Raw genomic sequence first — 144,179 nt, forward strand, 5'->3', positions numbered from 1 at the left:
GAATATGGTGCGCTATATAAGAAACTGTAAACAAATAAACACACTATGTCGACACTGACAACATGTCCCCCTGCTGCTGCTGCCGCCTTCCCTCCATTCTTCAAGTGAACGGCTCAGATACCTCTGCATTCTATATGTTGGGAGTGAATGGATTCTTGGGTATTAATTGCATTTAGAACTAGATACAACAAGGAGCAAAGCAGTATTTGTGAGTGAAACATCTATCGCTGCTTATGTACACAACAGACAAAGTTTTACCCTAAGTTGCCACAACATAGATTTGTTGATAAGCACTTACTGCACTGTTACTGGGGAAAGTTCTGTACATTCTATGTTCCTGTCCTGTCAAGTTCCTGTAAGTTTTATGTATTTTTTTTGTCAATATTAATTCTAAACACACCAAGTTTACATAAATATAATCCGTCTATACATACACATAACAGAAGTGACCTTGATGTACTGATTTGATATGACATATATATTTGATGAAAATGTTCATACTGTATCAGATAAAAAAGCAGTAATCAAGACCATAAATATAATATAAATAATAATAGCATTCACTCTATAATACTATAAATACTAATAGTAGTCACTTAATGGGTTAACCTCTTTGAATGCATATGTATTGTGCAAATATACAGAATGTTATTCCTTACAATCAGCAGCACTATCTCGCTGCTTTTGATTGCCTGTCTGCTTATTGAGCTTTAAGAGGCCTACACACATAGAGATTTGCTGAGCGTTGTGAGCGATGCTAGATCACTTGGCACACAGCGCACAGCAATGTGTTAGCGCTGTGTGCTGAGCAATCTGACAGGGCAAGTTTTCTCCGGTGAGAACACTGGCACTGACCGATTAATATCCAGCATGTTGGATATTAACCACTGCGCGATAGTGATGCACAGGGCCGTGCATCGCTATTGCCCATACACACAGAGCAATGTAGGGGCAATTTCTGAGCGATATAGGCCCTTATTCTAGATCAGTGGCGTAACTCCCGGAGGCAATGGAGACATTGGCCGCCGGGCGTTAGCCACTAGGGGGGGCACAGAGAGAGGAGCATGGTGCAGTGCACTCAGCATTAAAGAAAATGAAAATAAACTACAGCTCCTAGCAGACCTTGCTGCAGGAAGCTCAGAGCTGCTGGGAGCATAATTTAACTTTCAGTTTCTGTAATGCAGTGCACGCATCCTTCCTTGCAGCCAGACAAGAGGGAGCGAGTGGCTCCGGAGTAGCAGCCCGAAAAGGGGGCGTGGCTACACGGCACAGGACTGTACTGTACACACAGTGATTGCCAGCCAGGCCCTTCTTCAGCAGTAGCATGGTGAGTGTGACTGTTATATCCATTATGTATTATCTGTGTGTGTGTGTGTGTGTGTGTGTGTGTGTTTGTGCAACTATTGTGTACAGTATGTATTTCTGTGTGTGTGTGTGTGTGTGTGTGTGTAACTATTGTGTACAGTATGTATTTCTGTGTGTGTGTCACTATTATGTACAGTATGTATTTCTGTGTGTGTGTGTAACTATTGTGTACAGTATGTTTTTCTGTGTGTGTGTGTGTGTGAAACTATTATGTGCAGTATGTATTTATCGGTGTGTGTGTGTGTGTAACTATTATTTACAGTCTGAATTTCTCTGTGTATATATATATGTGTGTGTGTGTGTGTGTGTAACTATTATGTACAATATGTATTTATCTGTGTGTGTGTGTGTGTGTGTAACTATTATATACTGGATGTATTTATCTGTGTGTATAATGCATGCCAAATTCATTCTCATGGGCTGCAAAAATGGATGTTTAACATAGACATCCATTCGCAGGCTACGTGGAAACACCCACATGATTCGATGGTCGCCGACCATCCAATGATGTGGAACGTGCACGCAGATCTAAGTGACTCTCAGGTCACTTAGATCTGCGTGCACACTGGAGAGGAACTTGGCAGGCAGCTGACATCCGGTGATGTCAGCTGTCCACCCCTGGCACCCACGTCACGGGCCGATTACCATGGGAACACCCATAAAATGCTGGGTATTCCCATGGGTGCGAATATTCGCAGCCACCCCTGCCCGCAGTCTTGGGTGCCTGCGCTTTGCAAACAGTGTGGCGATTCACATGCGCCAGCGCATACGCACATCAGTTCCTCGTGCGAACGCACGGTGGATGCAAATAAATTAGAATGACCCCCTTTATGTAGGTATATGTGTACCCATATCTGCAGCCCAAATAAATGGGTACATTTATGCAAATAATGTGAGATGTGCAGGAGGCGTTTTTAATAAGTAAGCAGTCTGTGTGCGTGGATGTTTGTAAGTGTATGTGTGTATTATTGTTAGTGACAGAAGTGTATGTGTGTATTTTTGTTAGTGACAGAAGTGTATGTGTGTATTTTTGTTAGTGACAGAAGTGTACTGTATGTGTGTATGTTTGTTAGTGACAGAAGTGTATGTTGTGTAAGAGGTGTGCTGCATGTGTGTTTTCAGTGAAACAGGTTTGTGGATGTTAAGTGACAGGGATGTGTGTGTCTGATAAGTGTAAGGTGTTTGCGCATGTGCATGTTTGAGTGAAACAGGTGTGTGTTTGTGTTGAGTGACAGAGAAAGTGGCGGATTTCGGAAGGCCACCAAGGCCCGTGAACGAACAACCCGTGTCGTTTAAGTGATTTTTTTTTTTACATATTGAACAGCCGACCCGCATATCACAGAAGCCGGAAGACCCGCATATCACCTCACACAGAAGCAGGCCGACCCGTATACCACTCTTGGAGGGAGCCAGGACATATACAGGGAGCTGCAACACCTCCGTGGGACATTGGGCACCCAACCCCCCCGTGCACTCCCATTCTTAAGGGGATCCAGTGACACAGAGAAGGTAATGTTGGTATGCTGCTCCCTGCACACTTCTATCAATGCTCTCTCTCTTCTCTCCCTCTTTCGCACACTCCCTCTCCCCCCCCTCTAACTTTCTCCCTTTTTTCACACTCACTCCCACTTCTCACACACTCACTCCCACTTCTCACACTCCCACTTCTCACACTCCCACTTCTCACACTCACTCTCTCCCTCTCTCACACTCATTCTCCCCTCAACCACCCCTCTATTCTTCTCCTCGCTCACACTTACTCCCCCCTCCATTACTCTCACCCTTCTCTCCCACTCACTCTTTTTCTCACCCCTATCTCTCTTCTCTACCTTTTTCACTCCCCCCCTCTCACACACTCACTCTTCCGCTCTCATCCTCCTCTCTCACTCCTCTCTCTCAAACTCTCTCTCCTCTTCACCCTCCCACCCATCTCCTCTCTCTTTAACCCCCTCTGTCTTGCTTCCAGCACACACTCTCTCCCCCCTTTCTTTCAACTCTGTCTCTTCACGCTCTCTCACACTCACCCCCTCTCACCCTCCCTCTTTCACCCCCCTTTCTACGCTCAGCCCTCTCCACCTAGAACCCTCTCTATCTCTCACACTCTCTCCCCCCTCTCACGCTCTCAGCCTCCCCCACTTCTCACACTTACTTTCACCCTTTTCTCCCCTCTTTCACACTCCCCCACTCTCCATGTCCAAAACTCAACCCTTCCTCCTCTCTCTCACTCCCCCACTCTCTCTGTCCAAAACTCCACCCCATCCACCCTTCTCTCTTTACCCTCTCACTCACTCCCCCTTTCGTTCTCACTCTCCCCTTTTACTGTGCCTCTCACTCCCCACTCCATCACTGCCTCCCTTCCTTCTACACCCCATCACCTTTTCACTTTTCACCACTGCTTCTCCTCATCATGCCTTCAGAGGCCAAGAAATAGTTGTGAGGCTGCATCCATTGTTCTGAATCCACCCGTGTCTGTTTTTATTGCGTGAAAGAGGTGTGTATGTGTATGTATTAGGAAGGGGGGGGAGGGGGGGGCACCAACATTTATCTTGCCTCCGGGCACTTGGGACGAACTTACGCCACTGTTCTAGATCACTCTTTCTGACAAAATCCTTCTTAGATGGACAAAACCATGTGCACTGCAGGTGAGGCAGGTGTTACATGTGCAGAGAGAACTAGATTTGGGTGGGGTTTTACTTCAAAGTGAGATCTATATTGCAGTGTAAAAATAAAGCAGCCAGTATTTACCCTGCACAGAAACAAAATGACTCACCCAAATCTAATTCTCTCTGCACATTTTAAATCTGCCCCCCTGCAGTGCACATGGTTTTGTCCGTCTAAGAAAGATTTTGTGAGAAAGAGTGAACTAGAATAAGGCCCATAGTGAGATCACTTAGAAAATGCCCTTAAATTGCTACATATGTAGGCCCCTTTAGAGTGAGGTTTCCAGATCATCTCCTTAGTACAGTAAATAAGACAGGTTTTGTGGCTGTGTAAAACCAGGGGAAATGGAGACTTGAAGTTAGCCAGCTGCTAAACGCTACATTACATATAAGTATACATATTTATACTGTATCTTTGTACAAACACTATCATTTTTGATTAACTCATCTTGAGATATGGATACATTCAACTTGACACACACACAGACAAATCCTTTAGGTCCAACACTAAATCATATACAATAGTGTCCTTTTTTTTTAAATACAGCTTTATATTAAGTGCTGCAGCAAATCTTTCGAGACAATTCTGCGAGTCCCCCAGACACCACCCGCCAAATGCCGGTCTGCCCACCCCCCTCGCATGCCGGGTTAGTTTGCAGGGTTGTGAATAGATGTTTAACATAAACATCTATTCGCAGCCTATGGGGGAACACCCACATGATTTGATGGTCGCCAATTATCGAATGATGTAGAAAGTGCATGTATATCTAAGTGGCTCTCCGGTCATTTAGCTTTGCGCGCACACTCAACAGGAAATAGGCGGGCAGCTGACATCCGGTGATATCAGCTGCATGATCCCCACCCCGCACCTGCTTCACTGGGAGATTTCCATAGGAACGCCCAGAATTTTCATGGGAACGTTCATGAAACGCTGGCCATTCCCATGGGCAAACCACCCACCCACAATCTTGGGTGTGGGCCCGGAGAATACTCTGTTCACCGTGGCCGCATGCACCCTGTGCCTGCACATGCGCAGAAATGCATCTGTGCATGTGCAGATGCAAAACATCGAATGCATGGTGGACCATACAATTTAGAATAACCCCCATAGGGCCTGATTCTGGTTTGCTCAGTAAGCTGAGAACATCGCAGCTTACTGAGCACTATAAAGGCTACCTGCCGCCCCTCTGATCGCCCATCCCCTCCCTTGCCGCAGCCGATTCCCCTCGGTAACATGCGAGAGGTTGTCTTCATCTCCTCGCAGTCCTTCACTGCAGGAGAAATCATTTGCCGACCATCAAGCGAGTTCTCCTGCCTTTGAAAACAAAATTCAGCCCGCCTACCTTCCCATGGGAACTCCTAGTGTTTTCATGAGTATGCCCATAACACAGTGGATGTTTCCATGGGCGTCCCCGTCCCCATCGCCATCCATCCCCGTACCTCCCTCCCTGCTAACGGCTCAGCGAGTGTGTAACTCACCACGTCCGTTCGCTGCCGGGGTTAGCACATGCGCAGAAATGCTCATGTGCAAAACCCGACTGTAGGAGGGAGGGACCAAATTCAGATCACTGCGAGTGATCTAGAATCGGCCCCATAGTGGGCAAGCGGGTGCCATTCAGCAGGACCCGCTTGGCTAGAATGAGCCTTTATAAAGGTTCCTATTTGGCTGTCCACACATATGCGGCGGGACCGCAGCTGCGGACAGGACGACGGGACAACCGCATTTCAAGAAGAATACAAAAATACATAAATGTGTTCACAGTGTGGCTGTGCCAAATCATATTTAAAGAACCCTGTAAAATCAGTGTCAGGCATGTTACTTATTGCTACAGCCTTAATTAGTACTTAAGTAAACTAGCAGTTGATAGGGGAGTAGTGTCAAAAGCTAAAAAGATAATTACTGTATGTGATGAACATAGAACTCCAGGCAGTGATTGCGAGTCAGTAACAGGGGTGTTAATTATTTGCCCTGTCAATAAAGTTGGAAGAGATTAATATGACTTTGGCAGCCGATTGTACTATTTTTTTGTTTTGAATAAAAGTGCCAATGTTCATTGTAGATTACATTTTTACTTTTTGTGCACCATGAAAATGATTGTTCCAAAAGTGTTATTAAAAGATGACATTATGACACACAAATATGAATCTGTCATTGCATGATAGCAGCTAGACAGGTGTATGACTTGTAAATTATCCAGTAATCTGTACTGCCATATGTTCAAACAGGAGCTTGTTACTAGGTAGAATCCTACTTTCTATGTACAACAACAGCTGGGAGTCACAGTTCAGAATCAGCTAGGAGGCATCCCACTCGATCACTACAAGTTTATGGCTTAAATCTGTTCCCTGACAGCCCTCTTAAGTAGTTGCACATCCAAAGAATAGCACACATTCTAGCCTGGGGAAGTACCCACATGTGCCTACTCAATAATTCTATTGCACCTCTTAAAATAATGCATCCCAACACTCAACATGCATGCCTTCTTCACTGGAAGGAGCTAATGTGTTCCATTACAAGTATAGGGATGAAACACAATCACTTTGACCTTAGTTGTGGTAGAGACCTGATGTACATTTAAGAAGGAAAAGATTGAACAGTTCTTTAATACTGGAAACTCCCGTGTAAATGTACCTTCAGCGCAACTTTATCTTAGCTCCAATTAGGCAGCTCCTACTGTACGGCCAGGAGTTGGCACCAATTGGAGCAGCCGTTGTGCAGTAAGTGAGGGCAGCGAACAGCAACAAATATGGCCACAGGAGGAGGGCTGCTGAACATGACCAGTCATAGAAGCTCTTTATTCCATGTGCCTTTGTGGAGACACTTGCTCCGAGCCAGCCACGGTGCCACCCCACAATCTCCCACCCCCACAGTCATGCAGATTCAGGGAGAAGAGAGGGTGTACTAACGGTCATAAAACATTATTTGCATTTGGACCCTACACAAATAGCGATTTAGGGGCATTTTCTATGCGATCTCAATAGAAATCTTAGAAAATACCCCTACATCGCTCTGTGTGTAGGGGCATGTACAGCCCCGTGCGTCGCTATCTCCATGAGAATTAATATCCAGCATGCTGGATAAATGTAGGCAATCACCGGGGTCAGGGCCAGTGTTCTCACTAGAGAAAATTGGCCCTGACAGATCTCTCAGCACACAGCACTGACACATCGCTGTGTGCTGAGCAATCTTGCTAAGTCTTTTAAAGCCTTTTGAACAATCTAGCATAGCTCAGAACGCTCAGCAAGATTACTATGTGCATTGTCCCATTATGGGCCCTACACACATGCCGATGTGTGTAGGGCGACCTAGCTGTGCTATGTTGGGCCGTTCTGCTCAGCACACAGAGCTGACAGTCCACACACAGAGCAAGCTGTCAGCTCTGTGTGCTGAGCAAACGGACAGTGCCAGTGTTCTCTGGTGAGAGAACCCTGCCGATGCTGATATTGATGGACACTGTTCATCAATCTCGGCCAGCCAAACTAAGCAAAGTAGTTTAGAAAATGCCTTAATATCGGCATGTGTGTAGGCCGTATAAGACTTGAAATCAGCTCAGAATGTAGTGCTTAATTATGGTGATGCACAAAACTCTTCCTATGAACCTTTCTCTCCAGTCACCCTCTCCCTTTCACCCACTGCATCTTACATCATGCACTGCATGACCCCCTGCCTTCCTCTGTTACCCATTCCCTGGCATCAATAAGGATTGAGGTGAGGTGTTGAGTAGTTCTGTGTATGGGAAGAGGGATTAGGAGGGGGAGGAGTGGACTGTCACTTGGAGGCAAGAGTCTGGGAAGAGAATACTGGTTGTGATTGCTGAGGGGAGTGGGTGAGGACTAAAGGCCCCCATACACTAGGGCGACTTGTCCTCAGGACAAGTCGCCCCCGACTTCCCCCTGAGCTTCCCCGGCTGCTCCCGGGGGGAGCTTGATTAGATTGGCACTTGATGTGCCATTTTTTACATGTGATAAATCGTCTAGATTTATCACATGTAAAAAACCCGGGGAGCAGGGGGGGTGGGGCTGCTGGTGGGAGCAGGGGGGCTGGGGACGCTGCGGGGACACAGACGCTGCAGGGGACACAGACGCTGCGGAGGACACAGACGCTGCGGAGGACACAGACGCTGCGGGGGACACAGACGCTGCGGGGGACACAGACGCTGCGGAGGACACAGGCGCTGCGGGGGACACAGGCGCTGCGGGGGACACAGACGCTGCGGGGGACACAGACGCTGTGGGGGACACAGACGCTGCGGGGGACATAGACGCTGCGGGGGACACATGCGGCATAGAGCCGGGCAGAGGGAGCCGGGAGCTGTCAGTGCTAGAAAAAAAAGCCTATACAATGAATGGGCAGCCTCTGATTGGCTGAGCGCTCTCTCAGTCAATTGCTGACTGGCTGAGAGAGCGCTCAGCCAATCACAGGCCGCCCATTCATTGTATCGGCTTTTTTTTTTTTATTCAGTGCTGACAGCTCCCGGCTACCCCCGCCCGGGTCTATGCCGCCTGTGTCCCCCGCAGCGTCCCCAGCCCCCCCTGCTCCCTCCACCGCCGCACCGCCCCACTAGGTCCCAAGTCGGGTGGTCGGACGTGCAGCAGGTCCGACCACCCGACGCAGATCGGATGCGCACGGGACCGCGCATCGGATCTGAGGGGACATCAAAACTAGCCGATTTTGGTCCGATTTAGGCCAGATCCAACTGATCTGGCCTAAATCTGACCAAAATCGGCTAGTGTATGGGGGCATTAAGGAGACAAAGGTTAGCCTGAAATGGGGTGCAGGGTTTTTTGTGATAAAAATTAATGCATGACATGTGGATACAGCATTCCCTTTCAGGCCACACCAACTGTGTCAAAGCCACCGACACTTTTCCAGAATGTTTTAAAACATTTAGAAAATGTTTAAAAATTGATTTGAACAATCACTAAGATTGGTGATGGGATTATCTTCAAGGGAGCACCGGCAAAAATCTTCCCTAGGGCATAAAATTTCTAGGGGCCACCTCTGCAGCCAGGTATGGAACACTCAGTTTTGCATTTACTACAGATCATGTGACATATAGGGGGAAATTTACCAATATGAAAAACCTAGTTTTTCGTATTGGTATTTTCCCTACGACTGCATACGACTGTTTAAGTCGTATGCAAAGTCGTGTTCCGGAGGGGGATTTACAAAGCAGTCATATACGACTGCTTTGTAACCCACCGATGTCGTAGGAATTCGTATTAGCGGCCGTATATACGGCCGCTAATACGAATTATTTCTAGCAGTCTGCACGGATCAGTCAGATCCGTGCAGGCTGCAATGTGTAAAAAAAAATAGAAAAATAAATAAATAAAAAAAAAAACCGGCGTGGGGTCCCCCCCACAGCCGAAACCAGCACCAGGCTGACAGAGCCTGGAGGCGGTAATTAAAAATCAGGGAACCCGACAAATAGGGGTTCCCCGATTTTTAACAACCAGCCCCAGGCTCCTGCTCTGGGGCTGGTTCCCAAAATACGGGGGACAAAATGACTAGGGGTCCCCCGTATTTTAAGAACCAGCCCCAGGCAAAACCAGCCAGCAGGCTAATGCCACAGCCGGGGGGAGACTTTTTATGCAAGTCCCCCCGGCCAAAGCATTAACACTACCGACCAGTCAGCCTGGCCAGGGGCCCTGGGGGAGTGGGGACCCCCCCAATAAAGGGGTCCCCCCCTCCAGGACTTACCTGACCAGGCTGAAGCCTGGTGCTGTCCTCGATGCCCCTGGGCGGTGGGCATCGAGCTGATGGTATGGTGTAAAAAATAGAATAAAAACCATTGTCTTTTACTGGTGAACTATGAGTCCCAGCAAGCCTCCCCCGCAAGCTGGGACTTGGAGAACCACAAGTCCCAGCCTGCGGGGCATTAAAGGGCCCGCTGGGTCTTGTAGTGCCACAGTAAAAGAAAGAGTTAAATAAACACACTGACACACGTGAAAAATAAAAGTTTAATACATACATAACACATACATACTGATACTTACCTTTCTTGATCCCGTAGGTAGCCCTGGTCCTGATGTCCTGTGTCGTCCATGTCGGCTGTCTGCGTCGTCCTCCAGGTCCATGTCGACGGTCCGTGTCGTCCTCCAGGTCCATGGCGGGGTCCGGGTCCGAAGAAATCCATGTTGGAGCTGTGGAAGGAAATCCTACTCACCTGTTCCTGCGCTGAAGAAGTCTTCTCTTGATCCGACGTAGTCCAGGTAATCTTCAAAGCTGTCGCCGGTCCCCGCTGTCTGCGCTGTCTCTGCATCGCGCTGAGGAGAGATGCTGAAGTTTCATATTCGGCGCCTCTCCTCAGACTGAATTCTATTGGCCGCCTAGCGGGCCAATCAGGAGCCGACTTTCTCGGCTCCTGATTGGCCCGCTAGGCGGCCAATAGAATTCAGTCTGAGGAGAGGCGCCGAATATGAAACTTCAGCATCTCTCCTCAGCGCGATGCAGAGACAGCGCAGACAGCGGGGACCGGCGACAGCTTTGAAGATTACCTGGACTACGTCGGATCAAGAGAAGACTTCTTCAGCGCAGGAACAGGTGAGTAGGATTTCCTTCCACAGCTCCAACATGGATTTCTTCGGACCCGGACCCCGCCATGGACCTGGAGGACGACACGGACCGTCGACATGGACCTGGAGGACGACGCAGACAGCCGACATGGACGACACAGGACATCAGGACCAGGGCTACCTACGGGATCAAGAAAGGTAAGTATCAGTATGTATGTGTTATGTATGTATTAAACTTTTATTTTTCACGTGTGTCAGTGTGTTTATTTAACTCTTTCTTTTACTGTGGCACTACAAGACCCAGCGGGCCCTTTAATGCCCCGCAGGCTGGGACTTGTGGTTCTCCAAGTCCCAGCTTGCGGGGGAGGCTTGCTGGGACTCATAGTTCACCAGTAAAAGACAATGGTTTTTATTCTATTTTTTACACCATACCATCAGCTCGATGCCCACCGCCCAGGGGCATCGAGGACAGCACCAGGCTTCAGCCTGGTCAGGTAAGTCCTGGAGGGGGGGGACCCCTTTATTGGGGGGGTCCCCACTCCCCCAGGGCCCCTGGCCAGGCTGACTGGTCGGTAGTGTTAATGCTTTGGCCGGGGGGACTTGCATAAAAAGTCTCCCCCCGGCTGTGGCATTAGCCTGCTGGCTGGTTTTGCCTGGGGCTGGTTCTTAAAATACGGGGGACCCCTAGTCATTTTGTCCCCTGTATTTTGGGAACCAGCCCCAGAGCAGGAGCCTGGGGCTGGTTGTTAAAAATCGGGGAACCCCTATTTGTCGGGTTCCCTGATTTTTAATTACCGGCTCCAGGCTCTGTCAGCCTGGTGCTGGTTTCGGCTGTGGGGGGGACCCCACGCCGTTTTTTTTTTATTTATTTAATTTTTCTATTTTTTTACACTGTAGCCTGCACGGATCTGACTGATCCGTGCAGGCTAAAACGCAAATACGACATGAAAATGGTGTTCTATTTTCCTGTCGTATTTGCGTGGGTGTTTTACACCACTAAGCAGCCGTATTATCAGTACGGCTGCTTAGTAAATCAGAAACCACCATTCTTTGAATGGTGATTTCTGTCGTATTCTATCGATGGTGTAGACATTCGTATTTGTAACTACAAATACGAATGTTCCATCTTTAGGACTACGAATTGTTGTATTTTTGGGATTGTAAATCCCGAAAATACAAATTCGTAAAAAAAAGGTGTATTTCTCCCTACGAATACACCTTTTTTCTACGAATCCATTTTGGTAAATGTCCCCCATACTGTAACACTACAAATAAATAACAATTGATCAACCTTTAGTGTTTTTTACATTTATTGTGAAAAACCATGGTGAGTTTCTATGAAAAAGTCAGAATATGGACTAACATAAAGGGTGACATTTAATAGGATAAGAGATTCAGAAAATGAGAGATTTGGTAAGAAATCTCCAGTTTTTTTAAAGAGGCAATCATTTACGCTGCAAAATCAAGCTGGTCTTCCAGTGGAAATGATTGCCGCTTTAAAAAAACCCTGGAGATTATTAACCAAATGTACATGTATTGGACAGAGCGGTACTTGTTTCCTAGCACGGCCACAATCGCGGGCATCGGGTGTAATTTTTAGTGGTCTGCGACGCGACCGATGCGATGCCCCCGATTTTCCCATTGAAATAAGTAAAAATCGCGTCGGTCGCGTCGTATGCGGCTAAAAAAGGCTTAAATGGTCCAGACGCGATGCCCCCGATTTCCCATAGGGAACAATGTTAAATGCCTCAATTTACCCGCGATGCCCCCGATTTCCCATAGGAAACAATGTTAAATGCCTCAATTTCACCAAATCATCATCGGGAACAATGGTAAATGGGCCAGAAACCCCCAAAAACACCCCTGAACAGTGAAATGTCCCCACAAAAGTAGTTTACCCCACGATGAATGCGAACCCGAAGCGTGGCAAAAGCAGCGAGCCCGCGAGGGGTGGCGGTACGCGTCCTCCGACCTTTTCATACCCCCACTATCCACGTCGGCGTGGAGTTGAGAATAGAATAGTGTGGCGAGCGCAGCGAGCCACCGAGCCCGAAGCGTGGCGAGCGGACGCGGATACCTTCACAGGTAAACGCGTCCCTTCGCGGGCTTCACAGGTATCTGCGTCCCCTCGCCACGCTTCGGGCTCGGTGGCTCGCTGCGCTCGCCACACTATTCTATTCTCAACTGCACGCCGATGTGGATAATGGGGGTATGAAAAGGTCGGAGGACGCGTACCGCCGCCCCTCGCCGGCTCGCTGCGCTCGCCACGCTTCGGGTTCGCGTTGATCGTGGGGTGGCGTAAACTACTTTTGGGGGGACATTTCACTGTTCAGGGGTGTTTTGGGGGTTTTTTGGCCCATTTACCATTGTTCCCTATGATGATTTGGGTAAATTGAGCCATTTAACATTGTTCCCTATGGGAAATCGCGGGCATCGCGTCGGTACCATCGCACCCGATTTTTTAGTGCATGTGATGGCCGCGATGCCCCCGATTTTTACTCACGATGCCCACGATCATGATCATTGTGGCCGTGCTAGGAAACAAGTACCGACAGAGCTTGTCATTTAGTACTCAAGTTAAATATCAGGATCCAAGGGTCATAACTAATGCGGACAGATGCTTCACATGGTCACATGTGGTCATTGTCTTAATCTTCAGTCTAGTCTAGCTCCATTCACATGCGACCAATCAGTGTCCATACACTGAAATTTGCAGGCAACCTGTAATTGACAAAAGACCATAGGGTGCCTAGGCGGGATAAGGTCGCTAAGTCGACAATGTGAAGGTTGACATACATTAGGTTGACCATTGAAGGTCAACAGGGCTCAGGACAACACATGAAATAGGTCAACATGGGTAAGGTCAATAGGGTCGGAAGGTCAAAACAAGAATTAGGTCGACAATATGAAGGCTGACAGTCAAAAGGTCGACATGAGTTTTTGGCATTTTTATTGAGCAGACTTGTGCCGACAGGCGGTACTTCATACCCTACCATACACTAGAGCGTGGAGGTGGAATATAATACTGTGCCGAGCACAGCAAGGCACCGTGCCATGCGAGGGGGTGGGGTGCACTGATAGGGTGTCCGTGTCGACTTAGGAGAAATTCAGGACAAAACAAAATTAAAAACTCATGTCAACCTTTTGACTGTCGAACTAATGCTTGTGTCAATCTTCCGACCCTGTCGACCTTAGCCATGTTGACCTATTTCGTATGTCAACCTAAGCCCTGTCAACCTTTGCGACCTTTGTATATGGCCCTTCATGTTGTCGGCCCTATGACCCATACTATACTGCTTTCACATTGCAAAAACCTGCTTTCAACCCGATTTTCTAAACGTGTCTTAAAACTGGTCAAAAGCCAGTTAAACCCATTTCATATTGCATGATGTAAAGGTATATTGCAGTTTAAATACCGTTTTGTACCTTTCAGATTCAACCCGTTTCACCCATAGAAAGCCATACCAAGGCCCTTATTCAGATCTGTGCGGCCGGAGCCGCACACGGTGCTCCGGCCGCACAAACCAATCCCCGCCCACGATACGGATCGCCACGGCCGTCCGTACACGGACGGCTGGCGATCCGCAAGAAAATGGTGGGCGTACGCCTCCACCATGGTGGGAGCTGCCCCCTGCATTCGATGGTCGGCGACCATCGAAGGCAGGGCCGCACGCCCCACCAGGTCCCGCAAGCTGAGACCACACGGACAATCGTCCGTGTGATAGCTTGTATGGGGGCTGAGAGCTGACATCCAGCGACGTCAGCTTTCCGCCCCCATCACTGGCGTCATACCCTCATTAGCATGCATACGCCCCGCGTTTGCATGGGAACGCCCATGAAACGCGGGGCGTATGCATAGGGAAATGAGGGTATGAAGCCCCTCACGCCCCTATACGCCCCCTTTGCGGCGGACGAACTACGTCTGCGGCGAATTGGGCTGCACATGCGCAGATTGACCTCTGCGCATGTGCAGACTGAAAACATCGGCGGTACGGCCGCACGCGGGCCGTACCGCACGATTCAGAATAAGGGCCAATGTCTTTTTAAATGTTTTTTTCCTGCTTGTGGGCGGGAATCAAGTGTGGTTATCATTTGTAGCAAATACCGTTTCTGAGCTGTTCAGACTGCAGGGAAAACGGCTCAGAAACGTGTAGGATCCTGCTTTTAACACGTGTCAAAATACCGGTTTTCTGTAACCGGTAAATTGACAATGTAGCTTTCACATTGCAGCTGGAACCGTTTTAAAGCACTAAAAAAACGGCAATATACCGTGTTACAGCTGCAATGTGAAAGGGGTATAGCTTAGGCTAGCAGTGGGCTTGTATACAGTATTTTCACTCTGTGTACTTAGTAGTTAGTCACAATTCTGAAATACTCTTGTTGTTGTTGTTGTTTTACCTAACTGGATTTAACACATTGGTTTTAAATGTTAGAAATGTATATTATGTGCCTCTTGAGTAAATAAGCAATAGTCATCATTGTGAATGTGAAAGCCTATCCGGGGAGATTGAGTTCAGTAGCTCTAGAGCCTATTATGTAAAATGTTACCAGTAAATTGGCTTATTTACTTCCCAACTGTTAGTGATACTCTTCATTTGTCCAACATGATGGCTGTGCCAAGCTCCAAGTGAAAAGTGAGAGAAGGAATAAATTTTTTGTGGGATCTTAGCATTTTCTGCCTGGGCATTAGCCCTGTCGGAGACAGGTGCTGATCTATGTGGGTTATGTGCATAGCTTTTCCTGTGAGTCAGTAGCTGACCCACATGCTCTTCAAAAGACAGGTGACAGATTAATCTTCTGCAGCACTTATGTGATCATGTCTTGCCTATCTGCAAGGCAGACTTGTAATACTGTTTGCAGTCCATGTGTCTGAGCTGGGATAAGACAGCTGGAGTGAAAAACAAAAGCCATCGTGACTGTGTATGAGACACCTTATTTATATGACTTCTGCGGGAGGTCTGAAGCATACAGGAAAATATATGTCAGGAACTGGCAAAGAGCAAGATGAATTCTTATCATCCTGTGTCAACCCATCACAGCACTGTATGTAGTGTCAAAGCACAATTTTCCTTTCTTTAGGGCAGGATTAACCAACTTTCTACAAATCATAATGAACTATTACACCCAGCTACAGTAGGTTATAGAGCGCAAGCTAGGAGGCTGTCGCCAGCTAAAACAGCTTAAAAAGCGAAATGTTGTCTACTTTAGAGGCTTGCTTTATGCAGCAATGAGCAAAACGTATTACTTTGATCATATTACTACCAATTAAAATAATTAATCATGAGAGTGAGATGACAATGGAATTGTTTTATCACATGTATCACTACTGTACAATTTTCTGGCATCAAGCAAATTAGGAACATCCTGATCTATCTAGTTCAGAACAGGAGAAGCTATTTTTTACATTATTAATTTATTTTTGTATTATTTAAATTCAAGGATTTTAAAATGCCAGGGTGATACTGTAGGGAGAGAGGGCAAGGAGTGGGACAGCAGGGCCAGAGAGGGACAGCGGGGACAAGGAGAAGGGACAGCGGGAACACAAGAGGAACAGTAGGGACAGGGAGAGTGACAGCAAGGACCGAGTAAGGGACAGCAGGGGCCAAGAGAGGGACATCAGAGGCAAAGGGAAAGGGAAGGCAAAGAGAGGGTCAGCAGATACAGAGGGACAGCAGAGACATAGTGACATGGAGAGTGATGCGAGGCACAGGGAGAGGTATGGGGAGAGTGATAGCAAGGACATAGAGACAGGGATGGCTGTGACAGTAGGGAAAAGGACAGCAGTGAGCGGGATGGTGAGAGTGACAGTAGGGACATAGGAATGGCAGGGAGAGGAATGGAGAGAGTGGGGGGGGGGGGGGGCTGGCAGAAAGCACTATTTACACTCCTGCTGTAGCTCATACCTGGCTTTAGGTGGGACTAAGTATAAACCGGACCAAGACAAGACCCCGAAATGCCTGACCGGCCATCAAACTCTACACTCCGGAGCTTGTAGTGTCCAGTTCAGGAGGTGTCCCGTCCAGGGGGTGTCTTGTCCGGGGGGTGATAGTTTTCACCAGGGACATGATTACAGCCCTGTGTGGTCCAGATCGTTCCGGTTTTTATTACTCCCCCGGACCATGCAGGGAGGCTGTATTCTCCCCCTTCTCCTCTCCCTGGTAAAAGGTGTCAGAGCACTCCCACCAGACGGGACACCCCTGGCAATGCACTACCCCGGACCAAGGACAGTACAAGCTCGAGAATTACATATATTGATGAATGGAGCCTGTCCATTCCGGCGTTCCATAGTACTGTCCGGTCCGGTTTTTACCCATACCTGCTTCAGGCTGTGGAAGGTATTGAAACTTTACAGGTACATTTTCAGCTGAAGTTATAGGCAGCACTGAATAGTGGTTGATTAAGTGTCACCACCCTGTATCACGAAATTGTAAAGAATTAGAAAAGAAAAATCTTATAATACATACTCGAATTAAAATAGTAAAAAAAAAAGCTTTATTAAAGTACTAAAGAGATTTTTCCTCTCATGATCTTCCACTATCAGCACCCTGATCTATCATTAGCAATAAGATGATTTAGGTGAACATGTACAGTGTGCCACAAAGCAGAGGAAAGCCAACCCATAATAAGGAGAATACTGTCTCTGGATGTTTTTCCTGGAAACAATGGCTTTGTACCTTTAGTACATATGCCCCTCTGCTACAAAAGTATTATAAACAAATCCTAACTGCTAAGTGCTTGACTTGAAACACTGCTTTAGTACTGGAAGTGCTGGAAGTGCTCCAACTCCAGAAGAGTTTAAACAGTTTTCTTAAAATGAACAAATTAAGTTGGCAGGGCACTGCACTTCACATGTCAGGGTGACCTAATAATCCTGAGCAGTTAGTTCTGGTTATGTGTAGATTATTGTTTTTTCTACTTGTATGCAGAGAATAACAAAATTACATGTTGTGTCTTTGTTTCTCCAGGTAAACGCATGTCATAAATAATAATGTGCATTGTAGCCCAAAAATTCTAAGTTGGAATTGATAGCTGGGAGAGCAATGTATACAGTGGGGTTAGTCATGTCACATGTCGGTGGTGTAAATTCCTGGCAGCATACATACCTCCCAACCAGAATTACCTAGTTTTAGAGTCTCCTCTCTCAGAGAAGCCACTAGAGGAGGCTATCGGCTTCATCTTGGGAAGCTGGGCCTGATGCTGACATCATCAAGCCCCGCCCCCAGTACCGCCAATACCTCAATTCACAGGTCTTCGAGGAGTGGGAATGACTAAAATGAAGTGATCTGTGTCAGTTTAGGACCGCAAATCACGGTATTTAAACACCGTGGGGGGTCTGCAGAATATGGGACGCTCACCCACCTTTGCAGGGGGCTGGGAGGGGCCCCATGTTGGAGGAGGGCAGTTGGGAGTCCCTCTGCCACGCACTGCTTTGCTTAGCAAAGCAGTGGTGAATAAATGCTGTGCAGATGCAGGGACAGGGGCGTGCCAGCTGCTCAAAAATCACGGCCCATGACCCAACAGCAGTGACATATTGGATTTGTCCCTCTTACCCAAGACTCAAAGTTGGGAGAAATGATCATATAAAGAATGAAAGGTCATATCCTACATATACTGTACTAGGTGATTCATCACTCCCTACGGGCGCTCTTCACACCATTGTAAGGGGCCCCTTGACCTGAGAATGTGGCAGGAGATGGGGGGGGGGGGTGGCTCTGGGGTATGGCTTGCAGGAGGTGGGGGTGGTGATGCTGCTGGGGGACTGAGGTTAAGGGACACCGGGGGGTTGTGGGGGGCGCGGGGGGATGGTTGTGCAGTAAGGCTGTTCATGCTGCCGGGGGACTGAGGGCTGGGGACAGTGGCGGGAGATTGGGAGGAAGGAGGGTGTGATGGTGGCGGGGGACTGAGGGCTTGGGACACTGCCAGGAGATTGCGGGGGGTGGGGGTGGTGATGCTGCTGGGGGACTGAGGGTTAGGGACATGGGGGTTTGTGGTGGGGGAGGTGCAGTGCAGCTGTTAATGCGGGGGGGTACTGAGGGCTGGGGATAGTGGCGGGAGATTGGGAGGAGGGGGGTGTGATGATGGTGGGGTGTGTGGACACTGACAAACTACTGTGGGTGGTGATGGTGGCGGGGCGTGTGTGGAAGGGGGAAGATTTCAGCTCATGTGCGGGGGGGGGGGGGGGGATCCTCCTTTCGGCTCCGGGCACCCAGTGTCCTTATTGTGCAGTTAATGACATTTTCCATCCACTTCCGGGATTATCGGCATCGACCACCAATCAGAGCTGTTCACCCGCCCCTCCCCTGCCCTGGCTTGAGGATGGTGATGCTTCCAGGTGTGTATGTGAAGGTGGAGAGAGCGGCTCATGTGCCGGGGAGGGAATCCTCTGTTCGGCCCCAGGCACCCTGTCTTCTCAGATGGGAGGTAATATGTCCCATGTACTCCCGGTCTTTGCGGCTCCGGCCACCAATCATAGCTCTACACCCACTCCTTCCCTTACCCGAAAATAATAATAAATTTACAAACATTAATTAAGCCCAGCGCTGTACCATTCTGTTTTTTCTTGTCCACAATCATTAGGGGTATCGTAAATCCCCTTTGGTATTAGCTGCAGTGCTTAATATCAATCAGCGCTAAGTATCACACTCTTTTTCTGTCCTTCCCTGACCCGGCTGCCCAATGCCAGGCCGGGAGCACCGCACCCTCTCTGCCTCCTGGGCAGCATTCTAAATCATCGCACACAGGTGTATATACAGTATATATCTGCATTCTTCTGTGCCCCACTGCCAGCCAATGGGCGCCGGCCACTGGAGGGCGGCAGTTCAGAGCAGTTTCCTTCCCCCCCCCCCCCCCGGATGTAGGTGAGCGGAGGTGAACTCCCCCCCCCCCCCTGGCTATATGCAGCAGGGGGGTCCGCGGCACAAGCCGCAGTCAGAGGGGTCCCTGCGGTGCTATCTGGCGGGGGGGGGGGCTATATGCAGCAGGGGGGTCCACACAGTCTGAGGGTTACCTTCGGCGCCCCCACAGCAACTTACAGAGCCCCATAGGGTGCCACAGTCCGGCCAGAAGAAAGGGAGCTGCTCACTGTACCGCCCAGCCAGAGTGAAGTGCTGCCGCCCATCATCATCCGCCGGGTGGTGGTGCGGGAAGCGCTTCTGAGCGATTCAATTACAAGTCTTGCCACCAGCGTTTCTAATTGGAATTAATCTTTATAGTTCTCATTTTAAACATTAAAACAATGCAAAATATTGTAGCTACAAAGCATACGTTCAATGGTATCTGGACTGATCATAGATTAACTCTAGGTCGACAGTCAAAAGGTCAACAGGGTCTGAAGGTCGAAATCAAAAGGTCGACAGGCTCCAAAGGTCAAAAGTGAAAAGGTTGACAGGGTCCAAAGGTCGACTGTCGACCATATGATTGTAGACCTAGACACACTGTAGATCTAATTTACCATAACCAAGTTCAATACACAAAAGCTATCTAATGTGTAAATACAAATATACATAACTAATTTACTACATATTAAACATTAATATTATAATAATATAGCTTTTCTTCAAAAGGACTCAAGACAGTTCAACATATTAGACAGCTAATAATTTACAAGAATTTACAAAAACTGATACTCGGCGCTGCTAGTTGAAATGTATAGTATCTGCTGAGTGAATAAATTTGCGGACACACTGCTTGAATTTATAACAATTTTTATAAATATATAAAAAAAAGGGGGGGGGGGGAACAATTAGACAATCAGATACATATATGAATAACAATTATTGGCAATACATTGAGATAAAATTATTGATATAGTTACAATCCTAAGTGGGAGGTCTTCGGTGATTATGCAGAGTAGTACAAATTCTGCTGGTATATTTATAGTAGGCAGTTCGTGTTAATACACGGTTTATAAAGATGGGTGGATATTTAGCCACTGTAATTGAATACAGGTCAGTCCTTTTAGCGTGTCAAGAGCACGCAAGTAGCTTATGGAGGCAATTAAGGACCAAGCACGCATAAATTATCTATTGTCCAGATGACAAATTTCAGGGAGCAAAAACAGATGGTAATTGATGGTAGTGTGCTCACCTAGTAAACGTAGTATCCAGTCCAAATGGAGCGCTGGTTTATTTAGCAGCCAAGGCGGCTTATGATGTTAGAAAGCCGGTACTCGGTTGTAGCTGCGCCGGTTCTGGAGTTTGCTTGTGGTAGTAACACAGGTATTGCACGGTGTCCATGCTGGCGGGGATGATGAGCCGACAGCACTTCCAGTGCAGAAGAATGGTGTAGACGGGCTGTGCACGGTGTCCGCGCTGAACGGCTTTGTGTGCCGACGGCGCTTCCAGTGCAGGAGACAATGTAGATAAGCGATGCGTGGTATCCGTGCTGGGAGGCCTAGTGAGCCGGCAGCACTTCCACGGCGGGTGACAGTCAGTAGCGTCGGTAGCGTGTAGCGTGGTCCAATTTGAACAGACAGACAGGAGACCTCACACTGAGCTTTTGCTGACGTCAACGCATTTCGTAACCACTCGTATGCTGGAAACTTTTTCAAGATGGATCCATCCGTCTTGAAAAAGTTTCCAGCATACGAGTGGTTACGAAACGTGTTGACGTCGCTTATCTACATTGTCTCCTGCACTGGACGCGCCGTCGGCACACAAAGCCGTTCAGCGCGGACACCGCGCACAGCCCGTCTACACCATTCTTCTGCACTGGAAGTGCTGTCGGCTCATCATCCCCGCCAGCACGGACACCGTGCAATACCTGTGTTACTACCACAAGCTAACTCCAGAACCGGCGCAGCTACAACCGAGTACCGGCTTTCTAACATCATAAGCCGCCTTGGCTGCTAAATAAACCGGCGCTCCATTTGGACTGGATACTACATTTACTAGGTGAGCACACTACCATCAATTACCATCTGTTTTTGCTCCCTGAAATACGTCATCTGGACAATAGATAATTTATGCGTGCTTGGTCCTTAATTGCCTCCATAAGCTACTTGCGTGCTCTTGACACGCTAAAAGGACTGACCTGTATTCAATTACAGTGGCTAAATATCCACCCATCTTTATAAACCGTGTATTATTACGAACTGCCTACTATAAATACACCAGCAGAATTTATACTACTCTGCATAATCACCGGAGACCTCCCACTTAGGATTGTAACTATATCATTAATTTTATCTCAATGTATTGACAATAATTGTTATTCATATATGTATGTGATTGTCTAATTGTTTCCCCCCCCCCCTTTTTTTATATCTTTATAAAAATTGTTATAAATTCAAGCAGTGTGTCCGCAAATTTATTCACTCAGCAGATACTATACATTTCAACTAGCAGCGCCGAGTATCAGTTTTTGTAAGATCTTGTTTTCTTGTAATAAGCTCGGGTGATCTCATTTGATACTGGCTGCAGCTAATTGGGAATTTGTACATATATATATATTTTTTCAGCTAATTAACCACCACTATCGATTGAGCGCCAGGTTGTTTGTTTTTTAGGAAGGAGTTCACTCCATCCTAATAACAGAATAATCCCAGCTAATAATTTACAGTAGACAGAGTTAGACATACAAAAGTGCTATTCTAGAAAGGCCAGAGAGTGCAAAGATGATGATACTTAGAGAAGCGCGTAAGCAGACATTCATTTCCTTGAGTAGTCTACTAAGAAAGCAGATGAACAGACGACTTGTCATTAAACACTTGTGACTCTTTGTATGGCCTACATTTAGCACTTATTAGCATATCTATCATTAGATTACTTAGATTAACTGGCCAGCAGAACAGTCAGTCTTGTTTGTTAAAAAACGGTGTTACTAGGTTCACGGTCACTCAGTGACGTTTCTCACTTTCATGTTACAGTTTCATTGCAAATTCCAAATGTACGAAGCTCTGTACATGTGGCACACATAAGACTTCTACTTGACATAGCATACAAATGCAATACAATGGAAATTGCTAGCTCTAGGAAACACACAACAATGAAATAGATTAGGTAGGGCAATAGAACAGGACGATAATAGGGCAACTCAGTGGGGCAGATGTATTAAGCCTTAACAAGAGATAAATGCAAGGGTGATAAAGAGATAAACTTCCAGCCAATCACCTCTGCACTGCCATGTTACAGGCTGTGTTTGAAAAAAGTCAGTGAGGAGCGGATTGGCTGGACGTTTATCTCTGCTTATCACCATTGCATTTATCTCTTGTTAAGCCTTAATATATCTGCCCCAATGTTTTGTGGTAAGTCGCATGGGGGAGGGGGGGGGGCAATTCAGCATGCAATGAGACTGTAGACAAGGACGAGCATACAGTGGCTAGAGATGGCATATATAGTGGTTTTATATACTAAAGGGGTGCCGGATGACAGAGCGATAATCAGGATTTTGACGATCTGTTCACTGACATCGGAATCACAACAGTAATGATCCCGACTGATAGGGGCTATTCTCCCTAGTGGGGTCCATGACTCCCATAGAGGGAGAATAGAAACTGTAGTGAGCACAGCAAGCTGCCAAGCCTGCAAGGGGCATCGTTGTGCTCACACCACTGTCGGAGTGCAAGCAGTCAGAATCCCGACTGTCGATCCGGTATACCACGCAAATACTAAAGGGAAGGGTTAACATAGAAACATAGAAACAAAGAACAATGGTCGGCGACCATCGGAGGATGGGGGAGGTTCCCACAGATGGGGGAGTTGTTCACATGAAACATCCACTCGCGGTCTATACGCTCGGAGTCTTACCGCATTCGGACGGTGTGAGCGATCCGTACGGTAGGTGGGGCTAAGAACACTCGGTGGCCATCCGAAAATACGCATCCGTCCGAGTCAACTAGAATAAGGGCAATTATTCAGACACATTTTGAAAGATCCACAGGTGAAGCGAATTATGTCACTTGTGATTCTGTGTGGAGACCTGGAAAACGTGCACTGTTGGGGGTACTTGAGGACCAGGGTTGGGAACCACTGTGATAGAGGGAAAGTTGGGAGATAGGTGATGAGGACAGAAATTAAGGAAGCGAGAAGAAGAGGAGTGATTAATGGAAGCAAAGCAGCTTTCAGAAGAGATACACATCCACTATGATCAATAGAAATGTTTCCCAAATGCCATATTTTTCTGAAGGTTAATGAGTGTGACTGTGTGAGTGCTGCAAGCAATATCAAAATTGGCCAAATGCAAAGTGAAGAAATGACTAGTCAGAACGCATGGGTGCATAGAGCTAGTCGCTTACATCATTTTACATTTAGTCAGCAGGAAACATTCACAAACACAAAACAGATTTAAGTTATAAAAATAAATCAGAACAGTTCACAGTTAGTACAGAGCATTATATTCTTTCACAGATCTCTTAACGTTATTAGCAGTTGACATAATAGTAGTACCAGAGTGAAAGGATGTCCTAATACATAAAGCTAAGTGACAAAAAATCCAAGTCAATGTGTACTTGTTCTAGCTTGGTTGCTTCTTGTTCAGTCTTCAGAACTATTAAAAGGTACACGAATCACACTGCTCTCTTTTCATCAGTCCTGTAATAACATACACAGCACATTCTGGAAATACAGTGCTTTCTAAGTAAACTGAGATGTTCCTAGAAGAACTCTCCAGCCACTGTGACGTTATGTTTACTCTTGATGTGTATACATGGGGCAATTCTTCTAAGCTTAGTAGGTTTACTTGAATCACCCCGTGTGTCACACCGGGCAATAGCAAGGTGCAGTTTATTGCCCCAACAAATAGTCAGTACAGGCTGCGGCTCCCAGGGCTGGCAGAATGTAGTTAGCCATCTCTCTGATGGTTTAACTACATCTTGATACACACAGGGCTCAGCCAAAATCGCCGGGGCTGAGTCCCATGTGTACATGGCTTAACACATGGCTACTGGTGCATAATTCCAGTTCAGTGATACTACTGGTGCATAATTCTAGTCCAGTGATACTACTGCTGCATAATTCCAGTCCAGGTATACTACTGGTGCATAATTCCAGTCCACTGATACTACTGTTACATAATTCCAGTCCAGTGATACTACTGGTGCATAATCCTAGTCCAGTGATACAGCTGTAATTCCAGTCCAGTGATACTGCTGTATAGTTCCAGTCCAGTGATACTGCTGTATATTTCCAGTCCAGTGATACTGCTGTATAATTCCAGTCCTGTGAGAGAGGGGTGTGGGTGTAAATGTTAAATTGTGTTACTGAAGAATGACGACACACTGGAGAGTTATCTGGGAACTGTGGGAGCAGGGGCGGATACAGAGGGGGGCCAATGGGGAGATCACCCCCCCCCTAGAGTCCTCGCACCTCATGCTGGACGCTGTCCCGAACAGCCGGCAGCAGCGAGGTGTACAGCAGCTCCACTACATGCTGTACTAGGAACCAGGAAGTGGCTGTGTGTGCAGTGGGCACTGGCAGCAGCGGCTGCAGAGTGAGAGAGCGGAGATATTATTATAGCTGCTTGCGGTGGCGGGAGACCGGAGCTGCAGCTGTGAGACGGTTTCTATGGGATTGTGCGGAGGTGTGAGCTCCCGGTGAGGCCAGGCGGCAGCGGGGGTGTGTGTGTTGCCGGGTGCGGGTGTCGGTGCCCGGGTTATATGTTGTGTGCACAGCAGGCGGGGTGTGGGGCACTGTGCATTGCATACACATAATGACACTGTACTATGTCAGCTTAATAGGGGAACCGCTCACCTGGTGCTTCTGGAGGAGTAAGGATTGGGAAGGGGAGGGGTCAGGACTAGAAAGAGGAGGAGCCTGGACTGGAGAGGGGAGGGTCGATGAATCCCCCCTCCCAGAATAAAAGTCTAGATCCGCCCCTGTGTGGGAGAGGGGTGGTGCTGTATTAGATATTAAATTGCAATAAAAAGTAGACACTGATGTAAAACAAAGGTGGTTTGCGGAAGGCCCGACTGCTGAAATATTGCATCATTTTTCAGCCAATATATTACATGATTGTAAGCTAGATTGTATAAGGGGAAGAGAAGTAAACTCTTTGTGGGAGCACACTTTCCAAGAAAACTGTATATTAGGTTTTTGCTAAAACATTAATTTTATTATATCATTGGTTACAAATATATAGGTTCCTATATTGTCCCTGGGTACTTGTTTCCTATCTGGGCGCCCAGGTTTTCTACGTACGGCACCGTACTGAAATCTGATCGCATCGCATCGTACACATACACGATATTAAACGATGCGATGCGATGCGATCCGATTCGATTTCCCATAGGAAACAATGTGAAATGGCTCAATTTAGCCAAATTATCATAGGAACAATAGTAAATGGGCCAAAAACACCCCTGAACATTGAAATGTCCCCCCAAAAGTAGTTGACGCCACCCCGCCATCAACGTGAACCCGAAGCGTGGCGAGCGCAGCGAGCCCGCGAGGGGCGGCGGTATGCGTCCTCCGACCTTTTCATGCCCTACTATCCACTAGGGCGTGGAGTGAGAATAGAATAGTGTGGCGAGCGCAGCGAGCCACCGAGCCCGAAGCGTGGCGAGCGCAGCGAGCCCCGCGAGGGGACGCGGATACCTTCACAGTTATACGCGTCCCCTCGCGGGCTTCCCAGGTGTCCATGGCGACGCGGACACCTGGGAAGCCCGCAAAGGGACGCGTTTACCTGTGAAGGTATCCGCGTCCCCTCGCGGGGCTCGCTGCGCTCGCCACGCTTCGGGCTCGGTGGCTCGCTGCGCTCGCCACACTATTCTATTCTCACTCAACGCCCTAGTGGATAGTAGGGCATGAAAAGGTCGGAGGACGCGTACCGCCGCCCCTCGCGGGCTCGCTGCGCTCGCCACGCTTCGGGTTCACGTTGATGGCGGGGTGGCGTCAACTACTTTTGGGGGGACATTCCACTGCTCTGTGGGTTTTTTTGGGGTTTTTTGGCCCATTTACCATTCTTCCCTATGCTGATTTCGGTAAATTGATCCATTTAACATTGTTTCCTATGGAAAATCGAATCGGATCGCATCGCATCGCATCGTTCAATATCGTGTATGTGTACGATGCGATGCGATCAGATTTCTCTATAGCATGAATAGCATGGTGCGCAATTAACTTAGCGGGCGCCCAGATAGGAAACAAGTACCTGTCCCTGATACCTGCGATGTAGCTATAGCGAAATTATAGGTTATGCATCAATATATCACAAATTTGTGTTATTATAAGTCAGCCCAGTTGCTAAAAAGGTCAATTAAGGACAGAATGTATCTCCTGTCTATGAATGTATTGATATAGGAGGACCTTCATTCATACCATCATAATTCACCATGTGACATAAGTGATTATATAATGGTAGCTTAAATCATGGGTCACCTGTCTTTTGTCAATGGGATGCAGTTTCAACAATAGACACTTATGCAATACAGTATAATCCCTTTTAGGCTATATTTTCATATATATATATATATATATATATATATATACATACGGTACCTGGGTATTCCCTGGAGGTCTCCCCACCAGGTACTAGCCCGGCCCAACACTTCTTAACTTCCAAGTGCGTGATGAGTTTTGGCATAGTTAGTTTGGTAGGACCATATGTTTGATTGCAGCCAATGGGTATCTACTGTTTATATTGAGCTGCACTTACAGCCACTTTCACAGGATGGGTAAGCTGTGCTTTTGGGAGGTACAATGTTGCATATATATGTAGCAGATAGTCAGAGTGATACTTTTAGAAATGCTTCAAAGTCTAAATTCACGTTTCCCCTGTAACTATTAGTCAAAAGTATCTGCAGTCAGTTATCTTGTTCATACACCATAATAAATAGTGCCATTTAGGAGCTCCAGAGCTGCATCTATTTGCAGGGGGTGTTTAGTATGAAGCAAGAGATGAGCATTTCTAGATGCAAGATTCTACCATTTTGATTGATAGGTGATAATTAGCTACAATGAAATAGTCCCATCTCTGCATGCCCATGAGAATTACAGTTTGCTGAAAACAACACAAAATAAAGGAGTGGGGTGGATCCCCTTTGTTAACGATACCGTCTCCCTCTTGGGGTGGCTGGATGTTCGGGGAGCTTATTCCCCTATGCCCCGATCACCTGGGGATACGGTCGTATTGTCGACCCGACTTAGGTCGACAGTCGTTAGGTCGACACCATTTGGTCGACAGGCAGCAAGGTTGACAGGGTTCTAGGTCTGTACAGATTTGGGTTTACACTGCGCTCACCTTCTAGCAAGCCTCTGTGGGTGCACAGGGGGTTGCTCTGTGTGATAGAAGTATCATGCAATAATGTTATGGGTGTCACCAATAACCAGTGGAATATCTTAATAGGATGTCTGGGAAATATAAAGTTTGTTTAAACAAAGTGTGCTTTATTGGAATACAACCTAGGTACAAGTCCCACTGGTGTGGGTGCCTTGCTGCAGTGGGGGTTAGGGAAGGGGGCGGATGGTGGCAGCACACGGTGCGATGGTCTGTGGTGGGCGATAAGTCTGTGGTGGTCCAGTAAGCGTTGTCCGCAAGTGCAGACAGGAAGGGAAGATGAAGTGTCAATGGGTAAAGTGCGGCACAGGGGGTGGTGCAGGGGGCTGGTGTCCCGTCCCCCCGCAGTGCACCTCTCACCTGTGTCTGTGATAATGTCCTGGAAGGTCCCGCGCTGTTCTGCGAGTCTTCTCCAGCCGCAGCACTGACAGCGTGGACGCTGTGCTGTGTGCCCGGCTCCGTAGTTGCTGAGCTGTGCGCGACTTCCGGGTCCCGGCGCCTGGTTGCCAAGAAGACCCCAGCCACGCTCAGTCTCTTCTGACAGGCTCTACTCCCGGCCGGGAGGAGACTTTGACGGTGTTGGTATGTAGAGAGTATGGTGTTGGATGCTTCTTGTCCAACGCGTTTCGACCGCTGTGCGGTCTTTTTCAAGGAGGGTTCTAGGTCAACATGGTAGAAGGTCGACAGGTGTCTAGGTCGACATGGGACAAGGTCGACAAATGTGTTAGGTCGACGTGGGTTAGGTAGACAGGTCGCGAGGTCGACATGGGTTTTTTCACAGTTTTTTTAGTCGACATGTGCTGACAGGTGGTATTTCATGCCCTACCATCCACTAGGGCATGGTGGGAGAATAAAATAGTGTGCCGAGCGCATTGGTTGACTTCCAACTGTGTCCATGTTGACATTGGGGTAAAAAAACAGTGAAAAAACCATGTCGACCTAACCCATGTCGCGCTAACGCATTTGTCGACCTAAACCCATGTCGACCTTGTCCCATGTCGACCTATACACCTGTCAACCTTCACCCATGTAGGCCTAGAACCCCTTCGACCTAGTTGCCTGTGGACCCAATGGTGTCAACCTAATGACTGTCGACCTAAGTCGGGTCGACAATACGATCCACACCCATCTCCTGGGCGGTGTGGATGCATATGTCCCAGCGGGAATGCAGTTTAAATCCCGGCGGTAGGGATCCCGGCGTTCAGAATCCCGACGTTGGAATCCCGACCGCCTGACACTTTCTCCCTCCGTGGGTGTCCACGACACCCCTGGAGGGAGAATAAATTAGTGTGCCGAGCGTAGCGAGGCACCGGGCCCGCTGCAGGGCGAGCGCATTGAGCCCGCAAGGGGGGGCGATCCACGTCCCCCCCTTGTCGGGATTTCAGCAGTCGGGATTCCGGCGTTGGGATTTTGAACGCCGGGATCCCGACCGCCGGGATTTCATACTGAATCGTCCTATGCCTTTGTCCCAGGCGTATACTTTGGCGAGTGCGGGAGACTGGGTCCCACTCCGAGTCCTTCCACGCAGTGACCTCAGTCATGTGGTTTGCTCGACCTGATGTATGTTTCACTTAGAGAAGCCTGTTCACAGGTGTCTTTATCACCACTGTCCTGTGTTAAATAGCAACATCCATGTATTAATTAATTCAATTTGTTGCTCTGCGGGTCAGACCCGGATCATCGGTGGTGTGAATGGGGTATATCCGTGTCCATTTACACGGGTCCTCTACCCAGGTCCTGACCTGGGTAGAACCCGGATAGGACCTGTGTAAATGGTGGTGTAAATGGTCCCGCAGCGGGTCCACAGCGTGCAGTGCTGGGGAAGATGTGCCCAGCTGCCGCGGGAGGAGGGGGTCCCTGCGGCTGCTGAGGGGTACCTGTCAGCCTGAGGTCGGAGGGGATGATGTGCCCAGCTGCTGTGGGAGGAGGGGGTCCCTGCGGCTGCTGAGGAGCACCTGTCAGCCTGAGGTCGGAGGGGATGATGTGCGCCACTGTTGTACCTCCCCCCGGCAGCCGGTCCCTGCGGCGAATGGACAGTCAGTGTCGGCGGTCCCTCCAGCACATGGGAACTAGTACTAGTTCCCATGTGCTGGAGGGACCGCCGACAATGACTGTACATTCGCCGCAGGAACTTCGCGGCTGCGGGGGGAGGTACAACAGCGGCGCACATCATCCCCTCCGACCTCAGGCTGACAGGTACCCCTCAGCAGCCGCAGGGACCCCCTCCTCCCGCAACAGCTGGGCACATCATCCCCTCCGACCTCAGGCTGACAGGTACCCCTCAGCAGCCGCAGGGACCACCCTCCTCCTGCAACAGCTGGGCACATCATCCCCTCCAACCTCAGGCTGACAGGTACCCCCCCCCCCCCCCCCTCAGCAGCCGCAGGGACCCCCCTCCTCCCAGCACCCGGGGACAGCTTCCCCCATCTACCCCCTCAAAAAAAAAATTCAAGCAGTAGTAATATATATATATATATATATATTAAATATATATATATATTATTTATATATATATATATATATATATATATAATATTTATATAAATATTATATATATATATATATATATATATATATATATATATATATATATATATATATATATTATAACCCCCTTGGCAACGAGCAAGCATTTTTAACGACATCCACGAGGAAAGGCAAGGCTGACCCAGGTTCGGTGTAAATGGTGCAGACCCAGGTCTGACCAAGGTCAAAGTGCTGTGTAAATGGGGTATAAAGCAGAGTCAGACCCTGGAAACTCCAGCGTTAAAAGACCAGGGCTTTTGGTGTAAAAGGGATATTATATAACTGGATTGGCAGTGAATGGAGGTAATTTAAAGGACCTTAATCCCATTGAATTAAAAAATTATTTAAAAAGTTAAAATAGATTAAGAAAGAAAAGAAAAATGTACAAGATTGTATCATTTTTATTAAAAGAGGGGGGTATCTACATATATGGGTTATGTTTAATGATGATAATGGCAGTACTATATATAATAGAATAGAATAGAATAGAATCAACTTTATTGGCCATGTATGCTTGCGCACAATAGGAATTTTTTGTGGATTACAGTGCAGCATCAAGCAGGGATAAAGGGGTGGGTGGGGTGGGAAGACATTACATACATTACATTAAGACATTACATGCATTCCATTTCTAGCTACGACTATGCAATATATACGTGTGGGAAAATATGTGTATACTTATAAGAGAGGAGGTATGGGTTTACCAGTGCGGTAATCCCAATCCCTACCGCTATGATTGTAAGGTTGCAAGCAGGGCCCTCCTACCTCTATATCGGTCTGTTAATAGTACTACCCATTTTGTTTTATCAGTTGTTCCAATTGTAATGAGCAACGGAATATACTGCACTATATAAGAAACTGTAAATAATAAATGGACTGTCTGACATGCCTACCACCTAGCTACCTCGGTGCAACCTTTTGGCCTAAAAACAACATTGAGAGGTGTGAGGTGTTCAGGATAGAATAGATTTAATGTTATTGAGGTTAATAATATAGTAGGAGCCAAAAAAAAGATAACAATTCTACAATATTAGTGGGTTTTATTGCTTTAAAAAAAAAATGAATACAGATCCAAAACACAAAACACAGAAGGGCGGTGTTTTGGAACAGATCCAGACCCAAAACACGGCCGGAGATACAGACCCAAAACACAAAAAGTGCCCGCTGCACACCCATAGTCTTTAGCTGTGCCAGGCATTTGTTAGGTAGTCAGTGGCGTAGCTACGTTTTGGGCGCCCCCCCGCCGTTAGAGGGAGGGGGCGCCCATACCCACCCAGTGGCAAACGCAGGATTTTCAGAAGGGGGTTTCCAGAGGGGAGGAGCAAAGCACGGAGATGGACACTTAGGTGACCCAGTATATGCCGGGTCAGTTAAAGTATTATAGATAGACCAAATGTACATAAATAATAATAAAAAAAAAAAAATATATATATATATATATATACAAGGGGGGTGGGGGGCGGCGGCACTCGCAATGAAGAGACCACACCAAAATAGGTGACCAACGTTTCGAGGCAGGTTGCCTCTTTATCAAGGTGCTCAAAAATACATAACCAAACAATATGTGTACAAGCGTGACTTAAATACCTGTCTCAGTCCTGTCGGGGCTCGCGGCGTAGAACAGCGTCTCCGGCGTCTAACAGTGACGTCACCCAAGTTGCGTCCCCGCCGGGAGTCCCGAAGGAGGGATAGATTTTCTGCAAAGGAAAAACAACAAAATAAGTGACAATGTTAAATTATGTCCGATGTGCACTGTGGTCAGACCATCTAGTGTATGCATGAATAGAAACGACAATATAAAGTGCTGTGTGCTTGCTGTGGAAGCGCTGCCAAAATGGCGGCTGATTTAAAGGGACAGTGCTAAAACATCAAATAAGTGAAAAAAGTTAAAAAAGTTAAAATCAAAGTGCATGTCAATCTAACACATCTATCAGTTAATGTAAATACATCTGTATAATAAATATATCACTACTGGATCAGTGGTACCCCCCACATTGGGGACTGGTGTCCACTGTCAACATGAATAATGCACCGAGACGTGCCTAGAATATTGTGGGCAACAGAAAAGATGATGATGCATGACATTTATCACTGATGTTATAAAAAGTTGGATAACCCCGCATGATCATTAAGACCCCTAGGGGTCAATGTGTCCAACCGGAAGATCCATCGGCTTTCAAGTTGGAGAAGCCGCAAGGATCTGTCACCCCCTCTGGACAGGGGGGGTACATGGTCTATAATGCGATGTCGCAGGGTGGTTAAATTATGTCGGGCCTCTACAAAATGGCGTGCGACAGGTTGGTCGCTGTGACCTGAGGCAATGGCTTTTTTGATGGCTGATCGATGAGCTGCAGCTCTTTCTTTAAACATTCGATCAGTTTTTCCCACGTAATGGAATCCACAGGGACAACAAATCAAGTAAATGACATATTTGGTGCTGCACCCCACTCGATGGTTTATTTTAAATTTCTTCCCCGTATGTGAGTGATGGAAGGAATCCCCTGGGATCATAAAGCTGCAGGTGGTGCAGCCGCAGCACCTGTAGCACCCTAATTTGGGTGTCCCTAAAAAAGTGGGGTTGTTGATGGGAGGAAAAATGACATCATTTTTAACCAAATAGTCTTTTAAGTTCTTGCCACGTGTGTAGGAATTCATGATCTTTTTATCGTGCAAGGCTGGCAAACTAGGATCTGATGTGACAATCGGCCAGTGGGAATTGATGACTTTTTTAATTTTAGAACTAGCAGGATGATATTTATTGACCCAGATGATTTTATCATCTATTTGTCTTTTAAGGGTCCTAGGGGCCAAGGCCTCATCACGGGTCATTATCAACACTCTGCTCTTTGTGGACTGTAACTCGCTGGCAGAATATCCCCTTTCCTCAAATTTTGTGCACATTTTGCTGAGAGTATCTTCCAAGCTGGCTGGTTGGCTACAGATGCGGCGAGCCCGCAACATCTGTGAAAAAGGGAGTCCCTTTTTGAGGGGGGTGGGATGGAAACTATTAGCCAGAAGTGTGTTGTTTCTGTCTGTTAATTTTGAAAATAAGGCCGTGTTGATTTTGCCATCCTGGATGCGAATATCAACATCCAGGTATTGAACCGAATCTGAACTTAATGAGTAAGTGAACTTTACTGGAGATTCGGTGGCATTGTGGGCCAAAATATGATTTTCCAGCTGTTCGCGGCCCCCTGACCAAAAGACCAGGAGGTCGTCGATATATCTCAGGTATATTATGAGATGTTCATTGACCTGTGCATTATGGGTGAACAATTTTTGTTCTACTCCGAACATGTAAGAATTGGCGAGCGATGGGGCCACTGAGGACCCCATCGCGCACCCCCTTAACTGCAGGAAGAACTTCCCGTTAAAACGGAAATAATTCCTCTTGAGGGTTAGTTCTAACAGTTGCATAAAGAAAGGTATGGATGGTCCCTTGTACAGATCGCTGTTGGAAATAAGCTGTTCCACCGCATCCAAGCCTGCCTGATGTGGAATCACAGTGTACAGGCTGGATACGTCTATAGTGGCCATAACAACGTCCGGGGGAAGTTCTATAACCGACAACAATTTATGCAACAACATGTTAGTGTCTTTCAAATAAGCACTGTCGTTTTGAACACAAGGCTGTAAAAAATAATCTAAATAAACAGAAATGGCTTGATACAGAGAACCCCGGGCGGATATAATTGGTCTGCCCGGGGGTTTTCTGGCATCTTTATGCACTTTTGGAATGGAGTACATGATTGGCACAACAGGAAATGGTACAATTAATGCATCCTTCGTGTCCGTGTCTATGATGCCATCGTTGCATGCTTTATTTAGGATATTGTCCAATTCAAGCTTGTACTCCCTAGTGGGATCATTAGATAATGGACAATAAGTCTCACAGTCTTGCAATTGGGAATTTAGATCATGAACATAATCCACTGTGTCCATAATAACCGTGCCCCCGCCTTTGTCAGCGGGGCGAATTACTATGGAAGGATCATTGCTCAAACTTTTCAAGGCCTGCCACTGTATTTTGGAGAGGTTCGATCTAGATGTAGGAGGATTGTTCAAAACTGTGCCGATATCCTGTTCCACTAGACGTGCAAAAGTTTTTAAGGAATGGTTGAACGTCTGGGGCTCAAATTTGGATTTCTTTTTCAATATTTTGGGGTATGGTAGAGGTATCTGTTGCGACAAAGGATCTAAGGGTTTAGATTGGAAATATTCTCTTAATTTCAATTGCCGATTCAATCTAAACTGCTCTACTTTCATCATGAATGGGTCAGTTTTCGTAGTCGGCACAAATTTGAGTCCCATCGATAGTACCTGTTTTTCTGTGTCGGACAGGGAGCGGGAAGATAGATTGAAGGTTATTTCTTGGGATGGCGTGGGGGTTGGAAGCGGGTCTTTGCACCCCGACCTCTTGTTCTGTCCCCCCCGACGCGTGAACCTCCGGGGTCTTGATTTGCATGTGTAGCCTGGCGTGCCCCTAAAGGGGGAAGACCTTGGTTAGAATTTGAGTGTTCAACTTCGCTGTTAGAGGAGTTATCGTCCCTTGATGACTCGGAATCGACTCCTCTTCTTTGATAGCGGACGAACGACCGTTTTTTGAAAGGACGTGTAGATATGTCCCCCCCGGTCAACCAAGGATAGATCATGTGCTTGTCATAATCCAGGTTTACTCTATCTTTTTTGTTTCTTTTGTAGGCTAATAGGTCTTTTTTGTATTTGTCCATCTGGTTGGTGAGTTTCTCCATCCAGTTGGTCTCTGGATCTGTTACCAATTTTTGTTGGTGTATGGTGTCGAACTCTGCCAACTTAGAACGGATAGATACTAATTCCCTCGATACCTCTTCTATGACGGCCACCATTAGATCAAATGAACATTTGTTCAGTATGGCCGTCCAGGTCTTACAAAAGGGTATGCTGTACCGTCCTATGGTGGGGACATTTTTGACCCTAAACCCCCTCGGTATCTTCTTCTCCCTTACGTAATCCGACAGGGTCACCCCATGAAAATGGTAATCCATCTCCTTTCTTTTGAGGTTCAACAAGTCATGATATAATTGGATATTATCAGGGGAACCGGTGGATGTTTGTAGATCCTCTTTAAATAACACGCGGTCATAATCTGAATCTGAATAACTGAACATCGCTCCCAAGGGCAATTCCACCCTGGTTTGCGACGGCAGTGTCGACTCGGTGTGGGTAGACATGTTGCTGAGAATCAACTGAACGTCAGCTATGACATGTGCAATCTGCGTCTGGATGAAAATCCTCCTCAGACCTGCGATGGGTCCAATGAACCTTGCTGCTGGGTGCCCTCCTAGGAAAATACCTTCCGGCTATCCGATGTATGCAAGGGGGGATGGTGGCACTCCAAGCAATCCTGTTGTAGATATGTAACGATGAATAATGCGGTGCCCGTCCACGGTACAGCATGAAGCTGTCAATCTGCAAGGGGGGTGGGGGGCGGCGGCACTCGCAATGAAGAGACCACACCAAAATAGGTGACCAACGTTTCGAGGCAGGTTGCCTCTTTATCAAGGTGCTCAAAAATACATAACCAAACAATATGTGTACAAGCGTGACTTAAATACCTGTCTCAGTCCTGTCGGGGCTCGCGGCGTAGAACAGCGTCTCCGGCGTCTAACAGTGACGTCACCCAAGTTGCGTCCCCGCCGGGAGTCCCGAAGGAGGGATAGATTTTCTGCAAAGGAAAAACAACAAAATAAGTGACAATGTTAAATTATGTCCGATGTGCACTGTGGTCAGACCATCTAGTGTATGCATGAATAGAAACGACAATATAAAGTGCTGTGTGCTTGCTGTGGAAGCGCTGCCAAAATGGCGGCTGATTTAAAGGGACAGTGCTAAAACATCAAATAAGTGAAAAAAGTTAAAAAAGTTAAAATCAAAGTGCATGTCAATCTAACACATCTATCAGTTAATGTAAATACATCTGTATAATAAATATATCACTACTGGATCAGTGGTACCCCCCACATTGGGGACTGGTGTCCACTGTCAACATGAATAATGCACCGAGACGTGCCTAGAATATTGTGGGCAACAGAAAAGATGATGATGCATGACATTTATCACTGATGTTATAAAAAGTTGGATAACCCCGCATGATCATTAAGACCCCTAGGGGTCAATGTGTCCAACCGGAAGATCCATCGGCTTTCAAGTTGGAGAAGCCGCAAGGATCTGTCACCCCCTCTGCGAAGTTGAACACTCAAATTCTAACCAAGGTCTTCCCCCTTTAGGGGCACGCCAGGCTACACATGCAAATCAAGACCCCGGAGGTTCACGCGTCGGGGGGGACAGAACAAGAGGTCGGGGTGCAAAGACCCGCTTCCAACCCCCACGCCATCCCAAGAAATAACCTTCAATCTATCTTCCCGCTCCCTGTCCGACACAGAAAAACAGGTACTATCAATGGGACTCAAATTTGTGCCGACTACGAAAACTGACCCATTCATGATGAAAGTAGAGCAGTTTAGATTGAATCGGCAATTGAAATTAAGAGAATATTTCCAATCTAAACCCTTAGATCCTTTGTCGCAACAGATACCTCTACCATACCCCAAAATATTGAAAAAGAAATCCAAATTTGAGCCCCAGACGTTCAACCATTCCTTAAAAACTTTTGCACGTCTAGTGGAACAGGATATCGGCACAGTTTTGAACAATCCTCCTACATCTAGATCGAACCTCTCCAAAATACAGTGGCAGGCCTTGAAAAGTTTGAGCAATGATCCTTCCATAGTAATTCGCCCCGCTGACAAAGGCGGGGGCACGGTTATTATGGACACAGTGGATTATGTTCATGATCTAAATTCCCAATTGCAAGACTGTGAGACTTATTGTCCATTATCTAATGATCCCACTAGGGAGTACAAGCTTGAATTGGACAATATCCTAAATAAAGCATGCAACGATGGCATCATAGACACGGACACGAAGGATGCATTAATTGTACCATTTCCTGTTGTGCCAATCATGTACTCCATTCCAAAAGTGCATAAAGATGCCAGAAAACCCCCGGGCAGACCAATTATATCCGCCCGGGGTTCTCTGTATCAAGCCATTTCTGTTTATTTAGATTATTTTTTACAGCCTTGTGTTCAAAACGACAGTGCTTATTTGAAAGACACTAACATGTTGTTGCATAAATTGTTGTCGGTTATAGAACTTCCCCCGGACGTTGTTATGGCCACTATAGACGTATCCAGCCTGTACACTGTGATTCCACATCAGGCAGGCTTGGATGCGGTGGAACAGCTTATTTCCAACAGCGATCTGTACAAGGGACCATCCATACCTTTCTTTATGCAACTGTTAGAACTAACCCTCAAGAGGAATTATTTCCGTTTTAACGGGAAGTTCTTCCTGCAGTTAAGGGGGTGCGCGATGGGGTCCTCAGTGGCCCCATCGCTCGCCAATTCTTACATGTTCGGAGTAGAACAAAAATTGTTCACCCATAATGCACAGGTCAATGAACATCTCATGATATATACCTGAGATATATCGACGACCTCCTGGTCTTTTGGTCAGGGGGCCGCGAACAGCTGGAAAATCATATTTTGGCCCACAATGCCACCGAATCTCCAGTAAAGTTCACTTACTCATTAAGTTCAGATTCGGTTCAATACCTGGATGTTGATATTCGCATCCAGGATGGCAAAATCAACACGGCCTTATTTTCAAAATTAACAGACAGAAACAACACACTTCTGGCTAATAGTTTCCATCCCACCCCCCTCAAAAAGGGACTCCCTTTTTCACAGATGTTGCGGGCTCGCCGCATCTGTAGCCAACCAGCCAGCTTGGAAGATACTCTCAGCAAAATGTGCACAAAATTTGAGGAAAGGGGATATTCTGCCAGCGAGTTACAGTCCACAAAGAGCAGAGTGTTGATAATGACCCGTGATGAGGCCTTGGCCCCTAGGACCCTTAAAAGACAAATAGATGATAAAATCATCTGGGTCAATAAATATCATCCTGCTAGTTCTAAAATTAAAAAAGTCATCAATTCCCACTGGCCGATTGTCACATCAGATCCTAGTTTGCCAGCCTTGCACGATAAAAAGATCATGAATTCCTACACACGTGGCAAGAACTTAAAAGACTATTTGGTTAAAAATGATGTCATTTTTCCTCCCATCAACAACCCCACTTTTTTAGGGACACCCAAATTAGGGTGCTACAGGTGCTGCGGCTGCACCACCTGCAGCTTTATGATCCCAGGGGATTCCTTCCATCACTCACATACGGGGAAGAAATTTAAAATAAACCATCGAGTGGGGTGCAGCACCAAATATGTCATTTACTTGATTTGTTGTCCCTGTGGATTCCATTACGTGGGAAAAACTGATCGAATGTTTAAAGAAAGAGCTGCAGCTCATCGATCAGCCATCAAAAAAGCCATTGCCTCAGGTCACAGCGACCAACCTGTCGCACGCCATTTTGTAGAGGCCCGACATAATTTAACCACCCTGCGACATCGCATTATAGACCATGTACCCCCCCTGTCCAGAGGGGGTGACAGATCCTTGCGGCTTCTCCAACTTGAAAGCCGATGGATCTTCCGGTTGGACACATTGACCCCTAGGGGTCTTAATGATCATGCGGGGTTATCCAACTTTTTATAACATCAGTGATAAATGTCATGCATCATCATCTTTTCTGTTGCCCACAATATTCTAGGCACGTCTCGGTGCATTATTCATGTTGACAGTGGACACCAGTCCCCAATGTGGGGGGTACCACTGATCCAGTAGTGATATATTTATTATACAGATGTATTTACATTAACTGATAGACGTGTTAGATTGACATGCACTTTGATTTTAACTTTTTTAACTTTTTTCACTTATTTGATGTTTTAGCACTGTCCCTTTAAATCAGCCGCCATTTTGGCAGCGCTTCCACAGCAAGCACACAGCACTTTATATTGTCGTTTCTATTCATGCATACACTAGATGGTCTGACCACAGTGCACATCGGACATAATTTAACATTGTCACTTATTTTGTTGTTTTTCCTTTGCAGAAAATCTATCCCTCCTTCGGGACTCCCGGCGGGGACGCAACTTGGGTGACGTCACTGTTAGACGCCGGAGACGCTGTTCTACGCCGCGAGCCCCGACAGGACTGAGACAGGTATTTAAGTCACGCTTGTACACATATTGTTTGGTTATGTATTTTTGAGCACCTTGATAAAGAGGCAACCTGCCTCGAAACGTTGGTCACCTATTTTGGTGTGGTCTCTTCATTGCGAGTGCCGCCGCCCCCCACCCCCCTTGCAGATTGACAGCTTCATGCTGTACCGTGGACGGGCACCGCATTATTCATCGTTACATATCTACAACAGGATTGCTTGGAGTGCCACCATCCCCCCTTGCATATATATATATATATATATATATATATATATATATACACATACATATATATCTATATATATATATAGATATATACATACAGGGGCGTCAACAGCAGTGTAGACCCCTGGGCATAGCAATGTATTGGGGCCCCTACCGATCCTCCAGCGGTAGGGGTGGGGGAAGCTTTGATGTCCCACGGGTAGTAGGGGGTAATATATCAACCGCTCAGCTTGTAGGGCCTGGAACAGTAATTTCCACCAAATACCCCTTTACTGCACAGATGGTGGGAGATGGGGTGGGAGAAGGGGGCATTGGGCTGAATGAAGGGGCCCTGATACATAACTTCCATGGTGGAAGAGGATGTATAATATGCAGAGGAGGGGTGTAAAGTGGAGTGGGCTTATTATTCATAATTTTCTGGTGGGAGGACAGCTTGCTTGACTGCAGATATCTCCAGTTCCCGGAAATAAATGTCTTAGATTTTAATGGAATTAAAAACTAGAGAATCCCACCTACCAAATGCTATTGGGGACTAGGGGATCAAATTTCAGGAGGCAGAGCAATCTGCCAACGAGAATATAAAACTGCATACCAGGTGTGTGGAGCTGGAGCAGTAACCAGCTGCTGGAAGGCTAATATCTCTGGTTCTTGGCACAGTAGAGACAAGCTGCTAGTGTTCATCAAAGGGGGAGAGTCCCAGCTTTTGGAATATACCCTCAGAAAAACTCTAAGTCAGAAAGAACCTGAAATATCTGACTGGGAAGAGCAATTAACAGGCTTGGATGGGACCACTGCTTTGAAGTCAGATATCTCCGGTTCCCAAGAGCCGATTTTCAAAATTCTTGCACCCATGGAAAGAGGGGACCCTCAGCTTTCAGACTAGGGCACTTAGACTCATGGGGGGGTTTCTGGGTACTCAGAAACCCCCCCTGCGTGCGCTACTGCCACCCCCCGCCGCCGCCCCGTCAAGCACCCCCCCCCGGCCGCCCTGTCGCCTATGCTAACCCCCTCCCCCGCAGTCTTACCTATCGCGCTGGTCCCGGCGGCTCCGTTCTTCTGCTGAGGACCACCACAAAATGGCCGCCCCCGTACAGCAGACAGTTTCAGAGAACTGTTTGCTATATGGGGGCGGCGATTTTGTGGTGGTCCTCATCAGAAGAACGGAGCCGCCGGGACCAGCAAGAACGTAAGTCTGCGGGGGATTGGGGGGGTAACTATAGCACCGCAGCCCCCAGCGCCCCCACATGCACAGCGCCCCCACGTGGTGGCGGGGGCAGCGGTGCTATAGTTACGCCCCTGTAGGTAGTAGTCCATGGGGTAGATGTATTATTTGTCTTTATGTGTGCTGATACCGCTTCTCCTCCATGTGTTAAGCAGGAGATGTGCACTACATGACAGGGGTGCAATAAAGTTTTTGTTTTCTGCACATCGAGATGCCGATGTCGGTCTTTTGACTTCCCGCATCCCAAACACCGGGATGCCGATCCTGCACATGCACAGAGCCAATGGACTTGCATACATCTCTGAATGATGTCGCATGCACGGTTTATGCTTCAGTCAGCAAAATATTTATCCTCAAAAACAAACGTAGAAACTTACCAAGTTCCATTATTTCCATTCTGCGTTACATATTTCTTGCCAGTGAATCTTTTACTTTATATCCATTGTCTAGATTTTATTTAGAGGGCAATATCTTGATTAAATATGTTCTAAAGGTCATTCTTCCCATCCTGTGGTTACAAATTCAGTTTTATTATTCTAGTATATTGCACAACATGCTGTTTGAAATATTTAGTCAATCATGTGAGTGCCTTCAGAACATGACACGTAAATAAATGAAATCAGATGACTGTCAGGTATTGCCCTTCTCCTCTTCCAGGAATCTGGCTCCCACACATCTAGAACAGCTGTCAGAATATTTGACTTTGTAAACTGTTAAACCGTGTACCTCCTCTCCCTCTTCTGATTAAGGGTGATCAATAACATGACCTTAAGTTGAATGTCCCTGACTTGTGACACTACTATGTTGATTTCTCTTTGGCACAAATCTCTGTGTTCAGTTCTTGAGCCAATGTCCTTAGACAAACAATAACACATATCTGTGAGAAGCTGTTCACAAATACCTACCATGGAACAGACTATTTAACAGCGGTATACTGTCACTTGTGCGCACCATTACAGAGGTTAAGTGACATTACGCCAAATCATTGCATGATATTTACCATTTAGTTAAATGTGGCATAAACAAGGATAAGTAAAACATAGACCTTTTGATAACATTAGCAAACATTTCATTTTTAGTACTTGAACATGTATATATATTAGTATCATGGCAGCAACAGGACAAAGGAGAAACTAATTATAAAGGAATTATTGAGGGAGGCTACAAATGTACCAATTAGTCATTAGGTCTCCATTAGTGGATCATTGGGAGGAACGTTGATGGCCTTTACAATAACATGGAGGCGTTTTATCCGTCTGTGTGTGATTTGGATTGTATGAAATCTGAGCACTTAGGAAACAAATGCTTTGACATTGTTATTTTATTGCCATGGTGTTTATCACATGTTAAGTGCAGTGTTATGTGTAGTGTAATTACACCGAAATGCAAAACAACAACTTTTTTGACTTGCTTAACGATTCCCTTATATTTTACTTACGTTTATAAAAATGAGTGGATTGAAAAGAGACAGGTATTGTAATTTGTATTGTGTAATGTATAATCTATGTTATCAAGGGCGTAACTCCCATAGGTGCAAGGGGTGCAGCTGCTATGGGGCCTAGAGCTGAAGGGGGCCCATCTTTTCTGTATACGTTATATTTTCTATATACATTTATCACCATTGACCTGGTATATCTGTTCACATAGAAGGCAGTTCTCTGCCGGGGCAGTTCTCGAATTGAGAAATATCCGAAGTGAGAAATTTCAAAGTGGGAATTACTTATAAGGAACAGTTATAAAACAGTTATCCTGCATGATTTTCCCTGAATTTGGACTGATCTTCTGTTTATCTCTCATCTCACAGGTATGTGATTTAACTGATCAAGCTCCACTACAAGTCCCAGCTGACTGCTCTGCATTAACCCCATTTGAGCGGATTGCAGTAATATACTATGTATGTGATTTAACTGATCAAGCTCCACTACAAGTCCCAGCTGACTGCTCTGCATTAACCCCATTTGAGCGGATTGCAGTAATATACTATGTATGTGATTTAACTGATCAAGCTCCACTACAAGTCCCAGCTGACTGCTCTGCATTAACCCCATTTGAGCGGATTGCAGTAATATACTATGTATGTGATTTAACTGATCAAGCTCCACTACAAGTCCCAGCTGACTGCTCTGCATTAACCCCATTTGAGCGGATTGCAGTAATATACTATGTATGTGATTTAACTGATCAAGCTCCACTACAAGTCCCAGCTGACTGCTCTGCATTAACCCCATTTGAGCGGATTGCAGTAATATACTATGTATGTGATTTAACTGATCAAGCTCCACTACAAGTCCCAGCTGACTGCTCTGCATTAACCCCATTTGAGCGGATTGCAGTAATATACTATGTATGTGATTTAACTGATCAAGCTCCACTACAAGTCCCAGCTGACTGCTCTGCATTAACCCCATTTGAGCGGATTGCAGTAATATACTATGTATGTGATTTAACTGATCAAGCTCCACTACAAGTCCCAGCTGACTGCTCTGCATTAACCCCATTTGAGCGGATTGCAGTAATATACTATGTATGTGATTTAACTGATCAAGCTCCACTACAAGTCCCAGCTGACTGCTCTGCATTAACCCCATTTGAGCGGATTGCAGTAATATACTATGTACAGTATGTGATTTAATTGGTATCTTAAACACTAACTGATAATCTGTATTTTGCCCATTGCATGACAAATGTAGTATTGCTAATGTTTTTCTAGTCTTGTAGTACCTGTTTGAAGCTGTGTTCAGTGAGGCATAGTTTATTGGGGTATATGGTCTGTCTAGTGTTCATATTACCCAGGCTTTGATTAGCTGGTCATGTGACCTCAGCTGTAGGCTCTCCAAATTAGACCTGGTATATCTGTTCACATAGAAGGCAGTTCTCGAATTGAGAAATATCCGAAGTGAGAAATTTCAAAGTGGGAATTACTTATAAGGAACAGTTATAAAACAGTTGAAAAACATTGAACAACTTCAAACAAGGTAAATACAATACTTATTACACACTATTAATACACATTATCCACTTTTCTTAACCTGATCACAAACATATTCAGATCATGCTCACTACATTGCTACTTCTCATTTCATTACATGGAATACTCACCAAACTTCAACCATCCTATAATCTCCCTGATACTCACAATTCTGTGCACATTGCCTCTTCCATTTTGCACTCCCCTCTTCTAAGCACTCATGAGCTCTTTACTTACTTCTCTACTTGTACTTTCACATCCACTTCCCATCACCAATACAAAAAACCACAATCATCCACCTTTATCTATCTCTCCTTTTTAATCTTATTAGCTGGTGACATATCACCAAACCCAGGCCCAAACCACCTGTCCCATTCAGATTTAATTGCTTCTATGACTAGAAATTCATCAAACCTCATAAATATCACATGCCTCCCACCACACCCCAAACAACTTAAATGTGCCCTATTGAATGCACGCTCTGTTTGCAATAAATTAACATCCATCCATGACCTCTTTATCTCTCACAAATTCAACCTGCTGGCTATTACAGAAACCTGGCTCACACAATTAGACACGGCATCACCTGCAGCACCGTCACATGGTGGTTTCCACTTCACTCACACCTCTAGGCCTGGTAACTGTAAAGGAGGTGGAGTTGGTATATTACTGTCACAAGCCTTCACATACTCCGTTCTACCACCAGTTCCTTCACTCACATTTACATCATTTGAAGTTCACTCTATTAGGGTTTTTTCCCCTTTCTCTCTGCGTGTGGCTGCTATCTATCGCCCACCTGGGCTTCCCAAATCTCAATTTCTGGAAAATTTCTCTGCCTGGCTTCCCCATTTCTTATCCTCTGACATCTCCACTATCATCCTGGGTGACTTCAATATTGCTATTGACAGTCCACAATCTGTGCATGCTTCCAAACTCCTCTCTCTAACCTCCTCTCTCGGCCTCTCCCAGTGGTCCGACGCCGCTACTCATGAGGAAGGTCACTGCCTGGACCTTGTTTTCACCAGGCTATGCTCAGTCTCTGATTTTACTAACACTCCCTTCCCTCTCTCTGATCACAATCTCATAACCCTCTCGCTCTCCTCCATTACCCCAAGCTCACTGACACAGAAATCATGCATGCCTACTCTAACCCGCAGAAATACTAAAGCTATAAATTTTCCACAACTTACCACCTCCCTGCAACAACAGCTCTCACTAATTTCTACACTTACCTCTCCTGACTCTGCTGTTTCCCACCTCTACCAGACTCTTGAAACAGCCCTTGATGAAGTGGCTCCAGCTACCCACTATACCCCACGTAGGCTTAGATGCCAACCATGGCACTCCAAAGCAACAAGACAACTACGAAATCAGTCACGTAAATTAGAACGCCAATGGCGTAAATCTCGTAATATGACTGATTTCCTCACATATAAGACTAGCTACTACTCCTACAGCAATGCTTTGGACACTGCCAAACAAACATACTACCAATCTCTCATCTCTTCTCATGCCACCAACCCTAAGCGACTTTTTAACACCTTCAAGTCTCTTCTGTACCCTCCCCCTCCTCCCCCACCGGCTACCATCAGTGCACAAGAACTTGCCTCCTACTTTAAGGACAAGATTGATAACATCCGAGATGAAATGGTATGCTCTTCTACTACCTCTAACCCGCTCTCTTCCCTACCTGAACCCTCTAGCACTTTCTCTTCATTTGAGCCCACAAATGAAAAGGAAGTATCTGCACTCTTCTTATCCTCCTACTCTACTACCTCTCCTCTTGATCCTATACCTGCACAAGTTATAAAAAATCTATCTCCTGTGCTTATTCCAACCTTAACTAACATCTGCAATCTCTCTCTTGCTACTGGTACTTTTCCATCTCTGCTCAAACATGCAGTGATTACTCCTATTCTAAAAAAACAGAATTCTGACCCTAACTCTCTCTCTAACTATCGTCCTATCTCTCAGCTCCCATGCCTCTCTAAGCTACTGGAGAGACTTGTCTACTCTCGCATCACAAACTTTCTTAACTCTCACACCCTATTAGACCCGCTTCAGTCAGGCTTCCGCTCTCAACACTCCACTGAGACAGCACTGACTAAAGTGGTGAATGATCTGGTAACTGCTAAGGCTAAAGGCCATTACTCACTACTTATTCTTCTAGATCTATCTGCTGCATTTGACACTGTGGATCACACTCTTCTTGTAGAAATACTACACTCCCTAGGTCTTAATGATACAGCCCTTTCCTGGTTCACATCTTACCTATCTGATCGCTCTTTCAGCGTTCGCTTCTCTGACTCTACTTCCTCTTCACTACCTCTGTCAGTCGGAGTTCCGCAAGGCTCAGTCTTAGGTCCTCTGATGTTCTCCATCTATACTTCCTCTCTTGGCAAACTAATAAGCTCTTTCGGATTTCAGTATCACTTATATGCGGATGATACTCAAATCTATCTATCAACCCCAGACTTGTCACCAGTGGTTTTGGGCCGAGTTTCAGAATGTCTCTCTGCCATCTCATCTTGGATGTCTTCCCGCCAACTCAAACTCAATATTTCAAAAACAGAATTACTTATATTCTCGCCAACTAAGAACAGTTACCATCCTGATATCTCCATCACTGTTGACAACTCGACCATCTACCCTACCCCACAAGCTCGTTGCTTAGGGGTCATCCTTGACTCTGACCTGTCCTTTCTTCCCCACATTCAATCTGTCTCCAAATCATGTTACATGCATCTAAAGAACATATCCAAAATACGACCGTATCTCACACAAGACACTACTAAATCTCTTATACATGCACTCATTATATCCCGCATTGATTATTGTAATAGTCTCCTGACTGGTCTTCCCAAGAACAGACTCTCACCACTACAATCCATTTTAAATGCTGCTGCTAGGCTGATCTTCCTTGCAAGACGCTCATCATCTGCTGATCCGCTCTGCCAGTCCCTCCATTGGTTACCTGTATCTTACCGTATTCAATACAAAACACTTCTACTAACTTATAAAGCTATTAACCATACTGCACCAGCATATATCTCTCTACTTATCACAAAATATCTCCCATCTCGACCACTCCGCTCTGCACAAGATCTGCGTCTCTCTTCTGCACGGATCACCAGCTCCCATTCACTATTACAGGACTTTCATCGGGCTGCTCCCATCCTATGGAATGCCCTTCCACACACAATAAGACTCTCCAATAGCCTCCAAACATTCAAGCGTTCCCTGAAAACTCACCTCTTCAGGCAAGCCTATAATGTTTAAGTTCTACATGCATAACCCTCTGAGGCACTTATGTATTATATAGCTACCCTTCTGGACTTGTAACTTGGTGGGACTGCTATGGTATTACTGGTGCCTGTCCTTGTGTTTCCCCCTATATCCCTATAGATTGTAAGCTTGCAGCAGGGCCCTCCTACCTCCAAGTCTGTATGTTGTTACCCAGTTTGTTTTATCACTGTCTACTATTGTAAAGCGCAACGGAATCTGCTGCGCTATATAAGAACCTGTAAATAAATAAATAAATAAAATTAGTTGGTACATATTGGCCCTTACAAACTTTTGCTATGGGGCCTACTAATGTATAGTTACACCACTGTCCATTATATTTGTTGGATAGATTTAGAATGTCAGGACCCTTATATATATAGTTTTACTTACTTAACTGTTATGTACTATGGGGGTGATTCTGGTTGGTTTGCAAAATAAACTCCTTCTTTAACGGACAAAACCATGTGCAGTGAGAGCTACATTTGGGTGGGGTGTGTTCAAACTGAAATCTAAATTGCAGTGTAAGAATAAAGCAGCCAGTATTTACTCTGCACAGAAACAAAATAACTCACCCCAATCTAACTCTCTTTCATCAGCCCTACCTGCAGTGCAGCATGGTTTTGCACATTAAAGAAGGAGTTTATTTTTTCAAACCAACCAGAATTCCAAACCAACCAGAATCACCTCCCATGTGCCTAATCTACCCAAACTCTGTGCAAGCCTGCAAATTGATTAACAGGGCTTGCAGAAATATTTCAGGCCTGCGATTAGCTGCAAATCCATTCGCAAGCCACTCAGAATCATATGATGTTTCCAGTGTGTGCGGTCTCTGTGTAGCCCAGGACTTACTGAGCAGATGCGATAGAAACAGAGTGATGGTGGATGGAGCTGATGTCACAGGACTTCAACTTCCCCATTGGGAATGCCTGCCTTTTTCCTAACATGCCAAGAAAACAACCGGTTACCTTCCCCAAATGTCAGCTTTCTGTCAATCACCTTGCAAATGGTGATCAAAAAAGTAGCAGGATTATATTGCAGGATGGCCTCGCACATGCTTACTTTGAGCCGTACACATGGGCAGTCTATTGATAATGCCCAGCATGCTAATTCACAGCCGTGCAATCAGGTCATAATGAGGCCCTATATTCTGTTAACTTAGTAGACCAATTATACTGCAAACCATTCATGCATTCTTAGGAATATGGGAACACAACACCGATGCTCTGACACAGCCTGGCTGCTAAAGCAGATTCATGAAAATATATGCAACTGAGATCTCTGTATTTCTATTATTATTATGTAGTATTCAATTCTCATTCCTTATACTTCTCTGTGTTTTTTCTTGTCTGTATTTTTCTTGTTTTTTCTCCCTTGCATGCACCAGAGAAGGATTATTACACTGAGTAGCTACCATTTTATATTGTTACTCTTATACCCCTTTCACACCCGAAATGCAGGGACAAACCGAGGAATTCAGTTCCTGGGACAAGCAGGGACATTCCCGGGTTTGGACCTATTCACACCAGAAAAGTCCCTGTATTTTCTGGTGTGTGAAGGGGGCGGGAAGGAGGCCGGCAGGAGGTGGGGAGGAGGTGGGCAGTCGGCGGGATGGCGGCGGAGGTGGGCAGGAGGTGGGGAGAATACTCACCCCGGTTGCTGGTCCTCTGTGCAGGCCGGGGATCCACACAGGCGGTGGCGCAAATGACGGGACAGGAGGTGGATGAAGATGACGCAGATCTCCGGCGCATTCACTGCCGCCGGAGTGCTGCATCATCATCATCCACCGCCTGTCCCATCATTTGCGCCCGCCACCTGCGTCAATTCCCGGCCGGACATGACACCGAGGACCGGCAACCCGGGTAAATATACCCTACCCCATTCACACAAGCCAGGTCCCCGAGTTAAACCCGGGAACAGCCCTGCTACCAAGCAGGGTTGGATTGCCGACAAATTAGCCCGGTAATTTGTCCCGGGAACCTTTCACACCAGCGCTAGTACCGGGTTGTTCCCGGACTCAACCCGGGAATTTAGGCTGGTGTGAAAGGGTTATAAGTCATATGCAAGTTGTCCGCTGATCACTTACCTTCTTGATAGCAACCCAATTTACATTTTTTCAGACAAGTGCTTTTTACATTTTTTTCTTCCTCTTCATCATGGTAAGTACCGTGTAAAATGGGGTTTGGGTACAATCGCACAAGATCGTGTATCCTTGAGTTTTATTGGTTGGATATAGGAGTGACCCATTGTTTATTATCATAACAGCCTTGTATCTGGTATAATTTAGGGGTGTGCTACCACTGACAAATAGAATAATTCACATAAAGAGAGAAAAAAAAGGATTTGTCTTGGTGTGGTGCACCAATGAAAGGAATGGAGTCCTAAAATCGAACTTTTTATTGATTTCGTATTAAAACAAGCGAAATATAAAACACATAACTAGAGACAGGATTATATGCAACATAAAAAGCTTGAAATATGCATGCAAATATGCATGAAAAATACTTAAAATATGCATGAAAAGTGTTAAAATATGCTACATTAAATAATAAAAAAAAGTAATTTTGAACTTATTTATTTAAAAATCAGCATACAATTAGTTGCAAATAAACCTAAAAAATAGGCCCACAGCATCTGCAGATGTCTAGTGCTGTACACAGGATTTGTTTTCTTCCTGGCTGCTACAGCAGACTGCAGCGTCCAGAGCTCTTCTTGCATCAACTACACGGACCCTCATCTCCAGCACCAATGGATCAAATGTCAGCATAGCTGTGAGGGCGGCTCAGTGGAAGGCTTCCTCCCTGCGCCGCATACTCCCTGTGACACGGCATTTCCTCCGGGCCGCGTCCTCTGCTGCAGAAGTCTGTCTCTTGGTGTAAAGTCCCAGGCCAGGGGCAGGCAAAGGTTCAGGAGCTTCGTAATGGCATCCACCTCGACTGACTTTTATCAACATATATTGGCAGCTTAGAGCAGTGTCAGACTTAGCGTACATCCAAGGTTCCCCACACTGCGCACATATTGCCCCACCCTGCACACTCTACCACTACCTGGCCAGCAGCAGCAGGGCAAACCAGTGCTGTAATTCACAGGTGGGACGAGGACGGGGCCTAAAATATGCACCATCACTAGATTTTAAGTAAAATATGCAATAACCAGTGAGAATGGGCAAAATATGCAAATGCATATGCAAATATGCAAATGCATATAATCCTGTCTCTACACATAACAAATACAGATGGGGAAGGTATTAATAAAAATGCACGTGCGAGCGTGCCGCGTGTGTCCAATTTTTTATTTATTTGTGGTATTTTTCACAAGTGTAGACCAGCCTCCTCTGTACAAATTTTGCCCGTCAGGGTATAATTTATTTCTGCAGCCATTCACTGCTAGGTATTTGTATCAATTTGTTACAGAGAAGAAATGTATTACCGTTCGTACAGAATGTTACTTTTGTATCGTTCAAGGAGAAACTGAAAGTGCATGTATTAACAAGCCTCTCTGAGAGTCTCCAGTCCTCTTAGCTGGTTTAGCGTAAGTGGGAGACCAGGACCTAAATGTGTGTTATTATTATTCACACTGATGTTCACAAAATCACAATTAATTGGCACATAGGCTCGATTTTATCACAGTACTATCTCTTTATTGGTGAATGTTTGTTTAGGTCTCTGTGCAAATGCTGATTGTAATTGCTGCACTGATTTATATTATCTTGCAGCGAGTGACTGGATAGCAGGGATAATGGTATTTTCTCAGCATGTAAATGTATATATTTTTACATAGGAGCCTGAGCTCAGAGAGTATCAGGGAGCGCTGATTTATCACAAAATAACACTTGATTGGCACATGGGCTCAATATTATCACAGTGCTACCTCTTATGTTCAAATGCTGATTATATTACTACAAGAATTTGTATTGTCTTGCAGTACTTGGCTGGACAATCTTAATTGTGTCAGCAGTGATGATTTTATATTCTCTATGGCTGGCAGGTTATAATATTATATATGATCAGGGCTGCCAAGAGAAATCCTGGGCCCCGGTACAACAACTTCCCAGGGCCCCAATTTCACATACCAATACCGCTATGATAAACTGCAAAAAAACATAGAGGGAAACATCTGTACACACAAACACACTCACATAGGGCCCAATTCAGACCTAATCGCATCGCTGCAAATTTGCACAGTGGACGATCATCGATGTACTGTGCATGCCTATGGGCTTCAATGCGTGTGTGCAATTCCATCCAGCGATTAAGTCCTGCTACAGTACGTTTTCTATTAGCAATCCGTTGACAAGGTGATTAATAGGAATCCGGCTTCTGGGGCTCGTAGACCATTAATTGGTAGTGTTAAAGAAAGTGCTAGCCCTGCCAAAAAAAATATTGGGGATGTCAGAGATAGCATAGGAGTGCCCAAGCTGGTTAGAGAAAGGTTTTTGATGTCAGCTCCAGCCACAATCAAGCTGATAATATCGCAGCTGCCGAGTAAATCCCTGGCTACTCAGAGCTTGCGATCAGTGGTGACCAGTGAAAAAAATCATTCCATAGGGAGTGTCTCACAAATGGATTTAGGGGCGCATTTATCATTATATTGCGATGCCGGCGTGATGACATCGGCGGGTACCGCATTGCAGTATCATCTGATACCGCTGAGATGTATCAATATAGGGACGCAGGGACAGGGCTCCGAAAGGAGCCCGTCCCTGCGAAGCCCTGACCCGGAAGCCGGGGGGTCTGCGCATGCGCGGTTATGCGCTGACCCCCGCCGACCCCTGTGACCGCACTGCCCTGCTCGGCAGTGCGATGTGTAGCCATAGGCTACAATGGGCTATCGCCATATCAGAATGGCGATAACACAGAGGTGCGATGCCGGGCTGCCCGATGTTGATACATCGGGCAGCTTCGCATCCCCCATAGAAACCTATGGGTGATGCGGCCGGCGGCGGTGCAGGGGGGATCGCAGCAGGGATCGGAGATTCCTGCTGCGGTCCCCTTTAATACATTTCGGTGATACATAATATTTGCGGTTAACCCTCGAAAACGGGTGTTTTCGGGGATTTAGCCACAAATGTTACTTGATAAATGGGCCCCTTACTGTAGACATTTTTGCTCCGCTGCGAAAAGATTAGCAGCAGTACACAGCATTCACACTCATTCGCAAGGTGGGATTTCACCATAGTGGAGCGGCTTTTACCCCTATACTGTATATATAGTGCCGCTTCTTTCCTGCATCCTATATATATATATATATATATATATATATATATATATATATATATATATATATATATATATATATATATATATATATATATATATATATATATATATATATATATATAGAAGTCCAAGGGGTGTGGGAGGCACTCGAATAAATACAGTAGCCAATGGGGTAGCAAGAAAACTGTGTATTGAGGCGCTTCAATACACAGTTTTCTTGCTACCCCATTGGCTACTGTATTTATTCGAGTGCCTCCCACACCCCTTGGACTTCTATTTGTTACCATAGGGAAGGCACCTTTTTGCTACTTTAGGTGAGTGCCGGCATACTTGTGGACATATACATATATATATATACATATATATATACATATATATACATATATATACATATATATATATATATATACATATATAAAGACATCCAAATATAGACATACAAATATAGTGTTCACTCCCAAGGCTAAGATGGGGGGGCACTTAGAATAGCTGACCTGCTGCTCTCAGCAGAGCACCAGTCACAGCCTCAATGCAGAAAAATACAAGACAACCAGTTTGTTTACATTTAAAACCACCTATAATATGCAGGGGCGGATTTAGGGATGAGGGCGCCCCTAGGCACAACAATAATGTTTACTAAGTAGGACAGTTTATAGGGGCAGTATCTGCATGTCCTATCCATTTACACTCTATTTAAGATGGAATATAGTACAGTACAATGGATATTTTGCAGTTATTGGTACATTTTGGGCTGACAGTACTATCACAGGCATCCAAGTGCCGCCCCCAAACATGTGCCGCCCCTAGGCCGGTGCCTTACGTGCCTAATGGGAAATTCGGCTCTGATAATATGTATCCTAATTTCAGGCTGCTATCATGCCACTGTAGTGTCACTGAATAATGCCCCCTGTAGTACCTCTGCTTGATGCCCCCTGTTATGCCTCTGCTTAATGCCCCCTGTAGTGCCTCCTGTAGTGCAGACTCACCCCGGTAGTCTGGGCCTGGCCTCCCCCTCCACCACTGTATGAGAGCAGATAGCAGCGCCACATGCTTCCATCACCCGTCCGGCGGCTCTCAGCCATTTCAAATATGGTGCCTGACTAGTGAGCGAATCGGAGCTCGCGACCCGGCAGCCAATCACTGCAGCTGCCGCTACGCAAGCTATGATTGTCTCAGAGTTGCACAGCATTTGAAATGGCCAAGAGCCACCGGAGGGAGGGGGGAAGTTTTCGGCACTGCGCTACGCTCTCATACACTTGCTGCTGCAGCGGCGGAGGTGCTGGGGGACACCAGAGGGCTGAGAGGGGCAGGCCTTTCAGGACAGTGGCAGCAGGAAGAGCTGCACATAACAAAGTCCTGTTGCGGTGGGGGATTGTGGAAGGGCGCACATTACCGTAATAAAATAAGGGCAGGGCGCATTCACAAGTTAGAAAAATGGGCAGGGCGCAGCCTACAAATCTAGAGTGAACACTACAAATATATGCACCCACAAGGCCACAATGAGATATTGAATTGGAGTGTGTTTTTATATAAAAAAATAAATAAATTTAATTTGGACACAACCATTGACAAAAGTGTCCTAGAAGCACTGAAACATCATCTTATTGTACGGTGGTTTGCTTTCAATGACTTAAACAATTTGCAAAAAAGGAACCCTGGATTGACGCCATTCTTCTGCAAGATATATCTATCTATCTATCTATCTATCTATAGATATATATCTATAGATAGATAGATAGATATCTATATCTATATCTATATCTATATATATATATATATATATATATATATATATATAGATCAATCATAGATAGACAGAACCTATTTAAGTATATATTAAGCCAGGCAGGTCAGACAAATGTACTTACAGGAAGCACTGCAGCGTTTTTAGAATTTACTGGGTCTGTCTGTCTGTTTGAATTTTCTGGGTCAGTGCACAGTGACCTCAGACTCTCAGATTCTCCGGCTCCACCGCACCTTTTCCTCCCTGGTCACCCACGTGCAGGCTGTAGTAGTAGTAGTGTACTAGCACCAGTCCCAGCTGCTGCCGTCTGCACTCAGCAGATACACAGACAGACCTGCGAGTGCGAGATGATGTTAATCATCTCACGAGAGTCTCTCTCTGCAGTCTGCACGGAGCGGAAGCTCCGCAGCGGTGGACCGGACGCCTCTGCCACTGTCAGAGTCTGCACACCCTCACTGACAGTGACAGATATTAAACACCCGCTCCCCTCTCCTCTATTAATTTACCACCGCCCGCGCTCCCGAGTCCTGCTACACAGAACTGCGCGGCACACGCACCAATTGCCTTTAAAAAAAGAGTGTGTGTGTGTCCTCGAACCCGGGCCCCCTGATAGTCCCGGGCCCCGGTAAAATGTACCCGCCCCCCCTGCCTCTTGGCGGCCCTGTATATGATGTCAGATAATTCTCCTAATTGGCACCCCTGACTACTGTCTCTATTGCGATAACTATGCAGTGTACATTCCTATGACAACAAGCTAAGAGCTATTTCAATAAGGCTTATTCATACAGCAACTGACATGCTCCTCTATAACTGAGTAGGTACGAATGGTTAGCGCTGAAAAGGGCTGAGTCTGGTCGGATTATAGTGGTGTATGGTCACATATATTGCTGCAACACGCGGTAAGCAGACGCTTGCACGGCTGGAGGTGCCGATCACGCGTTTTCGCTTATCCGCTTCAGGGCCCTGAAGAAGCGGATAAGCGAAAACGCGCGATCGGCACCTCCTCCTGGTCTCCCACTTACGCTAAACCAGCTAAGAGGACTGGAGACTCTCAGAGAGGCTTGTTAATACATGCACTTTCAGTTTCTCCTTGAACGATACAAAAGTAACATTCTGTATGAATAATACATTTCTTCTCTGCAACAAATTGATACAAATACCTAGCAGTGAATGGCTGCAGAAATAAATTATACCCTGACGGGCAAAATTTGTACCGAGGAGGCTGGTCTACACTTGTGAAAAATACCACAAATAAATAAAAAATTGGACACACGCGGCACGCTCGCACGTGCATTTTTATTTATACCTTCCCCATCTGTATTTGTTATATGTGTTTTATATTTCGCTTGTTTTAATACGAAATCAATTAAAAGTTCGATTTTAGGACTCCATTCCTTTCATTGGTGCACCACACCAAGACAAATCCTTTTTCTTCTCTCTTTATATGTACAGTGTAACAAGTACATAATAAGTTTAAATACATTGCGCCAGATTTATCAAGCTTCAAAAAGTGACAGTCAGCCAATCAGCTCTTAACTGCCATATCACAGACTGTGTTTAAAAAATGACAGGTAGAAGCTGATTGGTTGATTGTTTATCACTCTACACTTGAAACTGATTTAACTCAGGTGTGATCACTTTTTTTCACAATAAATAGTTTATCATTCATAAGGGAATATGCAAATGTGAATTGATCCCACATTAAAATTGGAAATGTACCACATCTTTTTAATGGGTGCTAAAAGCTGTTAAATGGTACATTATTGTGAACTTTGCTTCTTGGCATAAATGACCAAGTAAGTGTCTGTATGGAGAACCACTGTAAAAAGTGATATATGTGAAAGTAAAATATTGGCAACTGACCAAATAAACATTTTGTTCTCCAAACAAGTCAGGGTGGTCTGCGGGAGCTGGAGGAGACTTTAGTAGTAGATGCCTCAGATAATGTGACAGTGTCCTGGGGTGGCTTCCCACACTCACACTGCCTTTTGCTGCACTCCTCCCTAACATATCACCTGTTGCCTGTGAACTCACTGTGCCCCAGAGATACATTCAGAAGTGACCAGCTAAATTCATTCTCTTCAATACAAGATGACCTACTTAGTCTTGCACAGGTGTCTAGTAAAAAGACTAAAATGATTTGTTATAACTAGCAGCTAGTGAGTACATGAAACTGATTTTGTAGTTATTAATAGACATATTCTTTATTTTTCACAATTGTTTTTATTGCAAAGTATGAAATACAACAATATGAAATGTCATTAAACATTATTGTATAGGGTGTGGGATCCCGACTGCCCGGACCCAGACAGCATGGCGAGCGCAACAAAGCCCCTTGCGGGCATGGTGGCTCGCTACGCGAGCCACCTATTCTATTCTCTCTCTAGGGGGGTCGTGGACCCCCACGAGGGAAAATAGCCGACGGCCATCGAGAACCCGGCTGTCAGTGTTTTGACAGTCGGGATCCCGACATCGGATGAATGCCTGTCGGGATCCCGACTGTGGGGACCCCGTCTGACACCCCATTGTATAATGCAAACCTTTTACATTTTTCATTTTCTTTACATTTAATATTGATCACATTTATGAGTCTGAGAATTGTACAATAAAGATTTTGTATAAATATGAATTATGTGTATTAAATTTTGTGAAGTTTTGAGCATACTAGGAATACATTTTAAATAGATATACAATGTATTAACCAATTCCTGCAGATATTGGTTCTGTGTAAAACAAACTTCAATAAATGAGAACAATAATTGAAACCATGGTGTGTCTATCTGCTTTTTTGTGGAATTAAAAGATTCATGAAATCTTTTTTCAATGTTTACACCATATTATTTTTTATTAAATTAAAAAGAAACAAATAATGGTACTTGTGTATTATCACGGCGCCCCCGATTTCCATCGTAGGGCATTGTACAACCACAAAATTGCGTCGCATCGCATGCCATATGATCACATGTGATGCGATGAGACGCGATTATACCCGATTTTTAATTGTACAGGCATCCAGATGCCTGATTCCTATGTTAAATGCCCCCCCCCAGACCCGATTTTAGATTGTACTTCCACCCTGATGGGTAATGACTATGTTCAAATGCCCCCCCATTGTTAACGCTACCCACTATCAACGCCAACCCGAAGCGTGGTGAGCGGCGGCGGTACGTGTCCTCCGACCTTTTCATACCCTCACTAACCACGTCGGTGTGGAAATGATTTTACATAGCGTGGCGAGCGCAGCGAGGCACCTTGCCTGAAGCGTGGCGAGCGGATGCGTAATACTTGTGAAGTAATGCGCGTCCGCTCGCCACGCTTCAGGCTCGGTGGCTCGCCACACTATGTAAAGTCAACTCCACGCTGACATGGATAGTGGGGGTATGAAAAGGTCGGAGGACGCGTACCGCTGCGCTCGCCACGCTTCGGGTTGGCATTGATAGTGGGGTGGCGTTAACAACGGGGGGGGGGGGGCATTTAACATTGTCATTACCCATCAGGGTGGGGATACAATTAAACATCGGGTCTGGGTGGCTCAAATCGGGGAAAGGCTCCAATCGGGTCCATCGCATGCCATCGCATACCTTAATTAGTGGTATGCGATGCGACGTGACGGGCGCCGTGATAATACACAAGTACCCAAATAATATTAAATAAATATAAAAACAAAATGAAAGGAAAACTTAGGAAGGGGAGGGGGACCATGCCTGTCCAAGATGTCCATCTTTTTTTATGATTAAGCAATTGGTGGGTCTTGTTAAAGTGGTCTCATACCGTTAGATTTGTGCTGAAGCACTTACAGTATGTATTTGTTGTTTAATCTCCCCTGATAATGTGTCTATGTAGCTTTCCCATACCGCGAAAACAAAGTTTTTTTGAGTTTCCTTATGGAGAGTCGTTTCAGTCCATTCGAGTTTAAATATTTTAAATTATTTTTCTTTAAACATAAGAAATAAAGGAGGTGTGGCAGATATCCACTGCTGTAATATGTACTTCTTTGCTACCAAAGAAAGGTACAACAACCACCTCTTACAGCCGACTGAAATTTTTGGAGTACCTGACAAATACCCCCAAAGGGCCCACTCTGGTGTTAACAGTAAGTAATTCACCAATGATCCACTGCAAATTTTCTGTCATCATTCCCTTAAACAATGGTATACATTTGCATCAGAATGGTTGCATTTAGGGCATGCCGAATAATTAGTTAGATCCATTAAACTACAGTGATGGGGAGATAAATATCCCCTGTAAAATAGTTTAAAAAACATGTCTTTATATGACGTGGCTGATATTGTTTTAGTGGAATACAATAGGGTTTTTAAAATACAGATGGAGCACCTCTCTTTCAGCGCCGGGGATCGCCAGAATGTCCCCGCTGGCGATTGCCGGTGGAGAGATGCTCCATCTGACTGGGATGTGCGTGTATCTCACACGCACGCGCCAGTGGTGTAGCTAGCGTAAGGCAGCCCCCGCTGCCACTTGGGGGAGCGGGCAGCAGGGGCACTGGGCACTGGCACCCGCTAACCCTGCGGGGTCTGCAGGGAGCCCGCCGCCAGGCATAAAAAAAACTGCAGTACAGGGACTCGGCAGTGGCGCACTCATGGTTTTTTTTTTAAGCAGAACCTACTGCCGCTGCTGCTTCTGAATGCCCGGTGGCTCCTCAGCGCTGAAGGCATTTGAAAGCAGCCGCAGCAGGAGGTCTGCAGCAGAGGGAGAAGCAGATCATAAGACCTGATGGTGCGTGACAGCAGAAGTCGTCCCAGCCGGTGCTGGAGATCAATTGACCCGGCACCGGGGAACAGAAGATGTGTAGCTGTCAGCGCCGGTCAGTGAGGGACACAGCGCTAGTGATTGATGCACCTGAAGATGCCAGCGCTGTGGGAGATCCGGATCTGCAGGGCTGATGAGACAGAATGAAGTGCCGCTATTGCTGATGGGAGACTGGGTACTTACCCAGGAAGGGGGGGATAAGGAGGTACTTTACAAGTTATTTCTGTCGCCACCCTACTCTCTATCTCCTCAGCCCCCTTTCCCTGTCTGCTTAGGGCACTCTCTTACCAGCTCCCCTCCCTCACTCCCTGTCTCCTCAGCCCCCTCTTCCACTCAATCTCCTCTGCCCCCTCTCTCCCCACTCCGTCTCCACAGCCCCGTCTCTCCCCCCACCACAACGCCCATCTCCCCCTTCCCTGTCTCTCCAGCCCCCTCTCTCCCCACTCCATATGCCCAACCCACTGTATCTCCCCATCACAGTCCCCTATCTCCACAACCCCCTGTCTGTCATACTCCTTGCCTCCGCAGCCCCCTCTCTGTCTTTTTCTCTTTCCTGTGCTGTATCCCCCCACCCCTCCATCTTCTCTGTCTCCTTTCCCTACCTGGCTACCTGGCAATGTCTCAGAGACACCCTCGTTTTCTCCCTGTCTATACAACTTTCTGTCCCTAACACTCACTCTCTCTTGCTCCCCTCTTTCTCTATCACTTCTGAGCAGTGTATATGTACAGTATGTAAAAACAGGGGAACAGCCCCCAGTGCATTATGGGGGGGCGCCAGATAGTTTTTTGGCAGGGGGGAGCAGAATTTATAGTTACGCCACTGGCACGTGCGTCCCTGTCTCTCGACGACGGCTCAGTGGGTCCCTGCGCATCTCCGCTTCAGGGAGATGGGCAGGATTAGAGGGGGGGTCGGGTGGCGAGGGGGACCAGCGGCAGGGACCCGGGGGAGCTCCGTTGCCATGGGGCGTGCAAGCTTCTCGAGCGCATGGGCCCCCTGGCGGGAGCTGCTGGCTGGTGGGGGCTGGCGATAGTTTCACCAGCCCCCACAAAGACAAGGCCAGCTCCATCTGTAGTCTTTTCGTCTAGGTTGAGGAAGTGTGACCGCCACTTGGTGATACCTGTTTGGAATTGACCAGTATAATAAGGCTCTCTCAGTATTTGATAAAAGTAAGTTATAGCTCTTCTGGAGTAAACTACATTCAAAAGAGCTTTATCAAGTTGGTTATCCCAATCAGCTGCACTTAGATATGTTATCACCTTATTGGTGTAGTACTGGGCTTGGAGAAAAGCTAGATTACATGGCGGTAAGAAGTCATAGTGGGAATCTGCCTGTACATAAGTAAGTGGGTTTTTTTGTATCTTGGTTTGCAAGTTGTCTCATGGAGTGTAATCCCTGGGAGCTCCATGACTGAAATGGTTGTGCTGCCTCGCCATGCTGAAAACGATCATTGCCCAAAAAAGGAATGCAGTTTAGCTTTCTTTACGTATCGTGTCCCATGTGGACCATGTTGACATAAGGAGAGGATTTTCCAGTACCTGTGTAGGCAGCTCACACTTGGTTAGATGTAAAAGACATGTTAAGTTGAGAGTTGGAAGGAGTAGTTGTTCTAAAGTATAATTAGCATATTGGTCTTTGTGATGGATCCAATCTTTAATGTATCTACATATGGCTGCTTGATTATATAGTTCAATGTTAGGGAAGTTGATCCCTCTGTTCTGGTTCTCTGTAATATTTTTAAGCTGATTCTCTGTCTTTTTTTTGGACCATATGAAATATCTGAAAAGATCTGTAATTTTTTTTTCATCAGATAGAGTAAGAGTAATGGCCCCTACAGATGGCGCCGGGCTTGTCTTTGCTGGGGATGGCGGAGGACTCGCCACCCGCCATCCCCCGCCCCTCGCCATCTGTATGTCGGAAGGGGACGCGCGTGCACGAGGTGCACGCGCGTCCCGTTCCGACGGTGCCTTTCCCCGGGTCCCCGCCGGTCCACACCGCCCCCCCGCAGCCCCCCGCAGCCCTGCCCGTCTCCCTGAAGCTGGAGACGGGCAGGACTGCACCCGCCGCGCCGCCTCGCCGCCCGGCTATTGAGACGCTCGTGCGTGGGAGACGCACGAGCGTCTCATTCAGCCAGAGCGCCAGATTGCTGGCGGATCGCCAGGGACACGGTCCTGGCGCTCCGCCAGCAATAATAAGGCCCGCTCTATCTGTACATACACAGAGATGTGTGCCAGAGATACATAACGGGAGATTCAGCACAAGAGATTTCACTCTTGTGACTCATTTCAGACAATGAGCCACATACAGAGAGATTTGTGTCAGAGATTCATAATGGGAGATTCAGCATGGGAGATTTCAAATCTGTCACAGAAAGTGAAACACTGCACTTCATCACAAAAATGTTATTATTACTGAACACATCTAGCACATAACTAATGTCTTCTTTAATAAGTATTCTTTCACTTCCCCTAATATGCTACCCCCCCCCCAAAAAAAATTAAATCATGGTGGCTAGTGGTTCCCCCTGAACCGAATGCAAACCCATATGCAAACTATTAAACGTTGGTGGTACAGTGGGAGCTGACAAAAAAATACTTACCAAGTCCGGGGTCCAGCGTCTCATCCTCTGTCATACAGACAATAATTTTGTAAAAAAAAATGGCATGACCAGCCCCGGGCTTTTTAAATGGTCCTGGTTCCCAAAATCCAGAGGACAAAGTGCGTGGGGTCCCCCGGATTTTGGGGACCAGCACCAGGCTCTTGAGCTGGCCCTGGTTTCCAAAATACGGGGGACAAAATGAATAGGGGTCCCCCATATTTTGGAGACCAGCACCAGGCTCAACTAGCAGGGGGTGTAATGCCATAGCCAGGGGACACGCTTGATGGTATCCCGTGGCCAAAGCATTACCCACCCTAACTAGTCAGCCCAGGCCGGGAGTTTTTGGGGAGGTGGGGACCCCCCAAATAAGGGGGTCCCCCCTCTCCAGGGCACCCCAGGCCTGGGCTGCAGCCCGGGGCTATCCCCTGCACCCCTGGGCGGTGGGTGCAGGGTTGATAGCTTATTTAACAGTAATATTGTCTTTTACAGTAGGACTACAGGTCCCAGCAAGCCTGCCCCACATGCTGGCACTTGGGAGAACCACAGGTACCAGCATGTGGGGCATTAAAGGCCCGCCGGTACCTATAGCCCCCCTGTAAAGGAAATATTAAAATAAAACAACAAACACTGGTTTTAAATGTTTTATTTAATAAAAACACAAACACAGAGTTTTTAGTATTTTATTAAACTGCATCTGGTCTTCACCTGGGGGCAGCGGCCCCCTAAGCTCTTTTGCATGGCCGCCGCCTCCCAGGGCTTCTGCCTCTTCATCTGTGTTCTTCACCTGGGGGGCGGCGGCCTTTTAAGCTCTTTTGCATTGGCCGCGCCTCCCAGGACTTCAGGAGCTCTTCACTCCTCCTCCGCCGTCGGACTGACTGCCCCGACCCTGTCTCGAGCTGGCTAATATAGCCAGCTCTAGGGGGCGGGGCAATGACGCGGCGAGCCGTGATTGGCTGGCCGCGGCCATTTTGAAATTTGAATTTTTTTTTTTTTAACATCTCCGTGACGCGTCCCGATGCCGCCGCGCTGCCGCCGAGAGGAGAGGTGAGGTGGGGGTGGCGATGGGTGCTCCTGCTGGTGGGGGAGGGAGGTCAGGGGTGGCGGCGGTGCGGGGTGCGGCGGTTCTGCGGTGCGGGGTGCGGCGGGTCTGCGGCGTCCGCAGTCGCTCAGTCCTGCTCATCTGCCCGCAGCCACACATGCGGGAGATGAGCAGGAGCTTTCTGAGCGACTGCTCTGAATTGTACAGCCCGTCCGTTCTGAATCTTGGACAGATTCAGAACGGCGGGTGCGCGCATGTAAATCGCTGTGTGGGCTATATACACAGCGATTTACATGCATCTTCAGGCATTTTCTGAGCGATTTGTTAGAATCGCTCAGAAAATGCCTGAATATCGTGCTGTATGTGGGGGCCATAAGTGGGAGAACTTGGAGAGGATAAAGGAGTTTTGGAAAAGTAATTAATTTAATTAAATTGGCTCTACCCAAGTATGATAGTTGTAAATGTTGCCATGAAGTTATGTTTGTGTAGTAAAGATTATGAATATTTTTGGTCAGTGTAATTCATAAGTACTGTATCTGGGAAGAGGCCCATTTTAGTCCTCAAAGAGAGGTTTCCGATTTATACGGATGGCTACCAGACACCAAAGCTTTTGAAAGATTAATCCTAAATCCTGAAAGCAAACCATATTGATGAAGAATGTCAAACAAAGGTTTTAGGCTAGTTTCGGTATTAGAGATAAATATCAACAAGTCATCTGCAAAAGCTTGCAATTTCAGTTCCTGAGATCCAATTTTGACTTCTTGCAGGATTGTCCATTGTTGTAGGTGGTGTAGTAAAGGGTCTAACGCTAGGTTGAATAAAAAAAAGGTGACAATGGGCAGCCCTGTCGTGTTCCCCGCTGCATTATTAAGGATTTGCAGAGAAGACCATTAACTAACAACCTAGTAGAAGGATTGTGATATAAATATTTGATTAACTGTCCAAAACCTCTGAAAAACTGAAAGTCCAAAACCTCTATATTCTAAGATTCTGAAGAGATATTCCCATAGGATTTTGTCGGAGGGCTTCTTGGCATCTAAACTCAACAATACTGTGGATGTAGCAGCGTTGTTTGAAGAGGAGGCTATTACTGCTATGGCTGAACGAATCCCCAAAACTGAATGTCGATCTGTTGTAAAACCTAATTGGTGTGGGGTTAAAAGGTTTGGCATCATTCTCTTCAATCTGTTAGATAATATTTTAGTTAGAATCTTATAATCCTGATTTAATAGTGCAATTGGCCTGTATGAGTCTAGCATAGAAACATCTTTGATTAATAGAAATATTCTAACCTTACACTATTTCTACCTATATTTGCTAATTTATCTAATTAAGGGGGTTATTCCATTCCGGTCGATGTACCTGTAGAGCCTCCTTTGCTGTCATAGAGTGCACTACACAATCATTAATTATTCACTGGTTTTCTTTATCAGCAAAGAAAGCAGCAGGAGCCATCTTTTCACTTGCCACGTCCTGGTAAGGTGGCTCGTTCACCACAGGCTACTAGTCCCAATCGTAGTCCATGTGGCTAGCAAATTAAGCAAAAGATGGAAAAAAAAAAAAACCTGAGTTGCCAATTTGTATGTCGACCTTTTGTATCATCAACCTTAAGCACTGTCTGCCTTTTACCTGTTGACCTTTTGACCATGTTGACCATGGAGCATATCCCCATGCAACCATGCAAAGATATGTGTTAGGAAGACACATCCCCTCGAATGTGCCCGCAGCAGGAGAAATCATTTGATGGTTGTCGAACCATCAAATGATTTCCCCTGCCGTTGCAAATATAAAGAGACTGCTTTCTATTTACGGCCGCGGGAGGAAGACAGGGCGGGAAACTGATGTCATGTGACGTCAGCCGCCCATCCCCAGCAGGCATTGATATGTCCATGTATCCATGGGAACAGCCAGAGTTATCATGGGGACACCCATGAAATGCTGGCTATTCCCATGGCCCAGCGCCACCACCACCTCCCCTCTGCAAACTGCACAGTGAGTGCGCCGCTCGCCGTGGCCATTCGCAGTCATGGTTTGAACATGCGGAGAAATCTGCATGCGCAAACCCCGACCATCGAGGCAGGGGCCAAATTCGGTTCACTACCTGTGAGCCAGAATTGCCCCCTTTATTATAATGACATAAACAAATTTTAAACAACAGCATAAAAAAATTATTTCACAACTTTAAAATATGGTTATGTTTTATAGATTAAGGGGGTATGCAATGTCTGTCGACCTCCCGCAGCCATCTCCCGACGGGGGAGATGGCTGTGGGGCCCTATTCAATGCTGTCTTCCCCGACAGCATTGAACAGGGGTTCTGCGCAGAACGAGCCCGACATCATAAGCTGTCGGGCTCGTTCTGCCGAGAAAAGCCGGAAATAGGCGAGCTCCCGGCCGGAGCTATTTCCGCCCTCATCTCGCGGCCACGCCCCCTTCTCGCCGCTCGGCGGCCGGGACATTGAATCCCGACTGCCGAGCTCCAGGCGAGCTGACCGAGAACGGGACAGGGGCACGGCTGTCGCGCTAGCTCGACAGCCGTGCTCCTGACATTGAATACCCCCCTAAGAGGTGGATAATGCACTTAAAGCACTACTGTGTTAGAGAATCTCCATGTTAAGTGCATATAAACACAAACAACACAAGTATGTTACAAGGCAGTAGGCGGCTGTGGGGATAGAACACCTGAGGTATGTAGGCTAATCAGGTCTTAACCCACCTCAGAGTATCCTGTTGGAAATCTACCAAAGGACATCTGCTGGGCTCACTGTCCTCAGTGTCACTGATGTACCCGCAGTGCACAGAGTTAGACATTTTATTCATCTGAAACCCAGCTTTAATGGTGTCAATTATAAGGGTGGGCAAGACCGCTGCTATATTGTATAATGGTATTATACATGAACTCAGATCTCTGTCCTAACTTTATCTCCTGGAATGCTGCCTTAATTCAGAATAGTTGTTTATGCCATATACACCTCCAGTAACTGATGTTTTATTTGTAATACTTTCTATTATGAAATGCAACTCAATAGTCAACCAAAAAGTTGATAACATTACAAGCCAATATCGGAAGTAGCTGATAATAAAAGCAATTCAGTGACTTTACATGATTAAATGACGCTCTGCATTAAAACAAGATAACATCTAAATACTTTCATTGTTACATTGAAAACATTGATTACTCTTTTTCACTGCCACAATAAGGCTGTGGCCACACATTGAGTTTTAATAGATCCTGTTCATTACAATGTATGCGTTCACACAGTGTTACACATGAAATGCGGTCGAGAGTGGGCGGGTCTTGTTCTGCAGGATTGGGCCACACCACTGTGTGTGTGGTCACACACAGCCTCCGTCCCACTGAATGGGACCAGCTGCGTCGTGATGTGTGGCCGCAGCCTAACCCGGGTCAGAGGTACCATGTAATATGGACTGAGTAGCTATTGGGATGCTTAGAGGTCCGATGGTGTTACCAATGTTCCTAATGTGTGACTGATGCTATATCCTTAGACTCAAGCAGCGAATCTGAGAAGCCAATGGCGGGTGTCTGTATAACTTCTGAGACCCGAAACGACCGAAGATGCAGAACCCAATTTGCATCTACCTCTGAATTAGGTTCAATGAGAGCTCACAAAATTGTACTGAGGCATTCCATCCAAATGTAAGTTTCCTTTTCTTATAATTGGATAAATAATTTATGACCAGTCTGCCATTAATATTGCAATATTTCTAAAGGACCATTGCTGAAATCGTACAACATGCGATAAAAGTCAGCCTAAGTGACAAGTGCTGTTCCCAGTGTTTGGTGGATCATATCATAAAACCTTTTATTATATAGTAAAAAAAAAAAAAATCAGAGTGAAACAATGCATCGCAAATGTGTGACAACGGATTAGCCATCAATTTGAAAAATACCTCTGGTTACTACGGAGTTAATGTTGGTCCTTCAGAGATCTGAGGGCCTCACTGACCTATATCCGGAATCTGTTTTCCCTGTTGTATTTGTAACTGAAAATTGAGCACTTGTTGGCTTTTTTGAAGTAAACAATCTTCAGATTACAACATGTTCTTGTTTTCTATTATAAAAAATTATGGTATATGGCCATATTTTGTGTTTTCATGCTACAGCACTGAAGAGTACTTTTCTGTTTATCACTGCTTATGCCCAAAGCAGCTTATGCAACAGGCAGTCATAACAAGTAAGCATACCTTCCTGATAAGAACACTGTGCCTTTAGCGACCTCTAGTGGTACACATTTTGTTTGAGATGAATTAATTAGGTCAAGGTTTCTTGTTTGTTTTTTGTTTTTTTTTTGTATTGTCTATATGCTCATAGTTTTTTCTGTTAAAAATAAGGGTACAAGTTCTTAAATAATGCGCACTTAGAGGTACTAAGATTGGAAATTATTTTCAAATAAGCAATGTATTTGACACGTAGGGGGACACTTACCAGGGTTGGCCATCGACCATCGATGATTAGAAATCATCAATGGTTTATGGCCGATGTTGAATAGTTTTGCCATCGATGGGGGAGAACCAGATGGTTTCCCACCATCAATGTAAAGCTTAAACGAATAGTTTCATTTTTGCTTTTTCCCTAAAGTGCCAGGACATGGAGCATAGCTCCGCCCTGACACCCGCAAAGCCCCGCCCCTACATTTTGATTGGCCCGCAGGCCACTCAATCAGAGAAAATGGATGACCATTGATATGCAAAAACATCCATGGTCATCCATTGAATGGTTATACACTATCGACGGCCAGTTGCACTTTTGCCATCGATCGCAACAATCGATGGCAAAGGCAACAATGGCCATCCCTAACACTTACTAAGACGACGAACGGGATCGGCTGTATTTGACCTGAAAATACGAATGGAGAATATGACAAATTTACTAAGCTGTAGTATTCTTCTCATTCATATTGTTCCATATGCAGCTGCGTAACTATAGCACCGCAGCCCCCGCCACCGCGGGGGGGGGGCGCTGTGCATGTGGGGGTGCCGGGGGCTGCGGTGCTATAGTTAACCCCCCCCCCCCAATCCCCCGCAGACTTACCTATCTCGCTGGTCCCGGCGGATCCGTTCTTCTGCTGAGGACCCCCACAAAATGGCCGCCCCCATATAGCACACAGTTCTCTGAAACTGTCTGCTGTATGGGGGCGGCCATTTTCTGGTGGTCCTCAGCAGAAGAACGGAGACGCCGGGACCAGCGCGATAGGTAAGGCTGTGGGGGTTTGAGGGGGGGTTTGCATGGGCGGCGGGGCTGGGGGGTAGGGGTGCTTGGTGGGGCGGCGGCGGGGGGACGCCCAAAACGTAGCTACGCCACTGTCCATATGGGTATCCATTTGCATTTGGTGGCCATATTTACAGCTACCAAAATACGTATGCAGCATCAGCATCACATGAATGAATCAGATCCGTGCAATTCTGCCCTGTGTAAAAAAAAAAGGGTTAATTGAACCGTTACTGGTTTTAGAAATTCAGGGGGACAAAAAAGTGGGGTTTCTCAGGTTTTCTAAAACCAGCACCAGGCTTATGGGCCGTGTCCTGGTTCCTAAAATACGGGGCACAAAATTAATAGTGGTTACCCATATTTTGACAACCAGCACCAGGCCCAAACAGCCAGCAGGGTAATGCCACAGCTGGGGGAAACTTTTTATACAAGCTCCCACTGCGAAAGCATTAACCTCCTGACTGGTCAGACCTAGCTGGGACCCTGGGGAGTAGGGACCCCCAATAAAGAGGGCCTTCCCTCCAGGATATTCCCAGCCCAGGCTGACCTATGATGGGAACCGCCCATAGGAGCCCATGTTAAACTGTAACATGGGATTCCTATGGAGCTGCGACTAGCATATCAGCCATGGAGCTCCCCTGGACCCCGCTGCTGATTGGCTGGGGGAGGACCGGGTGTAAGACATCACTGGCCAATCCCCCAGTTTGGGGAGGGACCCCTAGTGTAAACAAACTGGCTTCTCCAGTTCGGTGATATGGGACGGAGTGCGTTTTTTTTAACCCCTGGATGCCTGGGATACAGTCACTAGGTCTACAAGCATTAGGTCGACACCACTAAGTCAACATGCATGAAGGTCGGCATGACTGAAGGTCGACATGCAGGAAGGTTGACATGACTGAAGGTTGACATGGGTTAGATCGACGGGGTCATTAGGTGCCACACTAAAAATGTTATATATATAAAATTGGGGCAGTACAGATGGTGTAATGATTAGCATTACTGCCTCAGAGCACTGAGGTCATGGGTTCGATTCCCACCATGGCTCTAACTGTGCGGAGTTTGTATACTCTCCCTGTACTTGCGTGGGTTTCCTCCGGGTACTCCGGTTTCCTCCCACGATCCAAAAATATACTGGTAGGCTAATTGGCTCCCAACAAAAATTAACCCTAGAATGTATGTGTGCGTGTATATGTGGTAGGGAATATAGATTGTAAGCCCACTGGGGCAGGGACTGATGTGAATCTTCAAATATTATCTGTAAAGCGCTGCGGAATATGTATGCTCTATATAAGAAACTGTTAAAAAATAATATATATATATATATATATATATATATATATATATATATATATATGAAAAAGGAAATAAGAGTTCAGAGTGCGCTACCAGAAATTACACAGTGTTTTTAAAACACAATATGATTTAATATAAAAGCCTTATAGGCAATACATAAGGGCCTGCTTCACCAAGTGAATAACAGAAACTTGCTGAAATAAAAAAGCTGTTGTATTTCTGCACTTTTATGTATTGCCTATAAGGCTTTTATATTAAATCATATTGTGTTTAAAAAAAACTGTGTAATTTCTGGTAGCGCACTCTGAACTCTTATTTCCTTTTTCATCTCTAAACCTACCTGGATCCCGCCTAACAGGGGATCCTCAGAGTTGCTGCAACAAAACCGTAGTGCGCGGTATCGGGCACCTCTTTGTCATATATATATATATATATATATATATATATATTTTCTGCACCAGAAATCCCAGGTGGAACCCATGTCAGTCATCCATATGTATTCTGTATAAAGTATATATAACACTCGTGTTCCCGATGCTAAGTCATTGTAAAGGGTCTTTAGACAATAAGAATATGTGGGGGATATTTCTTTGGGTATGCATTACCCATTTGTTTACAGGGCCGGTGCTAGGCACCGGAGCGCCTCAGGCAGGGAGGGGGGGGGGGCGCCCCGGTGCTCAATCACTTACCCGTGCGATGATGGCCGCCGCTGCGACCTTGTCGGGTCCAGCGATGCGGCGAGCGGCGCCGTGACGTTCCGTGGGGGGGGGGCGCTTGCCGTGCAATGCGGCGCTAGCCGCCACAATGCTCCCCAGGGAGGGGAGGGGAGGGGGGCTTGCTGGGTCCGGTCCGGTGCCGTGGCTTTCCGGGGGGGGGGGGGGAGCTTGCCGGGTGATGCAGGTCGCCACGCCGCGACGCTCCCCGGGGATGGGACTGCTTGCTGGGTGATGGGGGTGGGGGGGACCAGCTCCAAACTGCCGCCCTCCAGCGGCCGGAGCCCTAGGCAAATGCCTAAGGCTGCCTAGTGGTGGCGCCGGCCCTGTTTGTATAGGATAAAATAAGCGGAAGTCGCAAGTCTCTCAAATGCAGTGAAATAAAGATGATTTATTCCTACTGTACTTATGTTTCTCGTGTCTGTCTGTCCTCAGGGACAGATGACCTACATGATGTCAGGTGCAGATGAAAAGCTCAATCAGAGGCTGCAGAAGATACTCTTTGTCCAGCAGGGACTGTGGGGGTGATTCTAATTGTATCTCTAAGCAGTGAAAATTTGCTGCTTAGCGAGCCTTCTAATGCTGCAGGGCATTAGAAGGCCTGCCCATGCTACGGTTCACACATCCCCGCCACTTTGCAAATGGATGGTAATGGATGATAAACATCAAATAATCCCCCCCCCCCCTTGCTCGCAAATCTAAGTCAGTCTAGAGTGACCTAGAATTGCGACATCTGGGCTCAAGAATGGGGCGGGTGCATGACGTACTGTGAAAGCAGACACCCGCCCCCGGAAGGCACAGTTTTTTTGTGGGTATGCCCAGGAAATACAGGGCATTCTCATGCTTCTGCCTGCCAAAGGCTCCCGCACAGAAGCCCTGCACATGTGCACATGCACATATGCAATTATGCACAGGGATACCCATTGCGAATTCGCTCCACTGGGAGGTGCTGGTGCTCAGAGGCTGCATTTGATGCTTCATGGAACATTTGCGTTAAAAATGTGACCAAGTTTAAATGACCCCCACAGTCAAGCAAGGAAAAATAATTTGTACCACTCACCCCCCTGGTTTGCAGTGTTCCAATGCTGTACTTGATACCAGGACATCTGCTGCACACAGATGGATAGTTCTTCAGAAGGCAGGGGGCAGAGCTCAGCTTGCCCAGGCCAGGAAGCTTCCTTACTGAAGACTCATTTCTCATCTTGACTCATCTTTAAGTAGCTATGAGTGAAGCTTCAGGTGGCTGGGAGTGGAGCTTCAGGAAGCCCATTTGGTAATCCCAGCAATGCCTCGTTGGCCAGGGCGGAGGGTGCAGGAAGTGTGTAATGTTAAGAGCAGCCGGTGGGTCTTATCACAGTATGCCAGAGCAAGCTTCCAAGTGCTCCAAAGCTCTGCAGGCCCTGGGCTTAGAATGTTCCTTGGCATTCCAAATTTTCTTGCCATTTTCCTACATTAGGGCCGGCTCTCAGGGGGAGCATCACTTAAGGTATGACAAAAAGGGTGGCAATGAGGCAGAGGCGCTCTAAGAGGGAAGTATGCCCTATCTGAGCCTGCACGCGACTGTGCAGTAGACAGTGCAGTAGACTCTACTCAATCGCAGGTCTCTAGGAACATGGTGCCTATGTCGTGTTTGAGCAGACACCTCTATTGTGCATGTGCAAATCACTGAAAAATGTCCCCAGCTACCATTTTCCCAATGACTTTTGACCGAGCAAGTATTTTTACATGGGTGCAGGATGAGTGGGCCCCCCTGGACACAGGGACCCATGTGTTTTGCACATTTTGCACCTATTTTTTATACGCCAGTGCAATGGCAAATGTTCTGGAGCAAAGACTGCTATATCCCAAGAGACAGACTACATATGATTGGAGGATTAAAAAGAAAGACTGAGTAGGATTAAGGCTAGATATTCAATGAAAGGACCTAAGAGCTGTAACCATGTGGAGTTAAAATTGTGGAGGAATAAATGAGCTACAATTGTGTTGTGAAGCAAAATAGTAAAACAGCAAGTAGATTACAATCAGACTAAAGGTGCCCATACACGTACTGATTACCCGGTACTTTTTGTGCTAAAATAGCATTGTTGTGTATGCGAAGCGATGCTATTTTAGCACAAAAAGTACCAGGTAATTGGTACGTGTATGGGCACCTTAAATCCTATATAATAAAAGGCTGCTCCTCACCTCTATGGGGGGAATTCAAGTGCTGTGCATGCAGGTAGCCACTAGATGGTACGAGACCGAGCAATTCAACTGACATTACTGTTATCAAAATCAGAATTTATTATTGCCAAGTGTATCAATGATCCATAAGGAATTAGTTTCCATTACTGCAACTCCATAATACACCACATACTGTAGATTACAAATAAGAAAAAACACATACAATAGACAACCATAACAGCATAAAGCCATAAAAACTGTAAAATTCCCGGTCATTAATAGCATCATTAGCTCGGCCAGGCCCTGGTACATTGTGGAGGAGGTCATAGCTACTTGATAGGGGCGTGGCCTCTGGCCTCCTCATAGAAAACAATAAACAAGAGGGAGAGAGATGACAAGCTGCTGCTGCTGCAGTTTTCCCCCATCTCAGCACACTGCACTGAGCAGCATGTGCTGAGCTGGGGGGAGAGGCTGTGCTGTGGCTGCAGCCTGTCATCTCTCTCCCCACTGTCCAGCTCCTTGCAAAGGATGGGGGGGGGGGGGCTCCAGGGCCTTCCAGGCCCCTCCAGGCCCCTCCAGCAGGCCCGGGCCTGGTTGAAAAGCCCCCCTCAAGCATTATATGGATATACAACAGGGTTTTCTTATCTTTAGGTTTAGTTTTCATCATTTAAAAAAACACATCTAGTTTGCATACCTGTACATTTAATCCTATAAATGGTGCAGAGTGCAGGCTGGACAGAAGACATACATATATCTGTGTTCTTAAATGTATTTATTTATTTCCTTAATCAAAAAGCAGAAGGAATATTTTGGAGCCTTCTGCACATCTCTGTCGACCAAATAACTGTTATTAGTAAAGGTCTTCCTGGAAAGAGAATAGACTGAGGAAATCCCACTTGTGTTTCCTGTACAGGAGGTTAATGTTCTCGTAAATACTCAGTCAGTAGCCCCTCCTTTATAGCAGCTTAGAGAGGGCAATGTTTGAAGAACAAATGGCATTGAGTAAGAAATGCTGTACAGAACAAAAAGAACAACATATATTTACCTTTGCAAAAAAAAAAGATACTGTTACCTTACAGTCAGTAATATCGAACATTAACATATTACTGACAGGGCTCAGAATCATCAGATGCAAAGTCAGTCTTTGTGAGCAGTGGTTTCCCTGACTTTCCTGTGGAAAACCCCAAGCTCTAGATTGATCATTTATTCCTACTTATTATTCACCCCTTAAAGTCATTTTTTAGGGGAAGCACGAGGCACTCTAATTAGTTTATATTTCTGTGCTAATTTTATTGCATACTCCATCAGTGTAAGACCAGCGCAACAAGAGAACACAATTGTAAGGCCCAGGTAAAACCTTTAGAGCAGTAATTATGGTACTTGTGTAGTTTCACTGCGGCACTGCCTGAGGATCACATATGATTTGCATACGATTTGCATGCGATGTGATTTAGCACACCCCCACTATCCACGTCAGCCCGAAGCATGTCGAACGCAGCTAGCCCGGCGCCCTTTTCATACCCCCACTATCCACGTCGGCGTGGATTTTATAATGAGCCCTAAAGAGCCCGAATCGTGGCGAGCACAGCAAGCCCTGCGCGGGGCCACGAAAAATAAGCCTAAAGCATGGCGAGCGGATGCGGAATACACAACAAGTAATACACGTAATACACATCAAGTAATCCGCGTCCACAGGGGATACAAATTAGAGATGAGTGGTCCGGATTCTCCAGAATCCAAACTGCGTTGAACTCATCTGGCTCAACGCCCCGCAAGCAACGCTCACGAGTTTCCACCATTGTTCGGAAACACGAGCGTGGGCGAACACAGCAATCTGGCGTTGGATTCTCGCGAGACGCTGAGTCTATAAAGGCTCGGCTGCCCGAGAATTTGACGCCATTTCACAGTCACGCTTCCACAAGCTGCTCACAGCTCTGCAGTTCAGGGGTCTGGGGGTTGTGCAGAGGGGTGCAGTGCAGTGCAGAGGGGCACTGTGCAGTGCAGAGGGGTGTTGTACTTGTGCAGTGCAAAGGGGTTTGTGCTGTGCAGAGGGGTGTTGTGCAGTGCAGAGAGGTTTGTGCTGTGCAGAGGGGTTTGTGCAGTGCAGAGAGGTTACTTTGTGCAGTCAGTGCAGAAGGATTTGTGCAGTGCAGAGGGGTTTGTGCTGTGCAGAGGGGTTTGTGCAGGGGTTTGTGCTTGGTGATATACTTATATTGTACTGGTTGTGTGTTAGGCATGCTGTCAGTGTAGAGGGGTACAATACACAGGCAGGCTGTCAGTCAGCTTTTCAACACGGCAGAAATCTTCGGTGAAAACAAGCAGCTTTCACTTCTCGGAAGGCAATGGTTCATGCGCTAGGTATTCGGATCGCCCAATTAGTACGCCCGCACCTTAAATACTCGCAGCTGAGCACAATACAATCCAGTCCTCTGGTCATTAGTGATTAATTAAACACATTCCACAGGTTCAATTGGAACCACTAAGACAGGTAAAGGTGCAACAATGAACTAATAAAACTTAACATGATGTAAGGGTTAATCTCAATAGGAAGTAATGTGTTTAAGTGTCAATTAGGAAGTAATTGATTACAAATATAAATAATATATATGTTATGAGGTAGCCTAATTGTAATGTGTGTAATGTGGGTGAAGCATGATTTCAGAATAGATTTGTGAGGTGGGCGCAAAAACGCCAACTCGGTGCGTACGGTCAGCTTCCCGTCCTTTTGGACGCAGTTGGGGCGTGCAAAATCTTAGAGTTCGGACCACACACGGACATGTGGATGCAGTCTGAAGACACTCCCTCTTCTTTGAAAGTCTGTCCGAACGGATGCGGATGACATGTAGGCGTGTGTTCTTTGACGGTCCGACGTGCGTTACGTTCGGTCATTTCCGCACGAACGTGCATCCGAAAGAGTGAACTAGAATAAGGGCCAGAGAGCTGAAAGTCCATCAGTAGCATGAATTCTCTTTTCCTTTTGAACTTAGATCTCTAAGAACTTTTTCTGGTCTCATTTTGCATTCAATAGATTGTTTTATCCTTCTAGCCAATTCTGAAAAATGGACTGATTAACATTTTATGTTTCTCAGTTTCCTCTTCTAATAAATGTAAATCCTATCTCCTTTCCTGTATAATTAGATTAATCAGGGGACATTAACCGTTTTTTTATGATTGTATCCTAAATTATATATAGCAGTGGTTCTCAAACTCGGTCTTTAGGACCCCACACCGTTCACATTTTCTAGGTCACCCGACAGGTGCACTCGTTGCTGACTGACACATTTTAAAAGATCCCCAGGTAAAGCTAATTATTTCACTTGATTCTATGAGGAGACCTGCAATACACGCACTGTATGGGGTCCTGAGGACAGACTTTGAGAACCTGTGCTATATAGGATAAATAACAACACCGCTAAGGGGAGAATTCAATTGGAAGTGAGGTTTAGTCATGTAAAAACCATGGCACCCCATTTTGGGCTTTGCTGGTATGCTCGCTCCAGATTTGACTTGTAAATGTCGATTACTTCAGAGGAAATCTAAAAAAGACATATTTTCATTATTTTCACATTATTCAAATTTTCAGAAATTGTATTAATGTCTTTGCATCATTATTAAGTACTTTGTTTAGATTAGTGGGAATATATTTCAATGAAATCCAGTGTGGTTCCATGTTGTAACCTAGCAAAATATAAAAAATCCCAAGGGGGTTGGGGGTGAACACCTTTTTATAGCAACTGTATGAACTAAATATCACTTCTTGTAGATAAATGTGTTCATTATTCCCCACGGTTGGTTATTCCTAGGAATACATTCAGATAAGTTGAAAGAAAATGCAGTGATTCTCTGGAAAAATTATCATTTTATAACTAATCTTAAGAACTGTCAAAAATTCTAACTCCTTACACTCCATTTGCTTAATTATATTTCCTAGAAACAGCTTTCCAGAAATTGATGCTGGTACTTAGTTAACCTTCCCATTTTTATTGTCATGAATATGAAATGCTGCATTATAGGCTGAAAATTACATTCATCTCTCACATAGAATATTATAAAGAATAACAGAAATTACTTTATTTTAAAGTGGAACTTCACTCCAAATTGTCTAAATAATGTTTCAATGTGATCTCAAAGTACAGGGTGTGAGAATCAGAAAGTGAGAGATTTTTCCATTTTTTTTTTTAAATTGGCAATCATATAAACAAAAAAACAGGTTATTTTGCCATGTAGAGATGGAGCGCACTCCATCCAGTGGGCGTCTGGTGGTCGGATCGACAACCGCCAACCCCCGGCAGCCACCGGAAGGGGACGCATGTGGATTCCCTTATAACAGAGCTCCCCGCCGGTCCCTGCCACCTTGCCGATGGTCCTCACTGCTTGATCCCACCTCCCCCCTCCCCCCTAACCCTGCCCGCTCCCTCCTAACCCTTCACATCCCCCGCCGCCCAGAAACTGGGACGTGCGTGCATGTGGGACGTTGCGCATCCCAGTCAGATGGAGCATCATATCGCCAGCGGGGGGCATTCTGGCGAGCCCCAGCACTGGCTGAGAGGCGCTCCATCTGTAATTGATTGCTGCTTTTTAAAAAAAAAGAAAGAGAGAAAACGGTACTTCTGTAATATCTGGGCGCCTGATTTTTTCATTGCATCGCATCGCATGCAATATAGTGGCATACAATTCATGCGATTTTTCATTGTAAAGGACCAATTTTTAATTGTATAATCACCCATGGGTGATTTCATACCCCCACTATCCAACTACGCATGGAGTCGATTTTATATAGTGTGGCGAGTGCAGCGAGCCACCGAGCCCGAAGCGTGGCGAGCGCACGCAGAGTACATGTAAAGTAATCTGTGTCCCCTTGCGGGGCTCGCTGCGCTCGCCACACTATATAAAATCGACTCCATGCGTAGTTGGATAGTGGGGGTATGAAATCACCCATGGGTGACTATACAATTAAAAATCTGGTCTTTATAATGAAAAATCGCATCGCATGCCTTAAGTAGTGGCATGCAATGATAAAATCGGGCGCCCAGATAATACACAAGTACCGAGAAAACTCTTACATTCTGTTTCTCACATCCTATTACATTTGGCCCACTGTGTACACTCTTTGTGATCCCTAGCACCGCCAATTATCTTAAATTAATTGGCGGTGCCATGGGAGCCCTGATATAGTGCATACACACTGACCGATATTAATAAAGATTAGTCAGTGATGTCACCCGCCCCCACGCTATGCATGCAGTCATTGTCTAGATAGTTTAGATCAGGCATGTCCAACCTGCAGCCCTCCAGCTGTTGTGAAACTACAAGTCCCATCATGCCTTGCCACAGTTTTGCTATTAGGGAATGCTAAAAGTATGGTAAGGCATTCTGGGATGTGTAGTTTCACAACAGCTGGAGGGCCACAGGTTGGACATGCCTGGTTTAGATTGAGTTCTATATACACACAACAGGGTCCATTAACGATGCGCAGGAACGTGCATTGTTAATGACATTGAGCATACAAACTGGATAATTTGCACTATACAGTATATAGTCAACAATATCAATATCGTTAATGATATATTGCCCAGTGTGTACCCAGCTTAAGGCTACTAAACTGCTTTGAGATTTTATCTTGTTCTTACTCATGCATATCAAATTTAGCTTTATTTTTGTTTTAGAGTATCTTTGATAAATTTGAATTTCTACAGCTGTTACCTTTTTTATTTGTGGGACAAGGAATCATATACACTAGATGAAAATGAAGTCTGTTTCTTTATTCGTAACAGGCAGACAGCATACAGGATTTACAACTTGGCAATTCACAGGTTACAGCATGGCAGGTTTTCCATGCGACAAGACGTAGGCTTTCACAGTATGGGTACACTCCAAAGATCCCCAATGTAATCCCCACATTACTCAGCTTGCCCAGCCGCTAAGAGGCATTGGGAACCAAGGGCCTGAGAGCACACCCCGCCACCTGACTAAAATACGCCCTACCCCCGCCGCCGTTTCGCCTTGCAACCATTCGAAGGGGATGTGTACCAAAGACACATCCCCTCACATGCTGCCACTGCAGGAGAAATCATTCGATGGTTGCCGACCATCGAATGATTTCTCCTGCCTCTGCAAATATAAGTCTGTCTCAACTGACTTAAATTTGCAGCCGCCGAGGCAAAGACATGGCAGTGGCCGACGTCATGTGAAGTCAGCTGCCCTGCCCCCAACAGGCATTCGACCACCTGCATGCCCATGCAAACTGCCCATCGAGTGAGCAAAAATATACGCCTTTCACAGTCAGGGTTTGCACATGCACAAAAATGCGCAGGCACAAACCCCGGCCATAGGGCAGGGGCCGATTTCATGTGATCCGGAATTGGCCCCCATTAACCCTCTGCTCTGTACAAAAATACACCAGGAAGTAACAGATGTGGGGCGGGATGTTCAAACATCTGCAGCCCAGATCTGCCCCCCCCCCCTCGCCGCTCATCGCATACATAATTATCGCATATGCTCTAACATATGCGATAATTCTGGCAAAGGACAGCTCTTGCGTTAAGAGCTGTCCTTTGCGGTGAGTTGCGGGTCCCATCGGGCCCCGCCGGGCTCTCCTCCTCCCTGCACCCGGAAGAGGATCATAGTCAAGGGAGGAGGAGGTCACAAGTCCGGGCAGCACAGCTCTGTGCTGCCCGAACACAGGTGAGGGAGGGGGGGGGGTGCAGGGTGAGGTGGCGATGGGTCACGGTAGGAGCCCATAGGCTTCTATAGGCCATCACCAGATATTTCTGGCGATGCCGCCCATCGCGGTTACCCATCTGGGGATGCTTAGAGCATCCCAAAATGTGGTAAAATGACTGATAACTGGGTTTTTACCGTATTTTTATTTTAGAGAATCTTCCCTGTTGTAAATTAGCAGACAGTGATTCACAATACATCTTAGACTGGATCTCATTAGCGCTGCTTCTGCTGCTCTAAATCCTGGACTGGATCTTCCACATTCACCTCATGTGGAGGTATGCTGTCCCTGCTACACTTGGTTACGAACTGTTGCCATCTACTATAATGGTAACTGCAATTATTTGATAATTTGAACAAGCTACAAGTAAATAAAATATATAAACAAGACAAAAGATGGCTCTCCGGTATAATTCTACACATTCATTATGTGCCTACCCTTTACTCTGCTATGCTTTTATGAGCGGCCCGCTTTTTGAGGTATTTTAGAGCCAAATGTGCATGGAAGATTAATAAAAATATAAGTTCTGCCTGCCATCACTTTAAGGCTGCTTCCATCGTTGGTTCATTGGGTTGACATGGAAAAAATGTCAACACAAAGGTAAGGTTGACGTGAAAATGGTTGACACTTGAAAAGGTAGACATGAGTTTTTTAGGTTTTTAGGTTTTACTATGTCCACTAGCGTTGTTTGCTTTGCTACCCATGCTTTGTCCATGGTGTCTCACACAGCAACCGCTGTGTTTGGCGCACTGTACAATTCCCAATTGTAGACCATGTGGATGTATTTTTTTTTATAAATCACACATCTTGCATCCAAAATAATTCATAATCACTTCCTGGTAAATTCCCCCCATTGCCACCTTATGATAATTGATGTAAGACTTTATTGGATATTTACTGAGTGCTTAGGCTATTGAGAAATTTTAGCTTTCATCATGTTGATATTCAGAATGATGGCATGGTCTAAATGTTGACATTGGCATAATGTTGTCATTGCAGATGTTGACGGAATGCTGATAACTGATTTTGGCCAAGTTTAGTGTTAGGTTTAGCATTAGGGTTAGTCTTTGGTTAGGTTTATGCTTTGAGCCAGTTGAGAAGGCCAAACAAATGTACATTGTCAACATGCTGACTGATGACGTTCACAATGTTAAAAGTATGTAGATGTCGACATCCCATCCATGTCAACATTCTGAATGTTAAGTTTTTGTTCTACAATCTTCCTGTGAAATTTACTAATATGGGAGTTCTAATGAAGATGTTACTATGGGAAACCAATCAGATTCTATCTATTATCTTCTAGAAGGTGCAAAATAAATATGAAGTAGAATCTGATTGGTTGTTATGGGCAACATCCCATCTTCAATAGAACTCCTATCTTACCTCTTATAGGGCGTACACATGGTTCGATTTTGTCTATTTTTCTATTAGATTTTGCTTATATAGGCAAAATTGAATCGTAATCGAATCAAAATTGACGTAAAGCCAATGCATTCAATTTCGATTCGATCCCATTGCATGGACCTGCGGCATAAAATTGAATATAGTACCGATCTGTACTATATAGTCTAAATCGAATAAGTACACGGCACCATTCGATTCAATCCTGATTAGATGGGGATTGAATAGAAAGTACCTTGCACCATGTGTACACCCCTTTATTGCATACTTATAATTCAAATAGAGTCTATGGCCCTTATTCTGATCGGTGCGGCCGGATCCGATTATGCGGCCAGGACCGTGCGTGCGAAACCCCGACTTCCATACGGATCGCCAACTCCGTCCGTACGCGGTAAAAAGCTGGCCGAACGGACCGCATGTGTATTTTTCACTGAATACGCCTCCTCCATCTCAGGGAACCTCCCCCATCATTCGATGGTCGCAGACCATCGAATGCAGGACCGAATGGTCCACCAGCTCCCGCAACCTCAGACCACACGGACATTTTTCCGTGCAAAAGCAGGGATCTGGGCGGGCAGCTGACATCCGGCGATGTCATATGTCCGCCCCCTACACGTGCGTCACGGCCGCATTACCATACGTACGCCCAGCGTTTGCATGGGAACGCCCATGAAACGCGGGGCGTATGCATATGGTAATGAGCCCAAATAGCCCTTCACGCCCCTCTCCACCCCCTGTTCGGAGTGTTCACATTTCATGCGGGATTTGGCCGTACGCCCCGCTCGCACATGCGCAGAGACGCCTCTGCACATGCGCAGACAAAAAACATCGGCGGCACGAACGCATCCGGATATTACCGCACCGATCAGAATAAGGGCCTATATGAGTGTTCTTTTGAAGACAGCATATTTCTTATGGAGTGGGACAGGTCATTAATAGTAAGCATGGCAGCATTGGTATTGCTTTCAATCATAATATGCAGGAAATAAAATCAGAATGTCGTGGGGTATGCATTATTAACCTATTAAATTAAAAGTACTGTAAAGAAACGCTTCTGTCTCTGGTTTCTTATAACAGTCCTGCTCCCAAGAATTATAAACCTGATGCCATCCATCAGGGCTAATGTACAGTATGCATAGCTACGGTCCTATGTTATACTCTTCAGCTTTGTAATAAGTAGCATGTCAGCCAAAATGTAAACAGTGGCTTGCAAAATTTTCTTTTGCATGTGCTAATGTTTAACTTTAGCTGGTAATAGCCTGAACCTGAACTTTCTGTGTGACTTGTCCTCTGTAAAAGATTCGTCTTCCTCTGATGAAGCAGCTATGTCATAGTAGAAGAATTTCTCTGCTATGCGGAGCATAAATAAATGTGCATACTGTAGAGAGCACCTGCTTCTGAAGGGATACTGCAGCTGTTGTGATAGATGATGACCTATATTTAAGTTGTGCACATGTTCATTTCTTTCTTTAACATAATGTCAGACAACTCGTTAAAAAAAAAAAAAAAACACGTTCTAGATAATCATTATTAACATAAGAGATATTTGATCCAGAAATATTAACTTTTTTTTTTCTGCATCTGAAAGTACAGTATATATAATAACTTGGCAGTTAATGTGCTTAGTGTCATAAGACATTTGAAATGCTACAGTACATTCATTTTTCTAACACATTTATTTAAGGGCTTACATTATACTATACAGAGGTGTAGCTAGAGGTCACAGGGCCCAATGCGAAATATAGCTCTGATCTCTCATATCCAAAATGCTTAGGACCAGTAGTATTTTGGATATCGGATTTTCCTGTATTATGGAATATTTGTATACCATAAGATATCATGGGGATGGGACCCAAGTCTAATAACAGAATGCACTTCTCATTCATATACACACAGTCTGAAGGTCATTGTGGAAGGATATGTATCTGTGTGTACGCCAGAAGCCCAGTGGGGCTGAATACTCGGTACTCTTTACCAAGCACGGCGCCCACGATGTCCATCGCGGTCATCGGGGGTAAAAAATCGCGGGCATCGCGGCCATCGCATGCACAAAAAAAACGGGTGCGACGCGATGCCCACGATTTCCCATAGGGATCAATGTTAAAAGTGTGATTGGACGCGATTTTAGTGTTAAATGCCTCAATGCCCGCGATTTTTCCATAGGAAACAATGTTAAATGGGCCACAGAGCCCTAATAGTCCCCCTGAAGTCTTAAATGGCCCCCACAATTTTTAACGCCACCCCACGATCAACGTGAACCCGAAGCGTGGCGAGCGCAGCAAGCCCGCGAGGGGCGGCGGTCCGCGTCCTCCGACCTTTTCATACCCCCACTATCCACGTCGGCTTGGAGTTGAGAATAGAATAGTGTGGCGAGCGCAGCGAGCCACCGAGCCCGAAGCGTGGCGAGCGGACGCGGATACCTGTGAAGCCCGCGAAGGGACGCGTTTAGCTGTGAAGGTATCCGCGTCCCCTCGCCACGCTTCGGGCTCGGTGGCTCGCTGCGCTCGCCCCACTATTCTATTCTCAACTCCACGCCGACGTGGATAGTGGGGGTATGAAAAGGTCGGAGGACGCGTATCACCGCCCCTCGCGGGCTCGCTGCGCTCGCCACGCTTCGGGTTCACGTTGATCGTGGGGTGGCGTTAACAATTGTGGGGGCCATTTCAGACTTCAGGGGGACTATTTGGGCTCTGTGGCCCATTTAACATTGTTTCCTATGGAAAAATCGCGGGCATTGAGGCATTGAACAGTAAAATCGCGTCCAATCACACTTTTAACATTGTTCCCTATGGGAAATCGCGGGCATCGCGGGCATCGCGTCGCACCCGTTTTTTAGTGCATTTAATGGCCGCGATGCCCGCAATGGGCGCCGTGCTAGGTAAAGAGTACCGAATACTCCACTGCCACAACTGTGCATTACCGGTTGGGTATGGGATCCCGACAGTCAGGATGCAGGCGGTCAAAATACAGACTGCAAGATCCCGATTTTCATAATCCCAATTTATTTTGGTAAGTACTGTCATTTTTACCCTTACATTCCTCATAACCCACTACTTCTCCAGACTACCTCTAATCCTCACATCCTATGTCCTAAATTCTCCTCCAGCACCCTAACCATAATCTCCCCTCCCCTGGAGCCCAACCCAACATTACATCCCATCATACCACCTGAAATAACCCTCATACATTCCTGGCTGGATCTATTGCTCCTGCTACATACATTGTATGGGTATGCCATCCTTCTGCCAGGTTATGAACCAATTCCTAGTTAAGAAAATATTAAGAGAACGCTGTTCAGTCTGGAAGGTGTCCAATAACCTTCTGTCTGGGTAAAGATATGATTACAAAGGAGGTACTGAGCACTGCGCTTGTGTTGAAGGGTAGACTACAGTATTATGCATGCTATGTATGTGTATGATCATACAATAATGTGGATGTTTATGTGTGGAGTGTAAAAATGGGAACGTGATTAAGGATAGGATAGATGTGGAGTTTGGGAAACTCATGACCGGCATTAAATTGAAACCGACACCACAGCTGCTTGTTTACCAGTGCTAGTAGTAGTCACAATGTCACCTTTCGCAGCACCGGCCTCTGAAGAGAAGTGCAGGGTACTTGTTTCGTTTCACGGTAGCAGCGTCTCAGTCACAGCAGTGTCTGTGTCCCCTTGCAGGGCTCGCTTCGCTCGCCCACGCTACAGGCACGGTGGCTCGCTACGCTCGCCACACTATCTACAATAAACTCCATGCCAACATGGATAGTGGGGGTATGAACTATTCACGTTGGCATGGACTTTATTTTAGAAAGTTTGCAGAGCACCGAACCCAGAAGTAGCGGGCGGCCATGCTGCCGCCGTGAAACTAAACAAGTACCAAGTGCAGGTATGACATACTGGGCCAAATGCGCTAAGCTTCAAGAAGTGATGAAGTGGAGAATGATAAAAAAAAAACAGCCAACCAGCTTGTGCCTGCCGTGTTACAGGCTGGGTTTGAAAAATGACAGGAGCCGGTTGGCTAGTTCCTCAACACTCTCTACTGTATCACTTTTTGAAGCTTGGTGCACCTGTCCAATTGTTTAAATCCTGCACTTTTCAAGCTGGTATGAAATACTAAGGGCCAGAAGTATCAAGCTTCAAAAGTGGTAAAGTGGAAAGTGATAAACAGCCAGGTGTGTTTGCAAGTGATGGTTTGAAGAGTGGAACTACTGCCACTACAGGGAAATCAAAAGCTTTGAAATATGCCCAGAGATGAGGAGGGTTGCCACGCTGCTGCAGCACCTGCAAAGTCTGTCGTTCAACTTCCTTGGCCTGCACCCACTAGATTCACAGGTCACCTGTTGTTGATTATTATTATTATTATTATTATTATTATTATTATTATATGGTTAATAATATAGTTCTGCATCTGTCACTCCCTCTTTCTATTGCAGTTGGTTGCAGAATTCAGAATATATAATCTTTCAATCTTCCCACTATCCTGGGTGGGTGAGATGCCCTTCTGCTCACACCATTTGAAGTATCTACAACAACTGCTCAATGTGGTATATTAATCACTGCAGAAAGTGGAGGATTGTATGTCAGAGCTGCATGCCCTAACAGTGACTGCCAGCCAGGCACTCTAGAGAAGCATTTTTAAACTACTTGAAGCAAGGACTCACCGCTCCCCTGAGAATGACTACTGTTGTACAGTGTGATAGAGTTGTACAGTGTCAGTATGATATAGTTCATCATTTGCTTCCATTGATTTCTGCATTATTCATTTATGATGCAAAATACTAACATAGAGGGGGTCTGTAGCTTAAATGGAGTAAGTTATACCTCCCAACTGTCCTGATTTTTCGTGGGACCATCCTGTTTTTTTGGGACAGTCTCTCATTCCACCCGAGCCGGCAGTGTCCCACGGTGGGGTGCCATGCCCCCACAGTGGCATTAAGGGGGTGTTAATGGGGCGTGGCATCATAAATATAGTGCATACCCCTTGCCACACCCCAACATTTCACACGTGGTCTCACTTCCTGTCTCTCACACACACGCACACAGACACACACATAGGACATTATTCTGGTCCACACACAATGCTGCGAATTTCGCAGCGTTGCGTGTGGACTAAACACTGCCCGCCACCCGCAGGGATGCCTCCCTCCCCCTTGCATGCAGCGATTCCGTGCATGGCTGCGAATGGATGAGTAGCATAGTCATCCATTTGCAGCCTTCGGTGCGGGGGAGAAATCATTCGATGGTTGGTGACATTGAATGATTTCTCCAGTGCTCGCAGATCTGAGACACCTCTATGGTGTACCACAACAGGATAAGTTTTTGGGTTTCTTTCTGTGGAAACAGGTGGAATAAATACTGACCAAGCTTACCGGTGTATGATTAAATATGGTACTGTTTACCTAGAACGGCGCCCACGATCTATATCGCGGGTATCTTGCCGCAAATCGCAGGCATCGCATGCATCTTATGTGTTTGTAATGTTAAATTCCCTTCCAATCAACCAGATCAACCCAATGGCCACGATTTTACATAGGGAACAATGTTAAATAGCCCCCAGACCACAAATTGAATTGAACAACCACCCTGAAGTGTGAAATGCCCCCCCTCCCCATTGTTAACGTCACCCCGCAGTCAACGTCATCCCGAAGCGTGGCGAGTGCAGCGGTACGCGTCCTCCGACCTTTTCATACCCCCACTATCCACGTCGGCGTGGAGTTGAGAATAGAAAGTGTGGCGAGCCCGAAGCGTCGCGAGCGCAGCGAGCCCCGCGAGGAGACGCCGATACCTTCACAGGCAGTTTGGATACAGTGTAGCATGCTTCCGGTTACCCTGACTTATTGGATTTTTGAATGAATTGTGTTGCTGGCATCTATAATTGAGTGGGATATTCGAAAAGTGTACCACAAACATTGACAAGAGCTCTGTCATTTGGTGTATTATCATTATCCACTTTAATTATCTGTGTTCAGTCAATTTGAGACACTACAAGAAGAGCAATTACAGCTTTGATAATCAAGTCATCTAATGCCCCTGATGAAGTCACGTGGTTGACGAAACGCGTTGGGCCTGCTGTTGTACTAAATTACCACAGATTCTGTCAAATTGATTCCAATATATGACCGTACTATCACTGTATTTTTTATGAGCCGTGTTGTTGGCTTTTATTACATTTTTATATTGTGGAAAAAGTTGTGTACTTTCACTTTTAAGCGCACTCTGTTTCTGTTCTGTAGTACCTTAAATATATACAGAAAATCTGACCTGTTGGTGGAATTTAGGAGTAACGATGAACCTTCTCCTCTAAATGTCTATTTATTATACAGTAGGGCCTATTTATCAATTCATATTTGCAGGAATGTTCCCTCAGTTCAACTAGTAGTGTCTAGTGCTGCACATGTTCCGTGACAAGACCTCTGTCACTAGTGTGGTGATTGATGTTATCTGAGGTTTTGTTGCATAATTAGCAGCAGCTGGTCTCTCCACAAAGATGGAATAATAAGGCTTCAGTAATTTACAAGGTGGCCCATCTGACTGAGTCATAAAACTGCACAGAACTGCAGATTTATCTAACCAAGCCATATACCATTTTGGTGTAAATTGTCACCTGCTCTATGCCATTATCTACATTGCACATTCCGGCTATGATTTTGTGAAGCTCCGGTACATTACTGAAATGAGAAAGGGATGAAGACGCTGCATATTAGAGACTATGCAGAAGGACACAAAGCCATTTCCACTGTGCTAAAGGGCTTTGATATTTGCACAACCCCTGAGCTTGTTGGCACCCCCCCCCCCCCCCCCCCATACATTTATAATTTTTTACCTAAATGCTGGGGTTTCATGCTCATTGACAGTAGAGATGAGCGGTTCGGATACCGTGGAATCTGAACCGCTCCGAACATAGCCGGCCCAACGTCCTGCGAGCCGTGATTGCGAGTTTCTGGCTTTGTTCAGAAACCTGAGCGCGGCCGAACGTGAGAATCTGGGGTTGCATTCTCGTGAGACGCAGAGTCTATAAAAGCTCGGCGTTCTGAGAATTCACAGTCACGCTTCCAGCTGAGCACAGCTCTGCTCGTGGCGGGTCTGGGCGTTGTGCAGGAGGGGTGTTGAAGTTGTCAGACTCATCATTAGTGTGCAGAGGGGTGTTGTGCAGAGGTGTGCAGTGCAGAGGGGTGCTTTGCAGTGCAGACAGAGGGGTGTTGTACAGTGCAGGCTGCAGAGGGATTTGTGCTGTGCAGACTCAGAGGGGTGTTTGCAGTGCAGAGGGGTGTTGTACAGTGCAGACTAGAGGGGTTTGTGCAGTGCAGAGGGGTTTGTGGCAGTGCAGTGCAGACTCAGAGCAGAGGGGTTTGTGTAGTGCAGAGGGGTTTGTGCTGTGCAGATTGCAGAGGGTTTTGTGCTGTGCAGACTCAGAGGGGTGTTTGCAGTGCAGAGGGGTGTTGTACAGTGCAGACTAGAGGGGTTTGTGCAGTGCAGAGGGGTTTGTGGCAGTGCAGTGCAGACTCAGAGCAGAGGGGTTTGTGCAGTGCAGAGGGGTTTGTGCTGTGCAGATTGCAGAGGGGTTTGTGTGCTGGGTTATATATAATATATAATATACTTAATTATATTGTAGTAATTGTACTGGTCGTGTGTTAGGCAAGCTGTCAGTCAGTGTAGTGTACAGTAGTACACAGGCAGGCTGTCAGTCAGCTTTTCATTGTTAATTTTTTTTTCATTGTGTTGTGCTGCACTGCAATCCAATACACCACATACTGTACTACTGTCAGAAGTGGAACAAGTTCCGTGTGTGACTGTTCTGCCTCCTCGGTCCACGCAGTGTTATTTTTATTTGCTGTATACTGCACCCCAATAGTATACACCAGAAGTTACGTGTGTGATTGTTCTGCTTCCATGCAGCGTTATACAAGCTGTGCATTAAAAAGAATAAAATCCAAATTAATTTTTCTCTTCTTTTTTCATTCTTTGTGTGTACTGCACCCATAGTATATACTGTCAGAAGGTCCGTGTGTGATTGTTCGGCCTTCATGCAGCATTATACAAGCTACACATTAAAAACAAATTAAATGAATTAAAGTAAAAAAAATCAAAATCAATTTTTCTCTTCTTTATTTACTTTTTATATGTACTACACGCAAAGTATGCCGTCAGAAGGTCTGTGTGTGATTTTTCGGCCTCCACACAGCTTTATACAAGCTCTCTCCTCAAAAACAAGAAAAAAAATATTTAAATTATTTAAATTTAATTTAAAATTGGAGAACAAACAGTTTGTACCAAATACTCCCCCACCAGCTGCTGCCATAATTCATGGTGACGAATATGGTACTACTAACGCTGTCGCTGATGCTGAGCTTCAAACAGGGCAAGGAGATTTACCCACAAAAGTTTCTAAAATAAAAATACCTCCAACAGGAATAAAAATAAAAATAAAGTTAGTTCCTCCAGTAGCTGAAAGAATAAAAATTGCCAGAATGCCATTTATATCAAGAAAAGACTCCGGGCTTGCCCTCTATTTCTGAGTCAGACTTGGGAATCTGCAGCTACCAGAGAGGTATCTCATACATCTGAGAAAGAAAGACCTTGTCATTCTGCTTTCCTAAGTGAAAAAACAAGCCAAACCACTAAGTCGACAAAATAAACTGTGTGTCTAGGAACAGAAATGTCACAAAGCACTGAGGGGAGTCCAAGTGTATCCTTGAGTGCTATGTGTGAGCCTAATCTCTCAGAGAAGCTGCCTTCTACTCCTGTCGAGTTACAACAAGAGGATGAGGGATTGACTTGTGTAGCAGCCGATGGCACTGCTGAGGAATTGGATATTGAGGATGAGGATGTTGTGTGTGTAAGTGAGGCACAAGTAGAACCGTCTGTTGGGCATGATAAGACTGCCATTTTCATGCCTGTTCATAGGACCAACAAATGCATGTCTTATGTGTGGAATTATTTTCACACTAATTCAGAAAACCTTTGCCAAGCCATCTAGCCTTTGTGGAAACAAAAAAAGGTTGAGGTAAGGACATTAAGCATCTCAGAACATATACCCTATTATGTCATCTGCAGCGAGCTCATGGGAAGTATAAGGATGTTTCCAAAATTGGTGCTGAAAAATTAACATCAAGAAGAAGTCCAGCATCAAATTTGTCCCTTCTCTTTAGTGGACCCCACCACTTGCAATCTCCACTACCAACACCCTCAGTATCCTCATGACCAGGGATGGTTCTTCTGATACTACTGTTGTGCTAGAAGAATCCTCCCCTTTCCACGATTCTGCAGAAGAATCCTTGATCGCAAGGCCTTCTGTTACTGCTGCTGCTGGTGGTGGTAGTTCTTCAACCCAGAAGTGGATCAAGAAAACCCATTATACTACTTTGAAAAATCCATGGCCTGAAAAGTGGGATTGGAGACAGTGTCCACTTAACCACGGATATGTGGACAAGCAGCATTAGACAGACCAAGGACTACATGACTGTGACAGCCCACTGGGTGGTTGAATCCCCTTCAGCAGCAGTAGGATCTAGCAAGCATCACCAGCTCATTCATGTTAGGCAGGCTACTCTATGTATCACAAGCTTTACTAAGAGGCATACTGCTGAGAAAGTCTTTGAAAAGCTGAGAGATGTCATACTGACATGGCTTACCCCACTTGAACTCTCCTCAGGATTTATCATTTCAGATAATGCCAGTAATATCGTGAAAGCATTACAGCTGGTTGAATTCCAACACATCCCCTGTTTTGCTCACACTATCACACTATTAGTGGTTCAGACATTTTTAAGGAAAGACAAGGGCGTGCAAGAGATGCTGTGGGTTGCACAAAATATTTCCAGCATTCCACAACAGCGTGCAGGAGATTACAGCAGCTGCAAGAGGAATTTAATCTGCCCTTCCATCAACTGAAGCAGGAGGTACCAACAAGGGGGAACTCCACCCTGTATATGATTCAGCGGATGGATGAACAGCAGAAAGCCATTCACAGCTATACAAAAAGCCATGACTTTTGGGAGAGGAGGGGGGATGTACCTTAGCCTAGCACATTGGAAACTCATTTCTGTGCGGTTGAAGGTGCTGAAACCATTTGAAGTAGCCACCTGTGAAGTGAGTGCAAAGACTGCTAGTTTGAGCAAGATGGTTCCCTTAATTAGGCTTTTGGAGAATCAACTTGTGAAATTGAAGGAGATCAAACAAGGCCCATGCGCAAACTATGCTGGACTTGTAGATCAAGTCCTTTTTTTATCTTCGACAGTATACACTGGTTGCTAATATGAGCGGAAAACTACATTTTGGCAACAGTGCTTAATCCAAGGTTCAAGTCCTATGCTGTGTCTTTCTTTCCAACTGACACAGATCTTCTGACATGCAAAGAGCTCCTGTTGAGCATGTTGGCAGATGAAGTGACGTCTCCTCATTCAATTTTATAAGAATCTGCCCGTAAAAAACTGCATTTTCCAAAAACAACTAGTGGGGGTGAAAAGCAGTCCACAAAAACACCTTTTTTGACATCTGGTCAGGTCTAAGTGATTTGAACAGTATCAGTGACACCCAGGGCCGGAAACAGAAATCTTTAAACCCCATACACTGACATCTCTAGGGGTCTCCCTCCTCATCAAGCACAGTAGTGGTGCGGAGCAGGGAGAGATGATGGGAGTAGTGGTGAGGAGTAAGGAGGGAGAATGGGAGTAGTGGCGCGGATCAGGGAGGGTGGATGGGAGTAGGGGTAACTAAACTTACTTTGCATTCCTTGGCTGAGGGTGGTGTTTCCAAGTGAGGTTCCGTGGAAGGCAGGAACCTCCTTCTCTCTGCTTGTGTGGTCAGGAGCTGGGCAGGTCAGGCAGAGATAAGGGAGCTGGGGGCAGCCGAGGTCTGGGTGCACCTCTACCATTTGGGGAGAAATTTACTAAAGAAAATTTGTAAAAAATAGGTGTATTTGTATCCAGAAATACACTTATTTTTGACATTTACTATCCCGAAAATAAGGCAATTGTTAGTCGTATTGATGTGCTATCAATACGAATACGAATTGCGGTATTTTCGGGATAGTAAATGTCAAAAATAAGTGTATTTCTGGATACAAATACACCTATTTTTTACAAATTTCCTTTAGTAAATTTCCCCCTTAATGTCCAGCCTATGATGAGATCTTGTGGCTGGAGAAGTGATTTTGTCTCCATGAGGATGGCCGAGGAGCCGAGTCACCATGGCTGCTGATAGGGGTGTAACTACAACTTGTTGGGCCCCATAGTAGAAATCTTGGAAGGGCCCCCTCTCTCAGGGAGGGAGAGAGAGTGTGTGTGTCAGAGAGAGAGAGAAGTAAAGAGAGAGAGCATCTTGGAGAGTGTCACAGAATGAGAGAGAGAGAGAGAAAGGGGACAGTGTCAGTGAGAGAGAATCATGGGGACAGAGTGTCAGAGAGATAAAGAGAGGTTAGCAAGAGAGAGTGTTAGGAAGAGAGACAGGGTGGAAAGACTGTTGCTTGCAGTGGGGGCTGAGTGCAAAACATGTGTACACTGGTGTTTGGGGTCACCTCATATCTCCCCTTTCCACTTTACACTGGCAGCAAAACACCAGCAAGAGACTTTTTAATCCAGCTAACATGCGCTGGCTATCCCACTGTCACACTAGTAAGTGCAGTGAGAATTGGTGGCCTGTTAAGCCAGTGCCCTGTCCCCACTGCTTGCCTGTCGGCCTCTACTTGTTCAGCAGTAAACATCTGTCCCAGTGCCGATGATTCCAAGAGCGAGAGCACCCGCCCTGCTGCAGGGGTTCTCGGTCATCCGCCGTGTCCACACCTCAGCGCTCGGCAGTCGGCAAGGAGGAAGAGACTGCACTCACCTATAGGGCAAACTGCGGCAGTCGAGTTGAGTGGCGGGGGTGCATCTGGCACCTGGGCGGCAGCAAGGCTCACTCAGTGAATCTGAGCGGCAAGGGGTCAGAGGGCTGGGTGGCGGCAGAGCTGGCGTCTGAGTGATGGGGGGACCAGGCAGCAGAGTGACGGGGACCAGGCAGAGGGGATGATGGTGGCTGACCTTGGGGCCCCTCAGATTGTCAGTGCCCGGGTCAGCTGTCCCCTTTGACCCCCCCTGTCGCCAGGCCTGGTGAAACCTCTAGCGTCAGTACTCCATCAGATACGGTCACCATGCAGAGGTTAGTGGAAGACTATTCAGGACAGCGTCATTGTAGGCATGTCAGAGAGTCCTTTCACTTATTGGAAAGAAAAAAAGGCAATATGGAAGCCCTTGTACAGGCTGGCTTTGTATTACTTAAGCTGCCCACCCTCTAGTGTGTACTGTTAAGCACTGCTGGGAACCTTGTGGGTGATCGTCGTCAGAGGCGTCTTCCTTAAAATGTTGAAAAAATTATGTTCATAAAAATAATCTACAAATTCACGAGGAAGACCTTTCCCACCAATTCCATCGCAAAACACAGACATCGATCATGGAGGATTCCAGCAGTGATGAACTGATATTGTGTGATGATGATGACTCCAAGGATGTACACACTGATGAGAGTGAAGATTGGGTAGGCGAATTATGACATCAGTCAATCTGAACCTTATTGTGGGTTTGCAGTCCCTCTGCCTGAAATTACTGGTTTGTCAAGTGTGCAATGTCCTATTACAACCTAAGGGTGGGTGGAAGGGTGGTTCCAGGGACAATTTCACCTTGCACATCTTCTTTTTTCTTGAAATGCTTCTTCTTCTTCTTCTTCTTCTTCTTCTTCTTATTATGCGCTATTTTGAGCATTGCTTCTTTTTATTGTGGGGGCCAAAGGAACCAGTCATTTCAGTCACAGGTTTGGCAGTCACTCTGACTAAAAATGACTGGTTTGTGTTCAAGTGTGTCTTTTTTTACAAGCTAAGAGTGGGTAGGTGGGGCCAGGGACAATTCCATCTTGCACCTCCTTTTATTGCCATTATGTGCTTTTTGAGGCCTACTTTTTCATACTGCCATCCTGTCTGCTGCTGCAGTGACACTCAAACAAAAAAGGAAATAAGTCCTCAAACACTTTTCTTCAGCCAAGTCCACAGAGAAAGGGTCACCACTCAACCCTATATTAGAAAAGCTTGTTTGGAGAAATGGACCAAGGGCGATGAAAAGTCATCGACACAACTATCCAATGTTGAGATATACAAAACAAATAAATAACAAATAAAGGCATGTATAAATAAAAATTCTATGTGAACAACAGAATCTCAATGAAATTCAGGGGATGGGTAACTACAGGCGTACCCTCACTCACGATTGGGAAACGAATATGGTGCACATAAAGGTATCTTTTTGAAGATATTAAGGGTTCACCACAGGTGCAACTTCAAAGGTAGAGGATGCGTACCATACTCACAAATAAATGTGCAATTACAGACGTATCTTTTTTTTCCTGGGGGATCTCCTGCCTTGGAAGGTGTCGACTCCCGTATACAGATATAAAAAGACAGAAATCCCTCTTTCAATGTTGGTAAATTTATTCAAAAAATGTATGCACAAAAGCTGTTATATACAAGATGAAAAGAAGTCCGGTACCTTGGCCCTTATTCTGATCGGTGCGGATATTCCCGAATTCTTTCGGTGCGGGCCGCACGCATCGCTGTGCGGCAGCGTGCGGCCATCGTCCGTAGAAACGCCCACGTGTCCTCCGCATTCGGACGGACTCACTCTGTAAGAACAGGGCGTGTGTACGGACGACATATAAACCATGCGTGTGCGGGGGAAACACTCCGATTCTACACGGTCTGTCCGCGTATGCACGGCCTTCCCGCGTCAGAACGGACGCGAACCGGCCACTACGCACAGATGTGGTGTACTTCCGCATACAACAAGACTACTGTTATCAGAGTTCCCACATAGATCACATGACACACTTATGCAATTAGCAAACTACTTTGAGAACAGATTGTTGCTCCTGGTCATCTGTTATTTAGCTAATTGATCCTTAAACACTTACAAGCACTATACATTAACCCTAACATTCCCTATGGGGATAAAAATGTCATCTACCCTTTTGCTGTGTACATATCTAAACATGCACATGTTTGTGTGTTAAATGCTTTTTATACTTTGAATGTTAAAGACTAAAATACCACACAGACAACTTCTTAAACAAGTGCAAAATTTTATTTGAACCAAAACAAAAAATGGACCGCCATCACTCGTCCAACAGCAGGACACAGAGGTCCTCCACATGAGCCGTCATCCGCCTCAGGTCCTCTCGTAGGCTCATGAGAGCCCCTCTGACTCCCTGGGGTGGCTCCTGATAATCTGTGTGCATGAGAAAGGGGGTACAACATTATTTATGCTACTCACGTACACCTTGTACAGTCAATCCTAAGTACCTACACCACAGGTCTTCAACCTGTGGCCCTCCAGATGTTGTGGAACTACATGTCCCAGCATGCCCTGAGGTTTTTTTGCATGCTCTTATAGGAAAAAATGTGGCAATGCATGTTGGAACATGTAGTTTCACAACATCTGGAGGGCCAAAGGTTGAAGACCCATGACGTACACCATGCGAAATCATACATACCAAAAAAACCTTATCCACTCTTGTATGTTATGTCATCAAATATATGATCATGATGCTGCCACCAACACCCACACACTTGTGTGACATATACATTTCACAATCTATATATCAAAAACACAACCACACTTGAGGATCACTCACACTTGTCCTGGCCAAAGACTCCTCACTCAACTCAAAACATACACCCACTACAACATGCCACATTGACCCATACATATATACCTGCATGTTACTGCTTAATAGCTAAACTGCATGATAGATAGATAGATAGATAGAATAGATAGAATAGATACAATAGATACCACAGGAAAATGCTCGGCTACTTCCTCTGCCCATTACTTCATGATTCCTTGTCACATTTGACACATAGGTGAAAGGGCAGAACGAATCCGCTTCCATACAACTAACAATTTCTAAGCTCAATCCATCATACATAATACCTTACAAAAATACATGACAACAACACGGGCACACTGGCTAGAGGGGGGCCCATGCAAACTGCCCACATGGGACTCCAGTATAAATCAGGCCTGCCCATATTCCATTGAAGTGTTTTTGTTGCTTCTATACAAAGAGCATCCATAAATTAACACTCATCACCTACATGAGCATCCAGATTGCACGTTTGCAGCATGGGCCTATAAGACCAAAGTGTGTCTGTTGTTTTCCATTTTTTGGGACTACTCTTTACTATATTATAGGAAAATTGAATCAGCTGTGCGACATAACAACCTGTACCTAACTCAGTAATGAAGCATTATGTCTACTTACCCCTGCCAGGCAGCTCCACCAGGTCCTCATCCTCCTCATTTGGAGGTGGTGGCACATCGTCCAGGGGTAGGGGCACCTCCTCCTCCTCCACTTCGCCCTCCTGGCCGACCTCCTGTGCCTCCTCCGTGTCCTCCTCTGAGACCAAATTCTGGGCCTGTGTGGCCTCCTCAATGGCCACCTCCTGGGAGGCCTCCTCACTGGCCACCTCCTGACTGTCCGCCTCTCTGCCCACCTCCTGGGCCTCCTCACGGGCCTGTCTGGCTCTCTCCCGCGCTGTGGGTTAAACAAACAAAATGGGTGAGTGTCATTTCCCATTTAAATTACTCTAACAAGTACATCTCATAACCACATTATATATGTGTTATATATCACACATATAGTATATGGCTTTTCTATGTCATAAACACCCAATTGACCTCATGTAATATTAATATTAAATAATGTTAAAATGCAAACACTCAATGGCCTAGATGCACTAGCCTTCAAAAGTGATACAATGTAGAGTGATAAACACGCAGCCAATCAGATCCTTCCTGTCATGTCACAGACTGTAGTTGTAAAAGGCCAGGTAGGAGCTGATTGGCTGCCTGTTTGTTACTCTCCATTTTAAAAATTGTGAACCAGACCGAATCCTGCCCTCTGTCAATTATATGTATTTGCCCAAAATACTTACAGCGTTGCAGACGCCGCCTCAGAGCCTGCAGACGCTCCGGCTCCCGCCTCCGCAGGTCGGACCATCGCCTCTCCAGTTGGGCGATGGTCCTCCGCACATGTGTGCGGGCGAATATGCGGCGCCGGGCCGCAACATATGCCCGGCGCTTGTCCCTATTTGTTATGAAGGGGCCTGCCTGCCCCAGTCTCCTCTCCATCACTCCTACCAGCGCCAGTAGCTCCGCAGTGGAGAAGGGTTCTGCACGCTGGTAGGAAGCCATTTTAGGAGTGGCACTAATCAAACTATCATGTGCTGTCATTGGTTGGTTAGAGTGATATTTGGTATTAACTTTATTGTTCATTTTTACACTAACAGCGTGTATGCGCCCGAACATACGGCTAACCCATTGCATCGCACCCCCATCCTAAACACACAGTCTAAACTAAGATGTAAACACATTATATATAATCTATAACATTCCCCAAACATGGGTATAAGCACCAGGTGAAATAGTCTGCATCACTAGACACTAACACCTAACTCAACAAGGTAGTAAACAGGTATTTTATAATTAAAGCTATGCAACAGAAACATAGCAAATAGTGGCAGACCTTTTCCAAAAATTTGCCCATGCTGCCATGTGTACACTTACCTTCTACTGGCCCCTAATACAGAGGTGGAATGAAAAGTAGCTAGCATACAGCCTGAATTTGGAGTGCTTTCACATGTGATTTGGATGCTAGCACTGATTACTTGTGGCTAAGTGGTGGACTGGATTGACATATGGAATGGGTAGTGTCAGTTGTACTACATAGCAAACAAGTGCACAGTACAGAAGTACATTCAAATATACATGTCATGTCTGACCTCAGTTGTATTTGGTCATTGGTGTTGGAATCTGCATTTAGCAAATAAATCAGACTTACTGAGTTTGCCAGGTTTTTTGGGAATATTTTTCCACACCAAGGGGCGGCCCGTATGCGCCGCACGGTTGACGCTGGCGTACGGGACGCGGCCGTACGGAACGCAGCTTGCAGCTGATTAACGCCAATTACAGAAATAGTATTTAAAGTGGTCCTAGAAAGGCAAACACTTGTTGCAAACATGGCAGGGTCAGACTCAGAGGAAGAGCAGGTGGTGCAGAATCTGTTGGCCCGCATGGAGGCCAACACCACCTATGTACCCCTCAACCCAGAGGACCGAGCTGGCCCATCAACAGCAGGCCAATCAGCAGCTGGACCATCCTCAGCAGAATCATTGGGAACACAGCAGGTGGCTTCCCAACAGAGTAGCCAGCCCAGCACTTCAGGTACAGCAACCGGTGGGCGTGGCCGTGGCAGTGGCAGTGCCCGTGCCAGTGCCCGTGGCCGCAGTGGGGCAACACGGGAACCCACAACAAGAAACATGGCATATGAACCGCGGGAGCTTGACATCCTGGTGACCCGGGCACGTGATTTAATTGAGTGTCCAGCGGTGAAGTTGACACACACAAGGAGATGGAAGATCTGGGAGGAGATAACGGCGGAGATTAATGCAGTGGCTCCACAAGTTCGACAGGCAGAGCATGTTAAGAAGAGGCAAGTACATGTGTGTTACATTAGAGTAGTACAAGTCCAGTAATGTTTACATTCAATATTCGATCTAGTTGGGCAATGGGTGTTCACGTTGCTTGGACGCACAGACATGTAGGCCATGACATTGAATTGATAGTTATTGGAGGGTGACTGTTTTTGTATCTTCTAAGGATTGGTTTGAAAAAAGAATATAATGTAAGTTTGGTGTCAGTAGCCACATGTTGTATTATGTTTCAGATTGCAATGGGTGCTACAGCAAACATGAGGAGTTACATGTATTAATATGTACACTTTGATTGCAGGTGGCACGACTTCAAAGGCAACCTCAAGAAGAAATTGACCGACCGGTGGCAACACAGCCAGACCTCTGGGGCTGGCCCCATGCCATCCAAGCTGAAGCTCACCCCCCTGGAAGAGATGGCCCAGTGCTGTATAGCAGTGGAGGAGGTCCGGGGGGTGAGCACTATAGACAGCGAGTCCCCAGCGGAAGTGATGGCTTCTACTCTAGAAGGTAATTATTTGCAAGGCCATAAGTAGATGTTTAACATTTTGCATGGAATGTGTGGTAATTTCAATTTTCTTGTTCAACAGCATCGCCACCGCTTGGTCAAGATTCTCTTGAGGTTGTGGAGTCTGTGCCACCTGGCCCCAGTAGCAGGCCTGTGCAGCAGCCGCCGGGATTGTCCGCGGCTGAATTGTCCATATGGGGCCGTGTGCTGGATAGTATTGTGCAGCAGGGAGAGTCGGCATTCGAGCGGGTGCGTAGGGCCGAGGAGGTGCTGCAGGGTTTGACCACCAGCCAGCAGAGTATTGCTGAGAGCCTGCAGGCTATGAGTGCCAGCCAGCAAGCTATGGCTGGCAGCCAACAAGCTATTGCTGGTAGCCTGCAGGTGCTGGCTGATCAAGCCCTGCGGCAAAACGACCTCCTCCTCCGCCATAATGAACTTATGGTGGAGCTAGTTAACAGCAATAGGGCCCTAATGTCACCCGCTTCGGGTGCATTACCATCCTCATCACTCCCTGCTGCCAGAGGGGGAAGAAGATCCACCCCCTCACCAGCATGCGCTCCACATGAGCCACCATCAGCCTCTGGCCGTGGACGAGGCACAAGAGCTGCTGCACGTGGCAAGGAGCCTGCCAGGGCCAAACGTGCTCGCAAATGAACTTGTGTCCCCATTAATCTCCACCGTTATGTCTTCCCAAATCTTCCATTGAGCTGTGTGTGTCAGCAGCCTGTGTCCAAATCCGTGCCCAGGGTCACCACTTTTGCCCGCGGTTCAAATGTCATGTTTGGTTCCTCTGTTGCCCTGTTTCAGTGTGCTGTACTTGAAGTGTTGGTGCTGTACTTTTGTTGTGAAGCCACCTGATGTGTTCCCAATGATTCTGCTGTGGCTATTTATTCTTTATTATTTTATTTGGTCCTGGTATGGTACCATTTGTTTTGTTATGTATTTTCATTTTTTGCCTAAGTTTGTTGAATAAATGTTACAGTATTTTGGCCCCACAAATGTCTGTATTAATTTAGACATGCAGAAGTGGCATGTGTATTAGTATTAATATTATTAAGTTGTGTGCATTATTTGCAATGTTAAAGTGTGTGACAAGTGCAGCATGTAATGCAGCAGCGTAACTATAATTTTGGCGCCCCCCCGCCGATAATAAAACACGCGCCCCCCCCCCCCCCCTCACCCTCACCCTCACCCCCACTCCGGACGCCGATGCCCCCCCAACCCCCCATCCCCCGCATACTTACCTGTATTCGCTGCGCTGGTCCCGGCTCCCATTCTGGCTTCATTCTGATATGAAACACGGACCATCACAAAATGGCCGCCCCCATACAGCAGACAGTTTCAAAGAACTGGCTGCTATATGGGGGCGGACATTTTATGGTAGCCCGTCGCAATAGCAGAATGAAGCCAGGGGAGCCGGGACCGCCGCAGCGAATATAGGTAACGCTGCGGGGGATGGGGCATTACGATAGCACCGCAGCCCCCCGGCGCCCGCACTTACCCAGCGCCTCCCCGCGACCGCGGGGGCTGCGGTGCTGTAGTTACGCCAGTGATGTAATGTTCCCTTTAAGCTGCAATGCTTCCAATTGTAGCAGTGAGAAGCGTGTAATTAACAAGTAATGGGTAAAGTATGTGATTGTATTGGGTTCAGGTGACATTGGTTGAGGTGCGTCCGTCCTGATTAGGCGTTCCGATTGCCTAGCGCATGACCGAGTGGTGTCCGCAAAGCAAAAGTAACCTTTTGGACACCGCACATTTCTTCCCTTTTGTTCGCGTGCATTCGGCGTGCTGTCCGAATGCACGCCTACCAATATATGTGTACTCCCCCGTGTCCGCCCATGTTTCCGCCCAGTATAGCCCACTTTGAAACTACGCCCCTGTGTCATTCCGCATGACGCCCATAACACACCCCTATTGGCCGAATGTATGCGGTGCACAGTTCTGTACGGGATTAGTGAGAACATGTACGGAGACCATGCGTGGCACATGCGCGTCGCGTTCTCCACGCATGCGCAGACGGCTAAAAAACGCCATCCGAAAGAATGCGGAAAAGTCCGCACCGATCAGAATAAGGGCCCTTGTGACTGGGGTATTGGCCTTATACCCCAATCTCTAACCAAGCCTTGAAGAAGCTGGTTGTTTAAAGGGGGGGGGGGGGTTCTCTCCCCCTCACACCAGTAAATGCAGGGACTAGGCTGGTGTAAAAGGGGCCAGCCCAGGAATGTCCCTGCATGATCCTGGGGCCATATTCCAGGGTAAGTCTCTGCATTTTCTGGTGTGAGAGGGGTATTATTTCAAATAGACGGGACCTGCAGTGCTCTGAATACAGCAGGGCAGCCCCCTGCTCTCTCCCCTGCTGTCAATGGCTGTCATTTCTGCCGGGCGGCGACTGTATGTAGCATAATTTTAATAGGCACTATGGTGTTTGACATAATAGGTAATGGACATTATGGTGTAAATTTGTTTGGTATAGTGTCTATTTTGGCTCAATCCATGTGGAAAAATGTGAATTTGGCCTTAATCTGTGTGGCATAACGTGAATTTTGACTCAATCTGTGTGCCATAGTGTGAATGTTGGCTCAGTCGGTGTGAATTTTGACACATTCCATGTATAAGGGGTATATGGTGTGGGAAACTTAGGTGACCACATAAAAGGTGCTGAAATGTTGTCTACCAAGTTTCAGCTTTCAGTATTTTTTTTATGACTGGAGTGCCACCTCACCCCGCAAGTATCTTAGGACATCGGCATCCTGCGAGTGCACCTTTGGTGGGCACCCGGCAATATGTCTCCCTGCATTTTCTCCCTGCATGTCTCCCTGCATTTTCCAGGCATATATAATTAGTTAAAAGTATTTACACATTTTTAGGTGCTGGCCACAACCCTTATTATTGTGCAAAATAGGCCCTTGATAATTTTCAGCACTAGGCCCATTTAGACATTAATCTGGCACTGCAGATAGGGGTCTTATTTGGTATTAAACTGACCAAAACAGATACACACACGCAGAACAACTCGCCCACTGCTCCTTGGCTGGTCGTAAACACGTTCATGCCAGATAGGGGTCTTATTGGGTATTAAACTGACCAAAACAGATACACACTCGCAGAACAAGTCAGTGCTGTAAAACGCCCACTGCTCCTCGGCTGCACATCGTAAACACCATCGTCAAGCCAGATAGGAGTCTTATTGGGTCTTAAACTGACACGTACGATTAGGAAGGAAGCCCCTGGTTCCATAATGAACAGGTAGACATCTCCAACCCAGGGGTAAAAGTGGTCCTAGAGAGGTGGGGGAACTCTTTTCCATCTGCCACCTAATTACTAGGGATGTGCACCGGCCACTTTTCGGGTTTTGGGTTCTGATTACCTTGAGGTTTTGGGTTCTAATGGGTTTTGGCAAAACACCTCCTAAGTGTTTTGTGTTTGGATTTTTTGGGTTTTGGGTTCTGATTTTTTTTTTTTTGCTCCTACGCTATATTTACCTCAATACCATTCATTTCCACTCATTTCCAGTCTATTCTGAACAGCTCACACCTTACAATATTGCTTTTAGGGCAAAAGGTTGCACCGAGGTAGCTGGATAACTATGATAAGCCACACAAGTGTGCGGCACAAACACTAGACTGATATGGCAAACTTAGCATCCCCTCTAGGCTGATACTGCACACCTAGAATTACCCCTGGACTGATATGGCACAGGTAGCATCACCCCTGGACTGATACGGCACATTTAGCATCACCCCTGGACTGATACGGCACACTTAATAGCACCCCTGGACTGATACGGCACACAGCATCACCCCTGGACTGATATGGCACACAGCATCACCCCTGGACTGATATGGCACACAGCATCACCCCTGGACTAATACAGCACACTTGGTAGCACCCCATGAATTATACAGAAGACTTAGCAGCAACCCATGAATTATATGACACATTTGGCTCACCCCAGGAATTACGCGTCACATATGCGGGCACCCCTGACCTGATACAGCACACATGGAATTATACGGCACAGATGGCGGCACCCCTGGACTGATACGGCACACATGGCGGCAGGCATGGAATTATACGGCAGACATGGCGACACTCGTGCAGTAAAAAAAAAGAAAAACTTTTATTCTTTTAATTAAAAAAAGAGCAGCACACCTGGAATAATACGGCAGACTTTAGTAACACCACTTGAATTATACGGCACTCTTGGCTCACCCCTGGACTGATACAGCACATTTAACAGCTCTTGGAGTAAAAAAAAAAAAACAACTTTTTTTTCTTTTCATTAAAAAAGGGCAGCTCCCCAGGTCTGATACAGGACACATGGGGGCACCCCTGGACTGATACGGGACACATGGGGGCACCCATATAATTATAAGGCACACATGGGGGCACCCCTGGACTGATATGGGACACTGGGCACCCCTGGAATTATACGGCACACATGCGGGCACCCCTGGACTGATACGGGACACTGGGCAGCACAGCTGGACTGATATGGCACACTTAACACCCCTTGCAGGTTAAGGGAAAAAAACACCTTTTTTTATTTAAATAAAAAACAAAAAACTTTTTTTTCCAGAGACCCCCCCTTTAGTAGTAGCCTTATTAATGCCCCCTTAGTAGCTGTAACCTGAATAGTTTTCCACTTAGTAGTTCCCCTTTAGTAGATGTACAAAAGTTCCTGCACCATTAGTTCCCCCCTTAGTAAATGTACCTTTAGATTCCCGACTTTTACAGTTGTCCCCCTTGAGCAGCCCCAATTATTTTATACAGCCTCTATTTGGTCCCCCATTAGTTGCCCCTCCTTAGTATATCTCCCACAGTGTTTTTTTTGTCCCAGATAGGTTTTTCTTCTGTGCAGACAGCACGGCAACATCCGTGCTGTCTGACTTCTACATGCAGAATGAAGATGGCGCCGGAGCCGGACCTTTTATAGAGATCCAAATCCGACACAGGATGATGACGTTTTGGCCAGGGCCGGCGCTACCCACTCAGCAGCTCCTGCAAAGCAGGGAGGCGCCATGCTGAAAAGGCGCTGTCTCCCTCCCTGCTCTGCTAAAGCTGCCTCAGCCCTCACTGTCACTGCCTCCTGCACGCCGCCCGCAGCGCCTGTCTGACAGCGGGCGGCAGTATGGAGAGGCCACTGCCCCCTTTACCTCCTCCCCTCTTCTTCAATCTCCTCCTTCTCTCCCCTCCTTTCCCCCTCAGCCATGAGAGGGGTGTAATGGCGTCCTGCCTAGGCAGAGAGAAGAGAAGGGACTGCACAAGAGCTAAACAGCAAAAGAATAGTGAGTCTCTTATTATACATGTTTATAACAATTTTTTAAATAATTGTAGATTTTTTTATATTAATTTAGACACTTTTTAAATAATGGGCTGGGTTATGTGCCTAAAGGTGGCCATGCACAATGCAATCGGGCATCGCATCGCACAGTACAAAAAGTATGTGCTGCACATACTTTTTGTACTGCTTTCGGATCGCACACGCATTGCATGCATGCCGTGCGATGCGATCTAGCACATAATGTATGCGATTCTCACAGCGTGTATGGGCATCTTTAGTGTCTGCAACATTTTGCGCACACAGCACTGAGATGGTGTATGCATGTACTGTACATGCACCCGAGATCCTCCATAGGATCGCATGTTGCATACACTCCCACAATCGGGCTGCAGCTTCTTGCAATGGCAATGTGAAAGGGCGCAAAATTTATGGTTTGCAGGAGGGCGCCGGATACCCTAGCACCGGCCCTGGTTTTGGCCTCGATTTGGACTCCTGAAAATGGCGGGACCCGGCGAACTCCTCGGATCTGTTCTCGGATAAGGTAAGTTCGTGGGGGTTCGGATCTCTAGGATCCGAACCCGCTCATCCCTACTAATTACCCCCCCTCCCCTCCCCCATTAGGCAATGTATTGAAAGACGAGTGATAATAATCGCAGAGCTGAGCAACCACTTTATCATACTGTATGGATCGCTTTTTGTTATTATTACAGGTCGAGTATCCCGTATCCGAATATCCGTTATCCGAATTATTCCGAAAACCATACATTCCAGAAAGTGAATTTTTTTTTTTTTTTGCTAAAAACTCACTGGGGACATTTGTAACAGCATCACTGGGGACATGATACTGTATGTAACTGGCACTATATATGTGCAAGACAATGATTGCTTGGCATTCACAATCTTGACCTCTTCCCACCCTCCTGCATAGAAACCTACCATCTCTTATCCTAACCTGTTTATGCTCACCTCTCCCCCTTCTGTGTCACCCCTGTCTGTCTAACCCTCCCCTTTAGAATGTAAGCTCTCATGAGCAGGGCCCTCTCTCCTCCATGTGCCTTTCTTAGAATATATAAACCACTGCCACCCTGATGATTGCTTCAGTGTCCTGTCCCCTGATGCAACTATCCGTATTAACCATGTACTTGTCCTAAACTGTCTTGTGCTGTAATTCGTTATGTGTTTTTGCTAATAACTATGCTCTGTAAAGCGCTGCGGAATATGTATGCGCTATATAAGAAACTGTTAATAAATAAAATAAATAATAAATTCAAATTCAGTGCTGAGATAGTACACACATTTTGTTTCACGTTTTGAAACCTTGTTTTTTGAACAAATAAAATATATTTGTGTGTATTTTATGTGGTAATAAAATATATTTGTGTGTATATTATGTGTTTATACAGCATAAATGCAAGATACTTCAAAATACATCATTGAAATATAAAAATATTCCGAAATACGGAATAATCCGTTATCCAAAATTCTCCTGGTCCCGAGCATTTTGGATAAGGGATACTCAACCTGTATATATGATACGCTATTTTGATAATTGCTTCTTTTATTGTGGGTGGGCCCAGGGAAAATTCCATCCTGCACCTCTTTTTTTCCATTATGTGCTTTTTGGGGCCTAGTTTTTTTTTTTTTTAGGGGGCGTATTTGGGTGTTAAACTGATAAGAACAGTCACTCGTGTTCTGTCGGAACCTTGTAGCAGATCTCAGTGCTGCAGGAGTCACCCACTGCTCCTTGGCTACACATATTGTACGATCAATAGATAGGGGGCTTATTGGGTGTTAAACTGATGCTTTTTGGTGCCTAGTTTTTCAAACTCCAATCCTGTCTGCCACTGCAGTGCCACTACTACATGAGCCACGTGTTTGTGCCACACACTTGTGTGGCTTAGCATAGTTATCCAGCTACCTCATGCAACCCTTTGCCCTAAAAACAATATTGTGAGGTGTTCAGAATACACTGGAAATGAGTGGGAATTAATGATATTGAAGCTAATAATAGCGTAGGATTAAAAATTTTTTTTATGTTTTTTGGCTAAAAAAATAAAGATCCAAAACACAAAACACGAAAATAGTGGTGTTTCAGAACAGACTCAGATCCAAAACACTGCCCGAGATACAGACCCAAAATGTGTTTCGCGAAACACAAAAAGTGCCCGGTGCTCACCCCTAGTTTGTGTTCAATTGTGCAATGTGCATGTCCTTTTTTACAAGCTAAGGGTGGGTGGGTGGTCCCAGGGACAATTCCATCTTTGCATGGAATTGTAACATGGAATATGTAACAAACTACTGTACCATCTGTTTGTGCTGAGGCTCTGTCGCCTAGAATAAAATATTAATAAACAGCCAGCTTGCTGCATACCTGGGCCTAAATTGAATGAAAACAACATTGTGAGCTGTAAAGTGGACAAAATTGTCTGGAAAGGGCTGGAAATGAATGTTATTGAGGTCAATATTACTCTAGGGACAAAAAAAACACAAAAAGTAAGTGATTTGGACGTTTTTGACCATTTAAAAAAAAAATCCAAAGCTTTTCACCGCCGCTCGACAAAGCCAAATCCAAATTCAGAAGACAAATCCAAACCCAAATCTTTGGCCCCGGCGTTCATCTCTAATTGACAGGAGTTACATGCTTTTGCCAGTGCTTTAATGCTCGTTGCCAGGGGTTATTTGGTAATTGCTAGTGGTTACATGCTCATTTCCACGGGTTTCTTATTAAGTGCCAGTGTTTTTTCACTTGTTACCAGTGGGTTACATGCTTGTAGACTTCTAGCATCTCTCCCCTCCAAGGCAGCAGCCATTTTTGGAGGGACAGGTTCAGCAGATTCTATGCACCCCCACAGAGCCGACTCCATCAAGCCACCACTTGGGCTGTGGGTGCCATTGATATGCCACTAAGCAGCGTTTTTTCTGAAATGCCTCTTACCTGCAGGTCTGACTTTAAAATTAAAGTGGTACCAAGTAGTACAAAACACACCATGAACTAAACTACAGTAGTGCCGCCAAATATTTTGGTTTAATTCCATGGGAAACCAACTTCATAAATATGACCTGGTTCTATGATTTAATGTAAAACAGAGCTTAAAAAACACACAAAAGACACATAATAATGAAATTAGTAGGAAGTGGGTTACTTGTATGCATAGGCGTGCGCAAGGGGGGTGCCGGGGGTGCACAGGCACCTCCTAATCATAGCTGAGGGCTGGGGCTTTCCAACGAGCCCAGCCCCGTGTCTCTAGCCCCCTGGGAACCGGAGATACTGCCAGGCAAAGCTGGAACGTTTTCCCTATAGGATAACATGGGACCCGCTAATTCCGACCCCCACCCAGTTCAATGGCTGCCAGTTCCCCCTTCGGCATCACTGAAGCTCGAGGTTGATTTCAGTCGAACCCAAATCGCTGGGCCTTGAATCTGATACCAGGCGGATCCATATGGATTATTTGATTCCAGGGATATTGAGGTTAAACCGTTTTTTTTTTTTTTTGTATGTGTGTGTGTGTGTGTGTGTATACTATGTGTGCGGGCGGGCATTTGCCCCTGGGCACTTGGGGTACAAGTGTCCCGTGCCTGCCACAGCCTCCTTCCCTTTTGAGTGGCTGACCAGATGCTTCCTGCCGCTGACAGGTAAAGTAGCTTCAGTGTGCGGCGTGCAGCATCCGGCCAGCGGCTCAAAAAGGAAGGAGGCTGCGGCTCCGGTGGGCATCTTATAAGAAGAGTGCACAGCGCTACCCGGAAGTGCGGATTCACGGGAGCGCTGGTGTGCAATGCGCACCCCCAGCAATGAGCATGAAACTCCCCTTGTCAACGAGCATTTAACCACCCCCTTCCCAGGGAGCATGTGACTCCTGGCAAAGAACATTTCACATCCCCCCCCCCCATGGCATAATCTGTAATGGCCATCACAGTCTGAGGCGTAACGTGTAATGGGCATCATGGTGTGAGGCGTAACATGTAATGGGAATTACACGTACAACGTGTAATGGGCATTATGGAATGTGGTATACTATGTAATGGCTGTGTGATGTGTAATATGCATGTAAGTATGTGTTAATTTTTGGCGCGCGCCTTCGACGTGCACAGTCCCTATTGTCCCTGTTTTAATAATATTTTTTTAAGCCCTAACATAATGTGTAATGGGCATTACGGTGTGTGGCATGTGTGATGGGCATTATTGTGCGTGACATTATGTCTAGTGTGTTTCATTATGTGTAATAATAGGAGATGATGAACACGCCCAGTAGATAGTGATGGACACGCCCCCTCCAATGGTGCACCCCCTAATAAAACGGGCTGCGCACGCCTATGCTTGTATGTTAAAAGTCTCCATCCCTACAAACCAAGACAGAATAGGAAACAGTAGGATCACCTTGCAGTATACTTGGCAGTCATTCTAAGCACAGTAGTGGAAAGCTAAAGCTGTTTGTCTATAGATTGTAAGCTTGCGCGCAGGGCCCTCCTACCATTTTGACTGTCTGTATTTACCCAGTTTGTTTTATTGCTATTTCCAATTGTAAAGTACAATTTGCTGCGCTGTATAAGACACGGTTAATAAATAAATACATTTTGTGCATCTAAGGTACTTATTAAATTAGGTACTAAAGCTCATACAGTAGTTAAGATAGTCAGATCTCAGAAGTATAGGAAATCTTGCCATGGCATACGATCACTAGGTCGACAAGAGGAAGGTTGACATGCATTGGGTCAACCACTGAATGCCGACATGCATGAAGGTCGACAGTCAAAGGTCGACATGGGTTTTCACAATGTTTTTGAGCCGACATGTCCTGACAGGCAGTATTTCATGCCCTACAATCCACTAGGACATGGTGGGAGAATAAAATAGTGTGCCGAGCATAGCAAGGCATCGTGTCTGAAGCTTTGCGATTGTAGCGAGCCATGCGATGGGAAGCGGGGCATATTTTTAGTGTTCATTTAGACTGTGTTGACATTTGGGATAAAAACGTTTTGACTGCAAACCTTGCCCATTTCGACTTAATGCTTGTGTCAGCCTAATGACCCTGTCAACCTAACCCCATGTCGACCTTCAGACATGTCAACCTTGATGCATGTCGGCCTTCAGTGGTCGAACTAACCTTCCTCTTGTCGACGCGATGATCCATACCCCTTGCCAAGATCATGCAAAAGAACATGAGCTCATTTTAATATAATGTTGAATTAAAGTAATTTGTGCTTACTGTGTAAAGCTTGCGGATTTCAAGTGTGTACGAGGCTGAATGAAAGTTCTAGTATTGACGCACTAGCAATTGTCACAGAAGAGGTTGTTACAGCAGATAAATAGTGGGGATGTAAGGTTTGTATAGCGTCACTGTTAAAGCTGTATGTGTTGTTTTATGTAAGATCAGAACATTATGTTGTATTGTATTAGAAACTACCATTCTGTTGTTCTGTTATGACACAATTGTTTGTCAGTAAGGTAAGTATTTTGTAGTCAGTTCAATAAAAATGTTCTTTTGATTGTTCATTCAGTTATTTTTCTTGGCGTTTGTGTTGGCAGAGAGATGCAGCGTTTGATAGTGTTGTGAATCCACACAATTGATAGTTAACCAGAAAGCTGGTTTATTAGCATACAAAGACAACAGTAGTTAATGCAGAAGATGTTCTGCAGCAGCAGTAACTCACTGATATGTATCACAGACTGGAACATTGAATGCACGGTATTTATCGGTATAGGTCATGCGGCTATAATAAGGTAGCGTCTCTGGCAGTGTGGGATGGAAGGTTGTACATACTGTACGTGCCGGCTGATTCCCACTGGAAGGAACACACCAGTGGTAGCTCGTACATTATGGTAGGAGGGGGGCTGCCGCTGGTTGCGATGCTGGCACCCCCTCATATTCACGCAATGCAATGCACACAATGCGATGCATGCGTGCATCGCATGCATTGCATACCACTAAATACGGTATGCGATGGGCACCGTGCTAGGAAACAAGTACCTTATTTTCTTTCTGTGCAGCTTAAATACTGGCAGCTTTATATGTACACTGCAATTTAGATTTCAGTTTGAATACACCACATCTATCTCTCTATGCACGTTACATCTGCCCTACCTACCGTGCAACATGGATTCCTCATTTACGAACAAAGCTTCTGAATAACCCCCAATATTTTCAGTGAGAGGAATGTGTAGTGGTTGTTATAATTAGAGGTGAGTGGTCCAGATTCCGTGCAACCCTAACCGCTCAGAACACTGCCCCCCCCCCCCCCCCCCCCCGAGCCCGACGTGAGCCATGCTCACAAGTTTCCAACTTTACTCAGAAACTCGAGCGCGGCTGAACGGCGAAGTCTCATGTCAGTATCTCGCGAGATGGCAAGTCTTTATAGGCTCGAGAATTTGTTGCCATTTCTCCCCCGCTTCCTCAAGCAGCGCACAGCTCTGCAGTCGGGGGGTTGTAGTTGGGCTGCAGTGGTGTACTGTTTGTGACTCTGTTGAGAGGGGTTTGTGGCTGTGCAGAGGAGTTACTTTGTGGTTGTGCAGAGGGGTTTGTGAAAGGGGTTTGGGCAGAGGGCTTGTGTTGTGAAGAGGGGTTTGGGCAGACTGCAGAGGGATTTGTGCAGAGGAGTTTGTGAAGCAGGGCCGTCTTAAGAGCAGTGTGGGCCCCTGGGCAAAGCAATGCACTGGGGCCCTTACCCATTCTCCCCTCCTAGGGGTGGAGGGTGCTATCAGCAGCAGCTTTGATGTCCCATGGGTGGCAGGGGGTGCTCTATCTTCCACTCAAAATGTAGGACCTGGAGCATTAACTTCTGCGAATTACTCCTTTACTGTATGGGGGGGGGGGGGGGGCATTAACATGTGGAAGGGAGCACTGAGCTGAATGAAGGGTCCCTTGTAAATGACTTCCAGGGAGGTAGGGGGTGTTTTATACACAGGGGAGGGTTGGATAATGGAGAGGGCTTAATATTCGTCATTTTCCGGTGGAAGGGCAGCTGTTGCCATTATCTGGAAATAGATTTCTTAGCCTTCAATAGTATAAAAACCTAGAGTCCCAACTTTCAGGAGGTGCTGGGGACTTGGGGATCAGAGATCAGGAGCCAGAGCAATCAATTGACAAAAATATAAAACTGTACACCAGACGTTTGGAGCTGGAGCTGGGACCGGCTGCTGGAAGGCTGATATCTCTGGTTCTGGGTACGATAGAGACAAGCCACTAGTGTTGCCAGAAAAGGGAGAGTCCCAGCTTTTGGAATAATTGAAAACACTATAAGTCAAAACTATAAGTCAGAGAGAACCTGAGAAATATGACTGGGAATTGCAATTAACAAGTTGGATGTGGACTGCTGCTTTGAAGTTGGATATCTCCAGTTCCCCAGGGCCGATTTTCAAAATTCTGGTATCCCTGGAAAAAGGGGACCTTCAGCTATACACCTGGGGCCCATTGGGCAAGTGCCCATTAAGCCCATACGAAAAGACGGCCCTATTGAGGGGTTAATGTTGTGCAGAGGGGTTTGTGTTGTGCAGAGGGGTTTGTGCAGGGGTTTGTGAGATACTGTCATAACTTCATAAGTTCCATGTGTTGTGTAAGATGCGCCTAAAAAACAAACAAAAAAACCCAATTCATTTTGCTCTTTTTTATTGTTTGTGTGTACTGCACACCAATACACAATACTGATACTGTCATAAATTATAATATAACTTCATAAGTTCCGTGGGTGATTGTTCTGCCTCCACGCAGTGTTGGACAAGGTCTGTCATTACATGTGCAATGTGCATGTCCTTTTTTTTACAAGCTAAGGGTGGGTGGTCTCAGGGACAATTCCATCTTGCATCACCATTCATTAATTCCACTGCTGGGAGGCAGATATGTAACAACAAACTACCATCTGTTTGTGCCGAGGCTCTGTCACTTAGTATAATATCAATAACGAGCCAGCTTGCTGCAGACCTTGGCCTAAATTGAATGAAAACAACATTGTGAGCTGTACAGTGGTCAAAATTGTCTGGAAAGGGCTGGAAATTAATAATATTGAGGTTAATATTACTCTAGGGACAAAAAACCCTGCAAAAATTACATAATTTGGGCGTTTTTGACCATTTTCCAAATCCAAAGCCTTTTACAGCCACTTGACAAAGCCAAATCCAAATCCCAATGATGAATACAAATACAAATCTTCGGCCCTGGCGCCCATTTCTAGTAATGATAGTAATGGGGCACTGTAATGTAGAGGGCACATGTGGATTTTGCACAACCATCAGAAATGGGGGCTGGGGGTCAGGGTGCATAATATGCCTTGAGTAGTGTGGCTGGGACCCCCTGATGTATAGTACCTGCCTGCAGGTAGCACATCCAATAATGCCTCTGCAGATGATCTGACTGCCCTGTCCCCTCCCCAGCAGCACCCGGCCTCCGCCTGCCCCACGCTAACAGCAGCTGGAGCCTCTTATCAGGTGTTCCGCAGCCTTTCACTGCAGCATACAGAGGGCTGTGTAGCTGCTGGCACCCGGTGTTAGGGAAAGGTGGGGAGATATATGACTGTAAGTTCAAGAGAGAACAGAAGAAAAAAGGTGGGGAGATGACAGGCTGGGCTGGGGGTCATGGTGCATTGTGACCCCTGCTGTCATTTATTTATTTAATCTCCATCGTGGCCGCCCGGCCGCGAGCCCACCCACCGAGATAATGGCAGCGAGGTGACAGCCGTCAGAGAGTGGGGAATTGCCCATGCCCGGCTCAGCTTCAGAGCAGGTCACGGCTATTTGAAATCTTGTGCCGGGTTGCGAGACCACTGATTGGCTGACGATTCTTCCTGCACTAGATTTAAAATAGCCGCGACTCGCTCTGAAGTTGAGCCGGGCTCGGGCAGTTCACCGCTCTCTGCCGGCTGTTACCTCGCTGCCGTTCTCTCGGTGGGTGGGCTGGCGGGCGACCATGACTGAGTTTAAATAAATTTATAAATAAATAAATGACAGCAGGGAGCACAACGCACCATGACCCGCGGACCATACTGTCATCTCCCCACCTTTCCCTATCGCCGGGTGCCAGCAGCTACAGTTTCCTATGTGCTGCAGTGAATCTCCTCCATCTCTGCTGCAGAGAGGGGAGAAAAAAACAAAGTTCAGTAATTTTTCAACTGCATTTTAAATAACAATTTGAAGTACAAACTCCACCCAAACTCTCTCTGCACACGTTACATCTGCCCCCCCCCCATGTAAATAGGAATGCCATTTTAATACATATTATTTATTTATTTATTCACAGTTATTTATATAGTGCACACATATTCCACAGAATGGGGACGATTCTGGATCACTTGTAGTGACCTAAATTCTGCCACTGCCCCATTTATACGCATGTGAAAACCCCGACTGTGAACAGCCTAAAAAAATTACTCACTCACCGGGCTGTTTGCAGCGGACGGGGCAGTGGCGGCACTGGGCCATTGGAATGCCCAGTGTTTAATGGGCAACCCCATGAAAACACGGAGCGTTCCTATAGATACGCGGGTGGGTCGGGGGCGGGCGGCTGACATCACGTGCATGGGGGTGTATTAGAACATTCACTGCCCTAGTGGAGTGTATAATGTATATTCCCTACAACATGTACACGCACACACAGACATTCTAGGGTTAATTTTGTTGGAAGCCAATTATATATTTAGAGTGTAGGAGGAAACCGTAGTACCCAAAGGAAACCCACATAGCATGGGGAGAATATGCAAACTCTGCACGGTTAGGGCCATGGTGGGAATCAAACCCATGACCTGAGTGCTGTGTGACAGTAATGCTAACCATTACACAATACGTGCTGCTTCTTCTTTTTATGGCCAACCATATGGCCAGTTGTGTCTGGTGATCATCATGCTGTCATGATGATGGGCCTATTTTTATGTGGAGCCCTGGAGCTGCAGCTCCATCTGCCCGGGAGAGGGCGGCCAGCTCAGGAGGTGGAAGGGCCGCCAGGATTGAAAAGGGGTGGGGCAGAGAAACATGAGGGCTACTTGTTTGGGGGGCATGGTCAGAGTGATTGTGACATTGTATCCACGCCCCCCGACATGCAATGCAGTTTTTAAGGCATTGCACTGCGGTGGGTAGGGCTAAATCGGCATTTGTGTAATTTGACTCACGACCCCCCGTCGAGGGTCCTTAAGGATCTCTGGGCTGTGTGCAGTGTTTGCAGTGCCCCAGTATAGAGGATAAATATTGATGTTAATTTTTTGGCATTTTAGTGTGCTCGCTGTCCTGTGTAGACTGTGGAATGGTGTCTGAATCACTGTGAGGGACTTTTATTAAATCCAATGATCTGATGACTTTTTGCATCTGAGCAATGCAGGAGCACTCATATTCCATCAAGAACCAGAAGTATGGGTACAGTTTCCAAGAAGTCGAGCCCTCACATCACTAGTACCAAGGTGAAAGCATTTACTAAATGAGGATCTTTAAGTACAGCTCAATATCAAATGAAATACGTAGAGTTGAATAATCATGTACTGTAAATATGCATTAAGTAGCAGAAATATGCTCTTATTTTAACCCCTTCCTGACGCAGACAGTTTTTGCCTTCCTGACAGAGCCCTTTTTTTCAAATCTGACATGTATCACTTAAGTGGGGATAACTTTTTTTTGCTTTTACTTATCCCAGTGATTTTGAGATTGTTTTCTCGTGACACATTGTACTTCAAATTAGTGGTAAATTTGGGTCAATACAGTCTGTGTTTTTTTGTGAAAAATACCAAAATGTCGTAAAAAAATGGAAAATTTAGCAATTTTCAAAATGTTAAATTTTCTGCTTGTGAGACAAATAATCATACCACTCAAAATAGTTAATAACTAACATAGACCATATGTCTACTTTATGTTTCCATCATTATTTCAACTTCCTTTTAAATTTTTTGGACACTAGGAGGCTTAAAATATGAATAGCAAATTCTCAAATTTTCAAGAAAATTTCAAACACTGATTTTTTTAGGGACCAGTTCAGTTCTGATGTGACTTTGAGGGACTTGTATGTGAGACACCCCCATAAATGATGCCATTTCAAAAACTGCACCCCTCACAGTATTCAAAAGAGCATTTTGGAAGTTTGTTAACCCTTTAGGTGTTTCACAGGAATTAAAACAAAGTGTAGGTGAAATTTCAAAATTTCATTTTTTTTTGCAGATTTGCAATTTTAATACATTTTTCTAAGGAACACAGTAGATTTTACTAGAGAAATGTGACTAAAAATTGATTCCCCCAATTCTTTTGTTTTCAGAAATATCCTATATGTGGCCCTATTGTGCACGTTGACCAAACCACAGGCTTCATAATAGAAGGAGCACCTACTTGATTTTGGAGCCTCCTTTTTATGAGATTTTTTTTAGGCACCATGTAGGTTTCTAGGCACCATAAGATGCTAAAAGTTAGGAACCCCCCCACAAGTGACCCCATTTTGCAAACTACACCCCTCAGGGAATTCATCTAGGGGTATAGTGTACATTTCAAACCCCCAGGGGTTTCACCAATTGTGGTACAACTGGGCAGTGAAAATGAAAAATTAAATTTTTTACACAAAAATGCAGTTCTGGCTCAAAATTTTTCATTTTCACAAGGAATGAAGGAGACAAAGCACCCCAAAATCTGTGCCCCAATTTCTTCCGAGTACGGCAATGCCTCACATGTGACCAAAAAATACCATTTGGGTGCATGGCAGGACTCAGAAGGGAAGGAGTGATTTTTGGATTTTGCAGCTCAGATTCTGGTGGAATGTTGGTGGGTGCTATGTCGCATTAGCAAGACCCCCCAAGCACCAATACAGTGGAACCCCCCCACAAGTGATCCCATTTTGCAAACTACACCCCTCAGGGAATTCATCTAGGGGTATACACTATACCCCTAGATGAATTCCCTGAGGGGTGCCGTACTCGGGAGAAATTGGGGCACAGATTTTGGGGTGCTTTGTCTCCTTCATTCCTTGTGAAAATGAAAAATTTTGAGCCAGAACTGCATTTTTGTGTAAAAAATTTAATTTTTCATTTGCACAGCCCAGTTGTATCAAAATTGGTGAAACCCCTGGGGGTTTGAAATGTACACTACATTTCAAACCCCCAGGGGTTTCACCAATTTTGATACAACTGGGCTGTGCAAATGAAAAATTAAATTTTTTACACAAAAATGCAGTTCTGGCTCAAAATTTTTCATTTTCACAAGGAATGAAGGAGACAAAGCACCCCAAAATCTGTGCCCCAATTTCTCCCGAGTACGGCAATGCCTCACATGTGACCAAAAAATACCATTTGGGTGCATGGCAGGACTCAGAAGGGAAGGAGTGATTTTTGGATTTTGCAGCTCAGATTCTGGTGGAATGTTGGTGGGTGCTATGTCGCATTAGCAAGACCCCCGAAGCACCAATACAGTGGAACCCCCCCACAAGTGACCCCATTTTGCAAACTACACCCCTCAGGGAATTCATCTAGGGGTATAGTGTACATTTCAAACCCCCAGGGGTTTCACCAATTGTGGTACAACTGGGCAGTGAAAATGAAAAATTTAATTATTTACACAAAAATGCAGTTCTGGCTCAAAATTTTTCATTTTCCCAAGGAATGAAGGAGACAAAGCACCCCAAAATCTGTGCCCCAATTTCTCCCGAGTACGGCAATGCCTCACATGTGACCAAAAAATACCATTTGGGTGCATGGCAGGACTCAGAAGGAAAGGAGTGATTTTTGGATTTTGCAGCTCAGATTCTGGTGAAATGTTGGTGGGTGCTATGTCGCATTAGCAAGACCCCCGAAGCACCAATACAGTGGAACCCCCCCACAAGTGACCCCATTTTGCAAACTACACCCCTCAGGGAATTCATCTAGGGGTATAGTGTACATTTCAAACCCCCAGGGGTTTTACCAATTGTGGTGCAACTGGGCAGTGAAAATGAAAAATTAAATTTTTTACACAAAAATGCAGTTCTGGCTCAAAATTTTTCATTTTCCCAAGGAATGAAGGAGACAAAGCACCCCAAAATCTGTGCCCCAATTTCTCCCGAGTACGGCAATGCCTCACATGTGACCAAAAAATACCATTTGGGTGCATGGCAGGACTCAGAAGGGAAGAAGTGATATTTGGATTTTGCAGCACAGATTCTGATGGAATGTTGGTGGGTGCTATGTCGCATTAGCAAGACCCCCAAAGCACCAATACAGTGGAACCCCCCCACAAGTGACCCCATTTTGCAAACTACACCCCTCAGGGAATTCATCTAGGGGTATAGTGTACATTTCAAACCCCCAGGGGTTTCACCAATTGTGGTACAACTGGGCAGTGAAAATGAAAAATTAAATTTTTTACACAAAAATGCAGTTCTGGCTCAAAATTTTTCATTTTCACAAGGAATGAAGGAGACAAAGCACCCCAAAATCTGTGCCCCAATTTCTCCCGAGTACGGCAATGCCTCATGTGTGACCAAAAAATGGCAGGACTCAGAAGGGAAGGAGTGATATTTGGATTTTGCAGCACAGATTCTGGTGGAATGTTGGTGGGTGCTATGTCGCATTAGCAAGACCCCCAAAGCACCAATACAGTGGAACCCCCCCACAAGTGACCCCATTTTGCAAACTACACCCCTCAGGGAATTCATCTAGGGGTATAGTGTACATTTCAAAACCCCAGGGGTTTCACCAATTTTGATACAACTGGGCATTGAAAATGAAAAATTACATTTTTTTTACACAAAAATGCAGTTCTGGCTCAAAATTTTTCATTTTCATAAGGTATGAAGGAGAAAAAGCACCCGAAAATCTGTGCCCCAATTTCTCCCGAGTATGGCAATGCCTCATATGTGACCAAAAAATACCAGTTGGGTGCATGGCAGGACTCAGAAGGGAAGGAGTGATTTTTGGATTTTGCAGCTCAGATTCTGGTGGAATGAATGGTGGGTGCTATGTGGCATTAGCAAGACCCCCGAAGCACGGTGAAATGATGAACCTAATAATCCATAGATGTGTGGTATATTTTAAAACACTCCTTTATACATAGGCCGGGTTTGTCGGGGCAAGTTTCACAGTGGAAAATAGTATCCTTTCTTATTCTCTTTTTATAGCAAACTTTGCACCTTTTTTGTGTCCTGCCCTTTCTTGCAGTGGAGGGGATTTCGTTAGGAAAATGCTGCCCTGGTACAATACGGGGGCCAGTACTAGAAGTACTGGGGCCCTCTGCCTGCTGGTTCCCAAATATTAGGCCCTTTATGACTTCCTCTTGAAAGTGCATAAATGTCCCCCTCTGGCCGGTAGAACGGAATAGCACGTAAGCGTTATACAGTGCCATCTGGATGATATACACGGCCAGCTTCTTGTACCAGATTTTTGTTTTCCGCAGGGGACTGTACGGCTTCAGTACCTGATCTGAAAGATCCACTCCGCCCATGTACCTATTGTAATCTAGGATACAATTAGTTTTTGAGGTGTGGGTACTGGTACCTCGTACAGGGATGGAGGTGGTACTGTCTCCATGAATTGTTGTCAGTATAAGGACATCCCTCTTGTCCTTATATTTGACCAACAACATATTTTCGGTGCATATTCCCCTGCTTTCACCCCTTCTCAGTACTTGGGCAATGTGCGTTTTTGGGAGGCCTCTTTGGTTCTTGCGCACAGTACCGCAAGCTGCTGTACCTCTTGAACCAAGGGCCTTAAACAGGGGGATGCTAGTGTAAAAGTTATCCACATAGAGGTGATAACCTTTATCCAGGAAGGGGTGCACTAAATCCCAGACAATTTTTCCACTAACACCTACGAGGGAGGGGGGGCATTCTGCCGGTTCAATTGTTGAATCCTTCCCTTCATATACCCTAAACCTGTGGGTGTACCCTGAGGTGCTTTCACACAGCTTATACATTTTTATGCCATACCTTGCCCTCTTATTGGGAAGGTACTGGCGGAATTTAACCCTTCCTTTAAAATGTATAAGGGACTCGTCGATACAAATAAATTTTTCAGGGATGTACATCTCTGCAAATTTGGCACTGAAATGATCAATGACCGGCCTGACTTTGAATAGCCGGTCAAAGGTGGGATCATCTCTGGGTGGGCACTGTGCATTATCGGTGTAATGTAAAAATTTAAGGATTGTCTCAAAACGAGTCCGAGTCATGGCCATACGGTAAAATGGGGTGCTGTACAGAACATCTGTACTCCAATATTGCCTAATTTCTGGCTTTTTTACTATGCCCATATGTAACACCAGACCCCAAAACGTCATCATCTCTACTGCATCTACAGGGGTCCACCTAGCAAATGATGACGTGGGGTTTTGAGCAATAAACTGCTGGGCATATAAATTACTTTGGTCCACCATTTATTTTATAAAATCATCAGAGAAAAATATTTTGAAAAAGTCAATTTCTTTGAGACCTGTTAAATCAAATTGGATTCCAGGGATGGCCAAAAACTCAGGAACCTGGGGCTCAAAATTGTCTGGTGGTGGGGTCCATAAGGGATCAATCATTTGGGGGGGGTCTCAGCTGCTCTACGGGGGCGTCTTTGAGGGGGTCCCTCATCACCAGAGGAGGAAGAGGAGCTTAAGACGAATCCTTCAAATTCCCCGCTTGCATCACTGGCTGTGTCAGAGTCAGAGGCAAGCATGGCATATGCCTCCTCCGCTGAATACATTCTTCTGGATGACTGGGATGACATTTGGGATGACATTTGGGCTGACATTTGGGATGCCATTTTTATTTTTGTGTTTCTGTAAGTGTAATGTTTCAACACGTGTATAGTGTAGGGGGGGTACAAACTTTATTTCAACACGGGGGGTATGTAGTGTGTAGTGTGTATGTAGTGCAGAAAAAAAAATACTTTATACAGGAATTTGATCCCAATAAAAAAAAAAAATTGAAGGGGTTAAAAAAAAAAAAAGGTCCTGCGCCAAAAATTGAGCACAGATGTTGGTCAGTAACGTCCGTCACTGAACAGCGCTCAAAGGCAACAGGACACCCACAAAAGCAACGTGGGTGTAAAAAAAAAAAAAAAAAAAACTGCAGAAAAAAACTGCAGAAAAAAAATTATATCAACCCTGTGCCAAAAATGCTGTTCAGTGATTGTACGTCACTGATCAGCGGCCACAGGACACCCACAAAAGCAACGTGGGTGTAAAAACAATTTAAAAAAATATACCACAGCACTCTCCAAATAAAAAAAAAATTAAAAAAACTGCAGAAAAAAAATTATATCAACCCTGTGCCAAAAATGCTGTTCAGTGATTGTACGTCACTGATCAGCGCTCAGCGGCCACAGGACACCCACAAAAGCAACGTGGGTGTAAAAACAAAACCCCACTGCACTCTCCAAAAAAAAAAAAACCTGCAGAACTGTGATGCAGTGATGCAACACTGATTAGCAGTGAGGGGCAGCAGGCACACAACTGTGGGTGCAACCTGACAGGGTATATATAAAAAAAAAACCCTGGACCCCCAAAAAGTTGCTGATTAATTAATTTAAACTGATCAGCACAAAAGGGGGGGCAGCAGGGGGGGCAGCAGTCAGTTGCACACGCAGCACAACCTTTGGTGCAACTGACAGGTATATATATATAAAAAAAAAAACCTGGACCCCCAAAAAGTTGCTGATCTTAATTAATTTAAACTGATCAGCACAAAAGGGGGGGCAGCAGGGGGGGTAGCAGTCAGTTGCACAGGCAGCACAACCTTTGGTGCAACTGACAGGTATATATATATTAAAAAAAAACCTCTGCACCCCCAAAAAGTTGCTGATCAGCTCAGATATAGTGATCAGCACAAAAGGGGGTGCAGCAGACACAAAATATAGCACTCTCTATCACTCTCTATCACTCTCTATCACTCTCTCTCACTATCTCTGACTATCTCTGACTATCTATCACTATCTGTGACTCTATGACACTGCAGCAGCAGCACACAGGAAGTCACAAGATCCAGGAAGCATCCAGCTGCTGGCAGCACGCTACCAGCGGTGATCAGCGGTGATCAGGTAAGTATCAGGCAAGGTTCAGGTATGTATAGCAGGACAGAGTGGCCGGTGACCGCTCTGCACGCAATTCCAGACCGGAATGGCGTCTGCAGCGCAGTCACGTTAGTTTAAATGGCGCGCCATGGCTGTGATTGGTCCGTCGGTCCGACGGACCAATCACAGCCTTGGGGGCAGGTGGGGTGAGGTGTCGTCGTCACCGATGACCCCCTCATGCCCCCTCACACCCGGCGGTGATTGACACCTGTGTTACCGAGCGTCTGATTCGCCGGTAACACAGGAAAACGCTGCGAATGGCTGTTCAAATTGAACAGCCAATCACAGCGATCGCCGACGGGGGGCGGCATCGCCGCCCCCCCTGGGCATGCAGGGACATGTCTGCTGTCAGGGACAGCAGACATCGTCCCTCTGTCACTGCGTCTCTAGACGCAGTGGCACTTTGAAGTCATGACGTATATATACGTCATGTGTCGGGAAGTACATCCCGGCCATGATGTATATATACGTCAAATGTCGGGAAGGGGTTAATCAGTAAAAAGGGTAATTTCAAAACCTCCTGTCCAGTGTAAATGTATGTGCTTGAAGGATACAGAGACAAACTAAGAGATGCAAAATGTTTAACACGTGCAAAGTCATAGTAGTACACGGAACCCATCTACAGTTGTACTCTGGCAACATTAAGTCTTTTGTTCCCTGGAATGAATGTTTTCAACAGTAACAGCTGGAGCACTGAATGAGGCACAAGAACTGCCAGGCAGTCTCTAACAATGGGACCCAATGAACTGTACATATCACCCTCTCTAGTCGAGGTACAAGTTTAATGCAAAGTACAATGTACAGTAAGTTTTTGTTGAAGTAGAAGAAATATGTAATTCAGTCAGAAAGCCACATACAGGATATCACATTTTCTTTTCACAATGAGAACCACAGAGAACTACGTCGGATCGGCAATTACATTTGACGTAGTTTTTGCTAACTAAACTCCCCCATAACATTTATCAGAAACATTCCCCTCCTACTGCTCCCATTCAACACTGCCAGACAACACTCACAGTCAATGTACAATGTATAGCTGTACAATGTTTTCACTAGCAAAATGTTAGTCAGTTAGTTGGAGTTAAAGTCTGATGTAAGATTGCACTGAAATAAAGATGTCCATGTTAGATATGTGTACATTTTATAATGGAATTATACATGCAGATGTCATTGGTCGGGAAGTCCCCAGAGGAGGGGCTGCAGTGAAGTCCAAAATTCAAATAGGGGAGCCACAGCAACTGCCACCAACTGACATTCCAGACTGACTCACTTGGAGTGGGTGTGGCTCCCCTATTTGAATTTTGGACTGTGCTGCAGACCCTTCTCCTTCTGCTGGTGATAAAGTTAGATAAAAAAGGGAGGTACAAGCAGCGGTGTAGCTAGGTGCCATGGTGCCCGGAGCAGGGGCATATTTCGCGCCCCCCCCTTCCCCGTAATGAATTGGGGGCGTGGCTAACATGTGTTGGCATGTTACATTTGAAAAGAAAAAACTTAAAAATAAGACACTATATAAGACACTAACGGAATCTGCTGCACTATATAAGACACTGTAACGGAATCTGCTGCACTATATAAGACACTAACGGAATCTGCTGCGCTATATAAGACGCTGTAACGGAATCTGCTGCGCTATATAAGACACTGTAACGGAATCTGCTGCGTTATATAATGCACTGTAACGGAATCTGCTGCGCTATATAAGACACTGTAACAGAATCTTCTGCGCTATATAAGACAGTGTAACAGAATATGCTGCGCTAAATAAGACACTGCAACGGAATCTGCTGCGCTATATACGACACTGTAACGGAATCTTCTGCGCTATAAGACACTAACGGAAACTGCTGCGCTATATAAGACAGTGTAACGGAATCTGCTGCGCTATATAAGACACTGCAACGGAATCTGCTGCGCTATATAAGACACTGTAACGGAATCTGCTGCGCTATATAAGGCACTGTAACGGAATTTGCTGCACTATAAAAGACACTGGGGCAGATGTATGATCTGTCGTTATGGGGGAGAAGGGATATCAGCGCACGTTATGTGCACTGATACCGCTTCTCCCCCATGTATGACGGCGCCAGGTTGCGGTAATGGACAGGGGCGCTATGCGCCCCTGTCCATATCGGCGCTGCTATCAAAATGATAGCAGGCCGAATGTATGAACGGTCAGCATCGCCCTATCTAAACAGCAGGGACAGCGCTGTCCCTGCTGTCAGCTGTGGGCTGCGCTGGGGATCTCGCGTGAACAGCGAGATCCCGCGCATGCCCAGTGCGGCCGGCCGGGGGACAGGAGATAGCGCATCAGTATTAACTGATGCGCTATCTCCAGAAAGGGACATCGCCGGAGGGGGGAGTTAACGCTCCCCCGCTTCGGCAGACAAGATGTTAATACATCTTGTCGATGTCCCTTCCTGCTTCGCCTCGCTATTGAGGCGAAGCAGGAAGTATCATAGCGGCGCGATAAGCGCTGCTATGATACATCTGCCCCACTGTAACAGAATCTGCTGGGTTATATAAGACACTGTAACGGAATCTGCTACGCTATATAAGACACTGTAACGGAATCTTCTGCGCTATATAAGCCACTGTAACGGAAACTGCTGCGCTATATAGGACACTGTAACGGAATCTGCTGCGTTATATAAGACAGTGTAACGGAATCTGCTGCGCTATATAAGACACTGCAACTGAATCTGCTGCGCTATATAAGACGCTGTAACGGAATCTGCTGCGCTATATAAGACACTGTAACGGAATCTGCTGCGCTATATAAGACGCTGTAACGGAATCTGCGGCGCTATATAAGACACTGTACCGGAATCTGCTGCGCTATATAAGATGCTGTAACGGAATCTGCTGCGCTATATAAGACACTGTAACGGAATCTGCTGTGCTATATAAGACACTGTAACGGAATCTGCTGCGCTATATAAGACACTGTAACGGAATCTGCTGCGCTATATAAGACACTGTAACGGAATCTGCTGCGCTATATAACACGCTGTAACGGAACCTTCTATGGTATATAAGACACTGTAACAGGATCTGCTGCGCTATATAAGACGCTGTAACGGAATCTGCTGCGCTATATAAGACACTGTAACGGAATCTGCTGCACTATATAAGACACTGTAACAGAATCTGCTGAGCTATATAAGACGCTGTAACAGAATCTGCTGCACTATATAAGACACTGTAACGGTATCTGCTGCTCTATATAAGACACTGTAACGGAATCTGCTGCGCTATATAAGACGCTGTAACGGAATCTGCTGCGCTATATAAGAAACTGTAATGGAATCTGCTGCGCTATATAAGACACTGTAATGGAATCTGCTGCGCTATATAAGACACTGCAATGGAATCTGCTGCGCTATATAAGAAGCTGTAACGGAATCTGCTGCGCTATATAAGAAGCTGTAACGGAATCTGCTGCGCTATATAAGACACTGTAACGGAATCTGCTGCGCTATATAAGACACTGTAACTGAATCTGCTGCGCTATATAAGACACTGTAACGGAATGTGCTGCGCTATATAAGACACTGTAACTGAATCTGCTGCGCTATATAAGACGCTGTAACAGAATCTGCTGCGCTATATAAGACACTGTAACGGAATCTGCTGCGCTATATAAGACACTGTAACGGAATCTGCTGCGCTATATAAGACGCTGTAACGGAATCTGCTGCGCTATATAAGACGCTGTAACGGAATCTGCTGCGCTATATAAGACGCTGTAACGGAATCTGCTGCACTATATAAGACACTGTAACGGAATCTGCTGCGCTATATAAGACACTGTAACGGAATCTGCTGCGCTATATAAGACGCTGTAACGGAATCTGCTGCGCTATATAAGACGCTGTAACGGAATCTGCTGCACTATATAAGACACTGTAACGGAATCTGCTGCGCTATATAAGACACTGTAACGGAATCTGCTGCGCTATATAAGACACTGTAACGGAATCTGCTGCGCTATATAAGATGCTGACAGCTGTAAATAAATATACCTGGGGTGACAGCAGCAGCCAGAGAGATCCCCCCCCCCCTCCCCTTCCCTCCCCCCCTCCCGGCCCCACGAATCCCCCAAACCACAAGTTTATTACTAAGTTTTTTAAAATCATTAATTAGCTTTAAATAAAAATCAAAGAAATCACCTTGAAAAACTTCTCCTCCTCTAGGCCACAGCCAGCGTTTGGGAAGGCTGTTAAGTGTTCACGCTGCTGTAGCCAGGGAGAAGGGACTCAGGTGACAGGTGACTGGTTCTGGGAGGAGTCGAGTGCTGCTGCGCTGCGCTGCCCGGAAGCCGGACCGAGCAGCAGCAGCAATTTAGACAGGAGAGAGGAGTGGACTGGAGTCAGCCGCCCGGACGGTGCGCTTGGCGGCAGGGAACGCCGGGCGAGCAGGGCAGGAGGCAGGCGCCGGGCAGGGCAGCTGCCGCGCACGCTGCCCACTGTTACCACTATTAGTATGATCCCTTACGCAGGGATCATTTGCGGAGGGGGGGCGGGCCGGCGGCGCCATTCGACCAATAGCCGCCCGGAGCATGAGCTCCGGTGGCTCCGCCCTCCCTACGCCTCTGGGTACAAGCCAATAATAATTATGCATATCTGGTCTGGCAAGGGGCATCCCCACCCCCAGTTGTTGTTTGGGCACTCTACTGTAACCTCTGCTGTGGTTCTTCCGTCTGTGGGCGACCACAGTGTTGAGGTCGCGGCCTCGAGTGGCGGGGTCAGGCCACTTCCTCGGTGATCCTCCTGATTGCCTCTGTAACTGATGGCAATTACCCCAGCGTTGGCACACTTTCTGTGGCTGAAGAATGGTGCCTTCTTCTGTACAGGCTGTCCCGGGCTCTAGAACGGGCATTTGCCTACCATCTTGCTGCCACCCAGATGCTGTATTGCCGGTGCACTCTCTACCTCCTGCTTTTTCATGCTGCAGTGTCACCAGGAGCATACCCAATACACACAAGACAGCCCCTCTAATTTTTGTGTGTCACACAGAGTGTACCCAATACACAAAGGGCACCCTTGTAATTATTATGTGTCACCAGGAGCATACCCAATACACACCAGACAGTGCCGAAAAAATTATGTGTCACCGCTGGGAATGTACCCAATACTCACTAAGCAGCACCTCTATTTTCTTACTTATATTTTCAGCACTTATCATGTTCAGTGGTAACCCTGACAACGGAGACACTGCACGGCGCTGACGGCTCCCAGAGAGACCCAGGCAGGTCAGTGAGGAACGGATGTGATGTATCATCACAGAACCTAAGTTCAGGGTGGCCGCAGTTGGGCGCAGGATGCCACCAGTATGCGGCATCTGTCTGTGGAGGGTGAACCTCTTCTGGTATTCACTACATAGCTAAGATTGTTTGCCTTCTTCATTTTATTGCACTTTTTGCTTTGATTACATTCTATTAACACTTTTCCCTCACTAACACTATCTTTCTCTTATTTTAATTGCATTCCATTTTTTATTTTATCTCTCTCTCTTTATATATAGCTTCGGCTTCCTATCACTAATTATTAACACTATAGTATTTCACTGGCGTGCCGCACTGGGCTTCCTAGCTTATGATAGTTTTTGGGGTGCCACACCCTCCACGGGAAACGGTCATCTGTCAGACCAGACTTAGGTCGACAGTCATTAGGTCGACCCCGGAAGGTCGACTGTCCCCAAGGTCGACAGGGTTAAAGGTCGACATGGCACAAGGTCGACATGACTTAAGGTCGACATGGGCCAAGGTCGACATGGTTTTAGGTCGACAGTCATTAGGTCGACATGAGTTTTTCACTGTTTTTTGAGCCGACATGTGCCGACAGGCGGTATTTCATGCCCTACCATCCACTAGGGCGTGGTGGGAGAATAAAATAGTGTGCCGAGCGCAGCGAGGCACCGTGCCCGAAGCATTGCGAGCGGCTGTGGTTCGACTCCAACTGTGTCCATGTCGACTGTGTCGACATTCGGGTAAAAAAAAAACAGTGAAAAACTCATGGTGACCTAATGACTGTCGACCTAAAACATGTCGACCTTGGCCCATGTCGACCTTTAACCCTGTCGACCTTGGGGACAGTCGATCTTCCAGGGTCGACCTAATGACTGTAGACCTAAGTCTATTCTGACAGATGTACCGCTTCCACCCTGCACCTAGATATATAGCGCATGGGACCCCCAATATACAGAGAAGCCTTTACGTGGCTTGGGGGCATGTCATACACCTGCGCAGGTATATGTAACCAATATCTCTGAATTCTATTATCATGTAGTGTTCAAGATTGGTTACTAATACTATTCAGTGTGCCGGGGGAACCAATGTCTTGTTACTTACTAAGTATTAACCCATCCCTTTTCATGCACCTGAAAAGTAGTACTGAACTAATTTGAGCATCTACCACTATCTGTATGTACTTTTTGCTTTGATAAAGGGAGTAATTCACTGTGTACTACCAGAAAGCCCAGAGTACAATATCTCTCAGTATAAATGATGCATACCCTCCAACATCTGAAGAAGGGAAATCGGTACACACTCGAAAGGGGGCGTGGCCATGAGTAAAGTGGGTGTGTCCACTGGTAAGGGGCGTGGTCATCCTCTTTTCGTATGTGTATGAGCTGGGCATTTAAAATAAAATAACCAGCTGATTGCTGTGATGTGTGGGCCACATCACTGCTGGTGGCAGGCCTTTGACAGGGGGTGGGACAGGGCCCTAGTCACAGTTGGCAGCTGTAGTAAGCGAACCACGGTGACATGACCTGCTTCCTGCAGCTCATGTCACATGGTGGCTTGGTGGGCTGCTGTCATATTAAAATAAATAAGTATATTTAATATACTTTTATTTAATAAATATAAGTATATTAAGTATACTTATTTAATATACCAGAGCAGCCCACCAAGCCATCATGAGCTGCAGCCAGAGAATGTAGTGCCTCACACGGATTTATAATTTGTGCGGAGATTTATTATTTACATGTAGCCTAAGCGGCAGTCACTTACAGTGCTGGAGACGTGGCAGCCGGGCCAGGAGCCTCCTCCGATGCTAAGATGTCCCCCCAGTCACGCGCGCCGGGGCTGGCTGGCCTGCCACCGGACCCCTTTCCCTCAGGGCAGCAGATTCACGCCAAGAGACTGAGGGAGGGCTGAGCTTTGAAGAGTGTCACTGTGCGTGGTGCCGGCGAGTGAAGTCATGACGCCTGGCACCATGCGCAATGCACTATTGGGAACGGGTGGGGGAGAGCCAGGGAGCCGGCAGCGCACCACAGGAGGCATACCACACGGAGGGAGCTGGGTACCGGGAGCCAGGAGAAGGAAGCGGCGCACATGAGAGTGACTGAGACTGTGACGCCAGCTCAGACATGTATAAAAATCGGTACATTCGGTACGATTAGAATTTGCCGGTACAGACTGTTAAAAATCGGTACTGTACCGGCAAATTTGGTATAGTTGGAGGGTATGATGATGATCAGATTGTGCATATATTTAAATGAAACAGCGAGAAATGCAAGCTAAGTGCATGAGAGCTAATTTAAGCAATAAGCCACATCTAATAAGAACATTGTACCAGACTAAACCGCTTAGATTCCAGCACAAGCAGGATTATAGAAGGTGCTTGCTAAAAATAGTAGACCGTCTGTGTGAGGATACTGGGTTTATGTGTGTTATTCTTACCTATAACTCTCTCATAGTCCCAATTCCCCTGGGTCACACAGGAGTCACACAATAGCAAAATAAATAATGATGCCTTTATCTTACACAGAACACAATACAGTCATATGTATAAAACAGTAACTACGGTACTCTTTACCTAGAAGGGCGCCCACGATTTTGATCGTGGGCATCGTTAGTAAAAAATCGCGCCATCGCGGGCATCGCATGCACTAAAAAATCGCATTCGATGCGACCGACGCGGTGCCCGTGATTTCCCATAGGGAACAATGTTAAATGTCCCAATTGACCTGATTTTCCTGTTCAATGTCTCAATTGACCCGATTTTTCCATAGGAAACAATGTTAAATGGCCCACAGAGGCCAAATAGGCACCCTGAAGTGTGAAATGGCCCCCACAATTGTTAACGCCACCCCACGATCAACGTGAACCCGAAGCGTGGCGAGCGCAGCGAGCCCGTGAGGGGCGGCGGTACGCGTCCTACAACCTTTTCATACCCCCACTATCCACGTCGGCGTGGAGTTGAGAATAGAAAGTGTGGCGAGCGCAGCGAGCCACCGAGCCCGAAGCGTGGCGAGCGGATGCGGACAGCTGTGAAGCCCGCGAGGGGACGCGTATACCTGTGAAGGTGTCCGCGTCCACTCGCCACGCTTTCTATTCTCAACTCCACGCCGACGTGGATAGTGGGGGTATGAAAAGGTCGTAGGACGCGTACCGCCGCCCCTCGCGGGCTCGCTGCGCTCGCCATGCTTCGGGTTGACGTTGATCGTGGGGTGGCGTTAACAATTGTGGGGGCCATTTTACACTTCAGGGTGCCTATTTGGCCTCTGTGGGCCATTTAACATTGTTTCCTTTGGGAAAATCGGGTCAATTGAGACATTGAACAGGAAAATCGGGTCAATTGGGACATTTAACATTGTTCCCTATGGGAAATCGCGGGCATCGCGTCGGTCGCATCGCATGCGATTTTTTAGTGCATGCGATGCCCGCGATGGCCGCGATGGGCGCCCATCTAGGTAAAGAGTACCGTAACTACAAACTACAACAAATAGCAAAATAGGAATACCAATATGGAAAAAAAAGAAACAAAAAAAATGCTCATATTCAGTGGTGCCCCCCCCCCCTGGCCGCCGGTGCCCCTCCCCCCCCATCGCAACAGGCTTACCTGTCTGCGCGTCCCGGCTCCCCTCCTGGCTTCAAGTAATAATTCTATGCAGACGGACCACGATAAAATGGCCGCCCCAATACCGCAGACAGTTTCAGATAACTGTCTGCTTTATGGGGCGGCCATTTTATCGTGGTCCGTCTCCATAGAATTGTTTGAAGCCAGGAGGGGTGCCGGGACGTGCAGACAGGTAAGCCTGCGGGGGATGGGGGCGGGGGCATTATTATAGCACCGCAGCCCCCGGTGCCCCCACATGCACAGCACCCCCCCGCGACCGTGGGGACTGCGGTGCTATAGTTACGCCCCTGCTCATATTGAACAATGGCAGAAATAAAGTGCATGAAAGTGGCTAATTGTCATAAGAATAATCATCATACAGTATATATTATTTCTAGAAGGTTATTTTTGATGACGATCCCTTTTCTCCCTTCGTATTTAACCAAAATCTATAAATGAGGTACTATTTTAAAGATTAAGTTCTCCACTTCTAAAAATGTTAATTTAGAATTGCACATCATATTGTTTGTTTAAAAATCAAAGTTAAAAATGTACTTTTGGCCCATTTGCATGCAAAATTTTCGCACAGGTCACCTAGTCTAATTTAATAGTGTATGGGCACCTTAAAGATTTTACGGTGCGTTTTGTCCTAAATCGCATCGCATCTCATTGCATGCGTTGTGCATGCGATGTGCCTGCGATGTGATGCGAAGCGATCAAAGTATCACATATGCAGCACATACTTTTTGTACTGTGCGATGAGATGCCACAGGAGCACGCATCTCATCGCATAGCATCGCACTGGAAAAATCGGTGCGTGTATGGGCACCTTTAGCAAGACACATGTACAGTAACTAGATGCAGGATATTATATAGGGTTACCTCCTTTGTGTTGAGAGATTCACAGACAGTGGCCCACCCTTTGACTTACCTACAGCCCACCCATTGGCCTGCCCCCAGCCCCACCCCTTGACCTGCCTTATAATATTTTTTAACCTTTGATTCAATTAAATTCTTATTTTGCACACCATAATGCCACTTACACGTTACGTCACACACCGTAATTCCCATAACTTATTATAGCCCATTACAAATTATGCCACACAGCATGATGCCCATTAAACATTAAGTCACACATTGTGATGCCCTTACACATTATGCCTCACACCGTGTTGCCCACTACACATAATGCCACACACCGTGATGTCCATTACACACTATGCCACACACTGTGATGCCCATTAAATATTATGCAACACACTGGGCTGCCCTTAACATATTATACTACACACCGTAATGGCTATGACATATTATGCCACATTAGTGGCACTTGACTACATGCAGGGGGTTTCTTGCTCAATGCCAGGGCCTTCATGCTCAATGCCATGATGGAATACATGCTTGTTGCCACAGGGGATTGAAAATCTTGTTGCCTTGTGGGAGTGAAATACTTGTCACCAAGGGGGAGTGAGATACCTCTTCCCATGGGCGAGTCAAATGCTTGTTGCAACGGGGGAGATTAAGAGCGGTGAGGGTGACAGCAGTAGGCAGCTGGGCAGAGAGCGTTGCCAGCATGTTTGTATCAGAGCAGGTCTGAGCTATTTCAAATCTTATGCCAGCTAGCGGTCTGAGCAGATGCAGACCTGCTCATCTGGCTAGCTATCTCTCCTGGCGGCACACACACACACAACACGTCTCACTGTCAGCATGGCTCAGCATATAATAATATGTTGAGATATCCATAATATAATAATATAATATACCGTACTACCTATATCAGCTAGGTTGCATTGACACCTCATTTGCCTTATAATGTGTTCAGTTCCGGTGTCACCAAGGCAGTGTGCTGCATAAAAGAAAACACAGTTATTTCCTGGTGCACTTATATACTGAAAACAGGTTGGAAAAATAACACTGTCAGGGTCATCACCCCACTCTGCACTGCATAGGAGACCAAATAAAATACTTCCATATGGCAGCCTCAACCTCACACAGCTATGATACACTTTCAATAGCAGTTAATGCACACCTCCCAATATTTAGAAGTCCCCAGTTGGGACTTCAGCATGGCCCCCATGTGAGGGTCAGAAAAGGCACATGGCTTCAGAGAAAGAGCTGTGGATTTGTGGACTGTTATTGTGAAGTCGCTGTAGGGGCATGGCCAGTGCTGTGTGAGCTGCTGGCCATACCCCATCCCTCTGCCTCCCATGGATAGATGCTCTACACATGCACTCAGTGTCTATTCATGGCTGCTCTGCTAGGCAGAGCAATGTGTGACAGGGGTTACTCCTAACTGCCCCACCACCACAGGACACTGCTGGCTGCGGGTGGGACACAGGACCATCCCCAAAACATGTGACGGAAGAGTTGGAAACTATCTTTAATGACAGAACAGATGATGAAATGACATGAGCTTATATGAAAAAAGGGCCACTTGTATGCAACCAAAAACAGAAACTGAAAATAAGCAAGATACAGCACCGAGAGATCAGAACTGTACTAATAAAAGTACAAGACAGAGACCAGAAATGTGAATGCGGTGTGTTCATGAAATCTGGGGGTCTATTTACTAAACCTTGGATTGAAATAATGTAGACAGAGAGAAAGTACCAGCCAACCAGCTCCTTTCATTTTTCAAACACAATAAGTATCAAGCGCTCCTCCACAATGTATACAAATACTGTACCAGAATCAGTCCATAAAGGATGATGGTATCATGTACAGTCCTGTTCAATTGTTATGTATAAGATCTGTAGCACTTTCTTTCCTTTGTCTGTAGATCAAGCACTCTTCATGATGTCCTCAGTACATCCCAAATAAAAATTAAAGAGGGAATATCTCATTGTGCAATTTTAACAATATTTTAAAATAATAAGAAAACACAATGAACAAAGAACTGCGTACCACAATGGACTTTTTAGGAAAGGCATTAACATCAGAGGGGAGATTGCTACCCCAAAATCAGTTCACCTTCAACAAAGTGTCTGAAGTAGTTATCTATATCCAGGTTTACATTACATATGTGAGTAAATAGATAGACCCTCCCAGTCATGTGGGGCAGGACATTATCAATTATCTCTAAGTACACTTTACATAGATGGGATACAATATTTTCTTACAAATCATGTTGCATGTAACAATGGATACATATCTTTAAAAATAAACTATCATGTGTGTATATATAAATATAAATATATATATATATATATATAAATATATATATATATGGACAGCAATTGAAAGTTGGCGCCCCTTATTCAGACCTTTAATGATTAGGTCTGTATAGCCTTTTAACAGATTTTAGAATAATCAAAGTAAAGTCCAAAATTCATATAAATTTATTAAAATGTCTCTTGTTCAATGTGACTGTGGTACTTGTTTCAGACCATAAAAAGTTCAACGGTAAAATTCACAACAGTAAATAGACGATCCCAACGCGTTTCGTCCCTACATGGGACTTCATCAGGGGTTTGCAAAAGGCATAGATGCGATTTCCACAAGTTTTCTTGAGTGGGATGAAACTCCGACAAGGTGTTTATGTACTAAGTCCTTTCCTAATGTGCGTTTTGAAGTTTTTAGACCTTGTCTCAAGATTTCAATCTGTGCGGAGGGCTTTGTAGTCCATATATAAATAAACGAATGACTTAGGATTTGGAGATTCTTGAATACTTTTTGCTAATTCGTCCAAAAAATATTTCCCTTCTAGGGATGGTTTGGTATAGGGTCAAGTGTATACCCACACTAGGTATGTGGTTTCGGGCTGGTCCTCTTTAACTCCTCTGGTGGTCACCGTCCATAAAAGGCCAACCTGGATCAATATAAACACGAGGACAGGTGCAGCCAGTAAACACTCATAAGAAAGATCGAAATAAACTTCTCACTGTCCTTTCTTGAGATGTGTGTCTGTGATAAGGTTCAGTGAGAACCTTATCACAGACACACATCTCAAGAAAGGACAGTGAGAAGTTTATTTCGATCTTTCTTATGAGTGTTTACTGGCTGCACCTGTCCTCGTGTTTATATTGATCCAGGTTGGCCTTTTATGGAAGGTGACCACCAGAGGAGTTAAAGAGGACCAGCCCGAAACCACATACCTAGTGTGGGTATACACTTGACCCTATACCAAACCATCCCTAGAAGGGAAATATTTTTTGGACGAATTAGCAAAAAGTATTCAAGAATCTCCAAATCCTAAGTCATTCGTTTATTTATATATGGACTACAAAGCCCTCCGCACAGATTGAAATCTTGAGACAAGGTCTAAAAACTTCAAAACGCACATTGGGAAAGGACTTAGTACATAAACACCTTGTCGGAGTTTCATCCCACTCAAGAAAACTTGTGGAAATCGCATCTATGCCTTTTGCGAACCCCTGATGAAGTCCCATGTAGGGACGAAACGCGTTGGGATCGTCTATTTACTGTTGTGAATTTTACCGTTGAACTTTTTATGGTCTGAAACAAGTACCACAGTCACATTGAACAAGAGACATTTTAATAAATTTATATGAATTTTGGACTTTACTTTGATTATTCTAAAATCTGTTAAAAGGCTATACAGACCTAATCATTAAAGGTCTGAATAAGGGGCGCCAACTTTCAATTGCTGTCCACATTTTCCTTGTCCCCATCCAACAGGGGTCTTTGTAAGTTCGGCAGCCCAAACATAGTATTACAGAATAAGTGGCGCGAAACAAGAGTCTGTTCTCCATATATATATATATATATATATATATATACAGAGACTCAAAGGGGGTATTCAATTCTAGATTCTAACTGTTGGAATGTTCCGACAGTTGGAATCCTGGTCCATTTTTGCCCAGCTCCCGTCCCGTCTGTCGAGTGGTGAAAAGGAGGCCTGATGGTGAAAATGCCCGTGGATTGTCGAAATATGGCAATGAATTCGACAATCCATGGCTGTTCCCGACAAAACAGATGTGACTGATTTGAAATTGGATCCATCTTCAATGCTGTCAGAAATGGCAGCAATGAATAGGTGGTGGGAGTTACATTTACATGCAATATATAGCATGCAATTTATCGCATGTCAAAGGATTCTCGTGGAGCTGCTGTGGGAGTTCAGGGGAAATCAACTTCACATACAATTTGTCTTATGTGCAGCACGTCCCTCCTCTGACTCGAACCTCAGGGGACCGCACATCGGGCCAATTGGATGTCAAACACATGTAATTTGGCCCAATTTCACCTGATTTCTTATCCCAATCCATCTGTATCAGGTGAAAACAGGCCAAATTGCACCAGTGTACGAGCACCTTTAAACATTGCATTTTCCTCGTATGTTTCTGATGGATGACTGGTTGTGATGCATTTCACCCAGGGAACAAATTGCAATATTACAAAATATTTTTTTTACACCAATCATGGACTTAATGCTGTTTATCAAACAGATAATTTCTCTATAAAATGTTAAGCTAAGGAATGGTTCATCAAAACCTTTTTGATGCTGTTTTGGTGTTCTGACCTTCTATCTCATAACCTCCTTGAGGTTTACCCACATATTGGAGTCCACATTTACATCCAATAATATATATATATATATATATATATATATATATATATATATATATATATATATATATATATATATATAGGAAACAAGATACCCAGCGCAAATAGTCCTCAATAATGCAGTGTAATGTCCACAATCTCCATAAATGTGTGCTGTCCTCTTCAGAAGGGGGATCGTACCAAGATCCAATTAATACACATGCAAGGAAATCAAAGAAGAGACGCACCAATGAGCATAAATTCAACGTACATTTACTGCACACATAAAGCTCACGTACATTTAAGGTTTAAAATTATATGCTTGGACTTCCGCTTCCGGCTGCACGGGGATGGCTGCCTGAGACCGCAGCTCCATCCACATCCCTCATACCGGACAACCGGAGGGCTAATTCAAGCCCCCCACACACCTCCACTCACCTCCTCCTCACTCCTCTTCACTGCGGGTCCCTGCAGAGCCCGTCCCCGCTACCGCAAATCCTCTCCCAGCTCTGAACGCCGCCGGAGCTTGGTGGGTGACGTCACCGCCCTGCTCCTTTTGTGAAGAGAGGCACCGCTCTGTAACTTGGCACCCTGACCACCGGACAAAGCCAGCGGCACACATCCCCGCTATCACAGATCCCCCCGCCAGCTCAGAGATCGCTGGAGACTGGCGGGTGACGTCATCGCCCGGCTCCATCTACACACGGAGCACACAGGCACACGCTGCTGCAGCCCCAGCCTCCAGGGCCACCAGTCAACTCCCAATAAACTCTGCCAGGGACCAACTGACCCCCCACCTCAAAGTAAGGTCATAAATAAATATTAATAAACTAAAGTATATATATATTCAAAAGACTCCATTCCCAGCCCACCCACCCTCTGACTGATCCAGTGACTCCCGGGTGTCCTTACCCCCCAACACCACAAGCTGTCTAAAGGAGCATGTATACTACTTAGGTGAGCTGCACACTCATAGGGTGCCCCTTGGGCAGCATATCAGTGCCGCTGCGCAACCCAGGCACCTGAGACTCACGTCACCCTTAACCCTCTCCCTCACAATCTCTGAGCATATTCAAGCAGTCTGACTTCCCGTGTCAAAACCAGGCTATCGCTCATTTGGTGACTGCTGTCCCCAACCAGCCACAAAGACCCTCACTGAGTCCAAATGGAGAAATCCCTCCCTTCAAGTACCCCACAGAAAAAAACCCAGCCGCGAAACGAAAAGAGAAGGGTGGAACATACCATGTCGCCAGATGAGGATGAAAACTCCCCACTTTCCCCGGCATCAAAAAAGTCAGCAGCCGCCCAGGGAGACTCTGCATCCCTACAGCCACGAAGAGACCCTGACTCCCCTGTCACTTACAAAGACATAGTGGACGCCATAAAATCCACCATGGCGCCCTTACTATCTAACGCAGTCAGCGAGATATCACAACAGCTCCATCTGCTCACCACTAGAGTGTCGGCTAATGAAAACACAATTGGAGCCATTTCCCACGACATGCATGTTGTCCAGAAAGACATCATTCGACTCCAGAAAGAAAATTACACCCTGTGGAACAAGATGGACGAGATGGAAAATCGTTCCAGAAGGAACAATGTGAGAGTGGTGGGTCTCCCAGAAACGGTTAAAGGCCCTGCCCTTACAGACTTTGTCACTAAGACTCTCCCAGAACTTCTAGGAATAACACCAGAATGCAAAGACCTGGTAGTTGAAAGGGTTCACCGTGTAGGATATATCCCCAAACACAATGATCCCAGACCGAGAGTTGTCCTGTTCAGATGTCTAAATTACCTGCACAAAGTGGCCATATGGAAGGCTTCCCGCAAAATCCTGACACTTACGTGGGAAGGTAAACGGCTACGAATATTTCAGCGGAATTGTCTAAGCAAAGAAAGGCCTTCTCTCCTATTTGCACCCAGCTGGTCAACGATAAGATCAAATTTGCGCTGATGTACCCAGCAAAAGCTAAGGATCTTTACAGATGATACCCATCACGATTTCTCGAACCCGGACGACGCCAGAGACTTCATGCGGGAAAGTCACCCCTCAACTTCTGCAGACATCTCGGACCGTTAATCTTGTTACTCATTATATGGTCCTATTCCATTCAGAGACTCCCACCCAGCTTGCTCACATTCACCATGATACCACTATTGCGATATAAAATATAGATTTAATTTCAATATATTGAGACTATTCCACCCCCTCCCCCCCCCCCCACTCACTCATTCCCCTATCCCTACCCCTCATACACCTGGTACCTGGGAAAGACTAATCCCACTTATTACCCCCTAACTCCCTTCTAATCCCTGAGGTCGGTCCTAATACCAAAATTTATAGTGCTATACCCCTCTTAGTTCAGAGGAAAAGAGAAGCTAAAGAGGGATGCTGTTAGATGTATCCCCATGTTTCGTGTTTGTAATTACATCATGAACCTATCGCACAGGTTCAGTTTTCAGTTAAATACTATCTACTACTGTTTGCGGAATGTCTATTGTTTGGCTAGTCCACATAGTGCGTGGATCGCACTAAGCTTCCATGTTTGTATGTTGTTTACCCTGTCCTGTGTATATATGTTTCCCTGCCCCTCCTTTCCCCCTTTGTGTTCCCAGGTCTTCGGAATACGAACTCTTCAAGCAACGATACCCGCCATCTGGACTAACATGGTCCCCTACCACCCTGACACCTATGACTGAGGTCAAAATAGGCACCTTCAATGTCGGAGGTTTCCATTCACCGGCTAAACGCCGTAAGGTACTGGTTTATCTACAAAAACATGCCTTAGACATTGTATGCCTTCAGGAGACACATTTACTGCCCCTAGAGGTGTTAAAGCCCTTCCACCTGACCCATTGGCATGCTTATGCCTCAACTTTAAAAATTGGACGATCCCATATCCCTCGACACAGTTCAATCCCATCATTTCCATCATTCTGACTATAGCAAAAAAAAATATTCTTATGCACTGGACGAAAACCTCCACCCCATCTCTATGCGAACTTAAAGACAAACTGCTCCAATTATTACTATTTGACAAGCGCTCACTAATGCTCAACCTGTATGCAACCAAAACCTCGTTCCTCAACAAATGGAAACCCTTTATAGACTCCCTCGACTCAACCCGACGCTCACTAGTGATGGCGGGTATATAAAGATCTTAGGCGAACATCTCAGGAAATGAGAATCTCCCGAATCACTGGAGCCCAACCTGGGGCACACTCCCTCCCCCCTATTCCCACCCCCTCTCTTCCTCCCACCCCCCTCTGTCTTGTCTTTTTAGATACTTAGTATTGTTCTAATTGTTCTAAGACCACTCTATAGATTAATCCCAAATCAATGTTCCTAAAAATTAATATCTAAGTTGTTCCAACGCGAACTTTATTATCACACACTACACTACGCTTGTTTGGATAATTGTCTAGAACACTATAAAATTCTAATCCTGTTTCTCCAGAATGAATACATGAGACAGCGAAAACAGCATAATTGTCTCATGAACCATCTACTGTACTTTTTGATTAGAATTGTTGTATTGCATCGTACTTCTTTTCAGTGAAAAATTCAATAAAATGTTAAAACCAAAAAATTATATGCTTGCCAGCCTGGTAGTACAGATAGCCACTGTCGACCTCTCCGATAGTACAAAACGCCGTCGCCCAGCTGCAGACCAGAAGATCACACACCAAGAAGCCGGAGCCTCGCCACGGACGAATAGGATCAGCAGGACCACCGGTGGAAAGACGTCACTCCGTCACAAGAACAAGCCACGCCCAACGCGTTTCGACTGCGGTCTTCGTCAGGGGGTGATGAAGACCGCAGTCGAAACGCGTTGGGCGTGGCTTGTTCTTGTGACGGAGTGACGTCTTTCCACCGGTGGTCCTGCTGATCCTATTCGTCCGTGGCGAGGCTCCGGCTTCTTGGTGTGTTTCCCTATTTTTTCCCACAGGTGTTCTATTTTTATGATGGTTTATGTCCACCTATTTGTCATCCACTCCCTCTGCAAAAACCTTAATTATTTAATGGATCATAATCGTTGTAAGTAGGGAGTTCATTATATCCATTTCTATATGGAGTATGGTAATTTCTACCCCTCAAGGGAGTCCTTTTTAGGGGTGCCGGACAGTTTCCTGACAGTTGGGATCCCGACAGTCATTACCCTGGCGTCCGGATCCCAACAGTCAAAACTCCGACACTTGGAGTCCCGATGGCCACCGGCTATCCTCCCTCGTGGGGGTCCACGACCCCCATAGAGGGAGAATAGAATAGGTGGCGAGCATAGCGAGCCACCGTGCCCGCAAGCGGCTTTGTTGCGCTCGCCCCGCTGTCTGAGTCCAGCCAGTCGGGATCCCGACTGTTGGGACCATATACCACACCCCTTTTTAGTGTTCTGCTATCCAGTCTCTATTATTCCACTGGTAATTATTTTGATTGAAGAATACTTCTTCATTGCTAATTGTACTGTATACCTCATCATCTTGGCTGTAATCCTGTTTTTTTTTAGAGCCTTCTTTTTGTCACTATACTATACTATCTCTTTTTCCAACTCTTTGTATTCATTCACCTTCCAAAAATGATTATTCAGTGTTGTTAAGCAGCTATCTCCTATTCAATTTAATTCAATTCAAATGTCTCTTTAATAATTAGATTAATCAATGCAGAAGAACATGTATTTAAAATAGTTTTCTAGTCCGACTGCTTATTAAATTCATCTTTGACATTATATGTGCAGGGTTTTTCAATTTGGAAACCCTTAGGGATAAGACTGCTACATATATTTCTAGTGTTGCTATTTAAAACCAAACCATACACTCATGTATTAAGACTTTTGCTAATTTAAGCATCAAACTGTTTATCTGATGCGATTATGCTACCCCAACAGCAGATCATCTTCCCTCCAATCTCTGAAGTCACTTCCTGGCCATTGATGGTAAAGCGTCAGTTTATCTTTAATGTGTTTTAACTAAATGTTTAACAATTTGCAATGTCAGAAGCCAAAGGTGTGACACTACCATTGGACATAGAAACATGAAATTTTACAGCAGATAATAACTACTTGGCCCATCTAGTCTGCCCCTTTTTTTATATTTTAGGTATAATCCCAACCCTTTTTTTATCCATAGTTCTTTGCAAGGATATTCATAGCCTATCCCAAGCAAGTTTAAATTGTCCTACTGCCTTAGCCTGTACAACCTCTGATGAGAGGCTATTCTGCTTATCCACTACCCTTTCTGTTAAGTATTTTCTTCTTAAATTTCCCCTGAACATATCTCTCTCCATTTTCAGTGTATTTCCTTGAGTTACAGTATAATGCGTTTCTTCCTTTGAACAATGTCTCCCTCCTGTGGTTTATTTGTAAGTTTCTATCATGTCCCTCCTTTCCCTTCTCTGCTCCAAACTATACATGTTAAGATCTTTTAGTCTTTCCGGTTAAGTTTGTGATGTAGGCCATGCACCATTTTGGTTGTCCATCTTTGTACAGTCTCTAATGCATTTATATCCTTCTGGAGATATGGCCTCAAGAACTGGACCCATCATCCTAGATGAGGTCGTACCAATGACCTATACAGTGGCATTATTACTTTTTTCCTGCTGCTGATTCCGCTCCCTACGCAACCAAGCATCTGGCTTGCCTCCCTGATTGCTTTATTACATTGCTTACCTGCATTTAAGTGACTTTGAATAGGATGCATCATGTCTAAAATAATAACACGATCACTCTCTAAATAATCAAGAGTAAAGACAAGAAGTTGGTGCACTATTATATGTTGTGACTACTAATGCCTATTGTTTCAGTACAATTGAATACTTGTTCAAATATGGGGACAGTCCACTCTTATGGTCCAGTAAAAGCAAATGTCAGTTGATATATCAATAATCCAATTCAGTAGACTATACTAGTCTATACATTGTTGGTTACATCAGCTACTACATGATTTTAGAGTGTCAGTAGCTCGAGGATGTATAAAGCTTGCAAAAAAAAGAAAAGATAAACACTCGGGAAAAGCATTATTACCTTTGTGAACTAGTGGAGCAACAGGGCATTCTGATTAAACTGATAATATGTTGCCTGATGATTTGACAAAGGCAATCCCTGGACCAAAGTTGAGGATGTAAGAAAAAAAGACAGGACTGGTTTGAGAAACTGTTATTAGACGTATCTTTTTGATATTGCAACCATTGTTCATCATACAGTACATGCAGATGTTATCAGTGTTCAGCTGTTTATAAAGTTAGAAAAAAACATAAGGTACTGTATCTAGGTGGTGTGTTACATCTTTCCTTTCTTCCATGTTGAAAGCAGCATGTTAAGTTTGCAGTATGGGTTTGATCCAATTTCTATAGAAATAAAGAGTTTGATAAGTTTAATCTGTTTGATCATACTTTCTGCTGTTCTTACATACCTGCTTACAGTCAAATAGTATGTAGTGTTGTAGAGTCCTTATCAAATGAACCATGTTTTTCTCATTTAAGAGTAATTAGAGATTCAGTACATAAAAGCAAACATATATTTTACATTTTTTGTAATTTTGTAAAGAGCAGGAGAGTATAGGAGGCATTTATCTCTTGTATGGTTTTGTTTTTGCATATAGCGACTTGTCATGAGAGATGATTAAAACTACCTTGAATGACCTACTTCAACAAGTAGTGCACCCAGGATAGTGGCATATACATGGGCTCTGAATTTTAGTTTAGAGGTACTGTAAGCACAAACAAGTGAGAGGGGATGAAAGAGACAGGGAGAGAAAAAGATGAGAGACTGGACAAGAGAAAAAGATGAGAGACTAGAAAAGAGAAAAAGACAAAAGAGACGGGAAGAGAGAAAAAGATAAAAGAAATGAGGGGGGGGGGAGCCGCGAGTGCGCATGCGCGGGGTGCCGGGGGAGCCGATAAGGAGAGCCGTTTACACTGGACATTACAGCTCTCCTTATCCTGAACTACACATCCCAGGATGCTTTGCAGTAGTTTTGCTATGTGGCCATGCTGAAACTGATGCAAGGTATGCTGGGATGTGTAGTTCATTAACATCTGGAGGTCCGGTGTTGCCCAGCCCTGATCTATCTATATGTAAAATTGAAATAGAGCAATATTTTTCAATCAATTGAATATATCCCAGGCTATGGACCTCTGGCAATGACAGATTCCCCTCTGGAACTGGTAGTCTCTGTATGGTTGTGACAACCCTCTCTATGAACCAAGTGACAGCCCTCTATGTGACAGCCCTCTCCATAGGTGCCGATTTATGTTTTTGCTGGTGGGTGCTCAAGCCAAAAATATAGAGGAGTGGCTTCATGGGGATGGGGTGTTGCCACAAAATAATACCAATTTATATTACGGAGCAAAGTTGTCTCCAATATTCAAATTATGGCAACAGTTCCAAATACATAAATGCCCCCACAGTGCAGGTGCATAAATGCCCCCACAGTGCAGGTACATAAATGCCCCCACAGTGAATTACTCCGTGGACAGAATACACTCTTCCCGGCATACTGTTTCCCAGGTGGCGGGTCCGGCAATGTGGGTGCTGCAGCCGCAAATTAGCAAGTGAATATGGTGGCCCAGCTGCGGGACTCGGGCCCGTGGGTGTTTATCAATTTCCATGGGTGTTTGGGCCCTTGAGCACTCACAGAATCGGCACCTATGGCCCTCTCTATGAAACTGCAACCTTACCCTGTAATCTCATCTTCCTCTGTAAAACATACAGCTTTCTTTGTAAGTGCCACAAGAATATTAAATAATAAAGACATTTTAGACAACTATGGCAACAGCAGTGAGAAAAAAGAAAATTGAATTTGAAGTGTTTCTCACCTGTACACAGTCTGATATATAGGAATTATGCTAATTACTTCAAGGGGCAGATAAAGGCTGAGGTCAGAATCCAGTCCAAGATAAAAGGTTCTATGCATAAATTTAATCCAGGTGTAGTTTTAAGGAAAAAAAGAGGGTGTTTTAACACTGTGCGCTGCTGAGTTGATCTACCAATTGAACCCCGCTGAATAAAAAGACACTGGACACACTATAATTTGAAGTTTATAAAAAGAAGAAGCATTGAATTAATAACATCATACACATGATATACAATTGAAATACAATAGGCAAACAATATACTGTTAAGGCGCTGAATAGGGTCAGCCAATACACTAAAGCCAGGTATTATCAACCTGGTAACATAAGAATATACAGTAAAAAAGGTTTTTTTTAAATGTTTGACAACAATTTTGATCAGGAATTAGAAGAACAAGAGGTAGAGGAGGAGGAGGAAACTTTAGATCAAATTATGAGCCGGCTTGAAAAAGCCCTAAACAAAGAAAGCGCTGTATGGTGGGAAATAGCCACTCTAGAACAATACATATCAGAAAAATTAATCCCAAAAGGACTTATCATCACAAAAGAGCCATCAAACCATGAAGAGTCAGAGGAATTCGTTCTGGGATGGAATAAAATCCTAGAGGAATGTTCTGTCTCCTTAATGTCCTTAATCATCAAAGAGAGGAGAAGAACAATGACTAAACTCGAGGATGAAATAAATTTAATCACTAAAACCATCGAACCATCGAGAAACCTGGACGACTATGGTCAACTGGAGAAAGATATGGAGTTCAGGGTAAAAAATAGAGAGAAAATCATTATACAACGAAAACATAAGAAATATTTAAGGGATAAGCAACTAAAAGAAATTGGGGAGGAGCTTTTGGCAGAAAAAGAAGATGATGGCGATTTCAACTGTGACTGTGAGAGACATCAACCCGGAAAGTACGTTGAACCTGAAACACAAGAAAGGTATGAAAAAAGAAAAAGAGAAAGAACTCCCTTTAGAAGAGAAGAAAGAGGAAAAGATATAAGGAGAGCAAAAGAAAGATCATGTGAGGGATGGAGAGAAGAGAAAAGATTTAAAACACCCTATAAAAGGTTTAGGGATATAAAAGAATGGCGGAAAAATCAAACAATAAGAGGATACGAAACTAATCAAACATCATCATACGTCGTGAATTATAAACCGCATCGGGGATCAGAAGGAGACAGGGCGACAAAAAAGAGCCAACGACAAAATTGGAGACATCCAGAAACCCCTAGATCACGGGATAATTTCATTGTCAGGGATGAATGGAGAATTAACACCTCAATAAACAAAAACAAAAGAAGAACCACACAAAAAGACGCAAATTATTCGTCTTTTTTGGAGAAAACCAGACCAAGAAGGCCCCAAAAATAGTTATTAAATATAGAAGAAAAACCAGATGAAAAAGAGGAGGGAAAACACAAAAAGGAAAAAATACAAATACAAAACAAGATGAACAAGGAAACCCAGATTATCAAGGAAACCCAGATCATCAAGCTCAAAATGAAAGCAGTGCAGACAACAGGATATTCAACTTGAGCCAACACGAACTGACTTTGGAAGAAAAGGCAGTACTAAATAGAGGCCTAAAATTTGCGGCAGACAATAGGATTGACAAATTTGGCACATACGTAGATGTGCATAAATTTACTCGAAATCTGGCCCTTAAACGTTTCTTCAATGGAAAAGA

The 144,179-nt window shown here is 45.6% G+C and overlaps 1 pseudogene; it reads right to left on the minus strand.

Annotated features, from left to right (window-relative positions):
* Positions 1–26,965: 26,965 nt before the first annotated feature.
* Positions 26,966–27,086, minus strand: LOC146040285 (5S ribosomal RNA; annotated as a pseudogene).
* Between the last annotated feature and the right edge of the window lie 117,093 nt (positions 27,087–144,179).

Source organism: Crinia signifera, chromosome 1 (assembly GCF_055691185.1).
Source record: "Crinia signifera chromosome 1, ASM5569118v1, whole genome shotgun sequence".
NCBI lineage: Eukaryota > Metazoa > Chordata > Amphibia > Anura > Myobatrachidae > Crinia > Crinia signifera.